The 110,948-nt window shown below is 42.1% G+C and overlaps 3 protein-coding genes across 4 annotated transcripts; 2 read left to right on the top strand and 1 right to left on the bottom strand.

Annotated features, from left to right (window-relative positions):
• Positions 1 to 915: 915 nt before the first annotated feature.
• Positions 916 to 32,771, top strand: ALDH1L2 (aldehyde dehydrogenase 1 family member L2). Its single transcript, XM_056847547.1, has 23 exons — positions 916 to 966; positions 5,692 to 5,836; positions 6,723 to 6,957; positions 8,947 to 9,112; positions 10,292 to 10,393; positions 11,855 to 11,944; positions 12,921 to 13,055; positions 13,345 to 13,470; positions 14,139 to 14,230; positions 14,624 to 14,771; positions 15,478 to 15,597; positions 17,223 to 17,350; positions 20,397 to 20,547; positions 22,286 to 22,356; positions 22,488 to 22,593; positions 24,904 to 24,991; positions 25,137 to 25,230; positions 26,017 to 26,116; positions 28,268 to 28,366; positions 30,241 to 30,406; positions 31,467 to 31,572; positions 31,861 to 32,060; positions 32,716 to 32,771. The coding sequence occupies exons 1-23, from the start codon at positions 916 to 918 to the stop codon at positions 32,769 to 32,771; spliced, it is 2,775 nt and encodes a 924-aa protein (XP_056703525.1).
• A 1,989-nt stretch (positions 32,772 to 34,760) lies between these two features.
• On the bottom strand, positions 34,761 to 38,462 carry NOPCHAP1 (NOP protein chaperone 1). Its single transcript, XM_056846570.1, has 4 exons — positions 38,393 to 38,462; positions 36,977 to 37,063; positions 35,732 to 35,868; positions 34,761 to 35,051 (listed from the first exon to the last, which is right to left on the bottom strand). Exons 1-4 carry the CDS (start codon positions 38,460 to 38,462, stop codon positions 34,878 to 34,880), a joined length of 468 nt encoding a protein of 155 aa, XP_056702548.1. The 3' UTR covers positions 34,761 to 34,877.
• Positions 38,463 to 63,178: 24,716 nt separating this feature from the next.
• Positions 63,179 to 109,278, top strand: SLC41A2 (solute carrier family 41 member 2). 2 transcript variants are annotated; one of them, XM_056846249.1, is made up of 10 exons: positions 63,179 to 63,736; positions 67,363 to 67,470; positions 68,804 to 68,875; positions 70,295 to 70,439; positions 72,182 to 72,328; positions 83,715 to 83,862; positions 84,746 to 84,825; positions 97,086 to 97,217; positions 98,408 to 98,556; positions 109,093 to 109,278. In XM_056846249.1, the coding sequence occupies exons 1-10, from the start codon at positions 63,179 to 63,181 to the stop codon at positions 109,276 to 109,278; spliced, it is 1,725 nt and encodes a 574-aa protein (XP_056702227.1). The 2 variants fall into 2 exon arrangements, with proteins under 2 accessions (XP_056702227.1, XP_056702228.1); XM_056846250.1 differs by having other exon boundaries at positions 63,218 to 63,736; positions 83,742 to 83,862.
• The last annotated feature ends 1,670 nt before the right edge of the window (positions 109,279 to 110,948 follow it).

The raw sequence follows: 110,948 nt of genomic DNA, 5'->3' as shown, positions 1-110,948 counted from the left end.
CAGCAGCATCCTGTAATACTACGTTTGTTTTAGTCATGATAAACTCTTTCTGCACCCCTCAGCGTCGTGCGCTGGATTTCCCTTGCCCTTGTCACAGCTTTGCTTAGACAGCTTTGCCCAGTGGCAGACTGGGTCTAAAAATATTGGTTGCCAGGAGACAAAGGGGGCCCTCCCACAACTATAAGGCTATCCTTTAATTTTTATTTTTAACATATTGCCTAACGTTTAAGGGACCCCACTTCACCAGGGCCCCGCAGGGCCCACTTGCCATCGGGCAAGCTGACACCATGGCCAGTCCGCCACTGGCTTTGCTCACCCAAGTCTGGTCCCACCTCGCCCAGGAACTCCTCAACCTGTTGAGCGTCTGCCCGCTCCACAGAGCGAGGGCGGAAAGACGAAAGGCGGGCCCCAAATGTCTGGGGTCCTTTCTGCACGGGAGGTTTGGCCTCGGATTGGCCCCTCTCCAGGTGCACGTTTCCCCCATCCGAATTCTCAAAACTCTGCAATCTTATTGTTGAGTTTGGAGAATTCGGGCGGGGAAAATGTGCACCTGGAGAGGGGCCCATCCGAGGCCAAACCTCCCGTGCAGAAATGGCGCGCGGTTATGTCTGAGGGCCACAGACGCGTCCCCGCCCGGATGAAAAAACCAAGCGCTGCTCGGGGAAGGCCCAGCAAGCCCCTGGAGCTGCTGAGCTGGCGCGCGCCCCGTTCGCGCGCGCGGCCGTCGGGAATGCTGAGGCCTGGCTGCGAGCCAATGGCAGCCTGTCTGTTGCATCAGACGCGAGGCTGCTGTGCTGCTGGCTGGCTGGCTGGGCATCCAGGAGCCGGCCGAGGGATCCCTCCGCTCCGCCGCTCGGCCGCGCCTTTCCTCCCAGCCGGTGCTGCTGGGCCAGGCCCTCGCCTCTCGCGCCCACGATGCTGGGGAGAGCCGACCGTTTGCTGAGGAGGTTCTCCACCGCCGCCGCGGTGAGTGTGGGACAAGGAGCCGGGTGGATGGATGCGCGCAGGCAGGCATGCTGGCTGGCTGGCTGGCACGCACCCACCCACCAGAGTGGCACCTTGCCCTTTGGTTCGCGCTTGCAAAACGACGGGGTTTTAAAAAGCGGATTTACCTATCTATGGGCCCGTGGCAAGAAAACACATGCAGGAAGGAACTGGAGGGAGGGAGGGGCCGTGGCTCGGTGGACGAGCATCTGCTTGGCATGCAGAAGGTCCCCGGTTCAGTCCCCGGCATCGCCTGTTCAAGGGGCCAGGCTAGTAGGGGATGGGAAAGACCCCTGCCTGAGACCCTGGAGAGCCGCTGCCGGTCTGAGTGGACAAGACTGACTTTAGGGGAGAGGGGCTGCGGCTCAGTGGTCGAGCCTCTGCTTGGCATGCAGAAGGTCCCCGGTTCGATCCCCGGCATCTCCAGTTAAAGGGACTAGGCGAGTAGGTGATGTGAAAGACCTCTGCCTGAGACCCTGGAGAGCCGCTGCCGGTCTGAGTAGACAAGACTGACTTGGATGGACCAAGGGCCTGATTCAGTATAAGGCAGCTTCGTGTGTTCATGTGATGGGCCAAGGGTCTGATTCAGTAGAAGGCAGCTTCATGTGTTCAGTGGATGGGGAGGAACCTCGCTGGAGCTTTGGTAACAGGGTTAAAACAACCACTTGTCACATCGATTTGGGCGACGGTGCTCTTTCAAGCGCTAGTGCTCCCAGGGCTGCCAGCAGTTCTTTTTTTCCTATCGGATGCTCCTGTTTTTAAAGGGACAGCCCCTGGAACTACAGTGCTTGGCAGCTGTGCATTTACCGAACGCTGCCTAGTTTTGTGTAATCTTTAACCGCAGCAGCCTGTCTGTCGGATGGTCATTTTTGGCATCCATGAAAAAAAATGTTGGGTGTGCTGATGTGTGTACGCATGCGGTAAGCAGCTCGCTTGCTTCCTGGCCGATGCGCACATCTGTCTTGGTGGTTGTGGTATGTGTATCTCTTATGTCACTCTAAGTGCATTTTTTTAAAGCATGGGAAAATGCAATACCTGAGAGCACATTCGTTGCTATTGTTTATTTATCAATCAAATTAGGAACCCAACCTTCCTCCAGGGAATTCAGAACAGCTTACAAAGAGATTTCAATTTTATTCATAAAACAAAGCCCTGTTTGTTAAGTTAGACTGAGAGATAGTGATGGGTCCAAGGTTATAATAGTAATGGGTGAGTGAAGATTTGCAGTTTCCCAAGACCAAGACTGTAATGACACAGAACAGGCTGTCTATTAGTGTGGTTTTTGGATTGAATGTGTTTGCAAAAGTGTTGTGGGCATGCAGCAGCGTGCAACGTAACTCCTACCCTAAGCTCACATCATTTTGTTTTAGAGATTTTTTAAAAAAAGAATATTTTGAGGCTAAACGCTTTCCTGAAACGTGACTCTGAGTCCTACATAAAAGATCCCATCAAACCAGTTTTTCCCCCTTCAAAGGATGAAGGGCTCAACTTATGCCTTCCATCCTGGTGTTGGAAAATGTGATCAAATCGCAGCTGACTTACGGTGACCCTGTTGGGTTTTTAAAGCAAGAGATGTTTAGAGGTGGTTTGCCATTGCCTGCCTCCGCGTAGCAGCCCTGGATTTCCTTGGTGGTCTCCCATCCAAGTACTAACCAGAGCTTAACTAGCTTTGCTAGCAAAATCCGATGAGGTTGGGCTAGCCTGGGCCATCCACAGCAGGGTGCCTTCCTCCTGCAACAGGGATATTTACAGGATATGAAAAAGTCACTTGAGGAAGTAAAGCTACACTAATTTTTGAGGGGGCACGCAGAAAGCCCCATTTGTGTACTTATGCCAGTAGGAAAGTCAGCCCAATCCAAACAGTTAAATTTACAGTAGAAAAGAGCAAGAGTCCAGTAGCCCCTTAAATACTAACAAAATTTCTGGCAGGGTATGAGCTTTCATGAGCCTCAGCTCACTTCTTCAGAAGCTGTGGCTCACGTAAGCTCATAACATGCCCGAAATTTTGTTAGTATTTAAGGGGCTATTGGACTCTTGCTCTTTTCTACTGCTGTTGACAGACTAATATGGCTACCCATCATAGTTACATTTGCAGATAGTTAACTAGCTATTGCTTTCCTGAAGCCTAGATAGATTACATACTGGGTCTGAGATTTACTTAGCAAATTTCTATCCCGTCTTTTTTCAAAAAGCCCTGGGTAGCATACATGGTTCTCCCCTCTTCCAGCACAACCCTGTGAGGCGCAGAGAGTGGTAAACTGCAGTACTGCAGTCCAAAGCTTTGCTCACGACCTGAGTTCGATCCTGATGAAAGTTGGTTTTGGGTAGCCAGCTCAAGGTTGACTCAGCCTTCCATCCTTCCAAGGTCAGTCAAATGAGTACCCAGCTTGCTGGGGGTAAAGGGAAAATTACTGGGGAAGGCACTGGCAAACCACCCTGTAAACAAAGTCTGCCTAGAAAATGTCGGGATGTGACGTCACCCCATGGGTCAAAAATGACTCGGTGCTTGCACAGGGGACCTTTATCTTTTAAGGTCAGACAGTGAGTTTCATTGGCAAGTGGTGATTTAAAGCCAGGTTTTCCCCGATCCTACTCCGAGGTCCACACTGGCTCTGATAATACTACTCAGTTTTCCATCCACTCACTGATATAGTAAGAAGGCATAATCTGAGCTCCTTGGAATTGCATCAGCAATGCTAATTATGAGACTGAATGACTAGCGACAGCATGTAGCATCAGGACGGAGAGGGGCTCGCTTCAGATTTCCACTTGGAGCATATGGGAGAACGGAAAGAATACTCTGCAGAAATGTGGCTTCCTTGAAAACAAAGTAGCACCTGTGGGAAAACTCTTTTTTTTGTTACTTGTTTGCAGCTATTTTATTATTTGTGTGTGTGTGTGTGTGTGAGAGAGAGAGAGAGAGAGAGAGAGAATAATATCAGTGCTGAAATGGAAGGTACTGATGATTGATCCCAGTGTGCACCAGTTGGTGGTCTAGCCTGCATGGAATGGAACCTTTGGCATGTAGGCACAGTTTTGAATGATGGGGGAGGTAGAGATAGCTGGTTTCCAGGTCTAACTTGGAAGAGAATTTAACTCATGTGGCTAAGAAATAAGGATGCTCTTAATGACAAGGAGTTAAGAATGAAACAGGAATTCAGGGGCACCTTGAAGACTTGATTTATTTTGCAAATGTTGCAAATGTTTAGACAAATGTGTTTTCAAATATCTATCTACGAAAAGTTAATTGCCTGTACCAATCAGTACTACCAGAATAACACTAAAGGACATTCTCTGAGGTACTTTTTGTGCTGTGTAACTGAATAGCAACAGTGCAACAGGTAGATTGCCCACACAAATTCCTCACCTGCTTAGCATCACTAGTGTGTGTGTTTGTGTTAAGCCAGCTATACGAACACAGCCTAGTTTCAAGACAGTCTTTTTATGAAAATCAGGACAATTTTAGGTGGCTGTCCGAGATTTAGCATGGAAGTGATAGCTGCCAAGGAAAACATTTATGGACAGCCTTTCTGAACACTTCCTCAATATTGCTCCTGCATGGATGTAATGGGAAAGAGGGAAAGTGGTATGGCATAGCCTGATCTTGTCATATCTTGGAAGCTAAGGAGGGAGTAGATACTTGGGAGACCTCCACGGAAGACTCTGCAGAGGAAGGCAGTGGCAAACCACCTCTGCTTCTCACTTGCCTTGAAAGCCCCTTCTTGAGGTTGCCATAAGTCAAGTGCGATTTGATGGCACTTTACATGTACACGTGAATGTTATCATATAGAAAAAGATGAACAGTGTCGTATGAGATCATACAAATATATATGTTGCCACCAGAACTAAACACAGCCTTGCAGCTGAATAGACAGCTGTGAGATCTTCATGCATAATAGAGTACACTTCTCTCTTATGTTCCTTCTACACATTACAAAGTCCTCATGTTTGTTGGGGAACATGAGGACTCTGTTTCACATGTGTGAAGAGAGTTTTGTGCCTCCCAGACACCCACTGGCACTTTTCTGTTTACATTCATAGCATGCAGGGAGAAGTGGCTTAATCTTTTCCCCCTCTTTCTATTTTCTCATGCCTCATGGATCTGCTGTTCATTGCTCTTTTCCATTTGGTGGGAAATCATGATTGACTGACATGGAGTAGTGGATAGACCCGGGTTCAGACATTCACTCTGCCGTGAAGCTCGCTAGATGGCCTTGGAACCATCAATCTTTTAGCCTAACCAATTTCATAAGATGGTTGAGTGGGGGAAGAGGACGTTATGTGCTATGCTGATATATGCTAGGAAGGGTAGGAAAAACCTTTATAAACACAATTCACACAGTGTATGCATGTGGCAAAAAAGTCGCATGTAATTAAGTAGACAGGGTTAGATCCAACCATCTTTTCTACTGGTGAAAATAGGTGGAGGGGTCTCCTTTGACCACCTCAAAGTCTATGGCTGGTAAATATGGGACCTGCATGGACAGAAACCAAATGGGATGGAGGCTGTAGTAAAGAAGAGAATTAAGTGACAGTGAGCAACAAAAACTGGTTGGATCCAACCCACTATGATCAAACATTATGACCACATTTCTACTTGGGTGAATCCATGCTAGTCAGCCAGTTTGTTAAGGAGATTTTCAGGGGAAATGAGTTAGCGTTCGTGTTATCTGAAATGTATTTTGCTTTCTTCACTCTTGTTGACAGGTGTATTACCAAAACAGACTAAAGCTAGCTTTAATAGGTCAGAGTCTTTTTGGACAAGAGGTTTACAGACATTTGCAAAAAGAAGGCCACAAAGTTGTGGGAGTGTTCACTGTCCCAGACAAAAATGGAAAGGCCGACCCTTTGGGTAAGTACTTGCCTTGAAAAATGAGCATGACATTTATAGTAGGGTCTTGTCTAAGCCATGTCAGGATGCTTCATGTTGACCTTTCTTTGCATGGGGCTAATGGAACACAGAATGCACTGCATTTGTATCTGTTGGGAAGTGGCCGTCTGTTGTGTCCCGGGCACCAAGATCTCTTTATCAGCCATGAGCTGAATTAATTGTAATCAGTCCATTCACAGGCTTCTTCACCTGACACTGGATTACAATGGGGAAAAACCACAGAGAATATAAGAGCACTTTAACTGGTTTTTAATAGCATCGTTTTTCATGGAGCCACTTTGTTAGATTCGAATTGCAACATTAAACTCTCCCACATCACAACATAAGAGCTAAAGCCTAGGAGCTCTTCCCTGTACCAAGGTTGCCATATTCGCCAGGATGAGTGATATTAGTGTGTGAAGATGTCACATCATGGGCTTCTCCCACATGTCGTAAATGTTCTGATGATACTTGAGAGCAGTGGGGGAGAAACACATGTTGCAGCGGCTCCCACTGTAAAGGTAACATTGGAAGGACCCTTTTATTTGTGTATTTATTTATGTCATTAATTTATACCCTGCCTCCTTCCCAATGGGGATCCAAAGTGACTTACCCAACTCCTCTCCTCCATTTTATCCTCACAACAAACGTGTGAGGTAGGTTTGGCTGAGTGTGTGATTGGCCCAGAGTCACCTACTAAGCTTTCATGTCAGAATGGGGATTCAAAACTGGGTCTCTCGGATCCTAGTACTCAAAACACTATACAGCACTAGCTGTTACACTCTTGCACATTTTACATGTATGAGTTTTGAACTTAATTAACCAGAATATTTACAAGCAATCTGTTTTCCTTTCTTCCCCCTCAAAGCATCAGCTGCAGAAAAAGATGGAACCCCTGTATTTAAGTTCCCAAAGTGGAGAGTTAAAGGCAAGCCTATCCAGGAAGTTCTTGAAGCCTATAAGTCAGTTGGAGCAGAGCTGAATGTACTTCCCTTCTGCACACAGTTTATTCCCATGGATGTTATTGACAGTCCAAAGCATGGCTCTATTATTTACCATCCATCAATCCTTCCCCGTCACAGAGGAGCATCTGCAATCAACTGGTGAGTAAACAAGGCCTAGCTAAACAGCTATTCATATGATGGATGGGGAGAGGGGGGAGCCAGAAGGATGCCGAGAGAGGCATGAGACAACAACGTGCTTGGAGGAGCAGAAGCATATAGTACTGCACAGTGGCAACTTTGTAAAGCTAAGAGGAAGCAATGCGTTCACTGCAATTAACACATAAACCAGAGTTATACCACCTACTCTGGCTTTCTGTTTGTTTCTTGGCCCAATTCAAAGGGCTGACCTTGTAAGGATCTAAATGTACATGAAAGACTGCCTCCATCCATATTAATCTATCCAGGCCCAGAGACCATCCAGAAAATTCCTTTATTTTATTCTCTTCTTCTCCATTTGCATAATTTATTTATTTTATGACGTTTATGTGGTGGGGATTCATGAGAGGTTCTTTTCAGCGGCTGGCCCCTAGTTTGCAGAATTCTCTCTCCAAGAAGGTTATGAACAGCTTCATCATTAGGTAAAGGTAAAGGTCCCCTGTGCAAGCACCGGGTCATTCCTGACCCATGGGGTGATGTCACATCCCGACGTTTACTAGGCAGACTTTGTTTATGGGGTGGTTTGACAGTGCCTTCCCCAGTAATTTTCCCTTTACCCCCAGCAAGCTGGGTACTCATTCGACCGACCTCGGAAGGATGGAAGGATGAATCAATCTTGAGCCGGCTACCTGAAACCAACTTCCGTTGGGATCGAACTCAGGTCGTGAGCTTTTGACTGCAGTGCTGCAGCTTACCACTCTGCGCCACGGGGCTTCATCATTGGTGGTCCACAATTTTTTTTTTGAGCTAGGAAGTCAACCATTGTTTTCTACTGACCTGCCATAAAATCCAGTGCCAACACAATAAGATGGTTCCTAGACAAATTGGACCTTATACTGACTATGTAAATCCACATTAAACATTAAGCTCATTATTTAATTTATTTTTTAATGTCTATCTCGCCCTCCATCCCTGGATGAAGCCGGGATCAGGGCAGCTAACAACATGAAATAGCTAAAGTATAACAATATAATAAAACCATAAGATATAACAACTTAAAGCCATTCAGTGCCATTATATGCTAACATCGCCTGCCAGTCTAACCTACTTCACAGGGTTGTTGTGAGGATAAAATGGAAAAGAGGAGAACTCTGGACACTGACTTGAGTCCTCTGGGGGGAGGTGGGATTTAAAAAAAATTAATAATAAATGAAAACTTCTCCCACATGAAGGAAATTTTAGCATTTCAAACTAGTAGCATTTGTTTCTCTCCTGGAATGAATACGAGCAGTTCACTCTAGTTAAAATCAGAACGGAAAAACCAGTGAAACTCCTTGGCCACAGGATTTTAGAAAGCTTTTTTAAAGTAGGAAATTAGTGGCAATTCTGATAAGTTCTGAAAAAGAACTAGACAACACAAAACCAGCAGCCAAATGTGGTGCTGTTTATGCAGGATGAGAAGCACTGTGATCATTGGGAGCTGTCTGGAACCCTAAGAAATAGATCACAAAAAGTTGAGAGAGGGTGACGAACTTCCCTTACTTTTCTGAGTGGTGTGTGGGCAAGTCTTATTCCCATATTTGTTCTCCTCCCTGCTTCTCTCTCTGCCCATCTTCTGCCTCTAGAGTAGCAAATGGAGGGGGGGGGAAGTGACCTGTAGATTTGGCTTTACCCATTTTGACTTCTTTCTTGCATAGTTATGTATATATAGCACATGCAACCTAACGCTATGCATGATTATTTGGAAACATACCCCGTAGACCTCAGTGTGTCTTGGTCTAAAGCACATGTTTGCCGCCCTAAAGCCCCCAGTCCTATAAATCATGGGGCAGAAGTTACAGAAAACGATTAATAAATTATTTCTATATCACTTTCTTCTAGCATAAGGCCATCTGTGTATCTGTTTCAGAGCCTAGAATGAAAAATGTTGATATTTATTATTTCTAACTATTTTGGTTTGATCTCATTCATGTCCCCCTTACTTGTTATCAGGACTTTAATTCAGGGAGACAGAAAAGCAGGATTTACAATCTTCTGGGCAGATGATGGTCTGGACACTGGCCCAATTCTCCTGCAGCGAGAATGTGATGTTGGTCCAAACGATACCGTGGATGACCTGTACAATCGGTTTCTTTTCCCGGAAGGAATAAAGGCTATGGTAAGGAGGTTCCAAACTGGAAGGAACACTGGCCGACACTTCAAACAACAGACTGCAGAATTCAAACAACAGACAGCAACAGACCATAGAATAGATTGGCATCACAGTTCTTGTTAACTCTGTCACATTTTTTATTGCTCAAAGTGTGCTGTATACATAATTTTTTTTGCAGGAATTGTTTGAAGCAATCACCAAAGTAGGCCAGTTGCCCCATTTCCTAACCAGCCAGGGCTGTCAGTCAGTCAAGGGAGCAAAGGGCTGAAGACTGGTAGCCAAGAATAGATCAGTGCAGGAGCTGTCCACATGATTCAGTAACTGGAGAGGAAGGCAAGGGCCTGAAGCATGCAGTAGTCTTGGAAAACGCTGGACCAGCACAGATCAGATTTCAGCAGTCTTAGAGGGCTTGATGACTCCACCCTACTCTTCCTGGTCAGCTCTGATTCTGCCAAGACTGAGAGTTCAGCTCCTTGTTCCCAAGTAAGACTCGGCAGCTGGATATCCTGAGCTGCAGACGTGCACTCCTCCTCCTAGTTCCTTCTTTGTTGTTGGGAAGCACTATAGGACTTTTGAGACAGATGGGTCTAACCTAGAGCTCTTGCTTTTCCATCTCCACTGGCTGCCTAGATAGATTATCCTTTTGAGTAGTGAGATTGGCGTTTCCCTCTGGGGATCCTGTTGTTCCTGAGCCTCAGGTATTGCATGGAAAGTAGAAGGAATCCTTCTCCAAGGAAACTACCTCCTTTCTCTAACACTGAGCCAGGCAGGTCCCGACAGCCATTATTATCATCATTCTAGTAAAAATGGTGGACTATGGCTGAAAGGCAGTGGTTTGCTTAACTGATGCCTATGCAGTGAATTCACAGCTGAACCGATGCACTGCATGATCGTAGCTCGTGGGCACTGTACCAGTGCATGACATCAGCTGCTGCTATAGAGAAATGTTGATTTGTTGGTTTCAGGGATTGCTATCAAAGCACTTTGCCTGACTTGAATGTCTTGCAGTGTAGTCCTCTGCTGACTTACACTCTTTTAAGCTAATTGATTTTAATTGCCTTCATCTGAAGTAACTGCAAGGATTACACAGTTGGGCTTTTCTGACGATCTGTTTGAAAAACGCTGTCCAGAAAAAAGTTTAGTCTGCTGGAACGATCAATATTATTTTTGTTGTTGCTTCTTTAGGTAGAAGCCGTGCAATTAATTGCTGATGGTAAAGCTCCTCATAACCCCCAGTCTGAAGAAGGGGCTACTTATGAAGGCATCCAGAGGAAAGAAAATGCAGAGGTAATGTTGGCAACAGTGTGCTATTGTGAAAGGTGTGGCTGTGGCTTCTGATGCATAGTGCCAAAAGAGGAAGATGTCAATAATCTTTATCCCACTCTTCCTCCAAGGAGCTCAAGGCATAACACATGGTTCTCCCTTTCCCCATTTTATCCTTGCAACAATCCTGTAAAGTAGGTCAGGCTGAGAGTGTGTGACTGGCCTAAGGTCATCCAGCACACGCTTCGATGGGACAGTGAGGATTCGAATCTGGGTCTCCCAGATTCTAGTTTGATGCTCTAGCCTAGGAGACTCATTTAAAGCTTGCAGACAGTAAACCTAACTTTATTTTAAGCTTATTAAATGCCATGGTATTGTAATTTAAACAAAAACACACCCAAATTCCATCAAAGGACTTCACTGATCTTTGAATTCAGTGCCAATTGCTTTTCATCAATTAACAGGGAAGTATGCTCTTTCATAATATTGTGGTTGTGCTGCATTTGTGTTCCATGTGTGTGTTATCTGGCTGTATCGTAATAGGTTGAAGTAATTACTGTCATATGATATCTGACCTTTTCACCCGTATGCTTGAATGCATTCCAAGGAAGTACAGAATGGCTTAGTAACAGCCCTTTATAATTAGAAACTAGTGTGTAACAGGTGTTCTTTCCTTTGGCAGCTAATGAAAATGAGTCCATCCTCTGTCAGAGCATCCCTAAGTTGGTCTACTCAGAAGCAAGTCCCATTTTATTCAATAGGACATACTCCCAGGAGAGTGTTCTCAAGAGTACAGTCATAATGGATTTTTTAAAATTATGAGTTTTCCCTCTATCATTTATAGTAAAAAGAATAATATGCACCCACTGCAAGAATATGATCAGTCATATATGAAGTATTCAAGACCATCCCTCACAATGTGCCTTAGAATATTCTGTGTGCTTTGAAATGTTTTGTAAACCTTACATTTTGATGTTCTTATGTAGCAAAAGAAAGAGAATTAAGCATAGCTTGTACAGACACAGACTGCTTCATTCCTTATAATGATTACAGTATTATTCTGGGCAGTACATAAGCTATATACTGTGATATATACTATTTTCTGTTTACCTTTTTAAAAATAACCATTGTTTCCTGTTTCATAAGTGTTACAAGTTGAAAAAATCCATAATAGACATTTTGATAATATTGCCTTAAGCTGTTCCTTTTCTTTCCCATATTTCCCATCTATCTTTTCCTTCAGTTACCATTGGAAGAACAACGTGGAAGTTACCAGGTTGTTCTTCCTGTCACAGGGAATATTACAATGTTATTTCTCCAGTGGCATGCTCCAAATGGAAACCTCTTCCTTTTCTAATTTTAAACCAACCCATAATCTGTTCCATGTAACCAGCAATTACTTCTTGTTTGATAGTATTCATATATTCTGCATAATAGTTACTATACCTGAAAGGACTTGATAATATGACCGTCTTGGCTTCTTAGATTTCTTGGGATCAACCAGCAGTAGCTTTGCACAACTGGATCAGAGGACATGATAAAGTACCTGGTGCTTGGGCACTGATTGATGGTCAGGTGAGCTCTGTGAATGACAGGTGTGTTGATAAAAATATGAATATGGGTCAGGAAAAAATGGGTTGGAGTATTGTTTTGTAATTTTATGCTGGCCTTTGCCCGTAACAAATAAACAAACATGGACATCACACAGCTAGAATGCTCTAAGGCTGATGACTGATTTGGTAACACTGTGTACTTCCTGGCATTAAAGAAGTGGATGAAGGAGAAATGTTAATACTTTGGCTTTCTCTCCTGAATCAAACATTGCACAAAATACATTATTTGAGGTGAATTTGTTGGCTTTCACACATTTTCTTACATAAAGAACAAATAGTTCTTTGAAAGGGTCCACTCACTGAAAGGTAAAAGCAGGGTTGTTGTTATTTTTTTGTTTTGTCTTGTCTCTCCCCACATTTGCCAAACCCATAAAGAGTCAGAAATTAACATTTTATTTTAGTATTCATGTGATTTGAGAATCCCATGCAGAGGGGCCATAGCTCAATGGTAGAGCATCTGCTTTGCATGCAGAAGGTACCAGGTTCAATCTCAGGCATCTCTACTTAAAAGGATCGGGTAACCAGTGATGTGAAAGACCTCTACTTGAGACTCTGGAGAGCTGCTGCCAGTCTCAGTAGATAGTATTGACTTTGATCAACCAATGATCTGCTTCAGTATAAGGCAGCTTTATGATGCCACAGCCCTCTTTGTTGTTTTTCATTATGTCATTTTGACATCAGAATAATAAAATACCTGGAAATTTGAAGCCATGTTCTATTGAGACTGGCCATTGGTCCATCTAGCTTAGTATTGTCTACTCTGACTTGCTGGCAGCAACACTTCAGGGCCTCAGCTACAATCTCTCTATTTGACTTTTGAAATATAAGAGCTTTCAAAAGGGCCTTTGCCATAAATACCTTTATTCCTGGATGAACAGGTCACCATTTCAGCCAACATTTATCAGCTATTCATGGTTCATTCTGTTTTGTTTTTGTAGAGGGTTACTTTCTATGGGTCAACATTACTTGATAGTTCAGCACCCCCTGGTGAAGAATTGGCAATAGAAGGAGCCCCCCAACCTGGACTTGTAACCAAGAATGGGCTTGTTGTTTTTGGCAATGATAGAAAGATGGTAAGCATTTGAAAACTATGATACTAAATGAAAGATATAACAGTCGATTCTGGAAAATATCAGGAGAAAAATGTATGGGAACTTTTTATACAAATCCAGTACTAGGTTTATGACAGCACTGCAAATAGATGTTCTGGTACAACTGTTTAGAAACAAATTTCCGTTTCTCATATTTTCCTCCCCGCCTCCTAGCTGTCTTTCAGTGCAGTCCTAAGAAGAGTTACACCCTTCTAAACCCATTGATTCTATTCACCATTGCACTGTTTATACGTAATCCTTTTTTCTCTAGTTGCTGGTAAGAAATCTACAGTTTGAAGATGGAAGAATGATCCCAGCATCTAAATATTTTTCTAGTGATGAGGTGTCTGCTATAGATCTCACTGAAGAGGAGAAAAAGATGGCAGAACATATCAAGGTAGTTCTGTGAATAATTTCTGTGTTTTAGAGGAAAGCCACAAAGATAATAATTTTTAATATGATAGCTGCTATCAAGACAAAGCAAAGGGTTGCTAAATTATCCAATATCACAATTACAAATGCAAGATCATGTAAGTGCATGCATCCTTTGAAGATAATCTGCAATAAATCCCTGGGAATACACAAACTGATTGCTTAAATATGCACGTAAATGATTTTGGATTTAGTTTGTGGATTACTTCGTGTGTTGTTTTAAATTGTTGTAAAGTTTCCTGTGGAAACACACACACACAGTGCCTGATTCAAAGGTATAAGGTTTTAGCAGCTGTAGTTTTGGGGACAACATGCATTTCTGGAGTTCAAAACAATTTAATGACATGTTCGAAAGATGTCAAAGTGCAATAAAAGCACAGGTGAAAACTGCAGTCGGAACAAATTTAAACAGCCAGTAGACTCATTTGCCAAATGTCTGGGTGATTAAGGAAAAAAAATCTTCAAGCCCTTCTTTTGTTTAGGGAGGGAATTCCACAAAACTGGAGCTCCCACAGAAAAGGTGGTCTCTTCACCTAGTGGGTCAGTGAAACCAGGAACGGCCCAGCTGTTCTGGACACCTTGATAGATGGCTTTGCTTGTGTTATCATATCAGATATTTTCCTTCTCTTGCAGTCCATTTGGAAAGGAATTTTGAGCAACGTGGCTGCGATTGAGGACTCCACCGACTTCTTTAAATCTGGAGCGTCCTCTATGGATGTTGTTAGGTAAGTCATCCTCCTCTAGTAGTCACGATCTAGTCCCTTCTACACACTTCCTTACTACCAGCCACCAATCAGGTCAATACTGAGTCACTGTACCTATTGCTGGACCTTGCATCAGCTTTGGGTTAAACTGGTTCAGGCTGGTTTCCTGAATGACATCAGTCAGGGACTTTCCAGATACTTTCCATCTAGATGCCCACAATCTAGATCCTGTCATTTCAGATACTGTCAGATACTGATATGTCAGCCTTGCTATTTCTGACAAGGACATACTACATAGCCTATTGAGCTCTATCATGGGAAAACTGAAAAAGATACCAAAAAGTTGCACAAAAATCCCCTATGTGGTTGTTTGGACCTATGTTTCCCCTTTCCCCCCTAATCTTATATCTTAAGAATGATTGAAGAGATTAAGCAAAATTGTGGTGGCCTCGAGCTACAGAATGAAGATGTCTACATGGCACCTAAATTTGGAGACTTTATCCAAATGGTTGTCCGGAAACATCGAGGAGACGACAAGGAGGAAGAACTAGTCATAGATTATGTAAGTTGATTTTTCATTTGACTCTGATTTCACATTCTCTCATACAATATAAAAAGGAAAATGATGCTATTATGAGATGCATGAAGAAGGTGAGGATGGAGGGATTTTGGCAAAATATATTATGTAACATTTATATGAACACCAAAACTCTGTTCAGACATCAAGAGCAAACTGGAGTTTGACTATGATTACCACAAATCTGGTTTATTTTGGGATTGCACATTCCCTCATCCTCCCAGGATTTTATTGATTATAAACCTACTTATTGAGAGAGAGAAAACCCACCAGATTTGCATGTGGCCAGCCCCTCACAACAAACTGAAGACCTTCTAAATCAGAAAGTCTTCAGTTGCTGATCTGCATGCAGCAGGGAAGGGAAGGGAGCAGTATATGAGAAATGAAATAAATCATGCTTGTGCCTTCCACAAAAAACTCCAAAGCTGTAATGTCTGAATGCAACCAGACACCTTTATCCTGTGTATTTCTTTAGTGGTGTGGCAAGTCTTGCTATTATGCCACTAGATATTTGGACAATCTTGTTGAAGATGGATAGGATTTTTATTCAATTTTCTTCTCATTGGCGTGATCTGATAATCACATGAATACTTGGGCATTTTCTATACCTTCTGTTTTCCACCAAAACACAATGTTTACATGTGTGTTGCATATAGGGGAAATTGAAACTTGTGTTTTGTTATGCTGTAAGGTTTCAAAAGATGTCAACAATATCACTGTAAAGATGCCACATCAATGTTTTATCAACGGACAGTTTATAGATGCTGAAGATGGAAAAACATATGACTCTATAAATCCAACTGATGGATCAGTGAGTAAACTATGCGATGTAAACCATGTGATGTACCTTCCCACAGAGGTGTGCCTGGCACCACCTGCATTCCTTTTGGTGCCAGATAAAAGACAAACCCTTTAGACCTCCTATAGTTGGTTTTAGCTATCCCTGTCTTGCTACTAGTGGTTTGTGAAAGCTCTTTTTGTTAATGGTGTTTCAACGGTTATCACCTTATTCTGTTTTAATAGTTGGTTGTGTTTTGTCTTTGATATTTGTCCTGGCTTTTTATTATATTGTCATTTTATTGTTTATACCGTAAGCCAACATAGTCATAGAGGTGGGATATAAGGTCATTTATGCATGGGAGTTTTACCTGAGGTTCGTTGCTGGCTGGCACCACACTTTCCTGTTGGGAATTTATGTGCCAGCAGTCTCTAAACTCAAATCAGCTCCTGCCCCTTTAAATGCTGCTTTGTAATTGGCTTACTTGTAGTGCTTACTGTAAGAGGAAATCCCCCCCCCCCAAACCCAATTGCCGCATAAAAAAGCATTTTAAGAACAACAACAAAAGCCCACCGGAGCAATCTGAAAGGGGGGAGAGAAATCCAAGCCTCGGTTTTAAAAAGCTTTTCTTCTGCTCAAAAAGAGCTCCAAGGAAGCAGGAAGTATTTGAATCCCTGCCTCTGGACATGCTGCTTTGTAATTGGCTGTGAGCAAAACCAAGCTTGCATGTCCCACACTTTGCCTTCTGCATGGGGATTTCACCTGGGCTTTACTCAGAGAAGATGGACGTCTCGGGTTAACAGAGGAATGGGAAGACCTGGACATTGTGAGGGCTGGCAGCAAGGTCATCTCTAATGGACAGAAAACTCACGCATAACTCCAAGGAGAAACCAAGACAGACCAGGGGCAAACTTGAAAGTACCAATACATAAACGACCTAAGTCTTTTGAATAAATACATAAAATATTGCTAATCCTTCCAACCTAGTTTATGCACAGGGTTAAAACCAGAGTGGTTGATAGACAGGGAACCCTGTCTGTTGTTCCGGCACAATCTGTTTTGGTGGATTAGACTGAAACTGAGGGTCCTTTCAGATTACCATTGTTGGCCCGATTCCAAGTGAAGCGATACAGGGACGGGTGTATCACATAGCTGATTTCACTCCATTAATGAGCTGTCTCTAAAGCTCTCTGAAGTGTTCTGGCCATTTCAAACAGCCCCGCGCTTTTTTCTCTTTTTCGCTGTGTGTTCTTTTTTGGCTTTTTAAAAGCATTCTAAGATTAGTGCTATAGCACTATAGCACTAATCTTAGATTTTTTTTTTAAAGCTGAAAAAGAACACGCTAACACGCTGAGCCCCAGGATGCCAAAGAGACACAAGCGGCTTTTCTGACAAGGTAAAAAAAAAAATCTTTTGGCAGCCAGGAGCCAAAACGGTTGTGTCTGAAATGACAGAAAAAATCCATTAGCAACCTGCGGCTCAAATGGATTAAAAGGGCAGTTTGAAAGGGACCCAAGTAATGCATAACAATGAATGATGGATTCACTTTTTTGTCCCCTCTACCCATGCAAAAAAACTAGTTTGCATCAATACGTAAGAGGAGCAAGCCTTAAAACCAAAGTACAATCTGAGCTAGTATCTCTCTATCTTCATGACAGGTGATTGCCCAGGTGTCCCTGGCTACCATCAGTGATGTTGACAAAGCAGTTGCAGCTGCAAAGGAGGCCTTTGAGCAAGGTGAATGGGGAAGAATGAATGCTAGAGAACGAGGGAGATTAATGTACAGGTATGGCAAGATTAATCAGTCACATTTCAGTATGTTTGTTTCTTTTTAAAGCTGTTTTGTCTGCTCCACCTCAGTGTCAGTCATTTAATTTTTTCCTCCACAAATGAATGAAATATATATTACAAGCTCAGATCCATCATTTGCTGTGCAAAAAAATTAATAAAAATTGAGCCAAGAAAAATTTAATTCTGCACTATGTGCAGCTTATGCAGTCCAATCAAATTTACATATATTTGCATTATGATTCACATAATGTGTGCTGCTTCTGCTGGTCAAGGAGCTCAGCCCTGTGAGCACCTGCAAGGAGGGTCTGAACCTTATGCCAAATGCTAATGCGATTGTTAGCAGTGCAACACCAGCACCCCCACCCCTTTCCCTTGCATGGCATACAGATGCTCCACAGATGAAAACTAATTAAAGGGCTTATTTGGACTGGGAGTGGATCTACTGAGGAATTTGGCCCAAGGGGGAACAGGGAGGGATGTCTCTGTGACATTCACCATTTGAGGAAAGGCTATTTCGTGCCTTTAGTGCAAAGTAATGTTTGCATTGCAGCAGCTAGTCCACTCCAGTTGCCTCAGGAGAGTTCTTATTGCATCTCTTCTATTCATGTGAAAGAATGACCATAGTGTAACGCACAAGTACAAGTTCCAGAGGTGAAAATAAACCAGTAAGGGCCAGTATGGATGGCCAGTAAGGGTCTGAACTGGTACTTCCTTTCTTCTGTTTCGAATCCCTCAAGAGAGACAGTATTGGTAAGAAATTTCAATTATTTTCACCCCTGGGCAGCCCTATATAACTTCTACCCACATGGGCTCTCTCTGAACATTGAACTATAGGGATTAGATTACATTAGATACATTCATCACATCCTCCTGTTTAGGGATAACTGGATGTCACTCTCTAATTTTTGTATTGTTTTGTGGGTACTTTAAATTGCAACAGGGAAGGTCAATGATCTGCAATAAATTAGCAAACAACTGCAAAAGCATTTCAAATATTTTCATCAAAGGGAAGTTTTCAAACAGTGAACTAACTGCATAACACCGATGCATGAAGACACAGTACAAATGCAAGCATCAGGAGATGGAGCTTTCTGTCTGTTTAGCTGCTGAGCTGTTTCCGCTGTTGAAAATGCTCAAAACACAATGGGGATTATTCATTAAATTGCTACTAGCAAATAATTGGCTTCACGTACATTTCTATTCCTGCTGTTACTGTGCCCCCTTTCCCTCTACCATGACAGCTGCTTTGTGGCTGCTTTTTGATCAAAGAACGTAACTTTAAAAATAATGAGTGAAAGTCAACAACAAATACTTTTGTAAACAATAAGGAACATAGCTGCAAGCTGACAAGTTTAGCAGGCTTATGAGTGAAAATCATCCCACCCTCATAAAAAAGGTGCGGACAATATGAAGATTAAAGGCTGGTTCTTATTGGATGTTTTTACAACAGATTTATTGCTAGCTTGTATTCATGATTTTCCAGGATATGTTCGTCGTTGTATTTCTGTTTATTTATCCAGATAAACTCTTTGTTGTTCACCACTATATTGTTAATTGCACATAATTGTTTTAAATTTTTCTATGGTTACATTTTGCTGTTTTCCTTAAAGTAGTTATATTATATTTGTGCTGGTAGATGAGTGTCTCTAGCAGTTATCCCATGTTGCTTTCCCCCTCTTTTATTGTTGTTATTGGATCCTTCTCCTTTGTTATATTGGCTTGCCTTCCCCAATTCATTTGTTTGTGTATTTAATCATTACATTTCTTGTTCGTAAGCAATGGTAACCTGGGAAGAAAAGCATAGCCTGTTTGCACACAAACACATGCATGTCACTCTTTAAACAAGAGCAGATACTTTGGAACAACAGAATTCAAGCAGAAATCCGAATGAGGGGTGAATTCCATAAGCATCCTCGATTGTAATGTTTTTGGGTATTTTTAGATAGCAATGGACTGGATCCAATGAACCATGAATGGAATGAGGTCATGGAACAGATCTATCCCCATGTAGCCACGTCCAAGCCCCCACCCCAGCCCACCCCAAAGTGGCTCATGAGGGTTGGTAGATGCTCCAGAATATAGTGAGATGTAGTGGGGGACCTGCAGCAAGAAGCAGAAATCTCCCACTGTCCCCAGTGCTACCTCCTGTTCCAGTCAAGGAAGAGCTAATGTATTCCATTCCTGGTTCTGACTGGAGAACATTGAAGGGCATGTAAAATATGAGATTGATTTTGCATATCTGTTTCCAAGATTAGCAAGATATTAGGAGAACTTTTATGTGGAGATTTCTTCAGTCTTCGACCTGTTTATTCATCACATGAAAGAATCATACAGCACCTGGGCAGACCCAAAAACATGACTTTCTACCCTTTTGTACAGATGATGCTGGGAATCCTGGACTGTATGCTGGGAGGTGCAATGTTGGCATAATAAAACCCTTGGCATATTGCAACTTCTATTTTCTTGTGATTTCTTAACCTGTGGCTACACATTAAAGCATCCATTAGAATTGGAGGACACCTGTAGTGCACTTGCACCTTAGGTCAATCTTTTGTCTGATGTTTAAAAGGGATGAAAAGGACCCTTCTTGCATCAGACAATGCCCCATATGAGTGCACAGAAATATGAAATGTTTTTTTACAACCCTACCTTCTGTGTTTTTGAAGTATGAAAACCACAATACTCAAATAAAAGAATGCAATCATCTCACTAAAGTCAGTGGTTCCACTCTCATCAATAACTAATTCAGGGCATTTGTTATTTCAGCAATGGGTTCTAGATCAAATCAAACCTGAATTGTCCATTAAAGCTAAAATGTTTAAACTGAGGCTATCGTACAAGAATCACTGGAAAAGACAATAACGCTAGGAAAAGTTGTAGGAAAAGAGGAAGGTCCAACAAGACCCAAGCAAGGCTTTAATGATAGGACTTTTTGGAGGTCATTAATTTATACGGTTGCTGTAAGTCGGAAGCGATTCGATGGCTCACATCTGCATGCAAACATGTCGTTTTAAGTTTTGTGTTCTGTTTCTGTTTTAAAGACTTGCAGATCTGATGGAGGAGCACCAAGAGGAACTGGCAACCATTGAAGCCATCGACTCAGGAGCTGTTTACACTCTAGCTTTGAAGACCCACGTAGGAATGTCTGTGCAAACACTCCGATACTTTGCTGGATGGTGTGACAAAATACAGGCAAGCAAATTTTGGATATTTAGGGAACAAAATGGTACTATACTGTTGTACATTTCAGTACTTTAGACTGGATGATCAATCTAAAGCACCTTAAATGTCAGTCATGTATAGCATAGAACAAAGAAATCTCTTCACAAGGTAATGTTTCAGATCCAAGAATATCACATTTTCAGATCTGGCTCCTGACGAGTTCGCCAAAAGAGAGGGTGATGCACAGACACTGAGGAACAGCAAGTGTAAACTTTGCTAGCAACCCTGAACTGGGAGCTGATGTACGGGACAGGGAATAGCACCTAGCTTGGACTGGTGTGACAGGTCCTTCTTTTGTACAGAGTGGGATAGTGGAGCAGAGGCTGACTCTTCAGCTGGCATCCCTCAGGTTACCACTTCCACTGTGGGTCTCCCTCCCTGCCACACATTTCTCCAGAATTCAAATTGCAAATTTGCGTGGGGTGTGTGATTCTTTCTCCAGTTACTCCATCCCCCAACATTGCTGTTGTTAAGTATCTGTGTGCCCATTGCCTAGATGTTCTGAGCACCTGGAATGCAAAAACTCTGTTTGGGGCAAGGAACAGCCCCCCTTCATTTTCATGTGCAAGGATATAGACTTGCATCCCCAGGGAAGTGACTCCCACGCCAGGGCAAGAAGCAGGTACCTGTGCATCCTCTTCCCCGCATCTGCGTGATGCTACTTCCTGTAATATTGTATGTTATTATTCTGTGATCTGCTCTGACTTGGCGTTTGCTGGGGAGGACGGCCTAGAAGTCCAATAAAATAAATAAATACTGAGCGTAAACTTGAGCAGCCACAAGATAACTGGAAGAACAGAGATAGGAATGAGCAGCTGGTGTTCCTTTTGTGTCCCCACCACAAACCCCAAGTCGTTTGCCATGGTGACCACCCATTAAGACCCAGAATATCCTCTTTTGAAGCTGGACCTCTTTTTAGCAAGGGAAGTGAGAGGTGCTTGTTCCATTTCAAACTGAGCTCCCATTTCTGCATTTCATTTTGTAGAGAGAGCTTGAGCTATTATACCATGATTTCAGTGGGGTTTTTAAAGCGATAAATGTAACATTTCACAGCCAGCTTCTGAACTTTAAGAAATAAGCCAACCGAGACATCTTTGTCCAAGCCCAGTAACGTTTGGGTGGGTAAATGAGTAACTGATGGATTTTCAGGCAAATCACAGCCTCCCTGCTTGCCAGCATTTTCTCTTTCACTTCAACAGAGAAAGCATCTGTGCTGCAAAGTGAGGGACAGACAATGAACAGCAAAGTCTGTGTGAGCAGGAGGTCCACGCATACATTGGCAAATGCATAGAGGTCCAGACTGGGAAGGAGCCACATGCACATAAAATCTGTGCCACTTTTGCAGATTATAGGAACTAAACTGATTTCCAAGAATGTAATCCAAAAGGCCTTATACACACTTACATAATAGAGTAGTTATACATAATAGCTCTTAGTTCAGTTAGGAAAATATTTAAGCTAGATTAAGTATTTAAGGTGTGTGCAGGTGTATGTGAAGGAAACACCACAATGAAGAGAGATTAATGGTGGTGAAGGGGAAACTCAATGTATAGCACTACTTCTGTACATTTAACAGCATTTGCCTGTTGGGGTATTTTTAGGAAGCGTTCTATAATAACAGAGGTTATTCAAACATGTTTATAATGTTGATGCATGTTTAATTGCCACTGTAGTTTTTGTTTTTTTAAAAGAATTGTTTCTTGTTTAGGGGTCTACCATCCCAATTAACCATGCACGTCCAAATCATAATTTAACTTTCACCAAGAAAGAACCTTTAGGGTAAGATTACTTCTTTTTGCTAATGAAAGTGGACTACATTAAACTTTTACTAATCGCAAATCTCCTCGGTCTATGTTTTGAAACCTAATTTTTGTTCCTGTATTATTTTGTATTTGTCTTCCCAACTACAGTGTCTGTGCAATTGTCATTCCTTGGAATTACCCACTGATGATGCTTGCGTGGAAAAGTGCAGCGTGTTTGGCTGCTGGCAACACCTTAGTTCTGAAACCAGCACAGGTAACATTCAGAAGGGCCAATAATGACTTTAAATGAGACGTTGCTCTAAAACAGAGGCCAGCAATCTTTTCTGATTCAAGACTCAAACTACATCAAAATTCAGAGCAAGAGATCAACCATGATTAAGCCGTTTTGCATAACTGAAAATGTACAACTTAATATTGCTTGATAATTGAGGTGCTGGTTAATAACCCATAAGGTTTCTTAAGTCCTAACACTGCTTGTTGTGAGTCCTGTATTAGGAAGTGGCAACATGATGTCTCACAATACACAGAAGCACCCTGCACAATTATTTTCACGTGTGTGTGTTAAGTGCTGTCAAATTGCCTCTGACTCATGGTGACCCTATGAATCAATGTCCTCCAAAACGTCCTATCCTTAACAGCCTTGCTCAGATTTTGTAAATTGAGGGCTGTGGCTTCCTTTATTCAATCAATCTCTTGTTGGGTCTTCCTCTTTTCCTGCTGCCCTGCTGCATGATTGTCTTTTCCAGTGACTCTTGTCTCCTCATAATGTGACCAAAATACGATAGCCTCAGTTTAGTCATTTTAGCTTCTAGGGTCAGTTCAGGCTTGATTTGATCTAGAACCCACTGTTTGTTTTTTGGCAGCCCACAGTATCAGTAACACTCTCCTCCAACACCAGATTTCAAAGGAATCTACTTTCTTCCTATTCGTTTTCTTCAATGTCCATAAATCTGGGCACAGTTTGCGCTTGATTTACTGGTAGCTGTTCATGTCACTCATTTACCTTTCTGTAAAGGATGTCAAAGAAGCCCTTTTGTCTCAAAAAAAAAAAATGCTTGCCTGCCATTCCCTTTGTATAACAGTTATTCTAGCATCTCACCTGCCCCTTCAATATAACTCAAGCGAAAAGTTTGATTTTCTTTCTTTATAGAGCCATATTTGGTTCCATACTGAGGCACATTTGGATCTAGAGTCACAGACCCTTACACTTAAAGTTCTACTGACCCTGTCCACTTAAAAGTGAATTCACTGGTAAATCAGTTGTGTATTATTGGTCAAGAGAATTACTATGCAACACCACTGGTAGTCACATGCAACACTCTGAGTAGATCAGTGTTCACTCATAAATTAGATCTCCACGTTGAGGGGGAATTGATATATAACAGATGCATATCCTGGACACTTTCACTGCAATATGGAATAAATTTACTGAAATATTTTGACAAGGCAATGATCATTCCAACAGTTTGGCAGGCCAGACTCCCCCGCCTTTATCCCATTTCCTCTCCATCTTTTTCTAGTTTTATTAGCTCTCTCCCTTCCTCCCCACTTTTCTACCTTTAAAAAATAATCTTCCCTTTTAAATTAATGTATCTCTAGAGATGTTTAACTATCTCATGTCACAGGGGTACATTATTCATAGCCAGGATGAGTGGATTGGGTCTAGGAAAGCTCCTACTCTTTCATAAAGGAACTGGGCTTTTTTTCAATGTTTGTTTTAAATAGCAAAAATAATTAAGTGTTTAAACTTTAAAAACAAAAGAAACATAATGATATATTCAGTAGTAAGGGATAAACAGAAACAAGGACAGGGAAAGATATTAAAGAATCATAGGGAAGTCTGCTCAAAAGATAGAAAGAATATTTCAAAGCACTACATAACTTGTGATATCAGTAGCGGCATTAGTATCAGTATCAATAGAACATTGTCCTATGTTAGCGATAAAAATGTTGATATTATTACAGTGCACTGGATGGTAAGTACTTCATCCCAGGAAGTGAATGCATAATGGATCTTCCTCTTCCCATTGCAGTCTGCTGTTCTCTCTGAGTCTTGCTTGTGAGGCCAGTGGACTCCCAGGAACAATATGGGGTACATGCTGGGGGTCTATAGGTGCAGGGGGAATTTGCAGAAATCAAATACAAATAGAAAAACCAGCAGACCTAATGGAAGGAACCTTCGGATATCTGTTAAAGGTAAAGGTCCCCTGTGCAAGCACCGGGTCATTCCTGACCCATGGGGTGACGTCACATCCCGACATTTCCTAGGCAGACTTTGTTTGAGAGTGGTTTGCTGGTGCCTTCCCCAGTCATCTTCCCTTTACCCCCAGCAAGCTGGGTACTCATTTTACTGACCTCAGAAGGATGGAAGGCTGAGTCAACCTTGAGCCGGCTACCTGAAAACCAATTTCCGTTGGGATTGAACTCAGGTCGTGAGCAGAGCTTGGACTGCAGTACTACAGTTTACCACTCAACTACATTAAAATGTAATTTATTCAATACTTCGATGCATATACATCTGAACTGGACCATCAACCTGGTTATCACGTGCGTTTTTACTTAGGTCACTCCTCTGACTGCCTTGAAGTTTGCAGAGCTCTCTGTCAAAGCAGGATTTCCCAAGGGTGTTATAAATATTCTACCTGGCTCAGGTAAAAACATTGATGCAAATGGGAGATACATATTTCCTGTTGAAAGCATAGCTTGGGTGGAGTGGAGTGTGGCACAGTTAAATAACCAAAGCAGTCCCTAACTATATGAAAATTCATAGTGTTTCACTTTGCATATTTCATCCAGGTGGTTTAGCAGGACAACGCTTGTCTGAACACCCAGATATTCGTAAACTTGGATTTACTGGTTCAACGCCAATTGGGAAACAGATCATGAAGAGGTTAAGTATTTCCTGGATTCTTATTGTTTTTACATTTTCATATTTTGGGGGCATATCCTTGACCCAGAGAGCCTTCCATGTTGCAAACTGCATGGCACTTGCTGTGCATGAGAATCTTCCCCCAGCCACCAGTTGGGGGATTCTACTCTAAGTGCTCTCAGAACTGATGGTAATACCTGTAGTGCACACGCACATTATTTGAACACTCTCAGGAGCTTGATACGAGGGCTTTGCCTACCACTGCAATGTAAGCAAGTAAAGCACAATGAGCATGGAACAGCCTATTTCAGTTAATGGGTTTTACCCCCTTATTGCAGACGTGAGAAGGAATATATGAATTCGAGGGGAAGGGTGTTTGTGTATATCCCCATCTAGGCTTTGAGGAGGACTGGGCGGCACATATAGTTCTCCCCTCCCCTTTTTTTATCCTTACAACAACACTGTGAAGGAAGTTAGACACTCAGAGTGACTGGCCCAAGGTCATCTTGTCAGCTTTCATCTCACTTATGGGGAATTGAACCAAGTTCCTACTCCAGCGCTCGAACCTCTCTACTCCACATGTGGGCTGCAGAGACTGAGGCAATGCTATTGAAATTGTGAGCCCAGGCAAGCTTAACATGCCCATTAAAATATGTATAGCAAATAGTATTACTAATTTGACCTGTTCTGGGGGAGATAAATGATAAATATACTCAGGTTTGGAAGAGTATAGTTTCCCCGACTGAGTGTTGGGGGAAATGATGCTAAATGTCTGCATGCTTACCATGATGTTGATACTCCTTTTAGTTGTGCAGTCAGTAACCTGAAGAAGGTTTCCTTGGAACTGGGTGGAAAATCTCCACTGATTATATTTAATGACTGTGAACTTGACAAAGCTGTGAGGATGGTAAGTCTGCTTTTAGTTACAGTACATGATACTAATTATGCATTACACACGTGCTTTAGACCATTGTGACTTTAGGTCAAAGTGCTCTTTTGTGCCTCCAAAGCTACTGAGGGCCGCAGATACCCCTTGGGAGGTGTCACCCATTATCTACATGCACTTCTTACAGCATGCAAGGCTTTGCTGTCCTGTACTTCATAGGTGTTTAACACCCACAGTACTCCATGCAAGATTAATACAGAACCATGAACATCTGTACACATGAACACGACTTATACTGAATCCATCATTATGGATTGGTCCAGCAATATCAGTATTGTCAACTCAAACTGGTAGCTGCTCTCCAGGGTCTCAGGTAGTAGTCTAACATCACCTACAAGCCACCACAGTACAGCCATAGCCCTCTCTAAGAAGGATGCTGTAGATCCAACATTACAGATGTCTTGTGATACTTTTTGGACTGAGATCTGGCTCACTCTTGCAGTCTCTTCACACATTACAGAATACACAGGTTGAGTGTACTCTGCATAACAGCAATATGTGAGTTGCAGGTTCCCCTTAATTGCCATGTGTGTGTGGTGCCTGATTCAGATTGTGACTGTGGTGCACATGGAGAAGTCGTTTCAGTCTTCCCAGTGCCACTGTCCTGACTTGAAACAGTCGTGGGTGGGGGCTGCTGTTTGGTCCATTGAGGAAACCTGCAACTCCACAGTCATGCAGACCAGATCTTGAATGGAGTGAAGGAGTGATAGGTACAGTTCTTCCCTCAGTTTAGGTTCTCTGGTTCCTAATGTTTCAGATCATTCATGATACAGAACATGTGCCAATTCATCATTTCCATGTCAAGCAAACAAGGAAGAATATTGCACTTGGAACTAGGGATATGCAGTGCTGCTCAAAAATTATATGTATTTTTTAGATCTGGATCTCAGGGAGCTGAAAAATATAGGTGTTTCTGGGTTTCAAATACTGGTTTGGTATTCAGATCCAGGGTTTTTTTTTGGGGGGGGGGGGTCTTCCAGTATTTTTTGACCCCATTATTCCCTGTGGTGGCCAGAGGGGCTGTTTTTAAAATTACTGGCACCAAAATTGCGGTGGAGTTGCTGGTGCCTGTCCTTTTAATAACCTCCAAATTTCAAGTTAATTTAACTTCTTGGGTCCCTGAAGAAGGTGCCTCTATCCATCCTCCACTGATTCCTATGGGGAAAGTAAAATGTTAGCATCCACACCAATGTACACCCCAAGAATCACCCAAGCCAAACTTAAAATCAGAGAATTCAGCCAATGTACAACCTGAGAGTCTACAACATCAAACATGAGAATCCACCACAAAAATCAACCACGACACAAAACAACTTGAGCAAAGAATGCAACTTTGCAAAGTCAACAATTTAAAAGGGAATAATCTAAGACAAATCAACCTGGCAAGGCGATACCAAGCCTGGGAAGACACAGACCCCTTCCCCCAAGAACAACCAGTCCTAGGAGGCTTCAAACACTAGCTCTTGATACTCTTGGTTAATCCCTAACATTTCCAGGATTTTTCAAGACCCATTTACCTATCCCAAAAAATCCTGGATACCATCTGGAGACCTGAATGTATATTAAAAAAAATACCTTATTGGTATTTTTCAGATATATATTTGGTTTGGATAGTAAGTAAAATTTTATTACAGCATTGCCATTCTGAAAATACTTAGTTTGGTTTGGATATATCCAAATGCATATCCCTACATGGAACCTTACTTTCCTTCCATTTCCCCCATTGTTTTAGGGAAAGTAGCTTGTGTGGTTTCTTGTTGGGTGCCTGGTCTAGACAGGGAATGGGGCCCCGACCTAGTGGAAGAGGAGTCTGCCGGCTCCTAATCACATCGAAAGCAACCAAGGCAGAAAGCAGTGGCAAGCCAGATATAACATGCTAGAGGCTGCCAGCTACCAATCACTAACACCTCGTATCATTTACCTTCTGTTCCATCTAGAATCTCATCATAAAATTTGTTCCAGAGGTACAGATTTTCCTTTGGCAAAAGGTTTGTTAATAACTGCAGGAGAAGTTGTATGTTAATGTATTAATATATAAGAAGATAAGAGTGTGGCAAATGCAATAAATAAATAAAGCCCTCCCATGGGATTTTTTTTTTCCTTCTGATGCAGGGCATGGGGGCAGTTTTCTTCAACAAAGGAGAGAACTGCATTGCGGCTGGTAGACTGTTTGTGGAAGAATCCATTCATGATGAATTTGTTAGGAGAGTGGTAAGGGATTTATGCAGTTAGGGTTTAATATAATTCTGTTTTATTCTGGGAACTTAAAAGTGTTTGCATTGGTGTTTCTGGCTTTGTGATAACTTAGGCTAAGGTACATTTTCATAAAGTTCAGTGTGTCATAAACCCGCCCTGGGTCTATGTGTGCTTACATGCACATAGTGTGTTTGTAAAGCATGCTCCTCTTCTTGCCACCACCACCCCAAGTTAAGATCCAGCCTTCCATGTTACCAGTGATCTGAGGAACTCTAGTAAAGTACAAAGGGCAGAGTTTCCCAGTTTCTTCCGTCCTTCTCCTGTGCGTGTTTGAGCATGAGTGAGTGCTTAATGTGTGTTTGAACCACAGCCTGCTCTCTTAAACAGGAAAACTTTATTGTTTTTATTGTTACTAAGCTACAACAGACGACAGGGAAAATAACTATCACTCCTACTGGTTTACAGCTTTAAGGAAACTTACAAGAAATATAACACTAAGCTAAACTTAGCAATACAAAAGATTCCCCTCCGACATCCCCCCGCCGGAATGTCAGTGGAACAAATGCACATCTTGACTCCCACCTGCTCCATTCGAGGAATCCCACTCCCAGCATTTGAACAAAGACTAACAGATGTTTCCCACCTTTTAACCTTTCACATCTTTGCTGGCGGGAAGCCTCTTGCTCAGTCCAGATTTAAAGAACTCGCCCCACATGGGAAGGTGAACCCCAATCAACCCCAGGCACACATCCACACATCTCGATATCCTGATCACGTTTTACAGCAGCTATCCATCTTGCCCTTCCTGGCAGATAGATAAAGGTAGTCCCCTGTGCAAGCACCGGGTCATTACTGACCCATGGGTTTACATCACATCACAACATTTACTAGACAGACTTTGTTTACGGGGTTGTTTGCCATTGCCTTCCTCAATAATCTACACTTTACCCCCCAGCAAACTGGGTACTCATTTTACCAACCTCGGAAGGATGGAAGGCTGAGTCAACCTTGAGCTGGCTACCTGAAACTGACTTCTGTTGGGATCGAACTCAGGTTGTGAGCAGAGCTTTGACTGCAGTACTGCAGCTTACCACTCTGCAGCACAGGGCTCCTCTGCACTTCAGAAAAGCAGAGTCAATCTTCATCATCATTATCCACACAATTGTTGGCAGTCATTACAACAATCCTGAAAAGTAAGCTGGCATAATTTTCTCTGCCTTGCCAAGGGGGCAGAGGCAAGATTTGCACCTGGGACCCCTTAGATCACAGTTCATTGGCTACTATATGCTGTACCACTAAGGTGCCTAGCCTGATATGGAATGATGTTATGTCCTAATACAAGCTATCCAGACTGCCAGTGAAAAGCAAAAATAAAACTAAAAAAAAACGCAAAAAAAAAAAAAAAACCCAGCCATTTTTTTCTTGGACCTAGTTATAATGCTGTGTTTCAATCATAATGACATTACAAGACATCTGTCTAAGTATTTCCCAAGCCATTTCTGGTATGGCCTCCTGAAGCGGTGATCTACTTCTGGTGCAAGGGGACAAGTGGGTACAACAGATACAGGTGGCCCAGCTGGGCTAGCGTTATTACCCAGCCTCTATGTGACTCAGGCTGTCCACATGGGAAAATCCAATTGTCCATTACTGCTACAGTGCAGTGACGGTGCAGAATCCACTAACATGCAAGTGCAGCCTTGCGTTTCAGCTCCCTCTTATGGGAGTTCTGTGACAGAGAGGAACAGCTGCCCTTATTCACCAATTGACTTTGAATACCATAGCCTCGACTACTGCTTTAGACAGGATTATGACAATGCTTCCAGAAGATCATAGCCATTTCTTGAACCATGTGACTCCCCCCCCCCCGCAAATCTCTGGATAACCTGTAGGTGGAAGAAACCCAAAAGATGAAAATCGGCGATCCACTGGACAGATCCACAGACCACGGTCCCCAGAACCATAAGGCTCATTTAGTAAAGCTTCTGGAATACTGTGAAATTGGAGTGAAAGAAGGAGCGACATTGGTGCACGGAGGAAGACAAGTATGTAGACCAGGTAAAATGAGGCCTAAAGCAGTTAAATGGATCGATTTTGAATGATTAATAATGCGTTCCGGGGCAGCAGTTGTAGAAAGTCTTTTTTTAACACAAGTACTTTAAAAAGTTGCTGGCAGGTGCCATCATAGAAGAGGCCAGGAATTGCTCTTCCCAAACGTGCCTGTTGTGATACATAGGCATACCAATGAAACTACTCTTCTCCCTTTATCCTTATGGAAATGTTTGCAGATAATTAATTAATTCAATTGCATAAGTTTTATGAACCAAGATTTCTTCAATCCAGCAGCTAAAAAGGTACTTCACATTGTTTATATAGCTGGAATGTTTGGAGAAATTGAACAAATCCTTAGATATTTAGGAGACATGCTCTATGTTGCCACGTTTTCTTTGGGGGGGGGGGTATTCAGGGATGCTGGAAGCTAAAGAGAACCAAATCAAGTACTTAATGGACATTTTTTCCCTGTAATTATCAACCAGACTTTATTTATTCTTGTGATAAAAAGCTTGGCCTGCATACTTATTCATGCATAAATCCCTATTGTTGTAGATATAAAAGCAGACTTACATCTACCAAGGTGCTCTATATTTAATGACAGTGTATCATAGGACTTCTGTGATAGAAACCATAGTAAGTCATTCCCTTCCTCACAATCATGCTTAGAACAGCAGCAGAAGGTAAATATGATACCTGAGGACTACCATGTTGTGAAGCAGTCTACTCTGGATGAGCAAATTCCATGCTTGTGAGCTACCCAAAGCATCTGGGTTCGAATGCTTTAACATCCAAATCTTCGAGGGGATAAAAATGGTACTTAAAGATACAGGCTAAAGAAAAGGTCCTCAATCAAGTAAAAAGTACCTTTTTAAATCAAAGGTCTATTAATCTAAACCATTTAATCAACTAAGTGTAACTCTAGGTAAGTTATTTACAGGGTAACTCCTGGTATTGCAAATGACTTTATTAGTTTGGGGAAGCAATACATATCACAGGATCACCAATATAGCAAGGACGTCCCTGAGATTTCACAATTTGCATGAATCGCCATTGCCTTCTCTAGGTTTTTTCATGGAACCTACCATCCTGACAGATGTTGAAGACCATATGTATGTTGCAAAGGAAGAATCTTTTGGCCCTGTAATGGTCATTTCCAAGTTCAAAGATGGGTAAGTCCTGCTGCAGTCACCTGTTCAGTACTATTATTCTGTTGGTGCAAGGATTATGAACACAGATGAGAAAAGTAGGTAAATTTTGGTTTTCTGTTGTGTACTGTGAAGTTGGGTCAATGCTACATTCACAGGACTCTTCTGTGTAGCCAAATTAGTGACAAAAGATGGATGCCAACCAAGCCCTGACAAGTGATAAGAAAAGGCCAAAAACGGAAATGGTGAGTCAGGGTGTAAATTAGGATCTTTGACCCCTCTCCTAGCACAAGTGATTCTCTCTCACTGCAGGGATGTTGATGGAGTACTAGAACGAGCCAACAGAACAGAATACGGCCTGGCTTCAGGGGTCTTCACCAAAGACATAGGCAAAGCTCTGTATGTCAGCGACAAACTGGAAGCGGGAACGGTTTTTATTAACACCTATAACAAAACTGATGTGGCAGCCCCATTTGGTGGATTCAAACAGTCTGGCTTTGGAAAAGATTTGGGTAAGTAGTCGTTTATAAAAACACAAAACATTGCAAAGTAATGCTTATTTGTTTATTTTTAAAGCTAGGTGTTGACCACTGTCCTCAATTGAGTTTGAAGTTTAGCATTACATGGTTGATTTGTATCCTAACTCAGCAGTTTTGCAAACACAGAACAGAAGTAGCAGGAAAGACAGCTTGACCCCCCACACTCTTTTCCTCAACGGCAGAGCCCGCCACAAGAGCGTGGATGTCTTGCATTCAGTTCCCACAGCTGATAGCGTGGGCCACACCCTACATGAAATGAGCACAATTTATCCTAGAATGCTCTGTGATACAATGAGGTCCCTGCAGGTAGAAAGCTTGAAAGCCTCTGTTGTAGTGTATGCTGTTCATGCAGCAATAAGCTCAATTATAACAAAATATGAAGGGGATAGTGGAGAAATACAATCCACCTTTGGAGTAAAGTGGAGGAGGATAACATAAAAATGGTTCTCCCCTTACAAAACCAGTAACATTTTGAAGTCAACTTGTCCGTTTAATGGAAAAAGTTAAAAAACGTTAGGGTTGAGTTGTTGGTTTTTTGCATTGGGGTTGGTTTTTGTTTTGTTTTCTGCAAGCACAGGAGCTGAACTCTTGCATACTACAACTATTTAACACTCCTAATTTACTTCAGGTGAAGAAGCACTTCATGAGTATCTCAGAACAAAGGCGGTAACCGTGGAATATTAAATCAACGAACAGATTCAACTTTAACATATTTCCTCAAGCACAAGGCAGAATGGCAGAACTGCAAACAGACAAAACTGTTTGCTGGCATTGCAAAAACTAGAACCTCATCCCACTGAGCCAGGGAAGAATACTTGCATTCCTAACCAGAGTCAGACATTCTCTCTTCAGCTATAACATTTGTTGCAAAGCACTGTATTGCCTAGATCCACTAGCGGAATCTGGTATTTGGTAGGGACTTGGGTAAGTCAAAGACTTTTCTGTGAAATATCTTTAGTTGTAACCTCATTTATTGTCTTGGCTCCATTATCCAATACAGTTAACTAAAATCTCATTTGCAAGGTTACTGAACATCTAGTGGTGGATCCGAATCTATGTAACAGTGCACCAAAGTCTCCAGCTCCCTAAGTGAGAAGCAAAGTGCTAGACTGCTTGTTTACTCCAAAGTCAACACATGGCTTTCTTGACTTGAGTTTCTAAAACAGTGCATTACACCAGCATTAAGCGTCTTTAGTTCTGAAACACAAATCCAGCATATTTTAAGCAGCAAAGAAAGCCACTTGACTCTAAACATTGTAAATAAATTCAAGGAAGTGCACTTACTATGATATACAGAGCTTGACATCTGTGTTAAAACTATGCATATAAAAGCTATAGCAAATATTTTATAATCTGATTGCCAATAAGGAACATGTAATCAAGAGTTGTGAATGCAAATTACATTAAATGGAGTGTGCTTTACAATCCTGAAAGAGTATTTCTGCAGTGCATACCTCCACCCCACTTCTGCTTTTCTTTTGGAAAAAAGGTTTGTACTATTATATTGGCTCCTCCACCTTTCCAGAACCACAAGAGACAGCTGGAATACTTCTACATTGCTTCTACTGGATACATTTTCTGAAAAACAGATGGCAGGAAATGCAGCTTCTCCATTCATTTGAGGAAGATTTAGGGGAAGGAGGATTATTGCTGTTTCTGTAATATTCATCCTTGTCTTTGCTTGAAAAGTTGTCATTTTTATTCAAATCCAGACAACTTGGAAAAAGTTTCACTACAGAAATGGAACTGCCCAACAAAGACCCCCAGAGAATCATTCAGAATAATTCAGTGTCAGCATTTTAAGCACAAAATTGTATAGTTTGTTCTAATTATAGTATTTAATACTGGAAAAACAGGACATGTTGCAAAAAGCGTCACTTTCAAGAAACAATGTTACTTTATCAAACAAAATCATCCTACATTCGCTAGACACATATAATTTCAGATGCATCATATGACTGTTAGGTTAAATAATACACAAACTTTCTACTACCTGTGGACTTCAGATTAAAAAACATGAGATGTAGCCTACATAAGTTTCCCCCCTAGTCTGGCCATGGTGTAAAAAAAAAAAAAAAACAAAAAAACACCCAGATTGCAAGACTTTCAATAAGTCAACCAACATACTCACCTGGGACTTCATCCCAGGTACTATTCCTTACCCATAACAACAAAAAGCCAACGAAGCCAACATAATTTTTCCCTTCCTTATAGCATACTCTGGGCCAGCTCTTGCAACACTACATGGGAGCTTCTGGTATCGCTTCTGTACCATGGTGGGCTGTAACATGCAACAGCCGTTCACCGCCTCCTTCACCTAAATACCAGCTTTACATCCAGGACAGAGGCCAGTGCTGCCATGCAGGCCCCAAACAACTGGAACAATCCAGATAGTGAATAGTTCTCATATGAAATCATTGCCAACAGCTAAATCATTTCCAACAGCTTCTGCTGTGGAATTGAAGGAAATTGTTCATAAGAAATAGCCCTAAAGATAGTCCTTAGGTGATTTGACAGACGCAGTTCCTTTATTTTTTCCAATGCCGTACATCTTTTTGGTTTGTTTGTTTGCTCCATGCTGGCCAAGGCGAAACAGGGTGCCCTCATTAGTCTCCTGTCTTTGGACTTGCAGAGAGATCTTTCTTTTTTCTCACCAGTCTGAGGTGAAGTCAGCAATCTAGTTTCCAGAAACACTTGGAAACAAAGCAGCTTGCCCAGAGGACTCTTATCTCAGATGTAACCATGCATGGCATGCAACAGAACTGGACATCTGAAATAGTTATGAAACACCTACTCATTAGATTTACTGTCCAAAACTTCTATTTTGCCTTCTCCCTTGGGTTTAGGAAGCTTAAGGTTGTCTACAGTGACCTCTTCACAGACAGAGCTATCATCAGAGTCATCTTCTGAGGCTGAATCCTCTTCCTCTGAACTAGAACCACTCAGTTCCACCAAAGCCACATTCTGCAAAGATAACAATTGAAATCACAAAAAATGTTCATTGTAAAGCTGAGATGTAAAGATAAGACAACTTAGAACAAAACTGAGTATATCCTGCCTTCATTGAGCAACCCAATAGTGTTGGATCTGAAACAGATCTCAATTGTCAGTCTCAAACTATTCTTATGATGTTGCTATGCAATTCACTATGCTGTAAGATGAGGTAATGCCCAAGAATACATCTGGGCTTTGCGGGAAAAATCTGGACAAACCCATAGAAGAAATCAAAAGCCATGGTAGTTTAATAGAACCTCCATGTTCTGCTATATGAAGGGATCAAACGAGAGAAGATGCTGATGCCCTCATACATGAGAAAGTTTCTCAGAAGTGTTTTGGTGGCCAATGCTAGACTTCAATAGACTTAGAAGGGTTAAACTTTGCTTAGGATTTAACAGGAAGAGATTCACTTTGGTCTGATCTGGTATGACTCATCCTCTGCTCTTAATCAGATATGTTAGGCTCAGACAAGCAAGATACTTTACTGATAGTAAGTGGCATAGCTCCTCCAGATAACAAAGCTCACACAAATCTATAGTTTTCAAAATAGATATTGCTAAGGAGGAAGGGAAAGAGATAACTGCTTATTTTGCACAAGGTAAAAATGGGTCAGATGCATGAAGCTGAACCATAAACAATATTCTTACCATTTCAATAACGTTTTCAGTCGAAGCATCTACATGTTCAATATTGAAGTCTTCAACAGGAACATTTTCCATTTCTCTTCTTAGGTCATCATTTGCGTTGGCCATATGTGGTAGAAAGCTCTGTACCCTATCCAATACTAATACATGAAAAAGTCCTTATGGAGATCGGAATACCAAAAAACCCACATTCATTTAAATCTATATTTATATGCCAACCAAGAACTCAATTTAACCAGCACCACATTTGAACAGAGATGGGTCCACACCCCTGACAGACCAGAAAAAAACATAGGGAGAGGGGAAGCAGTTCACTACATAGACAGAGGGGATGATTTAAAAAAATTGCTTACAATAAATATTAGTGATCTACTAGTTAAGTTTCTTCCTTCACTACAATCTTTCAAACTGCAGATTTTCATAAAACTCTTGTGTAGGGTTTGAGAGACCCAGGTCAAATCTCCATGCTGTCAGGAAGTTTGCTGGATGACCTGGGCCATTTGCTTATTTTTCAGCCTAACCTACATCACAGGGGTGTTGGGAGGGTAAAAGGAATATGGGAGAACCACACATGCCACTCTGAGCTCCTTGGAGAAAGGGCAGAATAAAAACATACTAAATAAAAAGTCTTAGGCCTTATTTTCCGATGTCAAGAGTTTCAAAAGTCTCTGCTTCTCACTTTAGAGCCTTATCAGTTAGAGAAACAAGGAGCACTCATAAATTTACATTCAAATCCCACCTGCTTTTTCTAGATTTGCTCAGAGCATTACAAGTTCCAAAATAATATTTCTAAGAACATAACATTAAATTGCTGATCACACTAAAATAAAAAACAAAACACCCACAACTATTAAGCAAGTATCCTTATCACAAAAGCGAATGTTTATTTTGAAGTGTCCCAAGAGCTGGAAAATTAATTTGAATAGTCTACTGCTTGTATGTATCCTACTTTGCATTTAACACAGTCAAATCAATTTGGCACTTCTGGAAAGGTTGTGCAAAACTAATATTAAGGGTTTCCTCTCCAATGTGAAGTTCCCAAAACTATTCACGTGTTTTTAAAATTTAAAAGTCATGAGGAATTTTGAGGATGGAATTTCTGTTTTGTTTTTGGTTGCCTTAATATTTGATGGTTTCAGATTCTGCTGAACTCTGGAGCAGTAATTCTTGATCAGAAATGATCCTATACAATTCTTTTTCAGTTTGTGAAATACATGTACATCCTCTTTCAGGAAAAGAAATACTTACTGCTGCTCCTTGGTACCCAGACTGTGTGTGACTTCATGGCCTTCTTATTCTTTTGCTTTGAATCCAGTAGTAGCGTCTCATGAATACCTGCAAACGAAAAGCCGCACATTATTCTGATTTTTAAAATCCTATTTTTCTTTCGCAGAGGCTCTTCATTCATTACAATTAGCAGATACAGTGAACCTAACTGCCATGCACACCATGCTGTGTGAAATGCACTTATACATGTTCAACAATGCCTGCAGTGCAGGAACCTGTGGTGAAACACTAACATGCAAGAAAATACACACATCAGCCTAACCTTACAGAACAATGTGCCCAGTCTGTAAACATGTGAAGTGAACCACATCTATAGTGTAGTGCAGGATTTCTAACCCTGTTCAAACTGCAGGCACTTTTGGAATTCTGAGAACAGTTAGTTGGTGCAATAACAAAATGGTCACCCAAAGGTGGTGAGACTAATCACAGCCATGAAGGCTGGTTCAAACCACTAAACACTGGAAAGTCTCAATAAAATTTTTAAAAGGTTCTGACCCAAGCATTCTCCTGTGGTGGAGGCAGCCATTTCCATATAAAGATAATGCCTTCTGAAGTGGAGGAAAGCTAGGATTGTCTGTTTGCTTTAAGGAACAGATGTTTTGGGAAAGAAAATGTTTGGGAAAGGAGATGTTCTGAGACATTCACAGGCATCACACCAGGGCCACCAGCGTAATGCACATAGTGAGAGTACTGCTACAAAGCTAGGGCAGTTTGATTCCTATATCATACATTTGTGAAGGCTTATTTAGAAAACATGCTTTCCCACAACACCAATATCAGCCCTCACAGGAAAATGCAAGTACTGTTTCTGAACAAAAACTGCACAGCAGTTCATAAGGGAGGGGGAACAGCACAGTGCATTTATGAGCACTAACTGGACATTCATGAAGCAGCGAGCAAGCTTTGGAGTTAATCAAAGCTCTTAATCAGGCTAAATATTATGCAAAAATAATAAGGGGAGAGAGCAAAAACGATATTGCTTGAGCACGATGGGGGGAAAAAAACAGTCTTGTTTAAAGACTAACAAAAATATTTTCTGGTAGGGTATGTATGAGCTTTCGTGAGCCACAGCTCACTTCTTCAGATACAGCTAGAATGTGAATCCATCTGTCTTCACAAAGTAGGATACATACAAAGTAGGCTTCAACTTCCAGCCTAAAAAAAAAGCTCTGCTGTAACTCAAAAGTCTGCTCATTCCTGTGTGATGTCTCAGCAGGTCTTCACCCAAGTTCTTGTGCCACTGTTGCTTTTGCACTGCATCCCACCGACTCCCTTCTCCGCTAAACCCAGGACACGCGCGTGCAAACTAGTTTTAAAGCAAGCCGCCAGGCAAACGAGAGGGGGTTCCCTTTCCCCCACCCAGGCAGGGTCGGTTACCTCCGCCGCCTTCCACGGAGAGCAGCTCCCGGGACACAGCCCGGCACGCGCCGCCTGCGTTCAGCGCCATCCGCCTCTTGCCAAGCTCCTCTCCCCGCACGCGCCTTCCCCAGGGGAAACCGGAACTCAAACGAGACAGGGAGTAGTGCGAAGCGCAGAGCGGCCTCGCAAGAGCAACGGCGCCACCTACAGCGTGGAGGTCAGGATGACTGGTGCAACCCGGAGAGGACTCGTTCTTGGGCTTCCAGGCTGGATGCAGGGCCGGATTTAAGTATAAGCTAAACAAGCTATAGCTTAGGGCCCCACAATCTTGCCCCCCCCCCCAAAAAAAAAATTTAAAAGGAAAAAAAACCTGGATGTACATTTCCAAAATATAAGATAAAAAACAAATAAAATAAAATAAATAAGGCTTGGCTTCCTGTCCTGAAAACCTCCAGACTAACAAAGACTACAGTCCACAATAGCCATGCAGATTAGCCTTGGATTTCACACATTAACAGATCACTTCAGGATACAATGGTTCCATATTAACATACCACACCCTCATTAGCACATTATCTTGATACTTACAGGTCAATGATTAGCACATTACCTTGGATGCTTTTTGCAGGACAGTGATACAGCTCAAACCCAACCCCTTTCTGACTATATATTACTCTTCCTACACACTTGACACTGAGAGACGCTGTCCTTCAGTGTTCCTCCTCTGAAGATGCCGGCCACAGCTGCTGGCGAAACGTCAGGAAAGAAAATACCAAGGCCACGGTCACACAGCCCGGATAACCTACAAAAACCAATGAACTCTGACCGTGAAAGCCTTCAACAAAATAAAATAAAACCTACCTACAGCAACAGTTTGCATTATTAAGTTTGTTATGAATAAAAAATCATTTTAAGTTAGAGCTTAATAATTATTTCACTATTAATATACTTCTTCCTAATTGTATTTCAGTTCAGCAATTACTTTGATAAAATACATATTTTGTTATGTGCAAGTGGCTTTAGATACCTATTAGGTCCATAAATTACCATATAGCATACATTCAACACAAAAAAAACAGTGACAATTTGTTGTTGACAAAGGACAGCTGGACATATAAAGGGCCCCATTACCTTCAATAGCTTAGGGCCCTCATCAAACCTAAATCCGGCCCTGGCTAGATGTTCAATATAGAAATCCTTCCTCGGGATATGAGTGTTATCGACCACATCGGCAACACACACCGTTTGAGACAGGATCAGAAGCAGTGGCCTGGCTTTGCCATAGAGGGGTCAGCCTTCCCCCCGCAGTGCCTTTTAGGTCTGCGCGCTATGCAAAATTCCTATAGACATCCCAGATGTGTAGCAAGACGGGCCCAGGAGAGGAAGTAGCAGTGGAAATTATGTGACGCCGCAATGGCATGGGAATCTTCAATATTGGGCAGGAGGCATAGGGCGAAAACGCATGGTCGCTTTATCCTCCTTTAATCCCTGTTTCAGCCAGGATTCGGCCTGGATCGAATGCATGCATTTCACCTAATGCGCATTCGATCCTGGCTAAAACAGGGATTAAAAAAGGTTAAAGCGGCCATGCGTTTTCGCCCATAGTATCTTCCTCTCTGGCCACTGCGGCTGCTAGTAAGGGACAAAACTGGGCTCTGCGGCAGAGCGACAGCAACACAGAGGAAGAAAGGTAGCATCTGAAGAGACTGATATCTTTTTCCTGTTTATTTTGTTTTTGAGTAGCTGATGTTTTAGTTCTCTTCTCAGTGACCATTTCATGGTTTTATGTGGTTTGATGTGTTGTCTGCTGCCCCAGGTAGCTTCATTCTGGAGAGGTGGCACAGAAATGCGCTGAATCAATGAAACAGATAAATGGGACTGAGGAAAAGTTATAGGGAATAGGTATCTCCTATATTTAGACTTCAGAACATATAGTCCTGGTTGGAGGATGAATACAGACATCTAACCGTGCAATCCTAAACAGAATTACACCTTCTAAGTGCATTGAAGTCAACAGGCTTGAAAGGATATCACTCTGTTTAGGATGGCACTGTAAGTTATTATACATACATTTTATCACAGTTGCAGGAAGACCCTGAGGAGACAATTCTGAAACATCTACAGTGAAATGACATCTACAGTTGATGTGTGTGTATTGCTGATTTATTATACTTTTGACAGATTTTGTAAATTGATTTGAGGGGGTAATTTTTTTTTTGAACAAATACAACCTCCATGAGACTGTAATCCTTAAGTAGGGTAATAATAGCCTTTTCCCTGGAAAACTGGAAGATATGCCATATGTGGGATTTACCTTTGCCTATAAACCCTGACCTGGATGGGCCAGGCTAGCCTGATCTCGTCAGATCTCAGCTGTTAAGCAGGGTCAGCCCTGGTTAGCATTTGGATGGGAGACCACCAGGGAATACCAGGGTTGCTGTGCAGAGGAAGGCACTGGCAAACCAGTCTCTTGCCATGAAAACCCCAAAAGGGGTCGCCATAAGTTGGTTGCGACTTGAAGGCACTTTACACACATGCATAACCTTTGGCAGTCACAGCAGATTGTTCTAATATGGGGTCAGCTTGACCTTCTTCCGCATTTGGCATGTAAACGGTGTTGTACATAACACGAGAGTCAGTTGACTTCCCCTTCTTCCGTGCTTCAGGCACATCAGATATAATGTGCCAGCTATACATTTGTTAGCCATTCATTAATGTTAGGAAAAGTACTATCCGTTTTCAGAGTTGCTAAGCCGGTCAGGAGGTGGGGTGGTGGTGGCGAGAGTGGTCTTATGATGCAGGTGCCAGCCAGTCAGCATGCTCACAGTTGGCCTCTGCTGCAAACTCACAGAACTGGTTTCCCGTCAGCCGGTTCTTAGAGAGATAAAACTGTTTGAACGGAATGTAACAAGCCTACTTCCAGGCAGCGCTGGCCTCGCTGCTCAAATAATGTTATGACTGCGTGCAGCCATAAAGTTCCTCTCCATACGAAAGGAGCTCCTATCATCTGCATGCATTTCTTAGCAGAAGATCCTTTAAAAAATAATAAAACTGAGCAGGACAAGCAGTCCTCTAAAGCCTCAAGGAAAAAGATAAAACTGACGGTGTTTACTTTAAAAGAAAATAATGAGAAAATCATCAGAGCACAGAAAACAGAAGGAACAGGCTAAAACTATAAACCGTTGTTATTTAGTGATCACAGATTTGCATGGATGGGGCAAACCAGGGAGATTCAATCCATGTGACTAGTCCAGAAAAGTCCTTTAAGATCCATTCAGAAATTACCTGCCCAAACCCAGATAACTGAGCACAACCCAGAGTGAAACCAGACAAGTGAGCACAAACCCAGAGCAGGTGTGGTGTAGTGGTAAAGTGTGTCAGACTAGTATCTGGGAGACCCAGGTTCGAATCCCCACTGGTGCCACTGAAGTGACCTTGGGCCAGACACACTCTCCCAGCCTAACCTACCTCACAGGGTTGCGGTGAGGATAAAACAGAGGAGAGGAGAATGACAGAAGCCACTTAGGGTCCACAGTGGAGTGAAAGGTGGAGTATAAACAAACAAACAAATAAATAAAATCCTAAGAAAGCATTTCTTTGAATCCATCATGGCATATATATATTAGTGTTTAAGTGGAAAAAAGGTTCTCCCTTAGTTCTTTTGTATGTCAGCCAAGGGTAAGCGACAAAGGCTTGCAGTCCTAAAAACACTGTCCTCGGAGTAAGCCCCACTGAATAAAAGGGGGCTTAGTTCTGAGTAGGATTGTCCCCAATACAACATAATTCTTCTTTCTCATGAGACAATACCATTCATAAGTGTTTTTGTTCAATATTTACCACTTTGCACTGGTGGAGCAGCCTGGGATGACACACGTCCTTGCACGACACAAAAGAGAAGGCCATATTGTAGGTCAGGATTTTCCACCATGGTGCCGACGGACGTCTTTCCTGGCACCCGCCAAGTGTTTCTAGAAAGTGGGTGGGGCCAGGTAGGGCTTTCACCCAGCAAGGCTTCTGATTCCTAAGAAGTTGGTTTGGCAGCAGCTGCCACCACACCACAAGGATCTTCACTTTATGACTGAATATAAGTTGTGTCTATGCAAGAAAATATTTTAATCTGTTCATTTTTAAGGGCATTATATTAAACACAGCTTGTGCCTGAAATGTTGAAAAGGTACTATTAGAGTTACGCAAAATCTTACTCCTGTAACTAAGAAAAAATGCACAAATATTTCACTGCCAAAATTGTATTTCCTGTATTAAGAATTATGACACATAATACTTTAACAAAAACAGAATAGGAAAGTGATCCACATTCATGAAGACTCCTGTGTGAATAGAACTGCGGAGAGGAAGGCACAGATAGCATTTCTTGGTGTGATTCTCTGTTATGGAGAATGCCTTGCGTGAGCGGCAGTGCTAAATTAAATTACAGGAATATGTAATGTGCTTGAATGCTTGGCCGCCAGATGATTAGCTACTATCTTTGAAACCTTCCCTGTGCTAATTGTCAGAGTTTGGCAAGTGCCTCTGAGATTTAAAAAAAAAAAACTCCTTAAGGCACTTAAATTATGTTTTGATACAATTACTCATGCACTTGTAGCGGACACTGACTGACTAAGTGGAATTTGCGCTGCCACCTGTATTGCCGTATGTGCTTATTACAATTTAGACCTTGAACCGAGGGAACCCCCTTGGGTAATTTCAAGAGATAGTGATACGTCTGTGCTACAATTAACTTTTATAATACAAGGTCCACTCCAGGTGAGTTGTAATAAAACACATTGATATGTCATCTGATGGTTCATATGATGTATGAATAATATTCATGCAACTCATCTAGCACAGAAGCTCTGATTATGAGGATAAAATTATTAGAATGGGCAGGCCCTACAAGAGAGTGAGCTCAGAGGCCCCATCAATCTTTTCTTCCTCAAACCCTGCGATACTTTAATTGCCCTGTGTAGGCCTTTGCCGGATGAGATCTGAATAGCTTCTGTCAAGATGTTAAAAATGGTTTAAACAGAAAGCTTCTTCCAAAAATACGATAGCAACGGCATTTAAAGAGGATGTTTTATCTCAACTGTGCGCCTTGGTGGCGCTCACTGGGCAGAAAGGAGGCATACAGGATTCGCAAATAAATAATACCCAGTGGGATTATAATAAAAACACAGGCAGTCAGATTCCATACTGTGCGTAGTATGGTACTGTGGGCAGAGGTTTCCGTACACAGATTTCTCTTCTGGATTCATATTCATAAAAATTTATTGCGGTCTTTGACCAGTATAACAAAAGTTATCACAAGATTTAACAAAAGTGCCAGATTTAAAACAATGATTCAATACAACAGAAGAATAATAGTCTACAGCTTTACAACAGCTTTACTATCATTCCCCGAGTCTTACATATCCCAAGGCAAAATTTAGCAGCTTGTCTGGATGCCCAGGGATTTTTATCAGACAGTAAGTTTTCCAATTTAATTTCATCAGATTTGCCCAGAAAGCCATCAAGCACAGGCTGGATTTTAAACTGGGCATACCAAAGGCTATTAAAGGATGGGGGATACAGGTATTGTGTGCATATGGGTGTGTATAGAGTGATCCTTTGCTATACCTTTATACCTGTCAATCAGACAATCGACATTGACAGATCATTTGTTATTGATTCTAGGTACATCCTTTCTCCCTACTACATGATCAGCACTGCCAAACTGATAATGCTTACCATCCTGTAATGTGCAACAACTGGAACACAGAATACTAATGTGCAAAAGCATCTCTGGATTACAGCAACAAGCATTTCTGTTAAAGCAGTAACAAGGACTGTGCCAATATTATTTTCAACCACGTCAACTGATGTTTTCAGGGAAAGGTATTTTACAGAAAACACCAAGATAAATAAAAATGTCAATTCTTATCTTTTGTTGCCAGTAAAGCTTTTACAACTGAAAGTGAATAGAAGGAGAAGAGTTGGTTTTTATACCCCGATTTTCTCTACCTTTAAGGAGTCTCAAACCAGCTTACAATCTCTTCCTCTCCCCACAACAGAACCTTGTGAGGTAGGTGGGGCTGAGAGAGTCCACTGCTCCTAACCACTACACCATGCTGGAAGCTGCATTTGTCCACTGTAAAATACATATTTATCTGCCAAAATCTTGTATTTGGTGTTTGATATGTTTATTAACTTTGTTTGCATACTGAAAATCCATAGCAAACTACTCAAAACAGAACAGTGTAGCCACTTTCCACCTCTTTGCACATTTTAATTAATGAAAAGTAAGGAGTTGGAAATGGGTACTGGAAGTTACAGAAACAGAAAGAAGGTAACCAGTGGAAAAATCTAACTAGTGCACATTTCCCCCTTCTTCTGTAATGACCTTTCAAAGTCAACATCTTAAACGCTTTCCTCATTCTTTGTAGCATGTCCTTTTCCTCATAGACAAATACTCATTAAAACTGTTTGTGACCGTCTTCTGGAAAGAAGAAATTATAAAACAGATAACATTTCACCATGTTCTTCCTGAGATCCAGGTAATTTTAAACAGGGATTTTCTGGTTGGTCAGCTTGCTTATAATTAACTCTTTTTGTTCCTCTATGTGGAAATAGCCTGTGCAGCTATCATTCTCCTTTAGAATCTTTTTCAGGGCCCAGGGAAGGAAATATAATCATAGCCTCATTCTTATTTAAACCATTCCTACATATTTGAAGCACATTTCCTATTCTTTGGACCTCTAATTTTATTTCCCTTCTGTTTAGAGTTGAGGATATGTAAATTATATTTGCCTCTCAGCACTATTTTTCTGTAACAATTTGTCACACATGAATAACATTTCCTGCCTCCTACGTTTAAATTCCCTCTCTGGGAATATTTAAGGATCATCATCTCCAAATGTTGAAAGAATTCCAGTGAGTCTGGATTGCAAAATGAAAATAATGAAGTCAGGTTGCAAAAGGTATAAAATATGGGTTCTCAGTCTTTGAGGAAATGTTTCATTCCCTAGTAGTTTCCTATACCAGCAAGGGAAAAGAGCCAACGGGGTGTATGGAACTGGACCTAGAGGGACCTGGGTTCAGATCTCTACTTGCCCTACTTGCTATGAAACATGTTGGGATAAAATGGAGGAGGGTGAAAACCAGGAGGGCAGGATAAAAATGTACTAAAAATGAAAGGTTTTCAGGATCTTGCAAGAAATCTGCACATTTTTAGGTTGAGGGCAAGTCTCATGATACAATGTAAAACAGCTAAAAACATGTTAACTCTGCTTTAGTGTAACTAAGAACCAATTATGAGTGTTGGCTACCCTTGAAAAGTTGGAAGCTGCATTTGTCCATTGTAAAATCCAAAAGCCCTTTTATTCCAACCTGCCAATGCAACGTGACACATTACGCAAGCTTTTAAGCTCCCCAGAACTTATCAGACAGGATGTTTAAAAAAGAAAGGGAAGAGGGAGAAAAATACATCTTCTTGCCCTGCTGTTGGTGCTTCTCCACAGCATGCAGGGCTGTGACATGACAAGGTGGAGACAGGTATCGGCAACTTGGCCTGAAGATGTTTTTCTCCCCCTTCCCCCACTTTTTAAAACATCCTGTCTGATGAACTGTTCTGAAGCACTTGAAAGCTTGTACAACATGCTACTTTTGTTGCTTTTAATAGAAGGTGCTAGCAGCTATGCGGTTTTTACTTCCTGCTGTGAAGTTATTTCTTTGTTTTATCTAATTATATCCTCTCTCCTCTATTTCTTTTTGGGATGACAGGTAACGTTTCCCTGCAGTCCTTTCCCCCAAATGATTCTGTCTATTGCTTCCACCTGCCTTTTTGCTTTGGGAGGCCAGTACATTCAGGGCTTTGGCTGAAAGACCTGCAGAGTGGATCCCTCATGTTTTGCATGGGGAAGACACTTGCCGCGCTCAGTTCTGCAATCCTTGAGCCAGCCTGTCCCAAGTGAGAAGTAAAGAAAGGGATTGCACTGCTCTGGAGACTGGTCCTGTCATCCCTGCCAGGAAGCACAGGCCCTGGATGGCTGCTGGACTATGCCAGGTAGCACTCCTTGTTCCTCCTCTTCAGTCTTATCTGTGCAACTCAGCTGTGAAACAGATCCTGTCTAATCACCTGTCTCTATATTCTCTGCAACTCCAGCTCCTCTTGCATTTGCTGGTGGAGCCTGCCATCCTTTCCACTGGACCTGGATGCCTGGTTTTATAAGAATGCAGGTTGTCAACATTTTGCTGGTTGTGTGAGGCTGTTGTATTAAGTTTGCTGAGTAGGAAATCCTTCCCCTATTTCTTTTGGTTTCTTAGATAACTAATTTTAAAAATCCCCTCGAGGGCGATTTTTTAATTAATGGGGTGGGGAATAGGAAAAGTACTGAGACCCCACTTTACGGTTGTTGGCTTTCCCTGCTGCACAGCGGGCTAGGCTTCCCAGGCAGGCATCCACTCGTGCTGGGAAGTCCACCCGTTACGAGTTGAATGCGTGTGCATCCGTCTAACTAGATATCATTATGTATATCAGCATATCCCCCCTCCCAATCAGTGTGTGGGCGTTGCGGATGCGTGAAGGAGGAGGAGAGATTCAAAACTGATAAAAGGAAATATTTCTTTACACAACACATAGTTAAATTGTGGAACTCCCTGCCCCAGGATGTGGTGATGGCTGCCAACTTGGAAGGCTTTAAGAGGGGAGTGGACATGTTCATGGAGGAGAGGGGTATTCACCGCTACTAGTAAAAATGGATACTAGTCATGATGCATACCTATTTTTTCCAGGATCAGAGGAGCATGACAAATATATTCGGTGCTGTGAAACACAGGCAGGATGGTGCTGCTGCAGTTGTCTTGTTTGTGGGCTTCCTAGAGCAGTGGTTCTCAACCTTTTTTTGCTCCATTCCCCCTTTTCACCATTGTTCAGAATATAATTCCCCCTTCCCAAGATAGTCTAACAGTTATTAAAAAACAAACTACAATTTTACAGATTGTACATAATCTACAGGACATCACACTTTGCTGAATAGTGGTCCCAATTCCCCCCAACCATAAAATCCCCCCCCTTGTTGAGAACCCATGTCCTAGAAGGACTAGGTTGGCCACTGTGTGAAGAGTGCTGGACTTGATGGACCTTGGTCTGATCCAGCAGGGCTTTTCTTATTAGGGTTTCCAGGTCCCTCTTCACAACCGGTGGGAGGTTTTTGGGGTGGAGCCTGAGGAGGGCGGGGATTGGGGAGAGACGTCAATGCCATAGATTCCAATTGCCAAAGCAGCCATTTTCTCCAGGTGAACTGATCTCTGTCTGCTGGAGATGAGTCGTAATAGCAGGAGATCTTCTGCTATTACCTGGAGGTTGGCAACCCGAGGAGGGGGAGGGACTTCAATGCCATAGAGTCCAATTGGCAAAATGGCCATTTTCTCCAGGCGATCTGATCTCTATCGGCTGGAGATGAGTTGTAATAGCAAGAGATCTTCTGCTATTACCTGGAGGTTGGCAAACGTAGGAGGGAGAGGGACTTCGATGCCATAGAGTCCAATTGGCAAAATGGCCATTTTCTCCAGGCGATCTGATCTCTATCGGCTGGAGATGAGTTGTAATATGCATTTGTTTACAACTTGACTTACCTTTGGGATGTCGGAATTGTGAATTGTTTACATTTATTGCTCTTTGTTCTGTTGTATATAGCACGCATTCACTTCTTGTATATATAGGTCGTTCCTTTGAATAGACCGTTTTGCATTTCTGCTAGAGTGTTATCGCTTTCATTGCTAGCTTTGCAAGTGCATAATTTTGATTCATTACCTGGAGGTTGGCAAACGTAGGAGGGGGAGGGACTTCGATGCCATAGAGTCCAATTGGCAAAATGGCCATTTTCTCCAGGCGACCTGATCTCTATCGGCTGGAGATGAGTTGCAATAGCAAGAGATCTTCTGCTATTGCCTGGAGGTGGTGTGAAAAAAAACAGTATCCAGCTCACACTATTTATGCCAAAGGGCAATATTATTATATACAAGTGCAAGAAGCCAACAATCATAGAGATACACGCCACAAAGCATATACAAGGGACTTCAACGCCATAAGAGTCCAATTGCCGAAATGGCCATTTTCCTCCAGGCGAACTGCTCTCTATCGGCTGGAGATGAGTTGTAATAGCAAGAGATCTTCTGAATTACCTGGAGGTTGGCAAACGTAGGAGGGGAAGGGACTTCGATGCCATAGAGTCCAATTGGCAAAATGGCCATTTTCTCCAGGCGATCTGATCTCTATCGGCTGGAGATGAGTTGTAATAGCAAGAGATTTTCTGCTATTACCTGGAGGTTGTGTGAAAAAAACCAGTATCCAGCTCACACTATTTATGCCAAAGGGCAATATTATTATATACAAGTGCAAGAAGCCAACGATCATAGAGATACACGCCACAAAGCATATACAAGGGACTTCAACGCCATAAGAGTCCAATGGCCGAAATGGCCATTTCCCTCCAGGCGAACTGCTCTCTATCGGCTGGAGATGAGTTGCAACAGCAGGCGATCTCCCGCCACTACCTGGAGGTTGGCAACCCTATTTCTTATGTTGATGTTGAGACCATCCAGAGCCCCCCCACCACCACCACCACCACCGCTTTTCCACACAAAGGGGGCGTCCTGTGGCCCCTGGGCAGCAGCAGCAGCAGCAGCCAGGGCGGGAGCGGGGGCGAGGGGGGGGGGGCGCGCGCGCGTGTCCCCCCGGGGAGTTCCCCCGTCACAGGCGGCTGGGCTGCTTGCATGGTGACGCGGGGCCACATCACCAGCGCCGGCGGGGGCTCCCCGGCCCGGCGAGCCCGCCCCCTTCCCCCGTGTCCCTCCGCCGCGCCTGCTCAGTGGGGGCGGAGGCGGCCGCGCTCTCCCCCCAGCAGCTGTCACCGCCTCTCCGCCCGCCCGGCAGGTGATTTCCTGGCTGCGGAGGGCAGGGGTGGCCGCCGCTGCCCCCCCCCACCCCCGGCGACGATGGAACGGGCGGGGGCCACGCCTTTGCAGCCATTGCCCAGGTAGGGGTGGGGTGGGGGCGTCCAGCGCCGGCCTGAGGCCGGGGTGGGGGGCGAGGAAGCTGCGGGGGAGGAGGGTTGCTGCTCTGGAGAAGGATGGAGGGATGGGAGAGGACGTTGCCAGGCCTCCTGGGGATCTGAGCCCTCCCCCCCCCCCACCGCCCCACTGCTGCTGGTAGCCATCAGCTCCCCTCCTCTGGCCCTCCTGATCGACCCGATCCAAAAAGAGGAGTCCAGGGCCGGTGTCGAGGCCGACCGTTGACTCCAGCGGGACCTTTCCCCTGAGTCAGAGGATTGCAGCTCGGCTCTGACTCATGAAAGTTTAGGCTGGAAAAGGGATGCATTTTGGTAGTCTGCAAAAAGCTGTCGTGTTTTGGCCATGTCATGAGACGACAAGAGTCGCTGGCAAAGACAGCCATGCTAGGAAAAGTGGAGGGCAGCGGGAAAAGAGGGAGACCCAACAAGAGATGGATGGACTCAATCAAGGAAGCCACGGCCTTCAGTTTGCAAGATCTGAGCAAGGCTGTCAAAGATAGGGCATTTTGGAGGACTTTCATTCCTAGGGTCGCCATGAGTCGGAAGCAACTTGACGGCACTTAACACACAACACACACAAAAAGCTCAAGGGCTCCTGTTTTATTTTGCTGATACAGACGGACACAGCTATTCGTCTTTTTGTTCCTCGTACATTTTATTGGACATCTGTTTATACCAGTGGTTCCCAAACTTTTCGGGGCCACCGCCCCCTTGGTTCCACAAACTCAACCCCGGCGCCCCCTACCCTATTTGACAACACACCTAACTCTAGTGCCCCCTGCTGCCCCCTTGCCTCTTAGTGCCCCCCTAGGTAATCCCCCCCCACGGGGGTGGTGGTACTTCCCACTTTGCGAACCACTGCTTTATACCCTGTCTTTCTCTCCATTGGGGACCGGGAGCAGCTTACAGCCTCCCCCTCCATTTTATCCACACAACAACCCTGTGAGGTAGGTTAGGATGAGAGTGTGCATGACCCAAGGTCACCTAGCAAGTCTCCCTGGCAGAGTGGGGATCTGAACCCGGGATCTCCCAGATCCTAGTCTGATACTCTGACCGCTGCAAGCACACTGGCTCTCAGGATCTGGATTTATAAACACAATACGGCAAGTAATCCTTGTCTTCAGCCCAGACATCCCCCTCACCCCTTTGCCATTCTGTTCACAATTGTTCTTAATAAATCTGCCCCCCTTCATCAAATATTGTTTTTTTAGTTCTCTTTCTATCCTGCCCCATCCGCGAGGTGGATTACAGGTTGTTATCAAGACTTGCGTTGCCTTTTAACTAGCCTTCAGGCCCCTACAAAGTTAGTTCTCTGGTTTAAGCAGTTGATGCTTTCATTTTACCAGGCATAACACTCTCTTTCTAATGTTAGAATTACATAGTTATGATTTAGAATAAGTTCTACAATTCATTGTGCTGTTTTAGTTACCTTAGTTGTAAATTCAAATGCATGATAGTCATTATCACTTTTGACCTTCCCTTGTAATTTTTGTCCAGAAGGTGTTCTAGGAAATAGAATTTGTTGGTGTACAGTTAACGTAAACCTCTAGTCAATACAAAAAGTATAACTGGGAGGGGGGGTCATCTATATTAGCTGCAATCCCTGTATGTGCATTTCACTAAAATGTAAGAGAATATCATGCATAAGATTATATAGACTTGAAGCCTATATTTTAAACAGTTTTTAAAAATTGTCTCAATAGAAATATGTCCAGCCCTGGCTTGGATGGCCCAGGCTAGCCCAGTGCCTGCCTCTGTGTAGCAACCCTAGACTTCCTTGAGTAGGAGACCAAGAAGGAAGTCTAGGGTTGCTACACAGAGGCAGGCAATGGCAAACCACCTCTGTATATCTCTTGCCTTGATAATTCTAAGGGATCACTGGAAGTCGACTGTGACTTGATGGCACTTTCCACCATCAGAAATATATAGTAGTGCAACTACTCATACTTCCGAGGTGCTTTCATGAAAGAGAAACAAGAAATGTGTTATTTGCCGCTTGTAAGAAACAGCAGGTGTTTAACCACTTTTTTTTTATAGAAGTGAAAGAAATAGTCCCATATAGAGGAAACGTTTCAAGTAGCAGAAAGAAACAGTATGCTCATATCCCATAAACATTTTTGGATATTACACAAAAATGTTGGGCATATTCATAATATACCATGTGTGTGTAGACACATTGCATTGCATATTTAAGTATCACTGAACCGTGGGTAACAAATTTTAATGGGCCGGTGGACTGTTGCCCTCTCGGGCTCAGTGGCAATCATTCTTTTTCAATGAATCTGTTTCACTTGATGCCCAGCCACATATTCCAGATTAGACACAAGAGTTTGAAAAATTAAAAAATTCCTCAGCAACCCTATCATGTTCTTGGTGCTAGTTATTAGGCGATGAGAGGGAAATTTACAAACTAGTTGCATTTCAGGAGAAAACCCTGCTGAAATTAAATCCTGCTGCCAAGATTGCATCGGACGAGTTTGCAAAAGCCAGTTTGCAAAAGACACTTTGTGGCTTGTTCGTTGCTTGTTTGTTTGTACAGGTTCTTGTACTGGGCTGGCAGATAATAATTTATTATGTGACGAACAACGATTCTAGCAGCACAATATTAAGAACATTAATATGACCCCTGTCATAAAGCATCTCAGAATGTTGGGCATATGCCTCGGGTGCTGCTACACTAGTAGCAGAATCACACAAAGTTATTATGACGCACAGAATTTCACTACACTGACAATATATTCAGGGCTCAAGTCTAATACATAAGGGTTTTCTCTATGTCAAATCACATTCTGTGGTTCCCCCAAATACCTCTGCCCTATGCCAAATACTTGTTTTCATATGTAATGGTAGGCACGCAAAGGCAGTCTGGAGATATATGGTATACTGTATAGGAAAACAGCATCTGCCCCAACCTTGATTGAAGCAGCCCTGTAAATAGCCTTGATGCAGACTGCTGATATTATGAATTCTATGCAACAGTTTACTTAGCTGCCACTATTTTATGAGCATAAGAAGTCCACTTATTTATTAATTAAAATACAATAGGGCTTTTTTGTGGTGGTACTCACTGGTACTAAGTACCAGCACCCTTTGTAGGGGGAGGGGCTTTCCCATGTCCTGAGGAGGGAAAGTGGTGGAAATCAGTGCAACCTTATATGTGATTCTGGTCTTTCTTTCCTTTTCTTTCCCTTTTTCTTTTTCTTTTTCTTTTTCTTTTTCTTTTTCTTTTTCTTTTTCTTTTCCTTTCCTTCCTTCCTTCCTTCCTTCCTTCCTTCCTTCCTTCCTTCCTTCCTTCCTTCCTTCCTTCCTTCCTTCCTTCCTTCCTTCCTTCCTTCCTTCCTTCCTTCCTTCCTTCCTTCCTTCCTTTTTTTCTATAAAAAGCACTGCTTATATCCCACATTTTCTCATGGCTGAAGGCGGCTTACGAATCAAGATTAAAAACTTCATAATTTAAAACCTTCAAAATAAAATTCCAAATAATACCACTCCTTCCAAAAAGATACTGCAGTTTATACCCAATTAAAAGTCCTGGCAAATAAAAGGGGTTGGCAGCAATTCTTAAAAGTTTCTAAAGATGGTGCCAGCCTTACCTTACAGGATGGTGCTGCTGCACTCATCTTGTTAGTGGCTTCCTAGAGGCACCTGGTTGGCCACTGAACAGACTGCTGGACTTGATGGGCCTTGCTCTGATCCCGCAGGGCCTTACCTTATGTTCTTACCTGCTCAGGGAATCTGTGCCACTAAATGGGAACTACAGTGAAGAAAGCATGGGTTCTGGTTGATGCCAGGTAGGCTACCTGAAGTTGAAGATTGGCCAGCACTGAGGACCAGAGTTGACATATGAGGATATATGGTAGGAGACAGTCCTTTTAGACATGTGAATCCTAGGTCATGTAGGGCTTGAAAGGTCATAACCAGCTCCTTGAATTGGACTTGGAAACAAACTGACAGTCCGTATAGCTGTTTTACTTTACTTCAGGGAGAGAAACTGCCAAGTTGATTAAACCACAGCAAGATACAATTAAATTGGCTATTGGCTTTGTAAATAACCCAGCCTTGTAGCTGTGTTTGTACAACTCTTTATGCCTGTCATTTAATAGCAATTTTTATAGTGAGATTGTCCTGGACAAGCAACACAGAAGCTCATATTTGTTAAAAACAGGATGTAAGAGAAGGATGTAATATTAGAGGACATAATTATTCACCACTGCAGCAATATGCATCTTTAAATCTTGTAATATTCCACTTGGCTTATCTGGCTATGATGATTCATTTACTTCCTCATTTTTTTTAAACGGTCAGGTTAAAATATATTGATATGTTTGGTCACTGCTTTGCTGCAAAATCACTAGTGGGCTAAAACTGATTTGTTTATATCAAGATTGTTGTTGGAAAGCCTTCAGCCCATCCACGCAGTGTCAAGAAGATAATGAAACAGTTAAGGCCAGTGAATGTGACTATCATGCTTATGGCAGCAACTTTTCTTGTGGTGGCTCCTGGTTGTGGCAAACAGGATATCTGAGACTCTTCTGCTCCTAGCAAAACCTGCAGTGTTGAACGTCACTGCCCAACCTATGCTTAAAGTGTTTGTGGAGGCATGTAAAATTGTAGCTTTGTCAAATGTTTTATGATAACATGTTTGCCATCACTACGAGCAGGACAGAACTATGGCATTAGGCGTTCTTGTCCAACGTTTGTTTCCCTCTTCCTTTTCATGGGTTATTTTGTGTGTTAAGTTTCTTCTTAACTTAATCTTCAACGCATGCAAACAGGAGAGTGTGCCTGAGCCTTACTGCAAACCTAGTAACTGTAGATTTTGAGGTAACGTGAGACCATTTCTTTTATGTTAACATGTGTAGTCTGTATTTGTGTATGTTGTCACGTCTTTGTGAATAAATCCAGCTTCCAAACTGGACTCTGGGTTCATATGAAAGGCTGAGCATAGGAGCTGCATACACATAAAACTAGTTGGTTGCAAGCACAAAGATGGAGGGGAATAGACATGTTGACCAAGGGACATGGAAACATTGGTGCTGATTTTTTTTCTGTTCAGAAATTCACACACAATTAAGTTTTACATACTTCCTTTTTGCTCCAATAAAAATGTTGTATGTGCAGGGGGTGGTGTGGTATTTTTATAGTAAATTTCTGCTCTATTACAGATGGAGAACGCTGGGGCCTTGATCCTCTACAGAGTCAGCTCTGTGCAGAAGATTCCTTTGAGAAACAGGCTAGTTTAGGGGTGTTGAACTCAATTGTTACGAGGGCTGGATATAACTAGGGTTGCCAGCCTCCAGGTACTAGCTGGAGATCTCCTGCTATTACAACTGATCTCCAGCCGATAGAGAACAGTCTCCTTGGAGAATATGGCTGCTTTGGCAATTGGACTCTATGGCATTGAAGTCCCTCCCCTCCCCAAACCACGCCCTCCTCAGGCTCCACCCCTAAAACCTCCCGCCGGTTGCCAAGAGGGACCTGGCAACCCTAGATATAACATAAATGTCACTTAGTCAGGCCGGGCCATGACTCGCCATCCCAGATCGAGGGTGTGTATGGGAGGTGGCTGCCTTGGCTGGCTCGTAGGCTGGACAGGAGCCCTCAGTGGGCCAGATCCAACCTGCGGGCCTTGTGTTTGACACCCCTGGTCTAGTCCAATAAAGATTAGCTTCTGCCTCTGTATAATATTGCAGCCGTTGCCTCAATTCAGACCGCTTGAGAAACTTCATGTGATACAAAGCATGTTCATGGCTATGTATGAACAAAGTCATTGTCTTCAGTGGGAGATGAATTTACTCATGGTACAGAAACTATTAAGCAGGCCTATTTAACTGTTGCTGTAATCCGATTTAACTGCCATGTTACTTATAACTGTGCAGTAATAACATGAATCATTTTAGAGAGGTTTGCCTATATTTTTGATATAACTCATTCAAACTATATTTGGGTTATATATAAAGACTTAACAGGCTTTGAGAACAACTAGGCTTTTCACCTTCAGTTTGTTTTCATATGCTTTTAGGGCTGTATGTGCTATAGGTGATTTTATATGTATGGTCTAAGTTGACATGGTAAATTACTGTACCATTACCGCTTTGATATATTTAGTGTTTCTTGTATTCTAGCCTGCATTAATAATGTAAATATACAGCCTGCTTTGATATATTCAGTGTTTCTTGTATTCTAGCCTGCATTAATAATAACAACTATAAGTAGCACAAAAAACGTAAGAGATCCTAAAATGTGTTTTATATGTATAACAGCGTTTAAGGCAGCTCGGTCCCAGGTTAAAGTTAGTAAATGGAAGTGCAACCCATACATGCAGTGAAAAGATCTGGAAGCAGGTAAGGTAGGAAGCTTTGTCATTATTCACATTCAGCCCCTCTGAAGAAGGCAAAAACTTCTGTTAAAGTAGCAAAGACATAAAATGGACCGTGCAAGACGGATCTGTGAACCACAGTTTCTCAAGGAAGAAATTAATCATCTAAATCACGCACTGCTAGCAAACGGCTATTCCAGAAATGAAATCAGAAGGGCCATTAAACCAAACAAAAATCAGAAAACTCAGGAAAAACAGTCTCCCATAGGAAAGGTATTCTTGCCATTTATTAAAGGAGTCACTGATAGGATGGAGAAACTTTTGAAAAAACATAACCTACAAACAGTGTTTAAACCCACCAAGAAAATACAACAGATGCGATGATCAGAAAAAGACAAAAGAGACCCCCTCACCTCTGCAGGAGTATATCGTATACCTTGCAGTTGTGGACAAGTTTACATCGGGACCACACAATGCAGCATACAAACAAGGATAAAAGAACATGAAAGATACTGCAGACTTGGCCAGCCTGAGAAATCAGCAGTGGCTGAACATGGACTGACCCAAACAGGACACAGGGTCTTATTCCAAGACACTGAAAGACTGGACAAACTATTTTGTCAGATTGCACAGCGAAGCCATTGAAATTCATAAACATCAGCACAACTTTAACAGAAAAGAAGAGAGTTTAAGAATGAATAAGGCTTGGCTTCCTGTCCTGAAAACCTCCAGACTAACAAAGACTACAGTCCACAATAGCCATGCGGATTAGCTTTGGATTTCACATGTTAACAGATCACTTCAGGATACAGTGGTTCCATATTAACATACCACACCCTCATTAGCACATTATCTTGATACTTACAGGACAATGATTAGCACATTACCTTTTATACTTTTTGCAGGACAATGATTCAGCTCAAACCCAACCCCTTTCTGACGATATATTACTCTTCCTACACACTTGGCAATGAGAGACACTGTCCTTCAGTGTCTAAAGATGCCGGCCACAGCTGCTGGTGAAACGCCAGGAAAGAAAATACCAAGACCACGGTCACACAGCCTGGATAACCTACAAGAACCAACATAAAATGTCCTTACTGCAAGGATGTATGCAGATATAAATAATCTCATATGACTGCCCCCAATGCTTGTTGTAAGCAAATGAGCCCGGCTGGCTTTGTTCTCTTCTTTTCCTTTTCTCCTACTATCTCTGTTCATATTTCTAGAAGAAAACATGTTGTACACACTCAGGTCAGTATATCTCCGTCCTCATTCACAGAGGGCTTTTTCTTGCTTTTCGTTGTTTCTTGTACTGTTGCAGAATATTGAAAGTCTGAATTTTTCTGAGATATAAAGCTAACAGAAAAGATTAGGTGACAGGGTTGCCAACAGCCTGGAGAAAAATCTTTTTTACCCTTTTAATAGAGGTTTAATAGGCTTTTATTTGCCTCCGTGCCCAAAAATGCTTCAGTCTCCCATTTCCACACATTAAAGGACAGGACATTTTTCTCCCAGACTTCTGGCAACCCTATCAGAAAGGCAGCAAACAGGCAACATAAAAACAGAAGACGTGCTCTGCTGGATCCGTCCAGTGGTCCATCTAGTCTGGCATCATGTCTCACACAGTGGCCAGCCAGTTACTCTGGAAGGCCAACACTGGAGCATAGAGGCCCTGATGTTGCCTCCTGATTCTGGTATTCAGAGGTTTATTGCCTCTGAAGGTGGAGGTTCCCTTCACTCACCATGGCTAGTACCGGTAGCTGCTGAAAAACTTATCCTTCACTAATCTGTCTAATCCTCTTTTAAAGCTGTCTGTGCCTGTGGCCATAACGACATCCTCTGGCAGCAAATTCCACGTTTTAATTACTCTTTGTGTAAAGAAGTATTTTCTTTTGCCTGACCTGCATCTACTGCCCATAAACTTCATTGGATGCTGTCAAGTTCTAGTGTTTTGGGAGAGGGAGAAAAAGCTCTCTCTGCCCACTCTCTCTTCTGCTTGCATAATTTTATAAACCTTTATCATGTCCCCCCTTAGTTGTTTCTTTTCTAAACCGAAAGGTCCCAGAATCTTCAGCCTTCCTTTATAGGAAAGGTGCTGCAACCGCTTAATCACCCTGGTTGCCTCCCTTGTGTACTTTTTTCCAGCTCTGCAATGTCCTTTTTGAGATACTGCGACCAGAACTGCACACAGTGTATCAGTTGATGCAACACAGGAGCATTATAAGATTCACTGTTTTATTTTCAGTTCCTTTCCTAATAACCCCCAGCATAGAGTTTGCCTTTTTCACTGCTGTGGCACACTGGGAAGATAGTTGCATCGAGCTATCCACAACGACCCCAGGGTCTCTTTCCCTCTCGGTTTCAGCAAGTGAAAACTCTTATCAGTATATTCTTAAAGTTGGGATTTTTTTTTTGTTCCAGTATGCATCACCTTACACTTAGCTACACTGAACTTCGTTTCTCACACTGTTGCCCAAGCGCTCACTTTGTGGAGATCCTCCTGGAGCACAGTCTGCCTTGGTTTCACCACCCTTAATGATTTTGTGTCATCTGCAGACTTGGCCACTACACTGCTCACCCCTCCCCCAATTCCAGATACTTTATGAACAAATTAAATAGCAGAGGTTCCAATACCAGTCCTTGTGGGACTCCCCTGCTTACTTCCATTGCAAGAACTGTCTTCCGTTGCAAGAACTGTCTATTTATTCCTGCTCTCTGCTTCTTGTTGTTTAACCAATTTTTAATCCATAAGAGAACCTGTCCTCTTATCCTGTGACTGCTAAGCTTACTCAGTCGTCTTTTGTGAGGTACCTTGTCAAAAGTCTTTTGAAAGTCCAAGTATATCAAAGGTTTTTAACAAATATGAGCTTCTGTGTTGCTTGTCCATGACAATCTCACTATAAAAATTGCTATTAAATGACAGGCATAAAGGTTGATGGGGCTGATTTTCCCATGCTTTGTTCCTCTATGTGTCTAATCTATCTTTGAGTACAGTTTCTACTAATTTGCCTGCGACAGACGTTAGGCTAACACATTGTAATTTCCCGGTTCTCTTTTGGACCTATTTTTAAAAATCAGTGTAACATTTGCTACTCTCAAGTCTTCTGGCACGGTGGCTGATTTTTGTGACAAATTACATATACTGGTTACTAGATGAACAATCTCACATTTGAGTTCCCTAAGAAGCCTCGGGTGTATGCCATCAGGACCTGGAGACATATTGATTTTTCATTTCCCTTAATAGGTATAGAACTTCATTTCTCATCACCTCAATTTGACTGAGTCCATCATGCTCCCTTGTTGAAAATATTGGCTGTGGGCTGGGTACATGTCCCACACTTTCCACAGTGTATACAGATGCAAAGAATTCATTGAGCTTCTCTGCCATCTCCCCATCTTCCTTTAGCAATCCTTTTATTCCTTGGTCATCCAAAGTCCCAACTGCTTCTCTGGCTGGTTTTCTGCTATGGATATGTTTAAAAAAAATACTTATTGTTTGTCTTGATGCTTTTAGCAATTTGCTCCTCAAATTCTCTTTTTGCATGCCTAATTATTAACGTACACTTCATTTGCCAGAGCCTGTGATTGGGTTGTTAACCATGTAGGCATCCTTTTAGACATGGCAGTTCCTTTCCTAACCTGGGGAATACATTCTATCTGGGCTTTAATTAGTGTGGTTGTAAATAGCTTCTAAGCATCCTCTAGGGATTTGACTCTCTTGTGTCTCCCTTTCAACTTAACTTCTAACCAGTCCTCTCATTTTTGTCAAGTTCCCTCTTTTGAAATCAAATTATACTGTTCTGGACTGTAATGGTATCTTTCCATTGAGATGAATGCTGAACTTTATAGCATTGTGGTCACTGCTCCCAGTTGGTGCAACAACAACTACACCTCACACCAGGTCTGGAGCTCTTCTCAGAACCAAGTCCAAGATCACTACCCTTCTGGTAAGCTCTGTGTCCAGCTGTTCCAGTGCACAGTCATTTTGATGTGTAGGAATCTCATTTCTACAGCATGACTCGAGCGCATGTTTACCCAGCAAATGTGAGGGTAGTTGAAGTCACCCAGTATCACAACATCATCTGCTGGAATGCTAAATGACAATTTAGATATAGCAGGTGTTTCAGAAACATGGTGGAATGAGAAAAATCAGTGGGCAAGGTCATCCCTATAGGTAGGACAGGGAGGGACTTTCCCCTCTTGAGATCAGCCTCAAGGGTTTTTGTCAGGCAGGTGATAATGTACCACCCCTTTTTACTAACACTTATAGCCCAGTAACTCCAAACATACCACATTTTTTGAGAGTGCATTCATCTAATGTTTTCTAAATTATTTGACTCTATGCCTTTTTTGATATAGAATGCTACACCTCACGCAACACGTCCCTCCCTGTCCTACCTATAGGGATGACCGTGCCCACTGATTTTTTCTCATTCCACCATGTTTTGAAACACCCGCTATATCTAAATTGTCATTTAGCATTCCAGCTGCCCCATCTTGACTCAGAGGCTTCTAGCAGTAGCCTATAGACACCTATAGCACATTTCCTTCTCCAGCAGTCCTTGCCTCCTAGGGCCCTTTTGAATCCTCAAAAGGCTCTCCTTTGTCATTCTGCTCTCGCTCCCAAGTTCTGTTCTGCTCCTACCAATATGGCCCTGAGTGTTTAAACTATCATCCCTTTCAACTGAGTTGTCCTGAACCTGTCAGCACAGGAGTGGGACTGTCATAGTAGGTCCCCGAAGGACTTGTCCACATCTCTTGCTCTCCCTCAGCTTTTCCAGATCAGCAACCCCAGCCTTATGGGAATTAACTTCATATTTGAGGGCCAAGAACTCCCTGCATTGAGCACATGGAACAGATTACCCCAGCATAATACAATACGAGATAGATAGATATCCTCCTCCTACCTAGTTATTTGCTGATACCACAAGTCTAAGTGCTACTAGTCTTTTACTAAGCGAAACACTTCTAATGTCTCTAAGCCAATTGGTCAGATAAAAAAAGAGTAAAGAATTGAGAGGATCCACAACAGTCCTGTGATCCAGGAGGCATGGCAGGCATGAGATTGAAATGTATTCAAAACAGATTTGTGGAGAATAGCAGTTTTTACAAAGCTACAAGTCTTTCTTATCATGTGTCTTTGGTCTACCTACTCTAGTTGCCAGACTGAAAGATCTGCCTTTAAACTGTGTATCCATAAATTCATTTAATGGGCTGGAAACATATTTTGGAAGCTGAAAGATATGATGTGGAACATTCCATTAAACAGGTTTTCAAAGCACTTCTGCAAGATACAATCATTTATATTATCACCCAAGCTTTTGGTAGAAAGTTAAAGCTGGGCAAGTTCATAAGAAAGTATTTTAATATTGGGAAGAATTTCTTTTTATATTTACCAAGGCTGTTTGTTCCCCATGAATGTTTTGTTCATTCATTCATTCATAAACCTTTAATGGCATATAATGAATGTTTTGTTTCCGCCTTCATGGCCTTACATCACTGCTGTTTTTGTTGGCGCATGTCATTCTGTTTCTGTGTGTTCTCCCATTTTGCAGGAATTTTCCCCACTGCCACAGTCCTTTTGAAAAGATCACCATCAAAGTGGCTTTGGATCCTGTGTGGACAAGAAGTCATGTATTTTTTCATGTCCTGCTAATGCTGGAATCATTTTCCTTACCTCAGTCCTCTGAGCTGCCATTTCCCACCACTACCACTGGAGGGCATTTTCCAGCTGTTATAATGTTACAACAATCTATTAGAAGAATATTGGTTTCTTATGGCAGTTACTTGATGTTTTGCTATCCTTCTAAATGTAATACTGGATAATGCCTGCATAGCTTGTAATTATCTCATGCTCTCCCAGTGCCAAAAAGCAACCCAGCTCCACGGAGCTGTGTGCATAGCAGCTCTTCTGAAGTTCATAATAATACTGTTGACGCCCACCAATCATGAAATGGCATGCTCACAATGCCCCAAGCCACACACATATATAGAGGTAGCAGACCAGTGTGCACTGGCATGCCTCTGTGATATCCTTCTGCTTCTATGCACTCAAACAACAGACTAACCGTGCGATCCTGAAAAGGTGGGCGGAGCAACATAGGAGCCCTATGCCAGCGTCCGTGCTGCTTGTGCCATGCAAAGTGAAATACGAAGAAATACCAGCAGTTCAAATACCGAGGCACAATTTGCACCTTTGTGCCAGCACTCAGGATGTTTTGCTGAACCTGTTCACTGCCTTGTAGAATTGGACTGTGAAGTTTTGATCTTAAATATAGTTACTTAGATGTAAACTACAATGAAATCATCTGCTGTAAATGTCTTGAGGTTTAGCATGCATGGTTATCAAATTTTCTGTAGGTACAGACAACTGCTACCTTGACCTGGATAGCCCAGGCTAGCCTGACTTTGTCAGATCTCTGAAGCTAAGCAGGGTTGGTCCTGATCAGTACTTGGATGGGAGATTACTAAGGAATAGCAGGGTTGCTATACAGAGGAAAGCAATGGCAAACCACCTCTGAATGTCTCTTGCCTTGAAAACCCTACTGGGTCACCCTAAGTCGGCTGTGACTTGACTGCACTTCACACACACACGCAACTGCTATTTCAGCCTCTTTCTGCAAGGACACAATTACCAAAATAATACTGATGAAAAAATTGTGAACATCACAAAAATGCTTACTAAGTTCCAGGCTGATGAATCCTTTTAAAGGGTCAGAATGTTCTTTCACATTATTATTTATGGCAAGTATGTTCAGAATATGTTGTTAAAGCACAGTATGGTCCCCCCCCCCCCCGGTACATTCATTCAGCAGGCATTTGACAGGGCTTGATACTGCTTCTGTTGTCTTAGTTTTTTTTGGGGGGTGGGGGTTAGTACTAATTTGGCTCTCACCAAAACAATTTTATATCATACATTTTTGCTTTTCTCTGCTGTTTGAAGTCTATTGGTAAGTTTCTTGGACATATCAAATTAGAACTGCATTGAACTTTTGGGAGAATATGTCTGTATGTGCTCTTTTTATAAAGAAACAATGAAGACATGGGGAGAGTTTGATTTTATTACACATTAGTTTAATGGGCAACTGAATGATGATCAGAGTCTTTCATTTTGCAGCAAGGAGGTTCTGGTAATATAGTAGTAACGGTAAAAACATTCTGTTTTTTAAAAAAATTCTAAAAAAACAAAGTAATAGCCAGAAATAATAGGAAAAAGCAGCCAGTTTAATAATTTCACAATGTTGTTTTTCAGAACAAATGCTTGTTGTAGAATTACTCAAGACCGAAAGTTAGCGAGAAGAAAACTTTCCACATAGCAGACAAACTGACAAGAGGATCCATAGTATTGGATGAACTATTTCTGTATAACCATTTGATGCATCTGTAAAATTGTTTCCTTGGGATCTGAAGTAATCATCAGAACGATAATTTTGAAACAGCATGACTAATTGCAAAGAAAGATCTGTCAGCAGCAAAACAAATGGTAAAGCTTATCACGAAGGAAGCTTGGTAGATTGGACTATAAATCTAAATACGATTCAGTCTGACAAGTTCTTGAACCTGCTTTTGAGTATGGTTCCTATTGTTTATCACAAAAGCCAGGAAGAAAGACTTAAGAAAGTAAATGGGCTCCGGCAAGATGGATTACAGTCATCAGGACACAATTTCAGTGTTAGAACTGACCAACACATGGATTACCATCACTTTTCAGAATCTACTTTTCATCTTGGTAGTAATGGACACAATTCGTCAAGCTGTAGCCCAAAGTATGATAACTTTGCAAATTACAATTATTCAGATGGAGTGGACACAACAGAAACAGATGCGATGCTGCAGGACAATAGTGTATCTGGCGATGGTGATGAAGATGCCCTTTTGGAAATGAGCAGAAAACAGCCAAAAGAATCTAGTAGCATTATGGCACTGCAGATTCTTGTACCATTTCTGCTGGCGGGGTTTGGGACAGTGTCTGCAGGGATGGTTTTGGATATTGTGCAGGTTGGTAACATGCCTTTTGGTTTATTTTTTATTTATGTTATTTATAGTTTCCCTTTCTCACTGGGACTCAAGGCAGATTACACAGAGTAATTGATTCTTTTCTATTTTTTTAAAAGAGTATTGATTCTTTTTAATGTCCACTTAATGGTGGCATCTGATATTAGTCTTTTTCTTTTATTTTTAGGAATACTTTTCTTTTTCACAATCCTTTCTATATTAAGTTATATATGTCTTTTGGGATATATTATTGTAATAATAATAATGATGATGATGATGATGAATTAAATATGAGATTTAGTGATCGTGTGCAGTAAGGAGGGCCAACCAGAGACAAGGTATCAGGTTGTAAATTAAAAAGAAGAACATATGTACTCTGCCAGTAAGCACTGAATATACTGATTGTTCTCCAAGTTTTTAAAATGGCTGCGTGCTAGGGTGTGTTTTTTAAAAAGAAAATAGACAAGGAAAGGTAAACTGCCCTGATCAAGCTACTGACAGTTCATAGGATCCTAGAGGGAGATCTTCTTCCCTAATCTCAAAATGTAAATTCCAGGATATTTATAATTTTTTAGGACTCTTGAGGAATTAATTAGGGTAGAAGGAAAATGCATTCTTTATTTTTAATTATATTCTCCCCAAGATTATTTACATTGCAGTCAAAATCTTAAGAATTCATACTATCTTGAAATACGGATAAAATCAAGGTTAGGAGTTGCATTCCTGATCCTGATTTTTGGTATGCACGATATCTCATTCCTTGTTGGCTCAACCCTGTTTCGACGCAAAACAAACCCGGCTTCTCCCATTCTTCTTCTGGCCTGAGTTAAACTCTGGCTCATTCCGGAGTCACAGAGCATTCATATTCCGTTCTTGGGTTGAGCTTCCCCGCGCCATCATGCCCCACCCTCTTCCAACCTCCTCTTCAAAGCAGCATGCAGTTAGTTAAATGGGAAAACTGAAGATTGGCTTCTCTCACAGCCAATCACAAAGCAATGTGAAAAGAGGTGGGGATTCAAGTGCTTCCTGCTAACTCAGAGATCTTTCTGAGCAAAAGAAAGGCTTTTTTAAAAACGAGTCTTGAATTTCCCCCTCTTCTTTTAGATTGCTCCTTTTTTTGTTTTTAAAATGCAGTTGGGTTTGGGGGGAAGGAAATCTTCTCTCACAGGGAGCACTGCGAAATAAGCCAATTATAGAGCAGCATTTAAAGGGGTTTGAGCTTGGGAGAGTGCTTTTCTGTATTCATGGTTCAATTAGCACACAGTTTCGTCCCTGATCATTCGAGCCAATGCATAGTTTCCCCCAACCTGGGTTACTTTAACGTGCGATGAACCCAGGTCCAAGCAGGGAGATCCGACCTATGCATAAAAGACCATCTGTGTCCCCTGGACCCAGCTGGGCCATGACACAAATAGTGAAAAGCCTTAAAAATGAGCAACAGCAAGTCAAACAGGATCCAATAAGGAAACAGAAGCCAATGATGGAAATGTTACAAAGGAGAAATGAAGGTAAATTGTAATGCAGCAGAAACTTAGTAGGCAACATTGTAAGCAATGAAGTAAGGAGGGTGCAGTTGGTGGAACATTCAGTAGTAGCACACTGAAGTGCATTTCTTTCTCCATGTCCAAAAAAAGAATTGACAATACCAAATCTTCCCCACTTCGCGTAAGGTGAAAACATCTCCCAGTGGTGTTCTATGTGAAAAGATGGACTCTGCTTAGGAGTGCACATATAGTTTCATAGTAAAGAAATGAGGCGAAGGGACAGGGACATTAAAAAAAAACAGTCCAGTCAAATTGCACTACTAAAGATAAAGGGAAATGTACATCACGGATGTCAGGATCTCTTTAAAAATTATTGACATAGGGTTTCTACATTCATATTTCAAATTCCTCAGTTCGGCTAAAAAGAAATAGAACAGAAGAATGTTGCTTAATCCACTCTGATCTTGTAAAATGTCATTTTTGTTATGATACTGTCTTTTCTTTTCTTTTTCTTTTTTTTGAGATGCAGTGAAAATTTATGCTTCTCTGCCTAGGCAGTTGCATGTTAAAAATTGTTTCCATAGCATCCATTAATAGACATGTCACTTTAGGGAGCAATAGCAAGAAGAAAACCTATGCCTCACATCATTTCTAAGCAAAAATCAGACTCAGGGAAGGCAGCAGGGATGAGGAAGGTTATAGCTTCTGTTCTCTAAGAATACTTTCCTGGGAGTAAGCCCCACTGAATAAAATGGGTAGACCTGCTTATAGGTTTGCCAACCTCCTGGTAGTAGCTGGAGATCTCCTGCTATTGCAACTGATCTCCAGCCAATAGAGATCGGTTCACCTGGAGAAAATGGCTGCTTTGGCAATTGGACTGTATGGCATTGAAGTCCCTCCCCAAACCCCACCCTCTTCAGGCTCTGCCCCCAAAATCTCCAGGTATTTCCCAACCCAGAGCTGGCAACCCTACCTGCTTAGGTTTTCTCTCTAGCCTTGTACAAGCTAATAAAGTCTTTCCTTCACAAATATACCTTGGCCCCAATAGCCTACTGTTCTGTTAGCATCTATTTGTTCTTTAAAATATATCTTACACTCACACACACTAGTGGGGGAAAAGGTTACTTTGAAAGTTTTCCTAGCAGCAGTTTTTCCTGCTAAACCTGCAATCTGCTTTTTAAACTGTGTGTGTGTGGTGGTGGTGGGGGATAGTGGAAAAATAGCTTGTGTGCTGGAGGCAGTTTCCCTTCTACCAGTTGTTGTTGTTTTGTTGTGTTTAGCAACTCTGCTGAAGTGAAAGCCATGAATGAAACCTCAGCTGCATGCACAGTTTTACCTCTGTGTGTGTGCATATCATTGCGTTCAGCCCAAGACTCCACCACCACCTACTATAAATAACAAGTGTTTCCGTCAAAAGACCTGAAACCAACCACTAAAGTGATTTGTATTCACAGGGTGTGATTTGAAAGGCTGAAGTGTGTGATCAATACTTATTTAGCGTGATAAAAGTTCCTCATTGATCTTAAGAGTTCCAAGGTAGGTTTTGTCACTTATCCCATGATGATGGAGCAACCAAGTCAGTAGCAACAAGAAAGGCCGAACTTTCTTCTTTTCTCTCTTTCTCAAAGCTGATCAGCTATTCAGCAACAGGATGACTCTAGTGAACTCTGAGCATCAATGCGTGGGGGGCATTTCTGTAACCCTGTTCTTGGCTTCCGCAGGCTCAGCTTACTGGCCTGGACAAGCATGATACTAGCTCCCCCTTCCTCTCCACCAGTTTCCTTGGTCATCTGAACAGGTCTCAAAGCAAGCCATCCACATGTTCATTAATAACCTGGCATTGCAAGTTATGTTTATGTAGTGCTAAAGACACTGATTTTAGACATTAGATATTGAATTGATCTTTAATTAGTGTAATTTTTAGGCTTAGATTATTTGTAGTAGCAGTAGTAGCTGTTGTTGTGGTTTTCTTATTGTCTGTTGTGGCTATTGTTATTTTTTCTGCTGGTAAGCGACCATATTAATAAAATCATTAGATCATCATTAGATCTTTAATTAGTGAGATGTATAAATATTAAAGTGTCTTATATCCTTGGAAGTAACATATAACGTTCGTATATTTTTTATCTTCCTTTTGTAAATCAGCATTGGGATGTGTTCAGAAATATTACCGAAGTTTTCATCTTGGTTCCTGCACTACTTGGCTTGAAGGGAAATTTAGAAATGACTTTGGCATCTCGACTGTCAACAGCTGTAAGTAGGTGTAGCATTTTGAGTCAGCCTCAAAAGTGTAAGGCATGATAGCAGTCTTTTATCATACAAGGGCAGCTGCTGTATTTATTTTAATGGATCAACATCTGTAAACTCCTTTAGTAGCCTCTCCTCTGGGGGTAATTGTTGTAGAAACCCAACTCTTAACAGTCTTGTGCTTCCTAATTTCTGAAAAAGAAAGGAGGCAGATATTCTAATCAGCCTTCAGCGGCTGATAGTTGGTAGTCAAGTGCCTTCAGTGGCCATTCCCAGGGAGCTCTCAGAGGGAAGTTTGCACTCAGTAGCTTTTTAATGCGGTATGTCATACACGATGTATTGCCCAGTATGTACAGCTGGTCTTTCTTGGTCGTACCCTCCTCATCAGTCGGTGTTCCATGTCCTGTTCTGAAGTGACACGCACACAAGAGTGATGGTGACTCCCCCCCAATGCACTTGTTAATGTCCCTTTTGTTTTCACATATATGAATGTTACTACAAATGCCACATCAATGAAAAATACTGGCAGTACTTAAAAGTTGTCCATTTTTCATTATTTAAGCTCACTGTTTAGCAAAAAAAGTAGATTTCTGCATGTGTTCTGTACAGACAGACAGACATATAGATACCACACAAGCCTCTATGGACATGAAGCCTATTTTAAGTGAGTACATTGCCAGCCAACCAGAATATTGTCAGACAACCTAATAATCAAATCAGTCACATCAGAAGTCTAATGAGCAGGAGTGCCAGCTCTGATGTGTGAGTGAGTGCCATTTTTCTCACACGATTCTTATGAACCTGGGGACTCCTGAACTACAGCTGATAGGCTTATACCCACTATATTTTTATTCTGAAATAAACAGTTTAGGATTCCAGTTTTGTTTCTCTTCCTTTTGCTGCCTGCCTGCCTGCTCCCGGTTGTTCAAGGAGTCTAGTGAGTAAAGGGAAACTCCCAAGTGTTCCAACATTTTGTAGCCGCAAAAGTCTGTTGCTCAAAGCAGACCGTACTTTATAATTGTTTCACAAATTGTTTTGCCTCATTATATAATATTACAAAGCAGAGGCTGGTCAACAGATCACCCGTGGGCCGTAGACAACCTTCAGCCCATTGCAGCTTTGGCTTGCCAGTGAGTCAAATCTGAGTATTTGCTCTGATGTTTTAGAAATATTATATAATCCTTATGGTTGCAGAGACAAGTTTGATAACATTGCAGCATAAAATGCTAATTGCCCAGATCCATTGTTCATTTCTTCTAATTTCTACTAAGGCAATGTATTAAGATATTTCAGTTATTATTAATATATTTCAATTATTAACATATTTTCTCTCTTAAAGGTAAATGTTGGGAAAATGGATTCTCCAATTGAGAAGTGGAATCTGATCATTGGCAATTTGGCTTTAAAACAGGTAAATATTCATAAGAGTCCAGAGTCATTGCAGATCAACATATCCTGATCAAATATCCATATCCACAAAGTTGTTGAGCCAGGTGATTCAGGTTTACACAAAATGAATTTGCAAGTTCACATAGTAGTTAAGATGTTTACGGTACCAACTTGGGTAAGGCCTTCCAGCTTCTTTGGCAACAAACCCTGGAAAATTTGAAAGAAAAAAACAGAATATTGCATTTAAACTATTTCTGCATGTCTTCTTCAGCTGGAAGATGCAGATAAAACAAAAAAACATTTGTAGAGTTCTTCCTCCAGTTTTCCTACTGGGGTAGAATGCTAGTTTGTCACTACCTCGTTTTGCAAGTTTCAATATAAAGGTTGAGTATCCGAAATGCTTGTTTCGGATTTTGGATTTTTTCGGATTTTGAAATATTTGCATAACATAATGAGATATCTTGGGGATGGGACCCAAATCTAAACACAAAATTTATTTCTGTTTTATATGCACTTTATACCCATAGCCTGAAGGTAATTTTATACAACATCTTTAATAATTTTGTACATGAAACAAAGTTTGCTTACATTGAACCATCAGAAAGCAAAGGTGTAGCTATCTCAGCCACCCATGTGGACAATGTGTTGTTGTTTGGCATCACCATCATTCCTGACTCTGAATTTATATGCTACTGGTAAGCAATTTCCCCTTGGGGATGCTAAATAAATTGTCTGTTGTGCACCTGCATTTTGACTGCAACCCATCTCATGAGGTCACTCAAAAAGTGTTAGATTTTGGATCCTTTCAGATTTCAGAATTCTGGATAAGGGATACTCAACCTAGAATCATAGAGTTGGAAGGGACCACCAGGTTCATCTAGTCCAACCCCCTGCACAATGCAGGAAATTCCAAACTACCTCCCCCACACATCCCCAGTGACCCCTACTCCATGCCCAGAAGATGGCCAAGATGCCCTCCCTCTCATCATCTGCCTAAGGTCATAGAATCAGCATTGCTGACAGATAGCCATCAAGTCTCTGCTTAAAAACCTCCAGGGAAGGAGCACTTACCCCTCCTGAGGAAGCCTATTCCACTGAGGAACCGCTCTAACTGTTAGAAAATTCTTCCTAATGTCTAGATGGAGCTCTTTTGATTTAATTTCAACCTGTTGGTTCTGGTCTGTATTTTGTTTTAGGTGCCATGTAAATCAGTAAAAGTAGTAATGTAGCATATGTTTCAGCTCCATTTGTGCTCTTTTTTGGAAGCAGGGAGAGAGGTCCTAGAATGCTGTTCTCTTCCGAGTATGGAGAGAAGTGGGCTGGCTGTTCCACCAATGCAGATTAATCTCCTGCTTAATCTCCTGTCCAGCTCTGTTACTTATGTATATCTGAGCGCCTGTGTTTTGGTAAAGTTAAATCAATATTTATTTTGTGTTTGTAGGTCCAAGCAACGGTGGTTGGATTTTTGGCTGCTGTGGCAGCAGTTATATTGGGCTGGATTCCTGAGGGCAAATACCGCCTTGATCACTCAGTCCTTTTGTGTTCTAGCAGTGTGGCAACAGCCTTCATAGCGTCCCTTTTACAGGGTAAGAGAAATATTGTTGAAAGTTGTGAGAGCCAGTGTGGGGTAGCAGTGTGGTGTAGCAGACTAGGATCTGGGAGAGCCAGGTTCGAATCCCCACTCTGCCATGGATGGATGGAAGCTTGCTGGGTGACTTTGGGTCAGTCACAGACTCTCAGCCTAAACCTCACAGAACTGTTCTGTGGATAAAATGGAGGAGAGGAGTCTGACGTAAGCCCCTTTGGGTTCCTATTGAGGAGAAAGGTGGGGTATAAATGAAGTAAATAAAAATGAATAAATAAGTATTTGTAAATGCCAAGACAATTCACTCCAATATAAATATTATTCACAATTCATAGTACTTAACTTGTGTCTTAGTTATATAGTGTATTTTTATCCTGCTTTCCTCTACCAGTGGGGGCCCAAAGAGGCTTACAAAAATACAATTTCAATAAATAAAACACAGTATACAAACAAAAAACAAGGGGGGGGAAAGAACAAAAGGTACACAAAACATCCTGGGCTGGTGTCATTTATAAAGTTAGACTGTGACGTGAAGTTGTTTGGAACATACAGCTGTAAGTCTAACTGTCAGCCTTAAGCTGGAGCACCATTTGTGCTGGGGGTGGGGGGTGAGGAGACAAAATGATCCCGTAAAATTGCACCCAGAATCAGGTTCCGATTTGGTTTGCAGTTCATGTTTAAACAGAAGGGGATGCAGGTGCACTCAGCATTCAGAGCCCCCTGCCAGCCCACCCTATATTTTGAATTTTATTTCTATTGCTGCTAATAATCCTTCCTGTGTCTACATGGGATCGCTGGTTAACCGGGCTGGGAAGGGATTTTACGCATGGCTGTGAACCTCTAATAGACACTGGGGTTCTTCTCCATAGTGAAGAGTATATGCTCTGTATGTTGACTGTACTGTTAGAAAGAGCATAACCAACACTGCTGGCATTTAGGCATTGGCTGGGAAACATAAGGGAGGGGGTCCCCTTAAGGGGCTCTGGGTGCTGGGTGCACAATAACTCACCGCAGGGCTGACATGCTGACCATACCCCCAGGAGGCTGGTGATGGGCAGGAACAGTGGTTTCTGCCACATCTGGGCCTAATACCCCCCCCTTTTCCTTGGTTAACCCAACAGGCAACCATTATCCCCAGCCTGTGCCGTGTCAGGACCTGAGGAACCTATAATCGATAGTTGTGTCCTGATCTCTCCAGTACAATGTGTCTATATCCTTCTCTCTCTCCCTCCCCACCATTAGGCTTCCCATCTACCTGGTTATGGTAGGAAATTGTCCGCCAATTAACTGGGCTGCCTGCTGCCCCTCAGCTGGTTGGTGGGTGGAAGCAGGCTACTGGAGGGGAGAGATCCATGCACATGGTGCGATGACATCACTTCTGGGTTTACCCCGGAAGCGCCAGCATTGTGATGGGGACATTCTAGCATTCTACCCCCTTCAAACTCTATGATTTCCATAGAGTTTTGGGGGACAGTGCTAGAGCATCCCGTGCGATGCTGGTGCTTCTGGAATAAACATGGAAGTGACGTCATTGCACCTTGCGTTCACTGTGCATACGGATTGCCCCAGCCCCACCTCCTGGAAGCTCCCGCTAGTGGCAAAGGGGGCACCTGGCAACCCTACTCCCCATGGGCTGGTCCCTACTCCAGGCACAAGACATAGAAAAGAATATTTTTCTAATATATTATTGTTTGGAAATGTGGCATGAGATTGACATGCTTTCTTCTTCTAATATATGTTTAGGAATAATAATGGTTGGTGTCATAGTTGGGTCAAAGAAGACTGGCATAAACCCTGATAATGTTGCAACCCCCATTGCTGCCAGTTTTGGAGATCTTATTACACTTGCCATACTTGCTTGGATAAGTCAGGGACTTTATGATTGCCTTGGTGAGTATTATTTCTTTGAAAAAGATGTGGTGCTAAATATTTTATTGCCTTTAAAATATCCATACTTTCCCCTTCTGCTACCAATAATATAGACTATTGGGTTTTTTGGTTGGTTGGTCGAAAACAAAGAATTCATTTAGGAACTCCTAAACTGGCTGAAGGAGAATTGTGTGGGACTAATTTGCTGTGTTGTAAAAGCAGCCTAGAAATTGGCATTATACTATGTCATTGGTGGTTCTAATATCTGCAACATTGGTTAGTGGTTTGCAACTGTATAGCTTAGACCAGGAGGTCCCCAACGTGGTGCCCATAGGCACCATGATCCCCGCCGATATCTTTCCTGTGGCCCACCAAGTGTTTTTGGAAAGGGGGCAGGGCCACATGGGGCTTCTGATTGGCCCCTGGAGTTCTGATTGGCTGTGCAGCAGCTGCCACCATCTGATTGGCTATGCAGATTAGAGTACAAACAAACACTGGTTTGATAGCAGCTGCCACCACAGCACAAGGTTCTTTACCGTGTGACTGAAGGTCAGCTGTGTGTATGTGAGAAAATACTTTAAACAATTTGTTCATTTTAAAAGGCATCCTGTAAAGCAGAGCTTCTGCCTGAAAGGTTGAACAGTTTCTGTTAGATTTATGCATAACTTGACTCCCTGATATTTTATGGCTGGCTCTGTCTCCTGTGGCAACCATTTTGTGGCTGTGGCTGCCACCCTGTGTCAGAATTCCAAACTCGCCTGCAGGCTCAAAGAAAAGTTGGGGACCTCTGGCTTTAGCCCTTACTACTTTTGGTGCTTGTGGAAGGTACATCCCACGGGGAGTGTTTTTCATTGATTCCTCATCTCTCACCGCAGACACACACCCCCTCACATTGTCCGCTCACATTATTCCCTAAGGTCCACCAATCCATCAATCCCCTTAGGTCCACCAATCCACCAATACACAGGGTTGGGACTGCAAAGTTATGGTAGGCTTCAATGGGTGGGTGAATGTTCAGAAGCCAGAACATTCCCTTCTGTAGTACAGGATCCAGGCCTTGCTTCTTGTAAAATGGTGAAGAATTGGCACTACTCCAAGGAGAGATTTGTTGACACTTCCTTTTGGCAGCTTAGCAAGCCATTCCTTGGTTGGCAGGACATAAAAGAATATATATTCAGAGTGCAGTGGAGTTCGTTGACTTGAATATATGATCAGCATTAATTGCATTAGTGAGTGCAATGACTTGTATGATAAACAGTTGATGTAAACTCAGTTCCTTCATTAAGAAAAACGAACAAAACTAAATGGTTGGTAGGTGAAAGAAGCCCATTCAGTTTTCTTTGCAAAAGGATAATGTTGATACTTTGAACTGTAACTGATAACTAATCTTTGATGTTATCACACTGGTGTTAACTTTCTACTTTCCTCTTCTGGGAATGTTGATGAGCAATAGATAATCCATTGTCTGCCTGAGCATGTGATGTTTTGTTCTTCAACTACTGAATAAAGCATATTATATTCTATTATCAATCTTATTTGGAAGATCTAGCAAAGCCATCTCCGACCATCTTGGTCCCTTCAGTATGGCCTATTGCGTGAAGATAAAGGGGTAAAGACTGTGCTCATTAAATACAGTAGGTCAGGAAGAAGGAACAGCTTGAAATCGATTGTAAGCAAAATGTCCTACCACCGCAGCCAAATGTATTTGCTATGCTATATTACACAGGTTTGGGGTACTAATTTGCAAGCAGCCCCCCACACTTCACTTGCATTATGGCACTTAAGAATTCATTAGAACTGGAGCAATAAAGATGCTTTGAAATAGTTCTTGTAGGTTATCCGGGCTGTGTGACTGTGGTCTTGGTATTTTCTTTCCTTTCTTTCCTACGTTTCGCCAGTAGCTGTGGCAGGCATCTTCAGAGGAGTAACACTGAAGGACAGCGTCAGGCATCTTCAGAGGAGTAACACTGAAGGACAGTGTCTCCCAGTGTCAAGTGTGAAGGAAGAGTAATATATAGTCAGAAGGGGGTTGGGTTTGAGCTGAGTCATTGTCCTGCAAAGTATCAAAGGTAATGTGCTAATATTTGTCCTATAAGTGCCAAGATAATGTGCTAATGAGGGTGTGGTATGTTAATGTGGAACCATTGTATCCTGAAGTGATCTGTTAACATGTGGAATCCAAAGCTAATCCGCATGGCTACTGTGGACTGTAGTCTTTGTTAGTCTGGAGGTTTTCAGGACAGGAAGCCAAGCCTTATTCATTCTTAAACTCTTTTCTTTTCTGTCAAAGTTGTTCTGATGTTTATGGATTTCTTTTTTATATATAATAATTTTAATTGTTTTTTCAATTATATAATAATAATAAAAAACATATATTAATACAATTCATCAATAATATGACTTCCCCCTCACCCTCTTCCATCATAAAGTAAATTATGTAATCTTTTGCTAACAGAACTAATCCCAGTAGTATTTTAATAAACATATTCTTATCCTATCTAAAGTTATTAAATCAGTACTAATCAAAAATTAAAAAGTAAAAATAAGGGATTAGATTAAACAGTATTCTTTAAATGGTCCCATTAAGGATTACATTTTTACAAAATAAAAACAAAAGAGCCATTAGATCAGGGGTGAGGAACCTTTTTCCTGCCAAGGGCCATTCGCACATTTATAACATCTTTCGGGGGCCATACCAGGTGTAGATCTCCCGGTGGGGGGGGGAGAGGCTAGGGTTGCCAGGTCTCCAGCCACCACCTGGAGGTTGGCAACCCCAGGGGAGGCTACCCAGAGAAGGCCTGCAGGGCGCCCCCACTCCCCCCTCCCAGGTGGGAGGGCAGCCAGTGGTGGGCCCCAGAAAACGAGGCACCAGGGGGGCGCAGCCCACAGTCAACTGGCAAGGGAGGAAGGGAGGAAGGAAAACAGGGAGAGGAAAAGGGAGGGAGGGAGAATGAGAAAGGGAGAAAGAAATGGAGAGAGGGGGAGAAAAAAAGAAAAGGACAGAGGGAAAGAAAAAAAAGGACGGAGGGAGACAAAGAAAGAGACAGAAAAAGAGGGAGGAAGAGAGGAAGGGAAAGGAGAAAGAGTGACAGAAAAAGAGGAAGAGAGAAAAGCCTCCCCACACACACACACCTGCGCATGCCAGCCTGCGCGACCGGGCCCCAGCCACCCCACCTCCCCCACCCACACACACACACCCGGCGGCGCACGGAGCACCAAGCAACCGGGCCCCAGTCTTCGTGCACTCCCCCCCCAGAGTCCATAAAAGCCCTCCCCAAGCCTTATTGGTTCTGCATGCATGCTCTGCCGCCGGGAGCCGCCAGCCTCCCCCCCCCCCGCTGCTCAACAGTCGACAGGCAGCAAGAGGGGCTTACAGTGTGCCGCAGCGTTCCTGCACGCCGCAGCTGTAGGGGGCAGCCTTGGGGGAAGAGTCCCTCCCCCTCCCCTCTCGCCGACCAACAACCAACAGTCAGTGAGAGGAGGTCCAAAGGGTGCTACAAGGGCGCTGTAAGCCGTGGCCCCAGGAACACCCTCGGGGAGGGCCACCCTGCGCCCCGCCTCTGCAGCAGGGTTGCCGGAGCTCCCGAGGGCCACAAAAAATGTCCTCGGGGGCCGCATACGGCCCCCGGGCCTGAGGTTCCCCACCCCTGCATTAGATATTTATATATACTCAAAAAAATGTTAAATAAAAAAGTTACGTTCTCCTACATCTCCCTTCTTTTCTATTAAGAATTAAATGTTTTATAAATCTTTCATATATCCCTAGCATTCATTTCAGACATGTGATAATTCTAGCAATGCAATTATCATATATAGTCTCAAAAATATTATAATTCAATTAATATATGATTCTATTTCCATTTAGGCCAGTCCTTTTAATCAATTCCTTTTAATCATATCACCAAAAAAGACCATGAAGACCACATTTATCCCTTTGCCCGGAATTTCCAGCGTTTCCTTCCCCTCCCCATCAACAGTAAGCGTCGTAAAACATCCTTGGAGGTGGTTAGTGAAGCGTCTTCAACAAATCGATGGTCTTCATTGTAAATCCACGTTGCATTCTGTTCCATCCCAAATTCAAAGAAAAAAATTCTGGCAACTCCGGTTTTTCTACTCATTGTCCTCCAAGCAGATATTGAACAGTTCATCAAACAGGTTGAAAAAATCAAACTCAAATTGAAACACATTCAATCCCATTGTTATCAGCCGGATTTGTTTTTAGAGGTTTTCCACTTCCTCTGATGAGTTCTTCTGTTCCTGGGCACTCTCGACAAGGAAAGATTCTTCTTTAAGGACATCAAGGTCTTTCTCATTCATTTTTAGAGCAGTTGACTGGATAGAAGCAATGAAGGTATTAATCATAATGGTCATTTGATCCATCTGCTTTTGACAACTGTCCATACTGTTCTGTGATTACCTCATTTTGCTTAGCGAACATGTCTTGAATTCTTTTCTCCATATCTACTTCTTGGAAGGGTTCTTAGAATTTCGATGTTACAGGTATTACAGTATACTTTGATAGTTTGTTTTTTATTTCACTAATTTTGGCAAGTCTTAAAAGTTGATTTTCCAGAATGTGGGTAGATTAATAGTTCATGTTAAGTCCAATCGCTAAAAATTTCCACGAGAAGTCTTCAAAAGAGAGCTAAAAAGTGCATTTTAAAATTTGAAGTACCATCAAGTTTGTTTTGGACACTCTAGGTTGACATGGAAACAGGAAGTAGGAAGTCAGCAGGAAACTGTGCAGCCACGGACCTTCCATCGTCCCCTTTCTGTAGTTTTTTTAATGGGAAACCTTTTAGATGATGCACCAGGGGGATTCACTTCCAGTCCTTTGGGCTTCTACACTTCCCGTCTCCCTGCTGTTGGCAGGCGTCTTACAATAGAGTAGTATTACTGCCTAGAGGTCTTCCGGCACTTCAAAATAAACCTTGGAGACGTGGCAGGAAGCCTTTCCCAGCTGGGAAAAGGTAAGGTGACCAAGGGGAGGGTGGGTTTTATTTCTCCTTTCCCCTCAAACGTCACAGACTCTGATTGGTACTTGCCACGTCTATCAAACAGTTCAGTTGTTTAGTCTACCCCCAGATCAGCTTGATAGAGTCTTTGCCACTTTATCTGATTTCTTATCTAAGCGGAAAAGTTTTTAAACGGGGTGGGAGGGGAGTATGCGGAGTTCCCAGTTAGTTCTGCCAATCAATTCAACCTTCTATTCCCGGTAAGATCAAAAGAGTTCTTGTTACTCACTTAGATTTCGGAGGGTGAGGTTTTTCTTCATTAAAATAGTTCTTAAGATGGTTATAGGTGATGGAGGTCCAAGCCTAATGCCAAAGAAAACGCTTGCGGCAATGCAATCTCCTCTCAATGCCAGCGGGGACAGACATCCACACCTCCGGGGGGCTTAAAAAAAGCTCCCTCGGAGAGTATGGGAGTCACACCGCTTTCTTCAGGCTGCAGAGGAATTCCTGCGTCCCGGTCCACTGTTTAGGACCGGGTTGGTGTGCAAAAACACACCAATTCAAAGCGTTGCTTGGATTCCCTAGGGAGCTCTCCCTAGAGACGACTGCTTGGATCAGCTCATCACCGGAAGTCCCTGATGTTTATGAATTTCAATGGCTTCTCTGTGCAATCTGACAAAATAGTTGGTAGAACTGTCCAGTATTTCAGTATCTTGGAATAAGACTTTGAAATGACTTGTCAGGTGTGGCAACTTGGAGGAAAGCAGGGCCCAGTGACCAGGTTGTAGGGAAGCAGATGGGACATCAAGCTACAAAGTGGGGAGTCAGAAAGTACCTTTGTTGGCTCTTGAGCAATACGTTGTTCAGGAGCCAGGCCAGCTTCAGAAGTTTTATGGGAACTTGTGGAAACCTACTGACCCCTGGTGTTTTCTCACCGCAGCTGAGCTGGCAGCTGTAATGGCATTTCTTGGCTGTGTGTGAAAGTGAGCAGGCCAATAGCTGTCGGCTCTGGCAAGTCATCCGGTTGGCACAGAGACTGGTTCTTGCTGCCTGAGTCCTTGGTTTGGGCACTGCCACCTTAAACTAATTGCTGCCTGACGAGTACCTGCCAAGTATCAAGCCTGGCTAACATTTGGCGACTAAGTTTGTGTTGAGAGTTTTAACAGGCCCGATGAGGTAAATCCCCCCCTGAGCAACTTCTGTTTAGTTTAACTGTATTTTTTTTGTCCCACGGAGGGGTTAGTAAAATTTTTGTGATAAGTGTTGTTGTTCTGTGCTGTAATTTTTTTTTTGGTTTGGTTTTTTCTTTTTCTTTTTTTGCTTATGGGGACTCTGTGGGGTTTTCATGGCAGGAGATGTTCAGAGGTGGTTTTGCCATTGCCTGCTTCCATGTTGTGACCCTGGCCTTCCTTGGTGGTCTCTCCTCTAAATACTAACCAGGGCCGGCCCTGCTTAGCTTCCAAGATCTGATATCAGCCTAGCCCGGGCATAACATAAAATCTATGCATAAATATAATAACTACAATTAAAAAATCTATGATAATATCCTTGTAGAACACTAGAGGGTACTAGTGAGCTATACTTCAGAAGTCTGATTATTTAAAAAAAAATTCTTCTGTAACTGTAAAGTTTCAATATTAAAATCATTAGGACTAATTCTCAAGTTAAATCAGTTTTAGTATTAATGTATGTATGTTAAAAATCGAGGGTAAGACTTGACAAGAGCTCATTCACAGTATATTTGAAACTATTAATGTTGTCTTGAGTGGAAACAGAGAGCTCTCTACTGAGTATATTTGAAATTGCCATTCAACCATTCAACGTCCTTTGCATTTGCATGTGTTTAATTTTAGGCTTGAGAACACTGATTATGAACCTTTGATGTGTCCTCCATGAGTAGCATATCAGCATTTTCTCTGGTGGTGTCGCTTAATGTTTACTGGCCATTTAGTAGAGAAGCTGAAGTCTGGTATATTTTACAGTAGTATTAGATGTATGTATATGCATTGTTTCAGCATTTAAGAGCCCAATCCTGAAAGGGGGGGTTAAATACGCAGCATCCGGGAGCGGCAGAGCCCCGCTGCCTCCTCAAAGGCTTCTCAGCCATCACAGAGCCTGAAAAAGCATTAAAAATAATAAAAACAGGGGAAATGCCCCATTGAAACCAGTGAGGCTGCACCACCCCAAAATGTGGCACAGCCCCACCTCTGCTCAAGGGAGCATTCTGGGGCGAAAGGGCTGTGGAAGTTGCCTAAAGGCAACTCCACCCCCAGGAACGCCCTAGGAATACCCCCCATGCCAGCGCTTTGGGGGCCGGCAGCACCCAGATGCCAGCATGTTTGACCCTGCGCTGGCGTAAGTGCCACCTTATTCTGTAATAAGGTGACACCTACACCAGCGCAGGGTCACACCAGCTCCTAAGGAGCTTTGCCCCCCCTTCAGGAATGGGCTGTGTGTTAGTTGGATTATCATCTAACAGATAGTTATTCTTCATGAAGAGAGAGAAGTTATTTTGCATATCTGGAGTATTTTCTAAAGTTTGGGACTGGAAGAATTTTCAGTGTCATTTGTTATCTTTTCTGTATGTTGTATGAGATTTTCTCATAGCACCTAAGGCCGAGGTTAGCGGCTTCCTATATGAGTTGGCAACGTAGAGTGATTGTTCTTCTTTTTGTTGAATGTTTCTTTATAATTCTGAATTATACTCTCTGTCCATTAAAATATGAGTCGAGTGACACCTTAGAGACTAGCAGACTTTACTCCAGCATAAGCCTTCGTGAGTCAGAGTTCTTTTTGTTGGGCTGTCTGCCCAAAGACACTGAGGCAATTGTATTCATTTTAAAATAACAAGTATTTGTCATAAAACAAAAGGTTGTTTTATACGTTGTCCTAGGCTGTGTGCCAACTATGTATATGACGAGAATGAATTTTGTAAATTGGGGATTTCAAAGCACAGGCTCCTTCTCGGCTCTCACCATATTTCCTTAGGGTCCAGTGTACCCTTACATATTTTATTTCTTCAGACTGTGAGCGTACAGTGACTTGATTGGAGTGCTAGGCTGCTGGGCCCAAAAAGTGGGATAATTGAAATAAATAAATTGGGACCTTGTACGGCTTTGGCATTCCTTCTTTTTGAGGTTATGGTAAGGCTGTAGGGTTGTAGCTCTCTGCTTTAAGCAGTTTGCTTTAGGCTACTTTTGGAACAATTGCAACCAGTGCTTTGCCAGATGCACTGGCTCCAGATTGATCACTGAATCAGGTTTAAGGTTTTGGTCTTAATCTTTAAAGGCCTAAACAGTCTGGAACCTTCGCACCTGTGGGACCACCTCTCCCAATACACGTCCCAAAGAGCACTTTATGCTGCTGGAGAGAACCTACTGGTGATCCCTGGCTCAAAAAGTATCCATCGGTCCTCAAGCAGGGCCGTAGTTCAGTGGTAGAGCATCTGCTTGGCATGCAGAAGGTCCCAGGTTCAATCTCCAGCATCTCCAGTTAAAGGAACTAGGCAAATAGGTGATGTGAAAGACCTCTGCCCGAGACCCTGGAGAGCTGCTGTCAGTCTGAGTACTGAGTTTGATGGACTAAGCTTCTGATTCAGTATAAGGCAGCTTCATGTGTTCAGGGCCTTTTCAGCCCTGGCCCCGGCCTGGTGGAATGCTATGCCTAGTGAGATCAGGGCCCTGCGGGATCTTAAACAATTCTGTAGGGCTTGTACGACCGAGCTGTTCTGCCAGGCATATGGTTGAGGACAGCAACGGTTTCCATCTTGCTGGCTCCCTTCCTTTCCCTTTCTCTGTTGTTTTTGATTAAGGGTGCTTTGTTGGCTGAGATCTCCCCTGGATGGCTGCCTGACATTGTTTTTACTGCTGATAGTCCAGCGGTGCCTGTTTAACTGATGTTTTAATTGATGTAAAATAATCTTAAATTACAATTTATGTATGATGTTTTTGTTATGAGCCGCTCAAAGCCTGACCTAGCCAGGAATGGGCAGCATACAAATCCAGTAAACAAGCAAACAAACAAACAGACAAACAAGTCCACAGAGACAACTCTCTGTTTCAACAATTTGATACAGATCTGTAGGGTCTCTGGAGGAGCTAGGTCAAGATGGACATTACCAAATTTTATTTTCTTTATGCCATGTGCCTCTATACTGTAAAAAGGTAAAAGTTGCCCCCTGTGCAAGCACCGGGTCATTCCTGACCCATGGGGTGACGTCACATCCTGACGTTTACTGGCAGACTTTGTTTACGGGGGTGGTTTGCCGGTGCCTTCCCCAGTCATCTTCCCTTTACCCCCAGCAAGCTGGTTACTCATTTTACCGACCTCGGAAGGATGGAAGGCTGAGTCAACCTTGAGCCGGCTACCTGAACCCGACTTCCGTCGGGATCGAACTCAGGTCGTGAGCGGAGCTTTTGACTGCAGTACTGCAATACTGTTACAGATACCATGTACTACGGAAAAAAACATGTCAGTGGGTTATAGATTAAATCAAGCCTGAACTGACCCTAGAAGCTAAAATGACTAAACTGAGGCTATCGTATTTTGGTCACATTATGGGAAGGCAAGAGTCACTAGAAAAGACAGTCATGCTAGGAAAAGTTGAGGGCAGCAGGAAAAGAGGAAGACCCAACAAGAGATGGATTGACTCAATAAAGGAAGCCACAGCCCTCAATATGCAAGACCTGAGCAAGGCTGTCAAGGAGAGGATGTTTTGGAGGATATTGATTCCTAGGGTCGCCATGAGTCGGAAGCGACTTGACGGCACTTAACACACTCACTCACTCACTCACTCACTCACACTCACTCACACACACACACACACACACACACACACACACTGCAGCTTACCACTGCGCCACAGGGCTCTCCTCTATACTGTAGATTACAGTTTAAGCACAGAAGTCTATTTTTGTCCTGTACCCACAATAAAATAGTACACTTGCTTGCACAAGAATCTCTCTGTGGTTAAGGCACCCTCCTTTCGTCTCAAAACCCTTTTGAGCTTGCTGGACCACTTTATTTCAGGGTCTGGTCTGTGCGCTGCGTTGCAAGGAGAGGGAAGAGATTGCCACGGGCATCACTGCAGGCAGTGCTGTCAACACGTTCATTCAGGATCCCTATAGATTAGCTGGCAGTCTTTTTCTGTTCTGATGTTACAGACCTTCCAGTTGCTTGGTTTTCTACAGGGGAACCTTACTAAATTATGGACAGATTTAGCCAGGGGAAATAACTCAATAGAATATCAGCATCGTCACACAGTAATCAACAGCTATAAAAATGTGTGCTGATCGTGGCTCATAGGGCATGTGCTGATGGTCAGGAATAAACTAGACATCATAATGTGTGGGTTCTCTTTGCATATTCATAAAGAAAAGGAACAGATGGAAAGTGGGGGAGATTTAATGGAGGACGTAACACATATTGCTTTTAAAACTTCTAAAAATTCAGAAAGAATTCTTTAGCATCTTGTGCTCATTGAAAGAATTGATATAATGGTCACTGTGACTGTGAACCGATGAGGATGGATTCCTGCAAAGCAAAAAGGCCATCTATTAAATAATCTACTCGCTTTCTACATACTGAAATATTGTGAGAAATCCTTTATTACCGGAATTAAATTATGTTTTAGTATTATTAGAATGGACTTATAGATGTAAGAAGGAATGTACTAGGAATGCTGCACACATAACCTTTCAGTTTGATAAAATTCTACATTTATTACAAAATAACTTTTGGAATCTCAGATTGGTTGTTAAAGTTAACAAGTTGAACAACAATTGAGAGCTTTGCTAATGCTTTATGTTGGCCATTCGTTTGTGTATCAAGAAAGGTCTAGAGTAGGGTTGCCAATTCTGGGTTGGAATATTCCTGGAAATTTGGGTGTGGTGTCTGGGGAGGGTAAGGTTTGGGGAGGGGAGGTACCTCAGTGTGATATCATGGAGTCCACCCTCCAAAGAAGCCATTTTTTCCAGGAAACTGATCTCTGTAGTCTGGAGATCAGCTGCCATTCTGGGAGATCTCCAGGCCTCGCCTGGAAGTTGCCAAACCTCATTTAGAAGCAAGGACTGACATTGCAGTCCTAAGTAGAATTACATACCCTTCTAAGTCCATTGACTTCAGTGGACTGAGAAGGGTACAGCCCTGCTTAGGATGGCCCTGGGAGTGTTCATTCTTCAGCTGTGAGAAAATACATTCATGCAATATTTTGAAAATATCAAGTGGTCACCATAGTTTTCAGAAAGGAAAATAATAATTCTGGGGCTGCCATTCTAAAGTTGCTTGGAGATAAGTGTAACTGAGCTATTCCAAAGGACGATGAGGAGCAAAGGAAGACATTTGAAATCTGAAAATAAGCAGTTTGAGCCTTTAGTTAGTAAATTATTTCCCCCCTATGTAATGCATAACGTTACAGTAAAATGTATTCTAATAAAAACATTTTTTTCTTATAGATAAATATTATTATATATCTCCTTTAGTTGGTGCCTTTTTCTTGGCTCTGACTCCTATGTGGATTGTAATTGCTGCTAAACATCCAGCTACAAGAACTGTCCTCCATTCAGGATGGGAGCCTGTTATAACTGCTATGATCATAAGCAGGTAAATATATCTTGCATCACAGCTGAATTTGTCATCATTGGTATCAATTAGGTATGAGACCTATTGACCTGAGCTTTTAACAGGAACTGTTTTTAACACGAACTGTTGAGAGCCAGCGTGGTGTACTGGTTAAGAGTAGTGGTTTGGAGTGGTGGAGTCTGATCTCGAGAACCGAGTTTGATTCCCCACTCCTCCACATGAGCGGCGGAGGCTAATCTGGTGAATTGGATTTGTTTCCTCACTCCTATTCATGAAGCCAGCTGAGTGACCTTGGGCAAGTCACACTCAGCCCCACCCACCTCACAGGGTGTCTGTTGTGAGAAGGGAAAGGGAAGGTGATTGTAAGCCGGTTTGATTCTTGCTTAAGTGGTAGAGAAAGTCGGCATATAAAAACCAACTCCTCCTACTCCTCCTCTTCCTCTTCTCCTTCTTCATTAATTTTGAAAAAAAGTTGTTTCAGTGGTTGTAACTTTAAACTAATGTTGTACACTGTCTTGCAGATTTCTAAAAAGTGGAGATTTATTTAATTAATTTGGAACATAGACCATGCTTTTCTGGATTTTAGACCTTGAGGGGAGTGGGAGAGCTTTACACCAAATGATAGTTATGTAAATATGCAAGTTTGAATTCTGATCTTTTCTGTGGGTTTTCTGTGGGTTTTCCAAATATCACAGCTGGATGCAGACAACTGCCTGTTTTGTTTATATTTATTCCTAAAAGGAGTAATCCCTTAATATAGCAAAAATTAACACTCCATGGGCAGAAATTAGAATCATGTAAAGTTTCCATAGTAAGTATGTGGTAAATAATTGTGTGGTTTGTAGAAATTGAGTGCTTTTTGCGTACTATTTGACTGTACCTGAAATATTGAATTCTTTTTCAGTATTGGTGGCCTTATTCTGGACACAACTGTATCTGATCCTAATTTGGTTGGAATTGTTGTTTATACTCCAGTAATCAATGGTAAGACAGACACAGGATTTCTTAAAATTGCTGTGGTTTAGCCCATGCTACTTAGATAAAAGGCCAAACAGAATCATAGTGGGTGGATTTCTACTGTTGTAAAGTCACACTATAATTTTAGAGTAAAAGTAGTTCCTGGTTGTACGTTGTGACAGTAGGGAAAAATAAATATGCATCCAGAGTATGAATGAGAGTAAAATATTTTTTTAAACTGTCGTGGTTTTATGTCTAGACCCCAGAAAGAAGTTTTAAAATATTCTCTTTAAAATGTGTATTTACATCCGTATAAAGAGCTGCAAGATTAGAACAGGTCTGCATTATCATTGTGATGTTTCCATTTGTGACAGTACAGCCTGTCAGTATACCTAAGCATGTTTTTGTTTCCCAGCACATTGAATTATTCAAGCAGGTCACGTACAGTTTCCATGCTCATTTCATGTACAGTTTATTAAATAGCAGATGATAGCATGACAGAACATAGTATATTAAAACTGCTCTGCAAATACTGTTGATGGATGAAAGAATGAAGCACTATTGTACACACACACGCATGCACACACACATCTATTTTAAAGATACATGGATTACTATTTTGAAAAATTCCCAGATATTTAAATCCAGATATTTCCTAGAATTCTGTTTAAATAATTCTATATGTCTGTAAATAGTAAATGTCTGTAAATACTGTATTGCATTCATGCCTTAAAATGTTACATTATTACATTATTAGAACTATACAAGTGGAAACCGTCAAGGACTTGCAGGAGGCAACTCATTTCTCCTTCCCCAGCTATTTCTACTTTCCCATTCCCGAAAGCCCCCATAGCCTCTCCCCTTTTTGTGCTTCCCTCTCTTTCTAGAATTGCCAACCTCCAGGCCTAGAGATCTCCTGGAATCACAACAGATTCCACAACTACAAAGATCAGTTTCCCTTAGGGTTGCTAACTCCAGGTTGGGAAATTCCTGGAGATTTGGGGGGGGGGTGAGGTTTGGGCAGGAAAGTAACCTCAGCAGGGTTTAATGCCATGGAAACTGTTATATATGTATGGGTGATGCATGAGACGGGAAATGGAGTTCCAACAACAACCGCTTTATTAACAATCTAGAACTGAACTCACTGTAGCCGAGTTGACTTTTATTAACAATCTAGAACTGAACTCACTCTAGCCGAGTTGACTACTTGGAGCTGAATTGAACTGAACTGCAAGTGCACAACACCCTGGCTTATATGTCAATCCCAATCACCCGGAGCCACGCCCCCCAGGTCCGCAATTGGCTGGTTGTAGTCAGTCCAATGGGAATACAGGCGCAAATCAAGTCCGTGATTGGGCTGCTATAGACCATTGTCCAATTGGAATCGTAGGCGAAGGAGCCTGGAGAGAATAGCAAGCTCAACATGACCCTTGCTTCCACTACATACATAACAGAATCCATCCTCCAAAGCAGCTGTTTTCTCCAGGGGAGCTGATCTCTGTCATCTGGAGATCAGTTGTAATTCCGGTTGATCTCTAGCCTCCAACTTGTGGTTGACAATCCTAGTTCCCCTGGAGGAAATGGCTGCTTTGGAGGGTGGAGTCTATGGCGTTATACTCCTCTAAGCTCCCTCCCCTCCTCAACCCCCCTCCCCAGGCTCCACCTTCGAAATCTTTAGGAATTTCCTAACCTGGAGTTGGCTACCCTATCTCCTCCTCACCCAACAGCCAACCTAACTTTATCTGCCCTTCTGTCTCAAGCTTTCTCCAGAGCAGCTTCTACCTAGGAAAACTGTAGCCCAGTTGTGTGGTACTGGCCACTGGGCCAGGCCCACATGCATGGTAGGGAACACTCAATGACTTGTGGGGTGGCACCTCACTTTCCCCTGTATCCCCCTCCCCACACTGTGTCCTCTTTCCTTCCCCATATCCTCTCCCCTTTCCCATTCTCTCCTTCTTAGCCATTCATCAACCTTCTTTTTATCTGCCTTGCATCTTCAGCTGTATTTATTATTTATTTACTTCTTTAATAACCAACCTTTCTCCACAGTAGGGACCAAAGCAGTTTACACCATTCTCCTGTCTTCCTTTTTATCTGTACAACAACCCAGTGAGGTAGGTTAGGCTGAAAGTATGTGACTGGTCTAAAATCATCCAGTGAGCTTCCACAGCAAGATGAGGATTCAATCCTGGCTCTCCCAGACCATACTCAAATCTCTAACTTCTATACCACACTGGCTTTCATAGGGTGGCTGCAGTTGAAAAGTGGCAAGCAGCCAGGCCTAGTTGAATTATGCAAGTTGGGTGGTCACCAGAGATTGCTTCCAAGCCTAGGGTTACCAAACTCCAGGTAGGACCTGCAGATCTCCCATAATTACAGCTGAACTTCAGACGACAGATACCTGTCACCCTGGAGAAAACGGCAGCTTTGGAGGGTAGACTTTGGCATTACATTCAGCTGAGGCCTCTCCCCTCCCTACACCCTGCCCTCCTCAGACTCCACACCAAAATCTCCAGGAATTTCCCAGCCTGGAGCGGGCAACCCTCATCAGGCCTGGCCCCACTGAGTCCTCCCTCAAAGTCCAAAATAGACCCGAAAATGACGCTTCCCTCTCCCCTTGCCTTTTACTCACAGAAACCCAGCTTGGAATACTGTGGTTGCCTAGCAACAGCTACTGAGGGAATTTGTTGCTTAAAGCCATAGCCACTCGTTTTATCATTTTTGGGTGTTTTTTTTAAACCCAATGTATTATTTTTAGATTTCATATTTTTTTCTGCAAACTTGGGGCCCTTTTCAAGTTTGTAGAAAGATCTGTCTTGCCCATTCGCAGCTCCACAGTCACCGGATTTAAGTATCCTAAGGCTTGGCCAACGTCGCTATTAGTATATAGATCACTATTAGAATATAGATATTTTATACCCTGATACTTGCTCTTCTTTGGCGTACAACTTTGTAAAGGATTACCATCAGTAAATTATCAATGCAATCCTAAAAAGAATTATAAGCTTCTAAGCCTATTGACACCAGTCCTGCCTTGGAGTAAGCTGTCTTGTGTATGGGTCTTGTTTAAAAAGAAAGTGTGATAGCAAAAGTTAAAATAAATAAATGCTCTGTATTATAATTTTCCCTCCTTGAATTCTTCATTGGTGCGTTGCACTGCCTCTTTCCTACAAGACTAGTCTGTGCTTTTGGCATTGCAGAGTGCTTGTTCTGTAAGCCACTTTCTTCTGGGTTCTTTTTTTACAACCTGTGTATACAACATGGGCCTTCTGCTGAAAATGGTAGCCCCATGCAAAGTCCCCCCCCCCCCAGTGTACGTTGATAAAGGGTATTGTTTGTGGCCAAAGGCCATCACAGTCTATCATACAAAACATTACAATAACATTAAAATAACTTTAAAACAGCCTGACTCCCAAGAAGCTAATAATTAAATATGTTAAACACCCTGATTAAAAACAGCTTTAGCTCGGATTTTCTTGGCTGCTAAAGCAAAGAGTGACAAAATATTGTCGAAGGCTTTCACGGTCAGAGTTCATTGGTTCTTGTAGGTTATCCGGGCTGTGTAACCGTGGTCTTGGAATTTTCTTTCCTGACGTTTCGCCAGCAACTGTGGCAGGCATCTTCAGAGTAGTAACACTGAAGGACAGTGTCTCTCAGTGTCAAGGGTGTAGGAAGAGTCAGAGAGGGGTTGGGTTTGAGCTGAGTATTGTCCTGCAAAAGTATTGTCCTGTAAGTATCAAGATAATGTGCTAATGAGGGTATGGTATGTTAATATGGAACCATTGTATCCTGAAGTGATCTGTTAATGTGTGTAATCCAAAACTAATCTGTATGGCTATTGTTGAATGTTGTCTTTGTCTGGAGGTTTTTCAGGGCAGGAAGCCAAGCCTTATTCATTCTTAAACTCTCCTCTTTTCTGTTAAAGTTGTGCTGATGTTTATGAATTTCAATGGCTTCTCTGTGCAATCTGACAAAATAGTTGGTAGAATTGTCCAGTCTTTCAGTGTCTTGGAATAAGACCCTGAACATGGACTGACACAGACAGGACACAGGGTCTTATTCCAAGACACTGAAAGACTGGACAATTCTACCAACTATTTTGTCAGATTGCACAGAGAAGCCATTGAAATTCATAAACATCAGCACAACTTTAACAGAAAAGAGGAGAGTTTAAGAATGAATAAGGCTTGGCTTCCTGCCCTGAAAAACCTCCAGACAAAGACAACATTCAACAATAGCCATACAGATTAGTTTTGGATTACACACATTAACAGATCACTTCAGGATACAATGGTTCCATATTAACATACTATACCCTCATTAGCACATTATCTTGATACTTACAGGACAATACTTTTGCAGGACAATACTCAGCTCAAACCCAACCCCTCTCTGACTCTTCCTACACCCTTGACACTGAGAGACACTGTCCTTCAGTGTTACTACTCTGAAGATGCCTGCCACAGTTGCTGGCGAAACGTCAGGAAAGAAAATTCCAAGACCACGGTTACACAGCCCGGATAACCTACAAGAACCAACAAAGAGTGACACTTTGTAGGAAACATCAGGATTGGTGTCTGATAGGAGAAAGAGCAGCTTCTCTGGATCTGGAGAAAGATTTAAGCCCTTTAGAAACGCTCTGAGAAATTTAGATCTGGGCTCCGTGTAGAGAGATGTAATGAATTAAGGTGTAATGAATTAATTAATGAATGAAAAAGGTGTAATGAATTAGGTCCTCTGGAACGGCTCCACAAATACATAGATGAGAGGCCCATGGTGTTTGGGAGTAGCGTCCACCTAACAAAGCCGTTGGCATAGTTTGAATCCGGGTGGAGGTAAAAGCTATTCTGATGTTATGGAAGGGGATACTGACCAGGTATGAAGCTCTGACATGATCCCTTTTAAACTGTTTAAACCATGGTGAGAATTTGGACTGGGAGACCCCCCACCCGGTGTATAGTACCATTTGCCTTGCACCCTCACAACGTAATACTGTACATTTCCCCACACTGCTGGACAGGGAGCTGGGGGTGGGCAGTGCTCAGCCTCGTGATGTCAACATTGGCATAAGATGGAGGGGGAGGTGCAATCTCAAAACAAGGACTTCTATTTTTGACAGCAGCCCTGTGATTTTTATGCTTCTGCCTCTGTAGCAGCTATTCAGCTTCTTTTTGTATCTCCTTTCACTGCTTCATGTCCAGCGGTTTGAAAATAATTGTATTTTTCTCAAGTTTCCCAACAGATCAGGCTTCAGTTGTTGTTTTTTTAATTTGCATTTTTTTAAATTTCCACCTGAGGACTATTTCGCACACACATTGCAGCCATTATTTTTGAAAGTTTAGGGTTTCTTTTTCTAAGCTGTCCTTTTCACTTTTCAGTCTAGCAGCTTTAATTTAAAGTTGAGTATCTTGATTATGCGCATAGCCCAGGACTTGTGGTTTTAAGAAAAATGCCAAATATCTCAAGTCTCACACTAAAATCGCACATTTGGCAACACTGATTTTTCGCACTGTAGGCTTTTTAAAAAGGCCTTAAAAGACTACCGTATTATCACTGTCACTCTCTTACTCAGAAACAAAGGGCCGAGCTGTTTGAGTGCAAACGTTACAACCCACTTTACTTAATGTCGGCAGTTTTTAACAGTGCCATAAATTCTGGAGAAAAACAAAAGCAAAATAAACAAGTGGTGTTTCCCCCCCCCTTTTTTTACTTTCTAATGGTCTGATTATATGACATAAAAGCTTCACAGAACATGGTTTCCGTAGCTCTGCTGACATGCCACAACCTGTATGGACAGTATTACCCTTAAATAGACCAATGGTCTGACCTGGTATAAGGCAACTCCCTATCTTCCTAATAGGTAGTTTTGCCAACCTCCAGATGGTTAAGTAGGAAGACAGCACGTGGCTCAATATTCAATTCAATTCAAAACAAAACCAAGGGTTAATTTATTCAAATGAAATCATACAAAAATCAACCAACAAACCAAAGTAAGAGGTAGAAGTGTTAACATCACACAATTCGCCTCGCAGGGCTTAAAACCGCAGCCTCGCAGGGCTTAAGGCAGCACCTCTGTATACTTCAAATGTATTTCAATGTAGCCAAACGGCTATAACATATAACAAGAAAAGATACAATTTCAAAGCAGCCCAAAGGCTTATGAATATATAATCACGAAGAAAGCAACCAAAATCCTGGAATGGTCCACCGCAAGAACGCGTTTCGAATTCTTCATCAGCTTGCTGACCCTAAAAGAATTGTAAAAGATCCAGGGAGTAGCTTAATTAGCACTATCACAATAACACATCGCAGATAAAAGCCATAAGTTACTACAAGAAGATATCATTAGACATAAAACCCGTCGCAGCATAAGAAGCTGGCTTACCAATTAACATGAGTTATGTACTTCAATGTCGCAAAACTCACAGTGATGAGAGTGTTCCTAAAAAGCTGAAAGCAGAAAACTTTTTGTAAGGCTAAATGAAAACAGATAAGAAACCAAATAAGCAAAGTATGCCGCCAAGATGAAATGATTCTTACCCATTCTGTTGCACAAAAAGAATATAGAAATTCAATAGGGCAAAAAGCTCAGGCTCGGTAAGCATCAGCTTCTCCGGAGTGAAAAGTGGTTGACACACTGTAGAGAAATACCCACAGCTGTGGGCTTGACAGGTAGACCAAAAGACTCATTAAAGGGACAGTGACTCTTGCTACATTGAAATACATTTGAAGTATACAGAGGTGCTGCCTTAAGCCCTGCGAGGCTGTGGTTTTAAGCCCTGCGAGACGAATTGTGTGATGTTAACACTTCTACCTCTTACTTTGGTTTGTTGGTTGATTCTTGTATGATTTCATTTGAATAAATTAACCCTTGGTTTTGTTTTGAATTGAATTGAATATTGAGCCACGTGCTGTCTTCCTACTTAGCTTTCACTATTTTCAGCATAACCTCCAGATGGTAGCTGGAGATCTCCTGGGATTACAACTGATCTCCAGGTGACAGAGATAAGTTCACCTGGAAGAAATGGCTGCTTTGGAAGGTGGATTCTATGGGGATAATACCACACGGAAGTCCCTCCCATCTCCAGACCCTGCCCTCCTCAGCCCCCCCCCCAAATCTCCAGGTATTTCCCAAGCTGGAGCTGGCAACCCTACTAATAGCCTCTAATTAAACTTCTATTAAAGAAGCAAGACAATGTTTCTCCAGGTTGTTGGCAACCCTGCTTCTGAGAGACACCATGTGGTGTGGTTAGAGGATCTGGGAGAGAAGAAGAGGAGTTGGTTTTTATATGCCGACTTTCTCTACCACTTAAGGAAGAACCAAACCCGCTTACAATCACCTTCCCCTCCCCACAACTGGCACCTTGTGAGGTAGGTGGGCTGAGAGAGCTCTAAGAGAGCTGTGACTAGCCCAAGGTCATCTAGCTGGCTTCATGGGAGGAGTGGGGAAACCAATCCAGTTCACCAGATTATCGTCCACCGCTCATGTGGAGGAGTGGGGAATCAAACCCGTTTCTCCAGATTAGAGTCCACCACTCCAAACCACCACTCTTAACCTCTACACCATGCTGGCTCTAAAATGTACTAAACATTACTGTTGCTGTTGTTGTTAGTTAGTTAGTTACCGCCTTCCTTGCAGAGGTCAAGGCTGCTTGCAACATGGATAACATGCATAAAAATCTTGAAAAAACAAAATTTAAAATCACAACTGAACACTGCTAGTAAACTTAACCAAATGCAGTCCTAAATAAAACCATCTTCAACTGCCTCCTAAGATTGAAAGTGAGGGGTCAGGTTCCATAATTGTGGGGCTGGTGCTGGAAAGGGCCCCTCTCGTGAACTCACCAAACTTCTTTGATTGATGGGACTAGTCAGGAGGGCCTCTCCCTGTGATACTAATTCCTGGGCAGGAACATATGGGAGAAGATGTTCTTTCAGATACCCCAGTCCCAAGGCATGTAGCACTTTAAAGGTCAAAAGCAACACCTTGAGTTGGGCTTCGGAGCAGATCAGTAGCCAGTGTAATTGCTGTAGTATTGGGGTCACATACTCCCAGTAGCCGGCCCTGACCAGCAGTCTAGCTGCAGCGTTTTGCAGTAGCTGCAGCTTCTGAACACTCTTGAAGGGTAGTCCCAAGTAGAGGGCATTTCAGTAGTCCAGTCTAGATGTAACTAAGGCATGGATCACTGAGGCTAGATCTGACTGAACCAGGAAGAGACACAGCTGATTCATCAGCGGACGCTAGCACCACAGCCACTTGGTTTTCTAAGGGGACTGCTGTGTCAAGTAGCACTCCCAAGCTGCAAACCTGGCTTTTCAAGGAGAGTATATGCCCATCCAAGACAGGAGGGATCTGAAGGGCAAATACAATGAAGGCTTTGTTTACTGGTCAGCACAGTATTCTGAGCCTTGTATTTATTTTATGTCATTTCTTCCCTGCCTTTCTCCCCAATCAGGACGCAGAGTGGCTTACATAATTTCCCTCTTTTCCCTTTTATCCTCACAAACAATCCTGTGAGATAGGTTGGGCTAAGAGTGTGTGACCAGTCCAAGGTCACCCACCAAACTTCTGTGGCACAGTGAGAATTTGAATCTGGGTCCCCAGATCCTAATACGTGACTTTAACCACTATACCACACTGGTATTGTTCATTTTTGCTGATCATCATTATTTTGCTGACATTAACCAGATATGAACTGTGAGGGACTCTGGGCAATTAAAATGCTCTTAACTGAAATAGCAACATATGTTACTTCCCAGATGACTGCAAAAAAGCTAGCACCATTTTACAGTATCCTGAGGGGTATACGACAATAAATATAAATCAATTCATTAAGCATGTATTTGCGAGTTAAGGATCATATTTTTTTAAAGTTTTGAGGGATTTGAAGACCTCTCAGGCCTTCATACTGATAACTTTTTTTCATGTGGCTAGCCTAAGCTTTGCTACAGCTGAAGCTTTTTCAAGGAGGTCATTCAGTCGCTAAAGATTTGAACAAACAATTTGGTATATTGACAACCTGTTGTGTTCACATGCTAATCTCCACCGCATGTATCTCTTTAATAGCTTTCTGCAACTCTTAGTGAGGTGATTAGTCTGTTGAACAGCGCAGGTAATTCAACAAACATGTTAGTGGAAAAGCTATTACAGGAAACAAATTGTCTATTAGGCAAGGGAAAAACATCTCTCTGCCCAATGAAGGCATCTGCCTCAAGATCAAAATGACTGAAAATAATTTTAATCCTGTAACTCACCCGTTTTAAGATAGAAAACATCATTTGTGAGACTCGGAAAGATGCTGGACACTAGGATCTAATTCTGCTTTTTTATTTTACTGGCAATAGCCAGATCAAATGTGACTTAGAAATTTAGTGTCCTTGATTTCCCCCCCCGCTGCAACCAGAGAGGTTTTAATTTGTTTTCAGAGCAGCAGTGCAGAAGGAGGGGTAATTTACCCTTCTTTCTGAGGTTATGTTCCCAGTTTAGAGGTCTGCTGGGAATTTGTGAATGGTTCTATCCTACACGCTTGGCCTCTGATCACTGAGGCACAGTCCATCATGCATGACAAAGAGGTGTGTGTGCACTAAAGATAGGCATGTTTTCTCCTGTGCAAATAATAACAACTTGGGAAGGGGGAATTTGTTTGGGGGAATGGCCTGAGTCGGCTTCTTCTTCTTGCACTGTGGCTCCAGTAAAAGAGCCTCCTGAACTGGAGTGAAATATAAAAAAGTACTGTGGAGAGTAACTCTGCATCATTTCTAGTTCGAATTACACAGAATTTATGTGGATTGACTTCCAGCTCTCCCCCCCATCCCGCCAGTTTCCCAGTATTTCTCCCCTTATGTTTCCTTAAGTTTCTTGCTATTCACGAAAATGCTGTTCTGCATGTCATCATACGTCTCTATAAATTTGCAGGGCTTTACATTTTTACTAGAAGGCTGCAGCTAAAAAAACAAAACAAAACCCAAACACAATTCAAATCAAATGTACAAAGTTCACTTCCCACTCGGGTTGCCAGCTCCGGGTTGGGAAATACCTGGAGATTTTGGGGGTGGAGCTTGAGGAGGGCGGGATTTGGGAAGGGACTTCAATGCCATAGAGTCCAATTGACAAAGCGGCCATTTTCTCCAGGTGAACTGATCTCTATTGGCTGGAGATCAGTTGAAATAGCAGGAGATCTCCAGCTAGTACCTGGAGGTTTATTAAAAGCAAACAGATTTATTAACAGCAAACAGCACAACGCAGCAAACAGCACAACATATTACTAAGAAAACGAATTAAAAAGAAGAGAAATATAAAAAGACAAGAGAGAAGACAACATTTATTTTGAGGACTCTCATACTTTGAGGATTTTCATACTCATCAACTGAGGAAATTTATTTTGAAACAGGGCATATACCGGAATCCTGTCTTGTGTTTGTAATTATCCTCTTTTGTAAGCATAATTACATTTTTACGTGCTCTTTGAACTTATATAAGCCTATGTACAGGCTGGTTTTGGCTTAGAAACTTTGTATAGGCTGTTTTTGGTTTGAATTTTGTATAGAATGTCTTTGGTTTTTGTGGAGATAACAAAAACATAGATAAGATCTTTTAAAATTACTGGTTTATATTATAATTATTAGCCATAGTGGCTGCATTTGTTTGATTAGTACCTGGAGGTTGGCAAGTTGGCAACCCTACTTCCCCCCATCACAATAACAGGGACTTCATGGCCCTCATTGCTTTGTCAGTAATGGCTCCTAAAAGACAAGCGAGCCATTTCAGTTTGCAAGAGAAAATCAACAGAGGAAAATGCGTTGCCTCCTTGTTACAAAATCACAAATCACAAAATTACACAAAGTTGGAAGAGACCACAAGGGCCATCCAGTCCAACCCCCTGCCATGCAGGATCCCACAAACCTCTCCCGACAGATGGCCATTCCGCCTCTGCTTAAAGACCTCCAAAGATGGGGACTCCGAGTCCACACACACACACACACACACACACACACACACACACACACACCTGAGGCAGGGCATTGCACCATCGAACCGCTCTCACGATCAGAAAGTTCTTCCTAATGTTTAGGTGGAATTGCTGTTCTCTTAGTTTAAATCCATGACTCCTTGTCCTAGTCTCTGAAGCAACAGAGAACAAGCTAGTTCCCTCATTAACATGGCATCCCTTCAAATATTTAAACATGGCTATCATGTCACCCCTTAACCTTCTCTTCTCCAGACTAAACAAACCCAGCTCCTGAAGTCTCTCCTCATAGGGCATAGATTCCAGACCTTTGACCATTCTGGTCGCTCACCTCTGGACACGCTCCCAACTTGCCAACATCCTTCTTAAAAATACTGTGCCCAAAACTGGACACAGTATTCCAAGTGAGGTCTGACCAATGCACAATACAGTGGTAGTATTACTTCCCTTGATCTAGACACAATACTTTTTTTGATGCAGCCCAGAATTGCATTGGCCTTCTTAGCCGCCATATCACACTGTTGACTCATATCCAGTTTGTGGTCCACTAAGACTCCCAGATCTCTTTCACATGTACTGTTGTCAAGCCAACTCTCTCCCATCCTGTACCAGTGCCTTGTGCTGTTTCTGCCTAGGTGAAGTACCTTACACTTCTCCCTATTGAAATCCATTTTATTGTTTATGGCCCAGCTCTCCAGTCTATCAAGGTCATTCTGAACTCTGACCCTGTCCTCTGGGATATTAACTAATATAGAAATAGTGAAGATTTTGGATAATATGTCCCCCCCTCCAGCATGCAGTCATTAGTTGCATTTATGGCTGCTAAGGATTTCTCTATTTTTTATTACATTTGCATCCAATGATTTCTCTAAAGAGCTGAGAGCATGGTTTCTGCTGAAAAATATACTGTGAAGAAGGGTCAATTATCCAAGACCACCCAGCTCCACAGTTGAGTACAGGTTTGAAGCTGGGGTGCCGTATCCAAACCCAGCACTGTACCATATGGGTACTTGATGTCTTGCTTCTGACATCTGGCAATTTGATGTAAATTGTAATGTGTTTCTGTTTGGTAAGGCGTCTCTGTTCCTGCATAACGCCTCACCTGCTGCTGGCACCAAATAAATATGAGGATGAATAGTCATAGGCTGGCAACATCTTAAAGTGAGAGGGTGCAGTGTGTATGTAGGGGGGGGTGCCTTATGCTTTCTAGCAAATATCAAACAGTAGGCAAGCTTGTTTTGAGAGATATGTAGTTTTGTTATCTGGTTTTGTATCGTTTTTTATAAATAGTGAAATTTCTTTTTGTTTCGTATTGTGCAGGTATTGGTGGTAATCTAGTGGCAATTCAAGCAAGCAGAATTTCTACATATTTACATTTGCACAGTGTTCCTGGAGAGTTACCCGAAGAAGCCAAGGGTTGCTATTATCCCTGCAGGACATATTATGGCACTGGTACGTGTCTGCCTGTTTTGTCATGTTTAACTTTCTGTTTTCATCTGATGTATTTGGCAAACATCTACTTTATTATTAAAGCAAACAATATTACTTTAATGATAAAGGCCATTCCCCCAATCATTCCCTTCCTTAAATCTCCACACATAGATGTGGAGTTTTATTTCAGCTGAGTAGGGATTCCTAAGTGATATAGAAATAATACCTTTATTCGGACAAACCAGAATCATAAGTGGGACTACGGATACAGTCCATAAATTCAGTCAGGAAATCCACCATGCCTCATGCTTGAAAACCTGCCTCCTAATCTCTCATTGTATTGGAAATGCCAAAATATCACTAGTTGTTAAATCTCTGGTAACTTTTAAGCATTTCTGGAATCTTTTCAGACCTTAAAATTCATCAGGAGCCAGCATGGTGTAGTGGTTAAGAGCGGTAGACTATTTTCATCTGAACCAGGTTTGATTCCCTGCTCCTCCAGATGAGCGGCGGACTCTAATCTGGAGAACCGGGTTTGATTCCCCACTCCTCCACATGAGGCCTGCTGGATGATCTTGGGCTAGTGTCAGTTCTCTCTGAACTCTCTCAGCCCCACCTACCTCACAAGTTGCCTGTTTGGGGGGGGGGGAGGGAAGGTGATTGTAAGCCGCTTTGAGACTCCTTATGGTAGAGAAAAGAGGGGTATAAAAACCAGCTCTTCTTCTTCAGGGATAAAATATGACATCATTATATTTAACAAACTTCCTGTTTCTTTATTATCCAACTTCAATGAACTGATGTGCCCTCTTAACAATAATATTGTGTATATATACAAAGACATTGGTGCCCATTCTTAACACTGGATTTCTGTGGCTTTGGAATCTCACAAAGAGCCTGATCAGAATTTTTTGATGCTTTGTAAAAAGCTGGTGGAGGTATAAGAACTTAAGCATTTTATTTCTTTTCTCAAACTGATTGCTGAAAATAAATTTGGCTATTTTATTTACCTTTTAAAAATTACATTTCCACAATGTATGGGAATGAGAAGGTTTAAAATCAAAATGAAGTAATTCTTTTTACCAAAAGAATACACCAATTACTTTCCTGTTTGCAATTTACATCGTGTTTGCACATTATTATTAATTGAAAACATCTTTTATTATGTAAGACTTTAACTGTTGATCAGTGTTACTGTTTATTCTTAATTCCAGAAGTGAATAATAAATCAGCCCAAGTTCTTCTACTCTTGGTGATTCCTGGGCATCTAATCTTCCTGTATACGATTCATTTAATGAAGAGCGGTCACACATCCTTGACACCCATCTTTATTGTGGTATATTTGTTCACAGCACTCTTACAGGTAAGGATCAAATAGTCTGGAACTATTATTGCTGATTTCCAAAGAACGTTATATTTGATGCTTTTTTCTAGACACCCAAGATAGAACAATCCAATGTTCTTTCTCAAGGTCTGTTGTTTTGCATCTTTTGCTTTTTGCTTATTATTTTTGTCCCTCACTTATGGTCACAGAAGACAATTTACCATTCCATTTAGTTTGTAGCTGAATTTCATATTTCTTGCTTACATTTAGTTCTGCAAAAGATTATATTGAATAAAAATAGTCCATCAAGGGATTTTCACATTTCACCTTTGTTGTCTAGCTAATAGGTTTTTCACATAGATGGTTCTTTTGTCCTTTTTAATTGCTATCCAGTCTCCATGCCACTCTTCCAAGCTATGTAGCTCTTATAATCCTTCTTGCCAATTAGGCACTGCAAAACTGTATAAACAGCCCATGACACTAAGGACTTTTTGTTCTTAGAATTATATGTGCTGTTCTGTAACCCTAGTGTCATCCTAATACTGACAGACCTTGGTAGCCCTTGATTTCTTGAAGCTGGCATAATTCAACATTAATGTACCCCAATCTGATTTTTTTCTTGCCTGCATGTCTGCCTGAATAACTAAAGTAGTATCTCTGCAGTGACACATTTTGTGACTTTGCAGTAACATAACCATTGACACTCATTCATCTCTGGTGTCCAGTTATGCAAGGCTTCAGTCTAATGATTCATCATGATATGATCAAACTGAGGGGTTTCATTACGTTCAAACTTCCAAACTGTAGTTTATGGAATGAAGCCAAACATAGTTTCAAATTAGGAGTTGTAGTTGGTTTGACAACCACTTTTTGTACAAATATGGATTGGATCCTATGAAAAAGGTCTTTCCTGCCTTCCCATTTCTACATTAGTGCTTTATGACACTCCCTCCTCCTCCCCGAAGGCAGTAGTGGATCTTTGTAGATAAAAAGTAATTGGGCATGATGGGCTCCAGTGAGGAAAAAGGATAGTCAAATCACCTTCAGCTTCCATTTTCTACCAGGAAAACCTCTTGTACCAGCTTCTTGCACTATTGAAAGAGGGGGGAGGGGGCATTTCCATTAATTCCCATTTCACACTGCCCAGCCACTTCATGCCATGTGGATTTTTCCCCTCAGGAGTCACCTGGGCCCCATCGGTGTCTTATCAGATATCACAGAGGGCTGTTGTAAGAAAAGGAAAGTGGGGAAGATCCACTCTCATTACTGCAAAACCCTTTCCATTTGCAGAATCTGACTCCATCTTATGTCTCATGCAGATATGAAGGTTGAAGATGTACATACATATAGAATAGCCTCCTAAATATTTCGAACTCTTTTCCTCTGCTTTCTAAAAGCTGGAAGGACTCTAAAATTCCATAGCAGCAGCCCTTCCATAGAGAGCCAGCGTGGTGTAGTGGTTAAGAGTGGTGGGTTGGAGCGGTGGACTCTGATCTGGAGAACCAGGTTTGATTTCCCACTCCTCCACACGAGCGGCAGAAGCTAATCTGGTGAACTGGATTTGTTTCCCCACTCCTACACATGAAGCCAGCTGGGTGACCTTGGGGTAGTCACACTCTCTCAGTCCCACCTACCTCACAGGGTATCTGTTGTGGGGAAGGGAAGATGATTGTAAGCCAGTTTGATTCTTCCTTAAGTAGTAGAGAAAGTCGGCATATAAAAACCAACTCTTCTTCCTCTTCCTCTTCCTCCTCCTCCATTGTGAGTAGTAAAAATATACCATGAAGTCCCTTAAACACAATTGCAGGTAAAATTACATTCAGTAAAAACTAGTTCTGGAGATTACACTACTTTAACAAAATGTTTAAATAGCCAGACCTTCTGTACTTTATGATGCAATTATCCTGCCTAATTATTGCTGTTTTCATTATCAATCAAATAAGTTGCATGGCAACCTCTTCAGCAGTACAGAGTTGTCAGCATAGCTCTGCTGGTACTGAATTATGTGTTTGTGTTTTCAACTTTATATTGAAGCCCCCCTTTTATCCCACAATATCTGCATTTTAACAAATAAACTGAAAATATTCAATTTGAGAAAAAAATAATATCCTTAGAACACCAGAATGAATGAATACTTCAAAGCAATAATTAGTTATGAGCTGTCCCAAATGTGAGCTGCTTTGACAAAATATTGCTATGTCCTATCTAATTTATTATTCACTGGATTGATTTTTAGGGCAGAAATCTGCAATTATATATTTGCGTTTTCCTTCCGTTTTGATGAGTATGCTGCATACCTAACTTGTTCTCTTTGATAGGTTAAAATTGCTTCATTAAGGTAAATGTGAGAGTTTCTAGTCCTGTAGAAAGATATTAATGCATTCATTTGAAAAATCTGATGAATTTATAAAGTAGAAATCCCTGTTGTGGTGTCTGTTGCTTGATCCAATATAAAAATAATTTAATCAAGATCATTTCTTATCTGTTTATGGATGGCTTTGAAGTATTTCAAATATTCATAATTTAATTCTGAACTTGGCTACAGAGTGAGGATCAAAAAGTCTATTCAATGGGGTCATGCACTGATTGGGGAGATAGTTCTACAATCCTCAGATTGGAAGAAAAATCTTTATTTATATTTTTTATAAAGGAGGGGACAAAATAAAACAAAAAAAGTTTTAAAACGCAGGGATCTCATAAAAGCTTATGAGTCCCTCACTTGTAAATTATGAACAGTCATATGAACAGGTCTGAGACAATCATTTAACAAGTTGAATGGTCTCAGTCATCTAAGAGGTATCCTTGTGGCGGGCATTGTACAGCCACCTTTTGTACCTTTCCCTGGCCAAAGTGGGAGGACAGTAAGCCAAGCAACAATTGCAAATTGTGATCATATGTGCAGAAACACACTTGGAAGCAGAAAACTAGATCCGCTGTTTTTGTTCTTTAGAGAGCCTGATTCGTATTGCATTTACATCCTCCTGAAACATGAAGCAGTAATCTGAGAACTCACAGTAATATAAAGTACTTAAATTTAGCCTATGCCATACAACAGTCTCACTATCTTTGCGTATATTCAGTAGTTTCAGTAATGCACAGAATTTGAAATTCAAACTTCAACAGTCCAACAGTCAATTTTAATTCAGTGCCTGCTGAAATAGCCAGATGTTATCTTTCAAAAGCAAACTAATTCAAAATGAGTCCGGGCCACTTCCAGAAGGCTGTTCCAAAATAATGAATTAAAAAAGCCTGATTCCTGTGGAAAGCGAGTTGAACTACCTGAGGCGGTGAACAAAGACTGATAGTCTGATCTAAGTCTAAGTCATAACCTGGGCTCTGCATATCTGAAGAACATTAAAGGCACCTTGAATTAAACCTGGAAATAAATTGATAGCCGGTACGCTATAGACATAATGGGATCACACCACCCCATAAGCAAATGATGGTGGTGGAAAGTGCCACCAAGTCGCAGCCGACTTATGGTGACCCTTTAAGGGTTTCAAGGCAAGAGACGGACAGAGGTGCTTTGCCATTGCCTGTCTCTGTGTAGCAACCTGGGACTTCCTTAGTGGTCTCCCATCCAAGTACTAACCAGGGTCGACCCTGCTTAGCTTTTGAGAGCTGACAAGATTGGGCTAGCCTGGGCCATCGAGGTCCAGGCACCATAAGCAAATAGGTGGCTATGTTTCACATCAGCTGAAATGTCCAGGTTGTCTTCAAGGACATCCCTATATAGAGCATGTAACAGTCATCCAGCCTAGAGGTTATAGTGGCATGGATCAACCTAAGCCTTTTTGTGTGCTCAGATAATGGTAATTTCAAACCATCTGAAGCAGAAAATCCCCTCTGGAATGTTAGCTCCAATGACCATCATCACTTCCATGTCTTCTGCATTCTGGTTCAGCCTATTACCTCTTCATCTACTTGATCCCTACTACCAGACCCTTGTTCAGAACAGAAACAGCCACACCTGGAGACTTAGCTAACAAAATATAGAAATGGGTGTACCTCAGCATACTAATGACATCCTATTCAAAGGCTCCAGACATTTAATGATATAAAAGGTGGACAAGACCTGCAATAGCATGAAGCACTGATGCACACCAGTCTTAAGGGATCAACTAATTCTGCATCTATAATGGAGAATGTCCTGTCAGACAAAAAAGCTGAAACCATCAAAGCCTGTAACCCTGATCTTCTTCTCCATTTGATGTAACCAAATGGAGTGATCTGTAGTGTCAAATGCTGATAGATAACAGAGTGGATCGCTCTCATCCATGTGTCATGGGAGATCATCCACAAGTGCAGTCTGAGCTGTTTCTGCCCTATAAAGATAAAGGTAGTCCCCTGTGCAAGCACTGGGTCAATACTGACCCATGGGGTGACATCACATCATGACGTTTACTAGGCAGACTATGTTCACGGGGTGGTTTGCCATTGCCTTCCCCAGTCGTCTACACTTCACCCCCGGCTAACTGGTACTCATTGTACCAACCACGGAAGGATGGAAGGCTGAGTCAACCTTGAGCCATCTACCTGAAACCGACTTCCATTGGGGTCGAATTCAGGATGCGAGCAGAGCTTTTGACTGCAGTACTGCAGCTTACCACTCTGCACCACGGGGCTCTTATTCTGTCCTGTGTGTGTGTGTGTGTGTAAAGTGCCGTCAAGTCGCAGCCAACATATGGCGACCCCTTATGGGGTTTTCAAGGCAAGAGACTAACAGAGGTGGTTTGCCAGTGCCTTCCCCTGCACAGCAACCCTGGTATTCCTTGGTGGTCTCCCATCCAAATACTAACCAGGGCTGACCCTGCTTAGCTTCTGAGATCTGACGAGAGCAGGCTAGCCTGGGCCATCCAGGTCAGGGCATTCTGTCCTATATCTAGGCCTAAAACCAGAATGAAATGGGTGAAGGATTAAAAATGTCATTCAGGAGTATCTGAAGTTGCTCTGCCACATCTGCTCAATTACTACTGGTTCAGTGGTTCAAGTTGAAGCTAATTGCAAAATAAATAGCAAATTTAAGTTAGGAACTGTATTATTTGAAGCTTCTCTAGGGACTTCAGGTGCTTGGCTGTTTGGGGTTTATATTCCCATCCACTCCATATAAGAGTTCTAAAAGATAAAATACACAACTAGATTGTGGACCCCAATCCAGAGAATGGAACTTAAAAGTTAGTCACTGCTTGTTCCATGAAAATAGTATTTAAGTGCAGCAAACCCTGACCTGGATGGCCCAGGCTAGCCTGATCTCGTCAGATCTCAGAAGCTAAGCAGGGTCAGCCCTGGTTAGTATTTGGATGGGAGACAACCAAGGAATACCAGGGTTGCTGTGCAGGGGAAGGCACTGGCAAACCACCTCTGTTAGTCTCTTGCCTTGAAAACCCCATAAGGGGTCGCCATAAGTCGGCTGCGACTTGACGGCACTTTACACACACACACAAACTTTTTCTGGACCAGGCCCTGAGTATTTTAGCAGAAAAGTACATACATCTAAACACTGCTGCAGAATTTTATGAACTGTATGCAGCGCCCACAGGCATTATGTACATTCTCAATTTGTAGAGTGCAGTCATACTTTGGATAGTGCTATATACATATTACTTTCCCTATCAAATTCTTAATCCCCTATTAAGATATATGCAGCATTCATTCTTTTTGCAGTTAAACGATAATAGCTTTAATTAAGGCAGGTTTTCTGTACGCCTGTAGAGCTAGTATAGAAATCAGAAAACCATCCAAGCTATTGATGTATTCTTTATAAAATGACAATCTTGCTCTGAGACAGTGAAATCTATATGATTGAATGATACTGTTTTCAAAAAAATAACAAAGTACGGCATGGTTGAACTACATTCAGCTGGGTATAAAGAAAAAGACTTCATTTTCAGACTTGTCAGCCATCATCAGACTGAAGGCCAGACTGGAGTAACCAAGCCGTCAGCTCTGTGATTCAGTGTTTGTGACTTTCAAAAGGCTGCCTGTGTGCTTCAGGTTCCTGCTGAGCCAGTAAAGAGCCCTCTGGAATTTTCACACCTCGGAGGCAGATCTCAGAACACAGTTGTGTTAAGGGCTCTGGGAATAAACAAGTAATGGGAAACTCTAGAAGTTATTGCCCAATAAATTTGCCGAGTGAAAATAAAATTGATTGTATCCAATAAGAATCAGAATTGTTGCACCACAAAACCACATTTTTTAAAAAATATACTTGCTGTAGTAAGCCAGAGAGTTAGTTATATTAATTGCTGACCCACCTCTTAGAAAAACAAAAGTCTGTATAGTTCCCTTGCAGTTCCAAATCACTTGGTTATATGTTTGCCTTAAGAGGATGAAATGTACGTAAAACGGTAGCAGAAATTAAAGGATTTGAGAACAGAAATTAATAAGAACAGCATAAGTGCATATTTGTGAGGGCCTTTGTTAGTTCTGACATATAAAGACAGTAAATTCCTGGGTTGATTGTCCTGATGAGACTTTTCCATAGTCCTGACAGTGACTCACCATGTCCTGAATGTTTTTTCGATAAGTGGTATAAACTAGGTCAACCACAGTTATAACCCGGACAATAATTTTATTGGTGAAACTGCTTTAATGTGTGGAAATGGAAAATTCAACTTCTGGTAGTATCCAACGTTAATAAACTTATGGTGTGAATCATTCTTGATGCTGAGCTGCATTTTAAAAGAAGGTGCAATTCCTTCCTTCCTTTTATCCCTTAGAAGCTCCTTGATCCATTGATCTTGAGCAGCATATATCTAGTGTTTGAGGGATATAAGGACTGAAACAAATCTTGCCACTGACAATGTAGCCTTGGGATCCCTATCGCTTAGTAGAAAAGGCATTATGTCAGACACAGAGGCATTAGATTTGTATGTTAAAAGGGGGGAGATATAATGTGATCGAAATTCCTCGCAAAAGCGGCATTCCAAAAGGGCATGAGCTAGTGAATCGATAGAGCCAGAAGAGCAAGGACAGGTCCTGTCTGGATATGGTATATTCAAAATTCTGCCCTGCATAACCATAGAGGGGTTAGCATTCAATCTAGCTAAACAAAAGGCTCTAGAAAGACGAGCTGTCAAATAATATGTATAAGCAGGCAAACCTCGTGGTGGTGGTATTCCGAAGAACTGGGATGAACAGACGCGGTGAGCACGAAAAGTAGTGCTGTTATAACCAAGCTCTTTAATGCACTTTTTAATTTTGGTGAAAGTTTCAGGAAGGTGCAATTCCAGTAAAAGATTTGGATAGTGTATTAATAACAAAAGCTAAAATGATAGAAGAACCACAGATTGATCTATGGTCCAGAGTTGCACACATGGTGAAGGAAGCCAGCATGGCGTAGTGGTTAAGAGTAGTGGGCTCTAATCTGGAGAACTGGGTTTGTTTCCCCACTCCTACACATGCAGCCTGCTGGGTGACCTTGGGCTACTCATAGTTCTCGCAGAACTTTCTCAGCCCCATCTACTTCACAAGGTGTCTTAAGGAGAGGGGAAGGGAAGGAGATTGTAAGCCGCTTTGAGTCTCCTGTAAGGAAGAGAAAAGCGGGGTATAAAAACCAACTCTCCTCCTCCTCCTCCTCCTCCTCCTCCTTCTTCTAACCTGCATCTGCAGCAGATGTTCTAGAGATGGCTGTGATGTTAAATGTCATAGGCTGATATTTGATAGGTCAGGAAGGCAAAGAATATCAGAATGATCAGCAGTGGGCAGGTTTGCAGTCAGTGACTCCCGGTAAACTTAACAGCTCCCTTTATCCGTTAAATGGCACAAAAGTGTGCTTGACTGTAGATGAAACAAATTTCCTCATGCATTTTTGTTGCAAATTGGAGCTTGACAAGACAAAGGAGTGAGCTGCACTCACAGTCTCAATTCACTGTGTTTCAAGTTTGGAAACTACAGTGGAGGGTTATATCGGCTGCACATGGCCGCCTGCTTACATTACAGGGCTTTAAGGCAACAGCAAAACAGAAAGATACACACAACATGAATAAATTTGTTTCTGCACCATATTTCCATTTCAAAAGCTACAGCAGGATCACGGAATAGGCAATTCACATTTTCTTGCCAGCCAGTGCATACAGTTTACCATTCACTTGCTTGCCCACAGACAGTTGCTAACCAACTTCCACAGGTGAATGGCAGATTGGTTGCCTGTCATGTAATGAACCCAATTCCATACTTGCAGGAGTGCAAGCTGTTGAGCATTTGATGTTTTTTATATGGGCACAATTATAAGTTATCATCCTTGCGTGTTAGTATTTTTACAGGGGCTTCTGTTCTTTTTTCATGTCACGCACTGAGCATGGGGAGATGCAATATGTCTGTCTGGAAGAGAAGTTAGGGAAATTAGTGCTTCTCTCAGGCTTCACAACATCTGTCTGATAATTTCATGTGCTAGAAGGTGTGCCGTCACAATCCAGTGTTTGTTGTGACAGGCTTGTGCAATTGTAGGAATGCACTGGGGCTCATAGATTTATTTATATACAGTGTATCTTCCAGTTTTCTTGGGATGGAAGAAGAGAAAAAATCAGCTTCTATAGGTGCTAGAAAGCTGCTGCAGTATTGGGCAAGATGGAGTATTGGTTTTACTTGATGTGAAAATATGAGGGGTGGTGGAGTGAGAGATGGCTGGCTACTCCTGCAACCAAGCAGCCGTGAAAGGTTTCCAGCCAGACACTTTCAAACTCCTGAATTACTGGACAAGATACTTTGTGCATGCAAATGTACTGAGCAAAAACAAGATGTGCCGGGCTGTGGAAATGTCGCTGCTTGAAGGAGGGGAGGTCTGGGGGGCTTATTCTCTGGAGTCAAATAGTGGTAAGGAAAGAGGAAGACCCAATATGAGATGGATTGACTCTATAAAAGAAGCCACGGCCCGCAGTTTGCAAGACATTCTGGAGGACATTGATTCATAGGGTTGCCATGAGTCAGAAGCAACGTATTGGCACTTAACACACACACAAGGGAGATGTGCAAAATGGGGGAAATTACTGGGGTGTAATGAGATCAGCCCTGACCTGGATGGTCCAGGCTTCCCAGAAGCTGAGCAGGGTCGTCCCCGGTAAGTAATTGGATGGGAGACCACCAAGCAAGCCCAGGGTTGCTATGCAGAGGAAGGCAATGGCAAACCACCTCTGTTAGTCTCTTGCCTTGAAAACCCTATGGGGTTGCCATAAGTCAGCTGTTACATAATGGCACTTTACACACATAATGAGATCATCATGGCTCTTGGAATGGTACTTCTTTATAGGCTCTGCTAGGACACTAGTCTTCTTGTATATAAGCTGGGATAGCAAGCATTGCTTCCTTCAAATAGAATAATATGTTATGGCCATGTCCAAATGTCAGTTATATTACTTTCAGGCACCTTGCCATCAATAGCTCTGTTTTCTTACCTTCTAAACGGCATGTCATTTTTCATACCCCATACATTCAGGTGTATCTATGAACACCAACCTTGAGTATCTGAAGTCTTTAAAAAAATCTACAAGGCTGTCTGTGTTACTAAGCTGATGCCCCCCCTTTTTACAATATTTCTAAGAATTCAGTTTTTTTCTCAAGTAATATAAACCTGTGCCCTAAAGTTATTGCATATTCATAGTTTCTAGATCTGATTAGAGCTTTTTGAGCACCTGGAATGTTCTTCGTGCCCACCCTGCAAGGCCACTGAGCTTTGCAAGGTGGCAAAAAGCACAACTTCAACCCTGGCCAGCTTAATGTAAAAAAAGAGGATGGGATGATGAAACAGCCTTCCAAGGACACTGGGTGGGGGAGAGATGTAAGGCTTCTTGTTAATGCTGTGGGCTTGGTCAATTGAAATGGTAGAACTAAACAATGGTAAATAATAATTACTCATGCCACTGTGGCTTGCCTTTTTTTTTTTTTTTAAGTCACAGATCTTGGCAGATTCTACATGGGGATTTTAATGGCCAACACCGCTGGGCAGAGTTTCGGTGTGGTTGGAAAAAAGGAGCTGTCTCAAATGATCTTACAGAGTCTTCCAAAGAAAACACGTGCTTTCCAAGCATATTTGTTTGAACTGCAGAGTAGCACACCTAGCACATGCATAATTAGCTTAGACTACAAAGATGCTTTTTCAGAAGGCATGGTGACCTAAATAACTTATGCATATTTCATAATGGAATAAGAAAGAAATTTGATAGCTCTAAAACATATGGTTGTGTCCTAAACATCCTTTTGTAGTACAAATCAAAAGATTTTTTTTACAAGTTTTAAATTACTTCAGTATACTGAAAATAGTAACATCTGCCTAATTTCCCTTTTAATTATTTAAGTCATCTGTCAGGAAATGTAAACTTCCAAAATGTTCTGAGTCCGTATACTCTGAAATATAATAGAGGTGCATTATTTTTATAATTTTATTTTTACTTTATTGCAGGAACAGTTTGGGTTACAGATCTTTTCCTGAAGGCAATGTTTAAATTTTCAAGAACCATCCTCAATGTTTAAATTTTCAAGAACCAGTAATTCAATCATTAGTAGTCGTTATGGTGTGTTTGGTTTGTTGGGGATATGGCTGATGTTATTACCCAGACTCTTTTGTTGTCCTTCCAACAGGTGTTTACCCTGTTATGGATTGCCGACTGGATGGTTCACCACTTCTGGAAAAAGGGGAAAGATCCAGACAGTTTTTCTATCCCTTACCTTACTGCACTGGGAGATCTCCTTGGAACTGCCTTACTTGCTATGAGTTTTCACTTTCTTTGGCTCATTGGTGACAGGGATGGTGATGTTGGGGACTAAGAATTCCAGACGCACATGCTAGTTGATCCCATTAGATGAAGAAGACAGATAACCACTTGGCTTACCATTTCATCTGAAGGATGAAGGCTACAAGACGGTAGTTCAGCTTGATTGTGGTAACTTCATATTGGGACTGATATTAAATGGCCTTAACTTTTTTTTTAAAAAAGGAGATGGAACTGGAAGGGTGAGCTTTGAATATTTTTACACTGAAAGTGAGCATGGCTGTTGCTAGTTGACATCGTCTAATCACAGAAAGGGAAAGATGGGGCCTGAATCGTGCCAAGAAGAGCAACATCAAGAAATGTGATAGGCAGTAGGTAACAGTGTACCCCTGGCCTTCTTCACACTCTTGCCTATATTTCAGTTGACTACCTGGGCTGTGCATTCCAAATTGTATAACAGGTTCACAAAATTACATACTTGTTTTGTATTTACATCCTCTGGAATCCGACACTTTAGGTAAACAATAGGATAGAAAATTGAGCGTGTGACTGAGAAAAATCTTCAAGCAAGACATTTCACAGGGTATTTAGCCAGTCCTATGAGCAAGTGAAATAGAATAGCTTCGGTTAGAAATGGGAAAGAAGGTTCTAATAGAGATAAATACTTCCAGTACTGTCAGGCAGAGATGTTAATGGTGTTGCTTTAAAAGTTACAATGGCACAGTTTAAAATGTTCAGTTTTATCCTTTGCATCTTATTGTAAAGGATAGGAAATTAGGTTCATAAGAAGAAAATTTTTTTTTTTAATATGGAAAAACTGAGGTATGTATCTTCCAAAACAGACAATGTTCCATGTTCTTTGGTGCATTCTACCAAGTGGTGCTGTCAAACACAACCACTATAATCTTAGTACTGTTTGATAGTTGGACTTCTAAGAGCCTTTTTCCACATGATAACTTTGTTGTGCAATAAGTGTGCATTTGTTACTGTGAGGTTGCAGAGGAGCCAAGCATCTTTCTTCGGTTGTGAGGAACTTGCATGCTTCTAGTGCAAACCCAAATACTTCATTGCTGCGAAAATGTGATTCCTCGGGCCAAGCCCAGTTTGTGCATCAGTTGCTTAGTGTAGTATGTGATTATGCCATGGGCATCTGTTGGCTAGTGCCAATGGCACATTGGTAGTTATCAACACAGGTCTTGTATCTGCATCGTTTCATGTTTTTTTTTTTTACATGACCTGTTTTAAAAAGATCCCCAAGACCAATCAAGTGCTGGAACCCACACGTAGCATCATAGAATCATAGAGTTGGAAGGGACCACCAGGGCCATCAAGTCCAACCCCCTGCACAATGCAGGAAATTCACAACTACGTGTGCTAAGATTTCAGCCCACAATGCTTCGCACTCTTCATTTCAGTAGAATTTGCTCTTCGTCACTGCAACATCATGTTATGAACTTTAAAGCTTTTATCTCCTTTCATGCAACTGGAATTGGGGAACTGAAGGCAGGGTTTGGGAAAAAAGAGATGCTTGCAGCCCATTAATACAGAAGGTTGGCATAGCTATTGTTATTTGTAGGGCTTCCCTGTGTGTTGTGTATTCCCTTGAGTGCCTCTCAGGCAAAAAGGTATTTAAAATATAAATAAGGCAAATCATTTTTCAAATCGACCCTTACCAAAAATTTCCCATGAGACTGTGTGTTTCATTATAACAGTCATTGTGCACTT

Source organism: Euleptes europaea, chromosome 3 (genome assembly GCF_029931775.1).
Source record: "Euleptes europaea isolate rEulEur1 chromosome 3, rEulEur1.hap1, whole genome shotgun sequence".
NCBI classification, from domain to species: domain Eukaryota; kingdom Metazoa; phylum Chordata; class Lepidosauria; order Squamata; family Sphaerodactylidae; genus Euleptes; species Euleptes europaea.
Note: the sequence above shows the minus strand (reverse complement) of the source record. Positions and strands in the feature narration are given on the sequence as shown.

Coding starts and splice junctions, on each gene's coding strand:
- ALDH1L2 (XM_056847547.1), top strand. CDS start 916: ATGCTGGGGAGAGCCGACCGTTTGCTGAGGAGGTTCTCCACCGCCGCC. Junction 14,772..15,477: donor AAGAACTAGTCATAGATTAT/GTAAGTTGATTT, acceptor TTATGCTGTAAG/GTTTCAAAAGATGTCAACAA. Junction 32,061..32,715: donor TGGCTTTGGAAAAGATTTGG/GTAAGTAGTCGT, acceptor AATTTACTTCAG/GTGAAGAAGCACTTCATGAG.
- NOPCHAP1 (XM_056846570.1), bottom strand. CDS start 38,462: ATGGCGCTGAACGCAGGCGGCGCGTGCCGGGCTGTGTCCCGGGAGCTG. Junction 37,064..38,392: donor CTCCGTGGAAGGCGGCGGAG/GTAACCGACCCT, acceptor TTTCGTTTGCAG/GTATTCATGAGACGCTACTA. Junction 35,052..35,731: donor CTGAAAACGTTATTGAAATG/GTAAGAATATTG, acceptor TTATCTTTGCAG/AATGTGGCTTTGGTGGAACT.
- SLC41A2 (XM_056846249.1), top strand. CDS start 63,179: ATGACTAATTGCAAAGAAAGATCTGTCAGCAGCAAAACAAATGGTAAA. Junction 63,737..67,362: donor TGGTTTTGGATATTGTGCAG/GTTGGTAACATG, acceptor TTTGTAAATCAG/CATTGGGATGTGTTCAGAAA. Junction 97,218..98,407: donor CAGGACATATTATGGCACTG/GTACGTGTCTGC, acceptor TCTTAATTCCAG/AAGTGAATAATAAATCAGCC.